This window comes from Micrasema longulum, unplaced genomic scaffold, assembly GCF_059751315.1.
Source record: "Micrasema longulum isolate JH-2025_06_02 unplaced genomic scaffold, ASM5975131v1 h1tg000883l, whole genome shotgun sequence".
Taxonomy (NCBI): Eukaryota; Metazoa; Arthropoda; class Insecta; order Trichoptera; family Brachycentridae; genus Micrasema; species Micrasema longulum.
In genome coordinates this window covers 220,393-364,571 of record NW_028278075.1, presented here as the reverse complement: position 1 = coordinate 364,571, position 144,179 = coordinate 220,393, and the positions used below count along the sequence as shown (strand labels likewise).

General features: G+C 30.7%; 3 protein-coding genes across 3 annotated transcripts; all 3 read left to right on the top strand.

Moving 5' to 3' along the window:
* The first annotated feature begins 33,431 nt into the window (after window positions 1-33,431).
* On the top strand, window positions 33,432-84,715 carry LOC148278417 (uncharacterized). Its single transcript, XM_088231411.1, has 5 exons — window positions 33,432-33,485; window positions 33,588-33,691; window positions 66,230-66,447; window positions 82,013-82,110; window positions 82,576-84,715. Exons 2-5 carry the CDS (start codon window positions 33,658-33,660, stop codon window positions 84,353-84,355), a joined length of 2,130 nt encoding a protein of 709 aa, XP_088087537.1. The 5' UTR covers window positions 33,432-33,485; window positions 33,588-33,657; the 3' UTR covers window positions 84,356-84,715.
* Window positions 84,716-86,634: 1,919 nt separating this feature from the next.
* On the top strand, window positions 86,635-94,440 carry Gtpx (phospholipid hydroperoxide glutathione peroxidase Gtpx). Its single transcript, XM_088231412.1, has 2 exons — window positions 86,635-86,911; window positions 93,758-94,440. The coding sequence occupies exons 1-2, from the start codon at window positions 86,716-86,718 to the stop codon at window positions 94,066-94,068; spliced, it is 507 nt and encodes a 168-aa protein (XP_088087538.1). The 5' UTR covers window positions 86,635-86,715; the 3' UTR covers window positions 94,069-94,440.
* Window positions 94,441-127,004: 32,564 nt separating this feature from the next.
* Window positions 127,005-132,198, top strand: LOC148278415 (uncharacterized). The gene is made up of 3 exons (XM_088231418.1): window positions 127,005-127,066; window positions 130,135-130,605; window positions 130,846-132,198. Exons 2-3 carry the CDS (start codon window positions 130,135-130,137, stop codon window positions 132,046-132,048), a joined length of 1,674 nt encoding a protein of 557 aa, XP_088087544.1. The 5' UTR covers window positions 127,005-127,066; the 3' UTR covers window positions 132,049-132,198.
* Window positions 132,199-144,179: the final 11,981 nt, after the last annotated feature.

Below are 144,179 nucleotides of genomic sequence, written 5' to 3'. Positions count from 1 at the left end.
TTGTATGAGATATGAAGTGAATGACTTACTGCATACTCATTGGACAATTTCCCGTCAGGGTGTGCCATTTGATTGACACGAATAGGACAACTGAAACGTGGTTTTAATTACTAGGATTTATGTCTCAATATTATCAATACAAGTATTAAAGTTTCCGTTAAATGTAACTAAAGGAAATTCTTTAAAAACGAGTGTTTTTAATTTCAATATGTTTAATGCGGAAGTTGGTACATTTTTATGAGGGAAATATCGTCTATTAGGATTGAGGTTTTTGTAAAAATTTCTTGACAAAAGTCGATAATTAACAATTTATGTCGAAAATACTTCTATTAATCCAACTTCGTTAAATTAATTATTAAAATCAGCACGGTCAAACAAAATGAAATAACACGTATAAAGTAATTACAAATAACAAGACCAATTATGGGTTCACAAAGGGACAAAATAAAATGTAACATGCAGTTCATAAAGAGGATAAGCAAATGGAACGAATGGGTGAGAAAAAAGGAAAAAAATACGAATTAGAAAAAGCAATGAGAATAGAAAAAAAACAATAAAAAAAGTTAAAAAACTAACGTTTGCAAATTTTGCTTGTGTAATGTCTATCGCAATATTTAAATGTAGTTCTATAAGAATATTCAGTTTGATCAAAAAGTTTTACCATACTTTAATTTTTGTTACATAAGGAGCATACTAGTTTGTCATTTATTCCTTTTTACTAAGATGCTATCTTTATGGGGATGGTATAAAAGGGTGTTATTCTGATTTTAAATCTAGACATTCTTAATTGTATAAGGGGTAACAGTTTAGTAAATAATTTCAGTATTCAAAATAGTACAAATTTGTACACTGAAATCAGTGCTTAATTTAAATATTAGGAAATTAAACATACACCGTCTGTGTTTTAAATTAATTCAAATATGTTTTCTGTTGAATTATTTTGACTTCTTTTTATGTAATACATACTCTTTTATAATAGTTTTTTTAATTATTTTAAAATCGATGTTCACGTACTTTGATTTAATTTACTTCAGTAGAAGTAATATAGGTTTTTCATACAGTAAATGGCCCATATGCGTTAAAACAATTACAATAGAGATGAAAATCTTGTTCAAAAAGTAAAATAGTACAACATATAGAAACATGGACTTTTACAGTGTTTACTTAGCTTGTTTTTGGCAATATTAGCCTCTTTGCATATTCTTGTTTTTTATCTATTTTAGAATTTCCACTTTTCAAAACTACAACTATAAAATAGGTTTTATCTCATGGGATTTGCGATCTCAAAGAGCTAGAAAACGCGATATTTTCTATGTACTTGATAAAAATGGCAATTAAATAATAAAAAAATAAAAAAAATCTTAATACACAATGTTCAATTTTGTACAGCTCCATTCATTCAGTAACACAAGTAATATGTGTACATTTGTTTCTCTTTTGGGCTTTAACTTTTTTTTTATTTCTTCAACATTATGTTTATTTATGAGACACATATTCGATATTTGCCGCAACGAATCGGTTTCGTAGAAGAGACATTTGCCCATATAGGAACCGATTGCAAAATAAAGCATACTAATATTTCTGGCTTGTCAACCCTTCATATACTGAGCCTACTCCTAGTATAAGTAAAATTAGTCAGAGTGTTTTTTGTGTCATTTTTAAAAATATGAAATGTTTGTACAAATAACTATATGTATATTTTTTTAATATGGCGAATGAGATAAACTCAAAAATTTGTAGTGTCATTGCTAGCTATCTCATAAGATAGTAACACCTACGTATTTATTTATTATATATACGGCCAAAACCAAGATAGCTATTATAAATATATATTCTGAGATATTAAGTTTGTTTCTATAAGAATTTCAGAAGGAATATGTTTTAGAAGTGCAAACATAAACACATACATCCATACTAATATTATAAATGCAAAAGTGCGTTTGTTTGATTGTGTTTCTTTTACGCCTCTTTTACGGAGCGGGTGATAGACATATTTTTTTGCATGGGGATAGCCGAAAAGGTGAAAAGTAAAACAAGATACTGATTTTTCATCCCGAATTTGAAAAAAAATGCGTTATATATATCAATGATGGGCAACATTATTTGAAAATGAGTAAGCGGTTAGATTAGAAATTTTATCGATTTGTCTTGGTTTAAAATCTTCTCCTTATATTGCTTTTTCAAATTTTAAAGATTACTTGCAATACTTGTTATTCCTTCTTTATTTTTTCTTTTTTCTCTGCTGCCATTGGCATGTTTTTATACTTTTAAACTACTTTTAATTACTTATATTATATATGTTAATAAAATCAATATATTGCTGCTCTTACTATAATGTGTCATTAATTTTGAAGATGTTTTTTAAATTGACCTAAATTTAAATTTACTGTCTTATATTTCACTTAAAGATTCTTCTCATCGTTTCTTTGAATCCCTTAAAATAAATATGTGTTTATGTTTTTCCTTTTTTAAAAAAAATGTTATTACTATTTTATTTTATTTTTACATCTGAGTATGTTTTTCATTCTTTACTTCCATTCTTAATTTTTAATTACTCTTACAAATTTTCTTCATTTTTAATATTATTTCCATTTGTAAATACTCACTACAAACTACAAACCTTAAAATATATTTTTTTTACTTAAATTTTAATTTTTAAACAACATTCATTTATGTTTTCTTTTTCCTTCTCTTTTTTATACTTTCATAATTAACCTTACATATAATTGCTTTTTAATATGGAAACTTCACTGGTCCATTAGAATTAGTCTAATTGTGTAAAATATTAAACTTTGTAACTGTACTGTATGTTTCCTGAATAAAAGAAAATAAAAATAAATAAAATAGGCCGTCCTAAAGAATTAATTTGAAATTAATAAAATAAAGTTCTTTAATTGACTTGCTTTATCTATGGTTAGTTTGGTTTGATTTTTTTTATTTATCATATATACATTATTTTGAAACGTTTGCCCAGCTAACCAGGGTACAAACCCCGTTCTAAGCTAGGCAATTACATACTTGCATTTATATATAAATTTATTTATTTTGGTTTGGTTTTGTCATAGGGAATTGAATTTATGAACCGAATATCAATAATAAGTAACCATAGACTAACGGTTAATCATATTTTTTTCATACGACGGTTGAAAGACCAAGCTACTTTCAATCCAGATAAAATATATAATTCCACAGGAAAAATTCTTATTGATAAGCTAAAACCCTCATTGTTATTACAAAACTAAATCACCTCTATCCAATACCACGTGAGCAAAGCCGCTGGTAAAATATTATATTGTACATAAACAGTTTTCAACAAACTGATCTGGCATCGAGGCAACACTATTACGTTGGCAAGAAGGTCCATATATTTTTTTGCCGGAATCGGGGAAGAGCGAAAGTGTTGTCAAGTTGAGGAAAGTGTTGAACTTGCTCTTTCATGACATTGGTCGTAGGGAGTCAGAGATGGTGATGCATGCCACGGATTGGAGATTCTTACGGGATGTTAAAAAAAAAAAAAAAAATAGATAAATAATTTTAAAAACCAAATGGCAATAATGAAATTTTGCATGTAAACAAACAAACAAACCATCACGCCGTTTTCCCGTTAGAGTAGACAGAGAGAATAAAACACCATTTCACTCTATTTTTGCATACATACCTCGCTTCCTCTACATTCAAACATCTTCTTATGCACGCTCGCCGATTATTCCTACTTTTGACATGTCCATCTTCAAGTATTTGATGGACTTGGTCATGCCATGTCTTTCTCAGCCTTTCTCGTTTTCTGCATGTATCAACATTCGCATCGTAGATCCTTTTAGCCGTTCTTTTGTTGTCCATTCGCTCTGCATGTCCAAACCAGCGCAGCACCCCTTTCTTGATTTTGTCGATAATGCATATCTCGACACATGTGCACCTATCATACATCGTTTTACCACACATTCGCCTGAGGGATCGCATATCAACAGCATTTAGCCTACTTTCATCATTATTTTTCCAATCTCATACTTCGCTCCCATCCATTAGAGTTGGCACTAAAACTCCACTGTGAACTGCTAGTTTAGCCTCCTGCTATAAACATTTGTTTACCAAAGTAGATTTCAGTGCACGTCCACCCTGTTCCCGGCACTCACCTTCCTTTCAAGATCTTCGTAGTATATAGTTTCGCAAATATACACATTAAATTGTGTATCTTTTATGTATGTTTGTATGTGTATGCGCATGAGTATATGTATATGAGGGTATGTATGTACGTCTGTACATTAATACCTCAAAATGTTATTCAATGACATTTACTTAAAGTAAAAATTTTATTACATACAATCATACAATCAAAAATAATTCCATATCACGGTGCAGCGAGATTAGAAACTTGGGAGATATTCTCGATATAAAATTGCTGTTTGGGTCTCACATATATTCCATCGTTGAAAAAGCTTACAAAATGCTGGGCTTCATTTCAAGAATTTCCAAACCCTTTAAAAACCGTATACTCGTACAATGAAGATTCTATACAACAATTTTGTACGCAATAACTTGGAGTTTGCATCCGTTGTGTAGAGCCCACTATTGTGTATGTATTCATAACAAATATTGAAAGGATTGAAAATGTTCATCTAAAATTTATTAAATACCTAGATTACAAACACAATAAAACGCTTTGCACTTACAGCCCATCTAATAAATAAAAAATAAGGAAAAAGACGTCTTTAACCTACGCTCCAAAATTAATTTTAATGTCCCCCTTTTGCGCGACAAGAAATAAGTATTTATTTCATCTGCCAGTCTGTAGCATTAACTATGCACAACATTCTTTTCTCTTTCGTTTTTCCTCAAACTTTAACCCTTTCTGACTGCGATATGCTCCCACTTGTAATTTAATTATGCTCACGCTTACACACACCTGAACACTTACTCCCACACAAGTACACACTCTCACAACTCTACACTCACTCTCATACAAATACACACTAACACACCCTTTTGCTGTACCACAATTTTATATGTATGATTTTTTTTTTAGAAACTTCGCTGGTCTGTCTTTAAACCTTATCTTTATTAAGTTATTTAATCGTTGTTGACTGTTTGTTTCAGTAAAATAAATAAGTTTGTATGTATATGTATATATATATATATATATAAATGTGTCAATATGGGTATTAGAATATGTATTTTTTTTCTGTTATTTCTATTAATTTTCAAATTATAATTATATATTAAATGTAATTGTATAGCTTGGAACGGGGTATGTACTCATTATTGGCTGAGCAAAGTGTACGAATATATATATATAAATATGATAAAACGTAAAAATAAAAAAAATTAACATATTTTACAACATGTAATCAAAATTTTATGGTTCAATTACTGACTCTTCATTTTATATTTGGAATTACGTAAAACATAATTTTCAAAACAATGAATAGTAAAAACCTAAGCCATTGTTAACTGCAGTCACTCGGAGAATTAATAAAGTATTGAAAAAGCTGATATTAATTTCTTACCAAGAAGAATACACACATAAACGCTTGTTATTACTTTCACCTAAATTAACTTTTACTTTCTCGGTAAACAGTTAAGTTTTCCTTATTCAATTCGATCGGCCATAGTTATTTAAAATTTATTAACACTTCAAAACAAATTCGATAAGATCATGAAAAATAATCGTGCAGTAAACCTGGTTTAATTATTATTTATGTAGAATAGGTGCACAATTTATAGTGTTTTATGAGCCGAATAAAGTCAGAAGCGCATTGAGAAACACTTGAATCACATTCTAACGAAATCAATTATGTGCGAATGATTGCAATGATATTTTTATTTTCCTATTCGCACCTAATGGTGCTAAGAGCACTATATTTAAAAGTATGTTACATAAAGTAATCTATTGAGTTTTTCTACTGACATTTCTAGGCGGAACTGCATTTTTAATTATTTTTTTTAATATGTGTATTCATAAATCACATAACACAAAGTATTTTACAAGTATAATATGTTAAATTACATTCTCAAGAGTTACAACAACTCAATTCGGGACCTAAATAAAATAAGCATTTAGAAAATAACACATATTGAGAACAACAAAGAAATAAAGCAAATTTAGCACTTTTATAACTAAATATACAACACCAATATATACGCCTAAAACCTTTTCTTACCAAGCAGAAAAAATATATATAAAAAAAACGCCTTTAAGAATAAAAAAATGAGTGAATCTACTAAGGGAGATACGGTCATTAACATCACATGCCATGGAGATGATGCAGCCATAGTGATGATGAGAACATATCCATCTCAGTAAGTAAACATCTGGATGCCTAAGAAATGTCGTATAGTACAATGAACACATGATTATTGGAAACATAATTTGGATATACAAAACGTCTTCTACTACTTTGACATGAGTCTCTTTCGTGTATTTTTTTTTCTTTTTTATAATGTGTGCGTATTGAATATATTTTTGTAGTGTATATGTTATATTTAAAATAAATGAATTGAATTGAAAGACGAAAAGAAAAACGTGGGTCAGACCAAATCATGGTGTATACAACAGAGGCGAGGATAGATAGATAGAGAGAAAAAAAAAACGAAAAACCAAGTAGAAAAACTAAATAGAAAAACCAAATAACTGCTCAGAACGTCAGAGATGAAAGTACTAAAGGCAATAATAATAAAAATACGTATATTGTTTAATTCCACTTTTATTTATATTTTTTTACAAGTGACCGGGTTTCATCGTGACCGACATCATCAAATTGGTGGGAGACTAAACAAATTTCTATGTTATATACAAGTGCAAGCAGGGGTTATAAATCATGATTTTACATAATCCTGCAAATAAAAGAGTTTAAATTAAAATCATTTTAGTAAAAGGTAATAACAATCATATGAATATAAGTTTTGTTTGAATGCATATAATAAAAACTGGTGTAAATTATATAATTTTATGAAATTTCATAATGAAAACGCATTTGAATTATATGTATTTAAATTTAATTAAAACTATAACAGGGGCCGCTGGTTGGTAGTTCCATCGACAGCTATGTCCTCCGGGCTCAAGTTTATTAAGAGATTCTCTGAAAACGAAACCCGGTCTCTGGTAAAAATTATAAATAAAAGTGGAATAAAACTAAATAAGTATTTTTTAATTATAATTATAAAAGTAATCGCAAAAATAATGAAAACCACTACACTACGAGGCAGACAATTCTCCGCTCGGTTATCTTTTTTAGGATTTTTACATGAAAGTAGATTCACGTCAAAAACCCTCAAGAACTGTATTCATCATCCATAAGATTTGACTTATTTTTTGTGAAATCAAACACAAACAGCTTCAATATTGGATACAATGTCAAAACGGATATGAAACAAGAAACGAAAATAAAAAAGCCTGCCATTTTACAATAAAGCAAAAACAGAGAGCTCTTTGGGCACTGGGCTGTACATTTATGATCAAATATTATGAGAAATACAAGAAGAAAAAAATACAAATTAATTTAAATAAGAAAATATGTGGGTAGTAGAAAAGTAAGTTCCTTAAAAGTAAATTGTGTATAGTTCATTAATTGATAGTTAATATGTAGTTTAATGTTAATTAAATTTAAGTTGATGTTCGGACTTGCAAAATGAGGAAGTTCAGTGGTTTAAAAAAAAATGTTTCTTAATATATTACAAACTAAGTCAACTATTTTGAAAATATTTTAATGTATCGTTTTATCAGCGATATGATTATTTAAAGTTTTCGAATTTTTAAATTACTCTACGTGTTAAATTACAAGTGCCCTTGGTAAATTGGTAGTTTTGATGATTGGTAAATTGGTTTCCCGTAAACCAGAAATCTATTACAACACTATCGTTGATTGATTCGGAAGAACTAGCGACGTTGTTTGAAGTAGTTTGTTTTAATTTAAATCATTTTTATTATTTTTCTTAAATATTTTCAAGACAACTCGACGTTTGATTGAATGCTCCAATTTTTACTGCGCGCGATTAAACATTTTTATATCCGATTTCCTGTAGCACTGAACTTCTTCATTTAGTTTGTACTATTTTAAGTTCAAATAAACAAAATACAATTTAATATTTGTGTTCTACTTCAATATGTTAGTTTTCAACATTATTTTTGGTACGTGTACTTGTACACACACAAATCTGGATTTTCTCCCAAGGGGGAGTAGGTAAATATTTTTATTTATATCCCTACAGAGATGAGGTAGAATTTTTTCATTCCGCTTAACTTCAATATCAATACATAGATGGCGCTTCAACTCGCTTGTGGATGGTTTCTCGATTCGTAACATATATACAAAAATCAATAATGTTACCTGTGTGGATATTCGCTAATAAGCGGAATGGGGAATGTTGTAGTACCTACTTAAAGTGGCCACTTAACCCAGCCAATGACAGGTCATAAGCCCTGTAAACGCTCGAATATCCATAATCCTGAATTTGAAAAAATTCTACCTCATCTCTGTAGGGATATAAATAAAAATGTTAGTTTTCGTCTAGGTTTAACGAGTTTATAATAATCTATTATTAAAAAACAGAATTTAATTTGTGGTAAAGTGGAATTCAAACCCCGGATATACACAATGCACTTAAGAAAACTTGTAGATAAAAAAAAACTTGTTGTCATCAATCTAATCGTAAAGCTATTTGTTTTCCCAAAAAATGTTTTGCAATTTCAAGATATTCGCAACAATTTCGATTTCTTATTCAATTTACAAGAAAGTCTGAACAACTTGTGTTTAAAAAATGTATCCGGATGTGGCTGAATGGACTATTGATCCATCTACCATTTTAATCGTAATCATAGGGTCACGACCTGACACTATTGTTGTAGGGTTTCGGCTTAGTCTTTCTACATTCGATATGCTATAAACGTGTTTAATTTTTTCATTCCTTAAAACAAAAAGTGTTATGACGCTTTAGGATTTGAAATGATTGCTTTGACACGCGAACCAGCAATGAATGATATATAGGTTAAACATAGCCCGCTACAAATAGATACATCTCTGAAAAAAAGATAAGTCTAAATTAAATATGGTCTATTAGAACGACCCGAACAAAATTCTTATTTCAGAGATATTTTTTATCAGTACAAATAAGTTTTTAAAATATTTTTTCTTATCACAGGGCTTTTCTATCAGCGTATACAGCTTACCCACCACATACCGCACACCGCATCTGAGGACATAAGTCTCCTTGGCGGTGCCCACATACACGGAAAATTTGCTCGTTGTCAAACGAGAAAAGCTGCCCGAAGGAGCTCCCTGAAATCTGGTAGCCTTAGCATCTTTGTGCTGAAAGAAAGTAATCCAGAAGTACATAATATGTACTTCATTGGATTGAAACAAGAGGGAAGTGAATTCTTCACTGACTGGGATTGAATTGATTGGACATGATCAATTCGCCGAAATGATTACAAAACTTTTTAAAAGCCTTGAAATTCTTTTTAGAAGCCACCAGATCTGTATATCCGACAGGACCTATAACAGAGCCACGGATAGTAGCGAGTAGTCCAGTGATCGGGGATAACCCAAGAAGATTCTATAACGTACAATACAATGTTAACGACTGGCCGGGTAAATTCCTTTGCTACTTCGCCAAAGAACCTGGAGTAACATCTAAAGAGCTCAAACAATACGAGCCTTCGAGCCAATAAAAGGTAGATCCAGTCACTTATGTTCATATTGTGGCTACAAATACTAAGACCCCCATAACGACATGAGTTTAATAGTGTTTCTACGCTACGAAGCGTTAGTAGAACAATTGGTAACATTTTAATTTCAAAATTAAAAACAACACTATACTTACAGAGGAATATTTTCCTTAAATGAAATGAACAAAGGAAATCGAGATTTCAGTCAGGAATACAACATATTTAAAAAAGGATTAAATAATCATATTCATAACTGTTTTTATGTAACTTTCACTAAACACAATAATTACTCATCAATTTTTTTTAAAAAAGCACCATTGTAAGACGCTCCTCCCTTTTAGGTACAAAAGAATTGTATTTTATTTTACGTAATAGGAAACTTTAATATAAATATATATATCAAATTTACATTAAAAAAAAAAAAGTATGATTGTGTATATTTTTTCTGTAGAAACTAAAAGCATACGTTCATTTTTTTTTGTTGACTTGCCATTTGTTTATTTTCATTCATTAAAAATTTTATTTTAAGTAAACTTGAAAAAAAAAAGATTGCAAGAATTTAATATTTTTTTCAGCAGCTAACGTTTATTTTGTAGAACTCCATATTTTATTAAAAGTATTAATTCAATGTAATTTATATACGAATACAGTTATTTATATCTTTTAAAATCTTTTATTTTTATTTTCTACTGAATGGGTTTTGTAACTTTAATTATAGAAATATTTTTTACTATTGATTGGTTGGTTGGAAGAAATTGCCATTTGGCAATAAACCCGCCAACGCACAATTAACATTATGTACAAAAAGTTAAATAATTCGATTTAAAAAAAATATATTGATAATTTAAAAATCATACACTCATTTGAGTCTACTAATTTAAAAATAGGTAGACTCCAATCAGTGTTTGAATTTAGTATTGAAATTGTGTTTTTTAGTGTTCTGTCTTAAAATTGGCTCTGCACTATAAGCTTTTTTACTTTATTCAAAAATATTATTAGTACGGTTCAACAAAATACTTCCAATACACTACATTACATTTTTTTATACCACAACATCCAAGAAAGCCCAATTATAGTAGTAATTCTAAACACAGACAACCCAGGTTTGAGATAAATCACGTTGAATTTTTATGAAAGAATGAAATCGAGCCGGAACCTTCCCTGGGTGAGCCAAGCGTCTTATTATACAACGGTAGTCGCCAAAAGATACAATACAATACGATACGATAAAATTCGATACAATTAATAAGCTAACTTACTGATAAGTCAGTTTTAAATCTCATTACTTCGTGCACACTTTATTTCACATTATTCAAATTGTATCGTGTTTTATATTTCAGTTGCTAATGAAGTTATTACTCAATAAATATTAAAGTTTATTTATGGTTTACGTACTTTAAAAAGTGTTATTTATTGAGTGTTTGTAAATAGATATGTTTGTAATAAAATAAACAAAAAACAACTTTTCTACTAACCAATTTTTTCTACCGACCGGTTCCAAAACTAGACAAGCTTCATTATTAAGGTATATTCTACTAATGAATCTCATTCTTTATTATTTTCAATAGTGACTACTAAATATAATTGAATAAATATACATCGAAACAGATAAGTCTTTCTGTCAAAAAATAGGATAGGGATCATTAGTTAAGTCGGTAGATAAAAATATGTAGTCAAAAACAGAGTTGTTCCATATTTATTTTATTATAATAAATAGTTACAAAGTTAGCGCTTCTAAAATATATATATTTTTTTAATACATATGTTTGTGTTTGACATTTATAAATTTTTACAAACGAAGGGTACAGAATACAAACATAAAAAAAGGAAGTTTTGAGATAAAAGGCATTTAAGTTTGTAAACCCATTTTTTATTTATTTTAATAAACTAATACATATTAAAAAACCTCGAGAATGTTTTGAGTATGTCCAAATGTTTGCAGACAGACTGGATTTCCTGCTTAGGTAGTTATCTAGAATTAAATTTGTCGCAACATGGAGGGAAAACATTTTTGAAAAGGAAATATGGAAGTCTAGGCATTTACAGGGCTTCTGACCTGTAATTGGCTGGTTAAGGTGGCCGTTTTACACACTGTGTAACAGTTACTATTGTGCCTATGTTTAAACATCATAATTTCCTCAACTCTTCCATTTGTTGACTTTTGTGAAGTAAAAGAACCAAAGCCTTTATCATTTGGCCACTTAAACAAGCCAACGACAGGAAACTAACCCTGTAAACGCCCAAACTTCCATATTTCATTATCTAATAATTTTTCCTTTCTGTTGCAACAAATTAAGATTAAAAAACCTGTTTAGTTTATATGGCCGTTACTGTTTTACATCATCTAAAATGGTTTTCATGTATATTTACGTATCGCTATATTGTGAATATTTAACTGATATCCAACCTTTATCCCCTGTACGCATAGTTTTTCTTGTTCAAAGTATCTTGGAAAGTAAAGCTTTAATGTTAATTTTTTCAAAATAGAAATGTAGATTATGTGAACTGCCGTCAGATACCACTATTAGTTTAAAACACATATACATTGAAATCCATCCTTTATATCCTGTATCTTTCATATGGAAATTATGAGAGAGCCTGTAATTAAACTTTCAAGTATTTGTTATGCTGCATTTAATATATTAATAACATATGTCTGTCGGTTTTCCTAAATAAAATAAAAATAATATTGGAAAAAAGTTTTAAAAAATCTATATCACCGTCGGGGCGCCCCTGGCAAGATTTGCGAAAAATTCTGGGACTCTTAAGATTTATTTTCTAGGAAGAGATAACAAAATAACTTTGCGAGGTATGCAAAGTGCGCTCCCCCGAGGGTTGCACCCCAGGCAGATGCCCGACTGGCCAGCCCCTAGCTACGACGCTGCATGTATGCAATAAATATATATTACTAAATTATATAGAGACATATTGCTGAAATAAAATATTTGTAATTAATAAAATTGTTATTTTTTCCTCGTCAGTTTATAGAGCATTAAAAAAATATGTAAATTAAGGCTTAATCTTACCTGGTATTGACGTTCGGCAGTTGAAAAGTCAAGCGTTTTAGTTGAAATCTGATCTGATGAGCTAATTCTATTAAATCATTAGCCTTGAACACTCGATAGTAACAACGCCCCAATAAAGATTAAACTTTTAAAAATAAAACAGATTGACTATTTTTTTCAACATAAACTTTGAAATTCGTGTACCACAGTACCCGGATAAGCCGCTTAATTCATCATTAATAACGTTTATTTGAAGTGATTACGAGGAAAAAGCAGACAAGCTATTACACACCCACATGCTTGTACTTTGTATGGAATACATGCGAGCACGCATTATGTGCTATTAGGTAGATAATCAGAAAAATGAAACTATTTGCTTTTTGCTACTTATTATTTTAGTTCCTGTATCGTTTGTTCAGAATCAAAGTGCAATTGGTTGGTTTCAGCACACAGAACCGTAAATAAAAAATAAATAAAAAAATGGTAATGATGAAAACGCTGGCAGCTGACAGAGATGACTGGAGGGTCTTGGTGGACACCATATGCTCCAACTAGGAAGCGGACATGAAATGACGATGATGAAATAATAAACAGTAAAACTGTTTTGTAAGGATTATTTCATTACAAAGTAATTTCTTCTGGGGTAAAAGCTAGACGGAGACATGTGCATTTTTTTGTGTTTTATCCCACAGCATCAGCGGTGGTCACTCGCTTATTTAGATTTAATTGGTTAAGTATATTATACGGAGTCTGATAAAAAAAATAGATGGAATATTTGAATTAAAAATTTAAATTCGCAATTGTAAGAGCCCCTTTCCCCTGGATGTTTAAATTTTTGGCCATTTCGGACGCGTAGCTAGTTTTTGAGAGACAAACCAGTAAGACATATGAAATGACGGACGCCCGCGGACTGCTCACGTCTCGCGCTTTGAACAAAAAACCAGACCGCTTTGATGCCCCAGCTACCGTCGTCTCCGAACTAAGCGACTTTTTTCCTCCCAAAAGATGAAGAGGACCATGAAAGAACGACGTTTAGCGACCACAAGGGAAATACAATCAAATCGTTGACCTAATTGAAGGCCTCACCAAAAAGTGCAATCTAGAAATGTTTTGAGGCAAGGAAAAAACGTTGAAATAAGTCTTTTATCTCCGATGGTGATTATTTTGAAAGAGACAGTAGTAATATCGAGGTAAAAGAAGATTTGAAAAATATTCAAAAACTCCGTATATTGTTTTATCAAACTGTGTAGGATAGTGGAGCTAGGTAGAAGTAAAATGGATTGTCTCATTCGCCCAAACCAATATTGAATCAACTGCTCCACAAGTGTTATAATATAAATAATATAATTGTACATTTATTTTATTTTAAAATTGTCTGAATATTTTGTTAATTTATCTATGTTTATTAAGTTGGTCTTCTTTGTTTATTCTCAAATGTAAAAACATTTCAAAAAAGTCCTCAGCACGGGTAACTCCAGTGAGGTCACATTACTTTTATTATTTAATTTAGTTTGTAAGAGAAAAACATAAATAAATAAATATTCTAGTTTTCTGATAAAGGTTTGAGATAGGTTTTGTTCCCTTGATTAATTGTCCCAAACTCCGGATTAGAAGGTCATAATCATTATTTTATTTCTACCAGTTTGATGATGCCGGTCAAGACAAAGCCCTGTCACTAATTATAGTGAACAATTTAAAATAACAAGTGGTTATAACTAAATAAACGTATTTGACTTATTTTAACAATGTGTGATATTTTACATCAGCAAACTAATGATACTTTAGCCATATGAATAGATTATTTTATATCGATTAATTGTTACAAAAGTACGTTCTCATTGGATCAAAATTATCAAAATGTCTGCCACTTTTAAGCTGCTTATTTTATTTAACCTTTACTCTTAAATTAAGGAATAACGTTTTTTTTATGTTTCTTAAGTTTTGTTAGAATTTATTGCAGTATTTTCAAAGTTATTTTTGCGGTTCATCCTAAAGAGTTTTTTCATAATCAAATAAACAGAAATATATTTTTTTACAATAAATTGTTATAAATTTTTGTGAAATTAGTACGTTCGGGAAGGTAAAGAGTGTTATTTCCTTTATACATAGGTGAATTTTTACATCAATTAGATCAAGTTTTAGACTTTCAAGTGTACATATATTGTTTAAAAATGTTAGTAATTAGTATATATTTTAATGATAATTAGATAAAAGTTAATATAAGGACATTCATATATTATGTCTGTACTATTTTAAGATTAAATAAAAAAAAATAAAAAAAATTCATTGAAAATATAAAATTGTACAAAGAAACTTCATAATTAATATAATTTGATATTTAAAAAAAGAATATTTATTATTTTTAAGAGGTACGGTGTTTTAGTTCAAAGCCCAAGTTTATAAATAAAATATCACGGATGTAAAAACATTAACAATGTAAACAAATAATTAATTATTGTTAGAAATGCTCTAGTTTATACATAAACATCATTTTCCATAAAGCAGTCACGATTAGCACGTTGCGCTACCATGCATAAAGTCTCATGTTCGTATTCAAGCCAAGACTAATGCTTTATTTTATATTTTTTTCACCGAAAAACTCAAATGGTAAAAACTGTGAATCGTTTCCGATGGATATATGATTTTTAAACGTGCACATATAAAATAAGTATAACCAAACCTGTTTTATTTATCTAAAGTTATGGATTTCAAAGAGAATAGTGCCGTCATCTAGCTGCTGTCATGTAACGGTGGATGACGTCATTAAAACGTCGAATATCCCAGTCCAGCGCAGATTTCCTAGAGAGCGTTGTTTGTGAGCAGAACGTCAAACAGCTATGCCATCATTTACAGGACTTTCGTCATAGCGGAACGGACAGTTTGAAAACGTTTTTTTTAGAATAGCGGTGAACATTTTCGTGTCTGAAAATTAATGCAAATATCAAAAATGACAAAATTTCAATTGAATTTGTAAGGAAATAAAAAAAAAAAAATGCAAAATGTGTAGTGTTATTTTGAAACAGATAACTCTCATCTAAACGATAGTTTTGACGTTCGATGACTCTCTTTCTTCTAAATATACCTACTGATAATGCTTAGTTTGTATAGGCCAGCCTTTCTCAAAGTGGATGATTACGCCAATTTGTGGGCGTTGAAGACTTTCAGGAGGACGGTAAAAGGCCTAAATGGCGTTAATGTGGTCTAGGAGAGCAATGGCTGATTAAAAAAGGCTTTCTTCATTATTAATGAAACTATGAATTTACCGAGCGACAAGCTTGGCGACAACAATTTTACTAGAAATGGTACCGTAATTAATGGCCTGTATGATCTAGTGATCGACTATGGAAACAAATCATAACTCTTAAAGCATTGTTTGTCAATTTAATAACAAGAGTGGATTTGCTGGAAAATGTAGCCAAACATTGGACCGATAGAATGCGCTACGTAACTGCTAGTCCTGGAGCTCAATTTGTCAGATATCTTATTAAAAATAAAAATTAATTTAAATTTTTTGAAATACAATAAAAATAAATTTATTTTGACAAATATTAGCTTCAACAATATTTTGACTGTGTTCAAACTATCTTTAGACTAAATTTCTCTCCCTTCCTTTTTCACAAACATTTAGACTATATTCTCGTCTAACTCAATATATTGTTGATAAAACCAGCCGGTTCATGAAAAAGTTTAAAAATTGAAAAATGTTTTCAGGCATTGTCTAGCGTGTAGGTGAAATAATTCATTCAAATATATCCCGCTCGGAGGCAAGGATTCAACTCTTAAACTTCACAAAAATAAACTCGCGGAAGAATTGAAGAAATACGGATATTCCAACTAAAGCAGGATGGTAAATGTTAGACAGTGTGTAAATTGGCCACTTATACCAGCCAATAAAATGTTATTAGCTTGAGTGAATAAATAGCCTTAAAAACTAGGAGAAGGTTGTCATTTTTTGCATATTATGTTTTGCTATTTTTGTTTCGTTACCGCGCTAAAAAAATAACTAAATAATAAATTATTTCCATCCACAATGGTGACCATTAAAACATTATATATTATTACCTATTGCTACAAAATAACTCATCAAAAATGTAAATAATAATAATTTATTATATAACTCATATATACCACAAATAAACTAAAAGCGATCAATCACTTTTACAATGACCGTACACTACCGATTTATAACCGCCCACAAAACGTTTTTTCCACCTAATGTTGTAATACGATTATATTTTAAACGAATGAAAAACGTAATTTAAGCAAAAAAAAAGGTGTGATTATCTCATGAATTGAAACGAAACGTACTTTTCTTTGTTTTGACGTAAGTTTGAGGTCATTGTCTAAGTCAAAATGAACCATTGAAGTTGGTTTTAAAAAGGTGTTCTCAGGCTTTTCGGTTGTAAATAACAAGGTCTTGTAATGAGCCCTTACTTTCAAGTAAACAATTCATATGTTACGCGAATATGAAGTATGCTGGTGTGGTTTTAATAACAGAGTATCAAAATGTTGAAAGAAAGGCCATTTTATAACAATGAGTCACTGTGTAATATTGTGAACGCAATACAATAATTGGTTTGTCAGCATTTATCAATTATTATACATATAAATAATTTTGTAGCATGTTTTTCCCCGGTCAACTTATGTATATTTGAACATAAATATTTATTTAATTTTAGTGTTATTCAATATATTTAGAAACATATAAGATATATATTTTTACCCATTCAAATCCGGAAAGGACACATTTATTTATCATATTTGTTTTAGCTTTTGTCAAAATACATGGTTTGTTTCTAGTCCTAAAATGATAAAAGTTTCTTGTATTATCAGGACTTAAAATTGTTCTAGTTTTTGAAAACAGGGCTGAATTACATCTCTTTGCGAGTTATCACTTTTGAATATTTATAAATCTGCGTATGTTTGAACAACCCCTCTTTTCGATTTGTTTTTTCTTTGATAAGCATATAAATTTTTGTTTGATTTTACTCATGTATGTTTTTATGCAAAAAAAAATAATGCTGAATTTGTACAAACTATATTCGCCTGGCGAGAAATACCAGTTAGTTGTTCATAAATCAAATAAAATAAACATAAATGCATAATTAGATAACGATATATTACAATAATAATTAGAATACAAACACACAATAAATTGAGTGTTTTGTTTTAAGTCGATTGCTCTTACCAAGTTAGTCATGGTTGCGGAATTAAAATCATGTGGGTAGATTAGTCTCTAGTATCCTCTCCAGTACTTCTAGAGGCTTCCTGGAGAGAGGCGCCAGTCACTGTTGCAAACTAGCTAGTCAAACCACTAACGTAGGATCAAGATCCTTAAATCTGCCCCGTTCCTGTACCCGTTAAATTCTTAGTTGAGAAAAAAAAATGAATAAAGGATTGTAAAAAAATTTAGATTTCTGGGCCCTAAAATATTCAATATGTTACCCAAACATTACAAAAGCATGACCCGAACTCTATTAAACAAATTCGTCATAAAATAATTACTGTATTTTTGTACAGAAAAATCGGAAAACCTTTTTAAAAACATTCTAAAATAATAAATGGTATATGTATTGTGTAACTTTATAATAAGTTAACTAGTAGGTAGTCATGTGATTGTTTATTTTTGCACAAAAATGTCTGCCTTAAAACAGGTTGTACCTAGTTAGGCAGACTAGACATAATCCAGAGAAATCTATTACCTAAGTACGTATGAAGTAGATAAAGAAATTGTAATTTTTGTTAATAAACCAATATTATTATTGTTATTATTGAAATGGTACCGTAATGCCATTTTCAGAAAAAAATCTTGCAATTTACCATACTATTTAAAATACCATCAAGGCATTAAAACATTACCTTGGTAAAATATTTAAAAATAGGTTTTGAATGTAGGCATAAACATAATTTTTAAATAGTCTAATAAAAACAAATTACAACAGAGATGGAGAACATTTTAGAAAAGGGGATATGGAAGTCTAGGCATTTACAGACCTTATGTCCTTGTGTTGGCTGGTTTAACCTTTCCCTCACTTAACATTCAAAAATTACACATGATCCAAACGGGAAAACCAAACGACCCCAGCGCCTATTTGTAGATGGCATAGGGAGAATAAAACGTTCGAAGTGTTTATGACCGTGCAATAATTCATTTATGTTTTCACGAACACATATTTTACTCATTCGTGTATTTTATTCATTTTTGTTAGTTCGCCGAATGCTTATGTACATAAAGTGAAATTGACCAAATCGGTCAATGGAGAATTCGAATTCCCCCCCTCGGTCTGGCTAGGTTAAGTGGCCAATTTAGACACTGTAATTCACCATTTTGCCTATGTTTGAACATCCATATTTCTTCAATTCTTCCATCTGTTGATTTTAGTAAAGTTAAAGAGCTCAAGCTTTTATTGTTGATTAAAAGTTGAATTGAGTTAAAGAGCTGAAATTCTTGGAGATTCATTTGATCGAATTATTTCACATGCTAGACAACGCCAAAAAACAATTTTCGAATTTTTAAACTTCTTTTTGGACCAGTTGATTTTTTTTCAATATTTTAAGTTTGTCTAAAAGTTTGAAAATGTTCTCCGGCTCTGTTGTAATTTGTTAATGGTAATGACTCCCGAGAGAGTGAAATCCAGTTTTTTGTCTACAAACATTTAGACAAACTCAAAATATTGTAATCTAATAGTCCTTTTTTTTTTTTTTACTTACGTACCCACACACGCGAATCCACCCACTCTTATTCACACATACTCACTCATGAATACAAATGTAGCATACATACAATTATGTAAGCTCTGTTTTTACAATGAAGTGTATCATTGGATTACCATAGGTTTTTTTTAATTGGCCCTAGTAAATTTTATATATTTCTACCGAACAGTTGTAAAAGTCCCGGTTGAAATAAAATAAATAAGTATATATTTTCTTTCATAAACACGAATACCACATAAATAATGTTTTTTCCTTCGTATTAAAAAAAAAGTGTTTGAAAGGGTACACTTCAAATCAGTGGGTGGTATTGCCACTGATTTTATTAAAAGTTCATAACATTGAAAATAATAAATGTCAAGGACTGACAATCTCTAATCAGACTGGGTTTCTTTATCTTCTGATTTTTTAAATATTGATACTCTATGTGTATAGAATCATGTTGTTATAATAATGACAAGAGTATTGAAGACGAGTGTTGTGAATTTAATGGATGGCCAGAAATTGGCTTCTTCTGAGTAACACATTTACATATCCATATCTGGGATTTTTAAGTACATATATACTTATTAAAAAAAATCGTTGTGGGGAAAAATATTTTATTACCATATTATAACAAAGAAAAAAAAATATGTGACATCAAAATCTAGTAAAAAAAATTGATAATTTTGATAATAGAAATTAATGAAAAAATGAAAAAAATGTGATGAACAACGGTATGTCTGCGTCTAGATTAAAATTCCAACCTATTGTTCTTTGGTCCTCAAAATTGAAAAAAAATAGCATTTTACTTGAAAATTTTGTAAAAAATTTGCTTGCCAGTCTTAAAGATATCATTAGTCAATAAATAAATCTACTCGATTTCCTCTTTCTGAGAGCAGTTTTTGAGTCGAAAACATTCGTCCAGGATTGTGGCTCTATTTTATACACAGAACATCATTCTTTATCCACCTGGACACAAATAATTTTATAAATTACACATAAAATGACACTGACAGCTGACAGTTTGTTAATTTCAGCATGACACTTCGTGTCGAAATGCGAAGTACCAATGTTTGTCATATCTTTGGTATCTAAACCAAGAAAAAATGTATATTTTATACTAACATGAACGTTTGCTATATCTCAAATGCAACTAGAAATAAAGTTATTAGACTCATGAACCTACTTTTACTACCTACTTTTGACTAACCGACTTTTCTGTGTCTACCGAATTCGAGATGTACCCGTCTCTTTGTCAGGACACTAATTACACTAACATGCAAATCTCACTTTACACCTTTACCATAGTAGTACTTACGAAAATTACAAACCAACATGCTATCAGGACAAATTAATGTGTTAGAAGCAAACACTAACGTTCACTGATTATAGTTTTTTTTTTCAATTATCTTGTGGGAGTAAAAGTAGAAAAAAAGAGGGAAGGAAGGAGTATTTTTAAATTGTTTTATTAATATATATATTTTTTAAATATTTACATAACAGTCTTAAATTAAAGTCCTGCTGAGTTGCATACATGCAACTCGTCAGCAGGTTCTTATAAATTGCTTCGATTATTCATACTGAACCTACGTTAATAATAATTTTACTTGAAAAACATTACATAATATTTTCCATATTTTAAACCATTATTAAAAATTAAAAACTATCACTACTACAAAAAACTTTTTCGATCAACCATAATTTGAGCAAACGTCACACTCCTGTATTAACTCAGTATTTTTAATATTGTTTGGTAATATGTCAAATATTTTAGGTATACTGTATTACACTGTCCTTTTGCCATATTTATTGCAATATCTAGAAACAGCCAGCCCATGAATTGACTAGTTATAGAGTGACCTTTATAATCGAACGTCAGATTGAAAGGTTATCAATTTGATTATCTATTAAATGGAATATTTATCAAAGCCTTCCTAATGCGAGAAAATCCATATTATTTCGTTTGAATCCTTTATTATTTTTATGAAAAATTTGAAGTCCTGTATTTAAAATAACTAATGTGACTTGCGAGTCGAGAAGTTTTTTTGTGTAGACACCTCACGTTTTCCTTAATACGATTTGCATTTAAGTGTCATTAGTGTTCTGGCGAATGGACGGGCACGTTTCGAAACCGGTAGAAATAAAATTAGTTTTATTAAGTTATTTACCAACATTTAAAAAAATGCTTGCAAATAAAGCGATTGCTATAAATAGTAATAATAAGGTTGTTTTGTCAAACATTGTCCATAATGACAATTTATATTGAGGACTGTCAATGTAAAAACACCATCAAGAAGTGGGTGAAAGAGGTGGGTTGCGCACTGAATGATGATGGGATCAGGCCAATTGGCTAAAAGTTTTTAAAAAGGTTTTGTAGGATAACAGTAAAATTTTATTAAATACCCATTTACTTATTTTACGCTTTATAAACACATACATTTTATAAACATATATGGGCAGGCCTTAAAGAAATTTCTGCCTACCTAACTAAATCATTCGATTAGAGAAAATAAGGAATGTATGGAATCTTAAAATTTTATACAAAATTTGAAACAAAACAAACTAAAAATCTAAATTTTACTGTGAAGAGAGAAGTGGGGGTGGGAAGGAAAGAAGAATAAAAAAGCTTTTAAGGCGTCTTTCAAAATAATTGAGGGAATATTTTTTTAAATTAATTACCAAAAAATAATCGCAAAATTATATTTAAAAAGCCTAGAAATTACCCTTCAAATTGAGTTTTTAAAGAACTAGATGTGCCCTCATCTGATGACATCTTTACAAAAAAACATATACTATGCAACTTTTAAAGATAGAAATGCACTTAATTACAAAATTCCCAAAACCTTACGTTTCCAAATATGTTGATTTTTCATAGATGTAATACAGCTGCAGTTATAAATCATTTTAAATATGTGGGAATAAAGCTTTAAAAACCTTCCAGGTATCCAAAAATCAAGACACTTAAATATTAAAAAAACTTAAATCTAAATTTAAAAAAAAACACATGAAACTCACCATATCTTGAATTCCATACACAAGAAAATAATGTTTCTTTAAGAAAATAATATCTTATTTAAAGGAAGTTGTTTAAAAAATGAAAATATACGCAAAAAAAAACTCCTTCTTAAAACATGAGTTTTTCCTGTCCTTTGACACTATGAGGGAGGTTGGAACGCTATTATTAATTATGTATATACACACTCTATAAAATTTTATTATTATTTTATAAAAAAATTATATAAATAAATAAAAATACAAAAACAGTTAAATAATAAACAAAATATAGTGTCTTTTTACTATACATTACATCAGTGAAAATACGTATTCAATTTGTTTTGGAATGTTAGGTCATGATTGTTACCTATGGTTTTTTTGTGTATTATACATAAGTATGTAATATAGAAACAAATACAATGATAATCATATTGTATTATGCATTCGGTGTTATACAATAGAACTTTCTATTGAAAATGATAAGGTATGTCAATATTGAGTGGTATCAATCAAATTTAATGGAAGTTAAAAGGTTTTAAAATAGTTTTTTTACAGTGTAGCAATAGAGTGATTATTAAAAATGACGGAAACCTTATTTGTGAAACTGGAAAAAGTTAAGGCAAACAAAAATTAAACTAATACATTATTTGTTTTTTATCAGTCTAGTTCGATTTCATAATAATTATTTTCATTTCAATTTTTTGCGACAGAGTTGCCTAGTAGGTGAATTGGCTTAGGCAGATGAATCTCACCCACATGATAAAAGTTTCAGCTTTTTTACTTCACAAAAGTCGACATGTGGAATAGTTCAGGAAATGTGGATGTTCAAACATAGGCAGAATGGTGAATGTTACACAGTGTGTAGAGTGGCTACTTAAACCAGCCAATGACAGGTCATAAGCCCAGTAAATGCCGAGAATCCCATATTCCCTTCTCAAAAATGGGAGTTATTTATATTTAAATTTGTTGCAACAAATTTAAATATGATCAGCTCCCTAAGGAGGAAATCCAGCCAGTCTGCAAGCATTTGGACATACTCAAAACATTGTCGAATTATTTTTACATAATTATTTACGAAAAAACCATTCTTAAAAACGAGCTTGTGACGTTTATATAAATATAAACAAACTTAATACTATGCACTCGTGATCTGATGATCAACGCGTTTGCAAACCATGGTTAATATGAAAATTGGATTAAATAATCTTTTTTTTTACTAGAATATTTCATAGTCCCCGGAATGGATGGTGAAGCGTAAGACTAAATCTTACCTTTATGAATAATATTTGCGTTCTTACCAATGGCTCAAATATTTTAATTTTGGTGGCCATTCTTTGAGAGTATTGAATAACTAACAATTAGAAAATTAAGTAAGGGTAGATCGGGGTTAGAACTTCAAGCATCTAATCCGTAAGTCCGCAACAATAGCCACGGGACCACAACTCGATTCAATGATCTGCAATTTAAGTGTCAACATAATACACGCTTTACGTCTAATGATGGTTTGGTGGTACCAAAAGTATGTTATAAGTATGGTAATAGAACTCTCAAATATTTAGTACCGAAAGAGTTGCCGAAAGAACTTAAATTAAACTCACACTGTAACAAGAGCAAAATAAAAGAGTGGCTACTCGATCAAAAGTTTATATATCTATAGTAGCTTATGCATAAATATATACATTTTTTGTATATTTTCTTAAATTTATTTATTATTATTTGTACATACATGTATATTCTGATATTTCCGGCTGTTAATTTATATCTGTTATTCAATGTTTTTATAAATGTAAATAATATTATAAAAGTTAGTATAAATATAATCTCCCCCAACAAGCTACAGAAAATGGCTTGGTGGGGTTTTAGTTTTAGTAAAAATGAAACATTTTTTTTTTTTTTTTAAGTAAAAATTTTTAATAATATATTATTTAAATAAAAAAACTCTCTGCCGTTTGCACCACTGGGTGCAGATGAAGTAGTGGTGATGATGTTGTGTACAAAATAATACATTATTAAAGCAAAACACGTTGTGGGTTACTCACCTTGCAATTTTAGACCTACAAAACTGTTTATAACATTGTTTTAATTATCTTCATGCAACTAATTACCTGTAACATGCAAGTTACAGTTGCAACGTTTGGGAAATGTTTTAATTGCATTTTTTAATTCTGAATTTCTTTTCTTTAAAATGTAACTAAAAAATGTTACACAAAAACACAGAAACTTACATACAATTATTTGCACATTAAAAAAAATATAAATATTTATGAACATAGTCAGCATATTTGGGATATTTCCTGAGAGCAGCTATTGAGTCAAAACTACTATTTCAGGGTTCTGGTTGTATTGCTCACACAAAATTTCATTCTTCGTGCGACAAAGAAAAAGTATGCATTTACAGATTTTTTTGAGTTATCAGTGATATTTTCAAAATATTGACGTACTAAAAAACCAGTAATCCTAAATTGAAAATAAATACTGTGATGCAAACAAATGAATATGTTCAAATTATTGTAGTTCAAATTTGCCAATTAACTTATTATGGGGCTTCGAATGTAGGTGTAAAAAATATATGGTACCGTTTAATAATGTTGATATACCCACGTGTACAAAACTGAAAATGTATGTTAGCATGTATTATTATAATATGATATTTAATATTATTAACCTTGAGAAACTAACAAAAAAATGTTTCACGGGTAGTGAAAAATCACCAAAAATTTAACACTAATCAAAAATCAAATATTTGAAATCTTTTGATATTCTTAATAATTGACACATAAATTATGTTATTTACAGTGCATAATTGTGCAAAGTTTTTTAAATTACTCATTGGAAGATTTTTCCGTTCCCACAGAGCTAAAACTTTAGTCCCAAAGTGCATAGAGCGATGCAGTGAGAAAAAAATGTTAGAATTTTTATTTTCGACAAATATTTACCTATGAACGACTACATAATATGCCATCTTGAGTATAGATATATACATCATCATTATTTCGTCTTTACTGTTATTTTTTAATGCGAGTTTATTTTTTGTTGTTAATGGATGGAACATTGGAAATATTATACGAAATTCTGTAAATTGTCAATTGAAAACTAGATTATAATAATAATCACGTTTTATTAACAAAATATACAATTACTTTATCTACAACATGTTTTAGATAAAAGGTTTTTCTGGATTTTGTCAAGTCTGCCTAATCAGGTACAAGCTGAATATATTTCCTTACAATTAAATAAATCGATACACTGCACGCAAAACTTTTGTAAAAATAATGCGAGGAATAACGATGCTCTAAATTTATTTAGGTTTACATTTCCTACATTTGATTTGCTACCGATAAAAAAATGATGTGGTTAAAAAAGAGAAGAAATAAAGACAACAAATAATAAATAACAAAAACATATCTAAAAATTAAATTTATTAATTAAATTAAATGAATGCATTTTTTGTAAAAATAAACTGTCCTATAGGTTTGATTTTTATTTGTTAGCTAGATTTTTTTTAAATTACATTTTATGACAGAGTTTATCATAAAATATATCAATATCACTACTTCATTCAATACTATAATATTTGTTTTATTTAATATTTAAAATATAAATTTATTGCATAAATAAGTAAACATATTTAATACCAGGGATTATACGAGTATATAAAACTAGTGGATTAGAAAATGAATACCCAGCGTCTTCTGGTTAGGATCATTGAAATCTTTGTTCTCAGTAAAGAGTTGTAGCGAGCAATATTGTTGTTCTTAATAAATCAACATTATATCATTATACTAAAATACTATTTTTGCATATAATATTGCCATGCTGATAACTATTATGTTCCATAATACAAATCTGTTGGGATTACTTAATCATAAATGTTGTTTATTCGGTTTTGATAAGAATCGCGAGATTAACCCGTAATATACTACTAAAAAGCGATTCACATTTTGTAGCACAGTTATTCTGGGCTAGTTTAAGGAACGTTGATAGTATAGAAAAAAAAAAGGTTTGTACGTCTGTTTAAAGACAAAAATATGAACTCCTTTTGAATGATTTATCAATTGTTTTGTTTTGATTGCTTTATTTATTTAGGAACAATAATAAAATATCAGTTAAACATTTAGACACAACATTACTTAACAGATATCCATGTAGTCCTTCATGGGTTTGGTAATGATTATGATAAATTCCAAAAACATCTTTAAAAACAGGTAACATGAAGTAATAAACAAAAAATGGTATTTATTTATTTATTTTAAAGAAGCAAACAGTCAACAGTGATACAATAACATTTTTTAAAAAAGCAGCTTAAAGACAGACCAGCTAAGTTTCTAAATAAAAATCATACATATAATTAAATTATGTTACAACAAAATAATGTGTTTATGTGTATTTGTATGAGAGTAAGTGTAGATGTGTGTTTATGTGTATAAGTGTGGGAGTAAGTGTTCAGGAGTATGCATCATTAAATAGTAAGTGGGATCGTATCGCAGCCAGAAATAATAAGTTTTTATTTATTTTTAAATAAATTAAGGGGTATGTATAATATATCAATAGATGAAAAAAAAACATTACAGAGCAAGAACGAAAGAGGAAAGAGTGTTGTGCATAGTTAGTGCTACAGACTGGCAGATGGAATAAATACTTATTTCTTGTCACGCAAAAGGGGACATTGAGATATTAAGATATATATGCTTCGAGTGTACCCAATAATTGAATAATTCAATATTGAAATGCACCTAACCACAAGGAACATATCCAATTTTCGTTTTTGGTAGATTTTGTTAGAAATATGTTCTCTAAAATCATCCATATGATTTCTAACTCGTATTTAAATCTGTGTTTTTTTTTTGTTCTTTTATAATTAAAATAGTTTTTTTTTAATGTATCTACCATAAATCCATGCGCCTAAGTTTCAACACTTACATATTTCCTTCAGAGTATCTAAATGTCTCACTAAAATTACGCTTCAAGAACCTCCCCTAATTAATTATATCTTTCTCACAAAAGTATTTATTTTATATTAATTAAATCATAATAAATCCTTAATTCGTTAGATCAACAAATATTTTTTTGTATATTTGACGGTTGAAAAAGCTCCAGAATCCTAAAATTAAAGATCTTATTAGTTTTAATCAAAGTTTATTATAAATTGCGATATGCAGTTAAGAATAAAAAATGTGGTAAAGCAGTTTTTACTAAATGCTGTTTACTCGTGTTATAGTTCATTTGAAAATATAAGATCATTATATATCCTGTAGTATACATTGCCTCAAAAAGGGTTAATTTGTTTAACATTATTTTTTAATTTACAAAAATATTTTCAGAATTAGGTAACTTATGATATTATAGTTTCCAACACGCCAGCCTTTAAAATTTTAGGCCGAATATTTGTTTATATTTTATTATTTGGCATTTACAAAACTTATTGCACCGAATTTTTTATTTTTTGTTTTTAAATTTGTAATTGGAGGGTTTTGTTAAACGCTGTTGTAAAAACTTTTAATTCAATGGCTGTAAGTTCTATTAAATCTAATTGAACATGTTTCTTTACAACGTATTTTAATGGATCCCCCGTCTGAAGACCTTGAACAATATTCCACAGCTAAAAATAAAAAGTAGTACTTATAATTATAAAAAACAATAACAAGTAGGAACCAATTACAGAGGTAAGTAAAAGTCATTTGCTTTCCTGTTTCACTAAACAAAGTCAAGTTATAATTATAAGAGGTTCCAAAAAGAATTAATTCGTATTCTGAAAATAATTCGAGTTATTTGTTGCAACAACGATAATAACTAGTTATATATCATGAGGTAATATTTTCGAAAATATTGGTTTTGTCATTCCATTGTCATAAAAATCTAGGTCAATTAAGTCAAAAATACTTGATCTCAAACGAAGTAATCATTGGAAGTCAGGAAGACACTTAAACATTATTAATGATTCATTGTTTTATCAATGAATTTTTGATTAAGTAGCTGTTTTATTAAAAGTAAAAGCATCATCCAATAAATTTAACTATGTTGTAAATTTTTTGTATTCCCTCTAAAGCGAATAAAACACATATAAACATTATGAATTCCAGTTATTAAATATTCTTATATTTTGCTTAATATTAAACTTCTGAAACCTGAATTAAATCCAGCAGTTTTAAGAAATATTTGTTCGAGAGAATTGTTTGAAAATTTTAATTGTTTTGCTTCTATTTTTTCTTGGATTGTAGAAATTATTGATTTGTTTATTTAAACGTACATAAGTCTTAACAAACTTTTATTTATTAAAATGGAAAATAAATGAGTAAAATTAAATATTAAATAAAAACAAAAATGAGGGAAACATTTATAAATTTGACCACACGGGCCAGTTGTTTTTTTACTTTAAATAATGCAAATAGTGACGGAAGGAATCAGATGCATTGAATGAATTATTGGAACATATTGTAAATACGGTGGTCTCACAGGGTAAAAATAAAAAAATGTTTTTTTTTGTATATAAATTCGAAATACACTTTGTATTTGACCTCTGGTTTTTTGTTAAACTGTCTTTTTTTTAATTTAAAAAAAAAAAAATTAAAAAAAAATATATCTCCACTTAAATATCGTCAAATTGAATCTGATCTGTTAATCCTCTTCAAAATCCTTAATTACAATGTAATGCGCCTGAATGACTGAGCTCTGAAATTTAATATTCAAACAAGAAACCTAAGACAAAAAATGATTTTTTGTACTGACTGAAAACCATATAGTTGTTTATGGATTTCATTCCACCTTGTTTAGAATTTTAAGGTCCGCAGACAAATATTTCAGTCTTGATTTCTTTGACCCTCTCATCTTTAATGTTATGTTAATTTAATCCCATTTTTTTTTTTACTTTTTCATTTTTTGTCTTTTATAAAAGTTTGTTCTTACTTAACTTGTCATTTTATTTCTATTGTTGATAGTTTTTTTTTAGTTTTTTTTATTTGGTCTTAAAATAGTACCAACATCACATATATGAATGTCCTAATATTAACATATATCTAATTATCATTAATCTAAATACTTACTATTGAATATAAATCTAAAATCATATATGTGCACTTGAAACATACATTTCATTACAACACTAAGGATATGGTGAAAGAGATTGCAGAAGAACCGGAAGATTTTTTAAAAAGGGTTCATGCCAAATTGCCAACAACACAATCACTGTACTACACACCAACCACCACAGTAGCATTTTATTATATCAAACAACGACAAATTTGAAATAAATTCACCATATCACAAAACAAAACTCAAAGAAAAATCCCGAGAAAAAAAGCAGGTATACAAGGGTAAGGTCGATGTTAAGTTATTTAAAAGTACTTACACATTGTAAACAAAAAAAACCCTTCAATGCAACAATATTCGTCCACAAAATCATTAAAAATAATAAAAACACATAATTTTGGAAAACACAAAAAAAACTTCTTTAAAGCCAAATACGATTACTTTTTAAGAGCTAATTTATTTGCTACGTGTTTTTTATAACTAACATACGTTTAATTTTTTTTTTTTAATTCTCTTATTTCTAATTCGTTACAACTACGTATCAATTTTTGTACAAAATATGTAATTATGTAAAATCAAACATTTTGACTGTGTAAAACTGCAATAAAAATTTAATAAATAAGTAAAACGTAATTTTATCGGACATTGTTACTTGTGTTCAAGTGATTTATTAACAACACGCACGATAGAGACATGTTCAGTTCTGGATACAGAAAAACATTTTTTTGACGCTTTCAGGCAAGGTGTTCATTAAAATATACCTGCTCAAAATTTTAGATTCATTTACTTTCGTACTTACCAAAATTAAGAAGCGGTGAGTTTTTTTTAAAGTACTTATGTTTTTAAAAATGTCTCTATTTTTGTTCTTATGTTGATCGTCAGCATTATATATAATACTATTTTTTTGTTTGTTTGACAGCTAGATATTGGTTGGTTTGTTTGTTTTGAGGAAATTTATGTTATGGTTATCAGAAGCTAAATCTAAAATATATATCATTAAAAGTTTAAGACATAAAAAAATAACTTTCAACAAATAATTTCTGACGACAACACATATCATTTTTGAAAATATGGAAGTCAAGGCATTTACAGGGCTTATTATCTGTCTTTGGGTGGCTCACGTATTCATTTTACACACTGAATAACATTCACATTAACCAAAATCATAGGTGAGATTTAAAAGAATTGTTAAAATACCTTTTTTTTTAAATCAGTATACACAGAATACAAAACATTAACGTTGTATTTTCTCACGAAATAATTCTGGTTTGAAAGTGTTAATTAAAGTATTTGATTATAAACCATGTAGCATATAATTCATTAAATATTACTTACAAAGTAAACAAATATTTTGTTGATAACGTGTTCGTGTCTAAGTCTTTGTAGAGAAAAGAATAAGTAAAAATATAATTTTCAGACATTACCGCATACGTGAATTAACTTGGTGAATTTCTGCTAAATAAAAAAGTGTAAGGGTTTTATCAATTATTTCAAGGAATTAATAAAGGTATTAATAAGTTATTTTAGTAGTTCAGCAAAAATAAAAGAAAAACAGTATTGTAGTATTAAAGAACAATTTGTTATATACATATATAGAAACAAATGATACATTTTTAAAAAAATAAGAAAATAGGAATAAAGTGCTTTGTTTCTCCCAAATAAAGAAAACCGAATAAAAAAGTACTGCCTGATTTAAAATTTCATCCTCTAAGTCTTGTTTAATTTCACAAAAGTTGAAAGACGAAAGATCGGAATAAATACGCATTCGTAAATGCACAAAGGCAAAACGATGAATTTTCCACAGGAGATTGAGTGTAATGTCATGTATTTATTTAGATAGTTATAAAAAAAAACTAAAACAACTACTTATAGTTTACATTACACTGTATAAAAATAATTTCATTTGCCATATAACAAGTTACTAAATTTAGACCCCTTATGTTTCCTATTTTTTTTCGTATTTTCCATCCTTTATTTGATTAAATTCTTTGAACAACTTTGTATGCCTTAATTTACTGTTTCTGAAGTATTGTTTTATTGGTTGGTTTTCTTAAATATTATTTTTTCAATAGTCATGACATTGTCGATTACTTTTATCACAAAACGATATTCTCTATCATTTACTTTGCACATAGATGTTTCACTACTCTAATTTTCTTTTCGTTGATCCATAATTATTATTTTTTTGCTGTAATTTTATTTTTGCCTCTTTTATCGCATGTTTTCTGACACTTATCTTTGAAGTGGTTACTTGAACCAGTCAATTATAGTCAAAAGCTCTTTTGATGCTCACACTTCTAAATAAACTTTTTAAAATGGTAAATTTTCACTTATTTGCCTCAAAGTATTTAAAAATAAGTCGTTCTTGTCTATTTTTTATTAATGAACATCATTAACTTATTCGCACCCAATAGAGCAAAGGGTGTAGTATTAGGACTCTAATCAAAGTGTATCTATATTGTTTTTGTTATTCGGTAGAAAAGTAATGGGGGTTGCTTATTTTATCCCTTTCTTTTTTATGTACAAGGCTTATATTTACTGAAAAAGGTATGTTCCTTCAAACGAACCCTAACTACCGTGGGGATCTGGCAGGTAAATTGGCTGTGGTCTTTTTAAAGAACTTCATCACATTTGTTTTAAAGAGGAAACCAGAAAAAGGAGAAGCCGAACAATTGAATAACATCAACAGACCTTTAGTTCCACCTTGAGAGGGTTCGACATTTTTAGTCCTATTTTTATTTATTTCAAACATTACCTTAACTATTCTTACTATGTAAGATCCTCAAGTTCTTATTACCAATTGCTATTACAATATCTTACAGGTCCTGATCTAGACTTCTACATCGCGCCTCTAGATGCATTCGCTCTAAGCTGAAAATGGGACTCCTGCCACGAATCGAACTCAGGGACTCAATATATTTAACCAAACGCCTCAACCTCTACACAACGTAGCTACTTATCTTCACTCGATTTCTTTTTTCAGGATGTTCACCTCAATGTAGCAATCGAGTCAAAAACATTCGTCTAGGGCTTGGGTTCTATTTAACATACTAAAAAGTATAGAGTACGTCCGAGCGTTTATAGGTTAGATTTCTTCCCTAAAAAGTTTTTAAGATATACATTTATTGCAACAAAGAGGGAAAAAAATGTCGATGAAGGTTGTTTAGGCATTTACAGAGGTTATAACCTATCATCGGCTGGTTTGAATGCCTAGACTTCCGTACTCCCTTTTTAAAAAATGATTTCCATGCTTGATGCAATAAATTTTGATAAAAAATGTTTTTTTTTTCATTTGAACACAGAATCGATGAATTGTTAACTAATTAATTTTGCATGTTACAACAAAGATTGAGAACATTTTTTATAAGGTAATATAGAAGTGTTGGCATTTACAGCGCTTATGACATATCATTGGATAGTTTAAGTGGCCACTTTACATACTGTGTAACATTTATCGTTTTGCCCTTGTTTGAACACCTATAATCCTTAAATTTTTCATTTATTTAATTTATCTGTTGATTTTTATGAAATTAAAGTGATGAAACCTTTATTGCTATGGGTGACCGAATTATTTCACCTGCATACTAGACAACGCTTGAAAATATTTTTAATTTTTATACTTCGTTTCGGACCAGCTGGTTTTATCAACAATATTTTGAGTCTGTTCAATTTTTTGTGGACAAGAACTGGATTCAACCCCCTTGGGAGTTATAAATATTAATATATTACAACAGATAAAAAAAATTTAAAGAAAAATGATTAAACCCAGTTCTTGTCTACAAAAAAACGTATGGATTCAAAATATTGTTAATCAATTTTAATAAAATTTTTCAGATCTGGAAAAAATGTTTGGAAATTTTAAGCATTAATACGGTTTTACAATGTGTTTATTTACTTAGCGTATTTACAATCTTAATCGATCGTTGAAGCATTAAAGGTTTAGGTTAAAGCGTCCATTTACAATAAGGCACCTACTTCCCCTTTCTCCAAAATGATTTTGGAGGGGGTACGTGAGCAATGCGGCCTTATAAGCTTTTCCTTACTACAAAACTGTTCAGAATCGGTTGGATACTTGCCGGCTACGTACTGTCGACACACGAAAAAAAGTAAATAATTGATTTAGTAATTGAAAAGTGCATTAAGTGGGATCTTAAAGTGATTTAGTGAAACAATGGTGGTTATTAATTAATGTTTTTTTTCTGTTGCAGTTCGAAAGAATCGTTGGTGCATACAAAGGATAGTGTTAAAAGTGCAACCTGTGATACAAATTAGGAAAAAATGAAGTTTTTATTTGGAGCGTGTACCACACTCGGTAGGTCAAATTTTTTTTGGTGATAATTTCTGGATAAAATTTAATTTTATGTGAGTTGAATTCACATTAACTGAAAATTCTTTATTGTAGTTATCAAACACATTTTTCACTTTGTGGTATGACATTTTATAAATTTGTTCAAACCTTTGAGTTACACTTCAACCGGTTTCAAGGTAGTACCTCATTGTCAGGAACTAAACTTTTTCCATAATTCCTTCGTTCAATTCCCTAATTTTTCATTTAATTACTGATGATGAGGTAGTAACCTCGAAACCGGTCGAAGTGTAATTCAAAATTAAAGTGGTTTATAAACATTTATAAACATATAAGTGAAAATTCTTTGTCTAAATATTTGTAAACAAATACGTTATTTCAACCCGTAGGGAATTATTAAGATCAACATATTCAAAATTTACTGAGATTCACATTAATTTTCAGAGAAAAAATGTTGAAGTCTAGAGACTTATAGGGCTTTTGGTCCGTCATTGGCTGATTTAATTAGCCACTTTACTTACCAGGTTGTCTCTGTTTAAACGTCTATATTTATGAATCTCTCCCACATCAATGAAGGTTTAGTCAGATTCACAAAAATCAAGAAGATAGAAGAGTTTAAGAACGATGGATGTTCGAACAAAGGCAAAATGGTGAATGTTACACAGTGTGTAAAATGGCCAGTTACAGGTCGCAGGCCTTGCAAATGGCTAGCATTAATTTTTTTCCTTCTTTAAAATATTTTCCATCTTTTTTGAAATATGTTTGATTGAAGCAAATTAATCGACAATGTTTTAAACATATCCGAATATTTGTAGACAGGCTGGATTTTCTCTCCGGGGAGACATTCATCCAGCTGAACCAATCCGCGTACTAAGCAACGCCTAAAAAAAACACTATTTATTTTTTTACTTCTTATACCAGTGTGTTTAATTAACAATGTTTTGAGTATGGAAAATCACCCGCATAAAAAAAAAATCAGTTCTTTTACTTCACAAAAGTCAACAGATGGAAGCGTTGAGGGAATGTGGATGTTAAAACTTGGGCAGAATGGTGAATGTTACACAGTTTGTAAAATGGCCACTTGAACCATCCAATGATAGGTTATAGGCCCTGTAAATGCTTAGACTTCCATATTCCAGCCTTAAAAATGTTTTCTCTCTCTTTTGCAACAAATTTAGAAGAATATTGAATATTTAGTTTGCATTGAATTTCTGGCCGGAAAACACTCATTTGATAACGTAGATTTAAATAACCAGATAAGACTTTCTGAAGAAAGTTATCTTGAATACAGTTTGTTGTTCCTTTTAAGTTCCACTGTGCGATAACTTTAAATCCAATTTTACATTGGTACAGGTCATTTGAATTCACCCAACATGGTAAAAAAGATTATTATTTTTTTGTTTTTTTTTTCAATTTAGTGTATATTCAACGGGTAAAAAATTTAAAACATAAATATCCTATAGATTATTCAGCCACTGGTAAGTGCGTTTGCCATTGAATAAAAAATCAATGGCAATTCACTTTATGTAATTCTATCGTTCTGTGTGTTTTTTTGCAATCAGCCAATAGACTTTAGCCAGTTTTTGATTTATAAAATAAAATATATTTATTTAGTTTTTTAAAACTAAATGCGTCGAGGACACGTAACCTTTAATCCATTCTCTTAACGCGGATGAACGCTGCACTTTTTAGTACATAGCACAAGTAGTTCTTTATTAAATAAATAGTTTTTTCACAGTTATGTTTCACGGTCCGTGTACCGACATTTGAAGCGTGAGAGAGATCATTTTGTCTCTATGTGAATTATACTGATCGTTGATACCGCTATGTGCTGACGCAGTATCTTAAGCACCATTAGATTCGAATAAGGAAATGATGATTATATTATAATTTAAAAATTAATGATGAATATGTAAATTGAGGATCGTCTTTTTCAAAACTTGAAATTCACTTAAGACGTTCAGGAGAGGGTTTTTTGTGATTAGCTTCAAATCACGTGAACAATCTTTGTTTCAAAAAAATATACCTTACAACCAAATCTGAAGGTCATTATGTTTACAATTTAAGTATAGTTAATATTTTTCTTTTATATTTAATTAGCCCCTAAACCACATAAATTATTGAAATGAGGGGTTAAGATAACGATAAAATATCGTTTTTTTTGTTAATTATTTATCCTACACAGCACTAGAGCATCCTTGCACTTCAGAGACGCTGCGCGACAATTTTTTTGTGAAGTGTCGCGCAGTGTAGCGCAGCTATAAAGCGGTGTGTTTTATGCAAGACGATGAAAATAATGTTTCGTGTTTTTGCGATGCGCTGTGCAGTGCTACGTAGCGACGCTCTAGTTCTGTTTGACCTTTAATGTAATAATATTTTTAATGACTGTTTGAATAGCATACATAATTATGAATTTTGCATTATAATTTATGATGAGATCATTGCAAAAAAGATCAATAAGATACTTACTTCAATTATTGTGCTGTTACTTAACGAAATAACCCGCTTCACTACATTTCTCTATTTTTTTGCTGATCAAACGGAAGCAGAATTACTTTTATCATTGAACTAACGTAATTATGTACATATTATATTTGAATGCAGAATATTTTGATCATAATTACAAGCAAAAAAACCAAACATTTAAATGAAAAGCACAAAATTGAAAGTGCTTTTAAGATATGACATAACATTTTTTTCTCGTATAACATATATTGTAGTCCATCTTTCAAAAAGATGTATCTCGTTTTTTGTCGAATTTGAGTCATAAATATTTTAATTATAATGAAAATATATTTATGAAATTAATGAGCATCATACTGTCTTAAAACAATTTTAAAAACCCAGCAAAATACAGTAAGATAATTTGTTTATTATTTTTAAAGGCAAAAATTTTCCAAGGAAATTCGTAAAAAGTCATTCATCGAATTTGAGATACGCCTTTTTAAATGACGGACGATAATATGTATAATTCATATATGGCTAGTGTACTGATCTACTGAGGCTAAAATACAAATCAGCTAAATTGCACATTTCATAGTATATTATTATAGTTTTATACTTTGAGAATCTGAATTTTTTTAAATATATTTTTACAACAGAATTTCTCATTTTTGAGAAATAAATGAATTGTTGGCTAACGTAAACACGTGAGCCTATGAGATATCAATTACGAGAAAAAAAGGACTTTTGGCTGAGTAGGGCAGTGTACATGTCGTACAGTTGTACATGTTTTATGGATTCGATTTCCATGGTTTTATGACTTGAATTTAGGGTAAAAATCAAACAAATCAAACAAACAAAAAAAAACATGCTGGGTTGTTAATATACAAAAGTACAGACTGAGATTTTACAAACAATGTCCTTCATAAAGTAGGCTTAAAGCCTTTCGCAATATCCTCAAGCGGATGTACACGGTTGTATTAAGGTAGTAAGTAGCTATATTTATATGTAATGTGTAAATATCAGAGCTTACATTTAAGTACAGTAGTGGCAAACAAGATGCAGACACATAAACTGAAAATTATTTATTGACCATTTTTCAATAATCTACTTATATCGGGCCTGTGCGATAATAATAGCATAAGTCCAAACTTTCCGTTTTTATTTAACTATGTTAAAATGTTCTTAAATATGTTTTTTTTATTCGCATACTTATAAAAGAAAAAAGAAAAGTGTTTCGCGCAATAAAAATAAATAAATGAACGGCATATTTCTTGCAAATATTTGTTGGGCAAAAATGACAATAACTATATTTTTCAAACTCAAATTGAAGAAATAATAGTGGCACAGTGATCAGAATGCCATTGTTATTTCTGTTAACTAAAATTTGAGTTGAATTTTTTCAATGTGTAAAATTAAGTGTCAAAATTCACTGAGGTTTCTTAGCGGAGTTTAAAACTTGGGTATAATTTGCGTAAATTGTTTTTTTTTGTTAATGGAAAACGGTGATGTGACTTTTGACAAAATTTCGACAAGCATAAACTACTAAAAATAAGATTTACTTTGTGTAAACACTTTGGGCACCGGCCGAATACACATGGAGTTTACCCTGTGCCCGGCCCATTTTTGTGAAATTTCATGCTTTGTGAAGGGTTTTTTAAAAGTGTCATAATTATGAAAACAATGGGTTAAATCAATTGAAACTTCTCATTTTTATCAAAAATTGTTTGATAAGTCATTTTTATATGATAGTTTTGCCAAAATTGGCCTCTATTGAAAGCCACATTGCAATGTTCGCACATATACAGGGTCTCACTTCTTTTTTTGTGCTTTGTATCCCGGAGCCGTGTAAACACGTGATTATAATAACTACGCGTTGTGTCCCGGTCCCGTGTTTTCACGTGGTTTACCAGCAGCAAAAAAATACTAATAAAAGTCACTAGATGTCAATAAAATGAACTTTCTTAGACAGCTGGTAAACCACGTGAAAACACGGGACCGGGACACAACGCGTGGTTATATAATCACGCGTTTACACGGCTCCTGGATACAAAGGGTTCAGGTGTTTGTATAATAAAACATAAAACAATAAAACACTTAAAAATATTTGTTTAAATAAAACGTATTTTCAACCACAATACTTTTTATAATTATTTATAATATATTCTTCCTTTTATTATACGTTTTGGATTACATTGTTTAGATTAAGAAACAAGCAAAGTAACTTAACAAAATTTAATCGCCGTGCCGCATTAATAACCTTCTAGATGCATAAAAATATGTCGGAAAAAAAAATATTAACGTAATTTAATAACAAAACATGAGGAAAGTATGTTGTGTACATGAAATATTTAAAGCACAAAAACATTATATTCCTTGGTCTGAAAAACTTTCAAATTACGATTTCTTAAAAAATTGTATTTTGAGTTAGCGACTTGCCTGCAAAGCAGCAATATGTTTACTAAATACAGCATATTTCTATCTCCTATAACTTGAAGGTACGGTTACGCTTCCGGTGTTGGTCCAGGACCAATGAAATATTTCAGTTCAAGGAACTTATAAAATCAATATATCATGACCCTCTCAGGAACCGAACCCAGGTCCTCAAGAATGATAGACGAACGTGTCAATCACTACACAACGAAGTGGCTTTTTATCTCCTAGATTTTCCTATTCAAGATTTTAACCCGAGAGTAGCCATCGAATGTAAAATACTCGTCAAAGGTTCTGGTTCTATTTCATATCCAGATCTGCTTTCTTCATTTGCCTGGACAGAGAGTTGAAGTTTTAGAAAAAAAATATTTTTTCCATGAAGTTTAATAATCCGCCCTTAAAAGGAAGATTTCTACTTATGATGACGAATTGTAATTTTTTTTTTTTATAAAAGAAATATTTGCGTTCTTTTGATTAACTCAATATTTAACTTTGAGGACTATTTTCAGCGAGTCGTAAATAACTCACTTTCAGGAAATGCATGATTTATTTATATAAAGATACATATGACAAACAATAATAATAACGTATCCCCCTAAAATAATAATAACTTTAGGGCTTGTAGAACTGTTTCAATTTAATTTTATATTATTTATTTTGAATACAAAATTTGCAGGTTAAATGTTTATACTTTAGAGACTATTTAAAAAAATCTAATAAGTAGTAGAGCCAACTATCCAATTACATGTTATTACTTAGTTATCATGTCAAAGCTACGACGCGACGGTTTAATTGCAAAAAAATAAATTAAAAAAAATAATAAAAACAATATACGTGATACAAATCGAAATAAAACAAAAAGGGATAAATCAAGGAGATAATAAGAAGGGAATGTGTATTGTTTTAGAAAAATATGAAACAAAAATATTTTTTTTGGATTTGTTCAATTGGCGACAATTGTATTTTGTTTATGTTTGAAATGAATTTTAAAATTACACTTATTATAATCCTTTAAAATATGATTTCTCAATACAAAATACACACTTAGTTTATGTATATACTCGTAATCGCTGTTTTATTATATAAATCGAAATGATACGTGATAAGTGTGGGAGAGTCAGAAACATTAATCTCGTGTTCCAACAATGCCCAAGTATGGGAAAATCATTTGTCAAAGTTGTTTCGGTAACAATTGGTGCTTTGGAAAAACAGCATTGAAATTATGTTATATAGGTACGAGTATAATAAAACAAATACAGCAACATTGCTCTAACATGTCATTTGTGACATATTTGTTAACATTATCATGCAAGTGATTGTAACAAAATTGACAAAAAAATAAAAACGTTTCTTTAAACAAACTTGAAACGCCTTCAAAAGACGTCATAAATTTAGCTTTTTTTTATGGTTTAAAAAAGGTGTTTCGAGTTTTTTCGTTTAATTTGAATTAATTTACTACTTTCGTAAGTCAAATCTTCTCGTAGTGTTTACAATAAATGTAAAATTTCTCACCTAACCCATATAACTAAAGTAAAGAAAATAAACGGGTCTAGATTGACGTCCAGTAATAACATTGAAAACTTAAGAAATGAAAACCACAGGTGTGTGTATTAATACTCCATTTTAAACCTTATTTAATATTCATATTTTTTTACATAAACGGTATAAATTGCCTTTAACATATATTGAACATAAATATGAAAAAAATACATAGGTAAATACATAACAAAAAATGACAAAATCGCATAACTATAAAAATAGTAACAAGTAGGTAAATACACATAAGCAACAAAAAATATAAACGTAATAAATAAATAAGTATGAAAAAGCATAATTTAATATAAAGAAAAGTTTAAGAATTAAATGGCGATAGAAAAAAAGAAATCAGACTCGTTATATAACTTTCAAGTCCAGAACCTAATATATCAGCCTTGTCCTCATACTGATAACCATATCTTTGGAGCCTAGGGATAGGCGAGCGCATGTGATACTTGGTCCTAGAACTTGCAGAGCAAAAAGGAGATCTGTGGCGGGTATGTCGACCAGGTACACGGAAACACACCAACTCCAGCAAATCTGGACAGTCAATGAATTAATTTATAACTTTATAAAGTAATATTAGGTCAGTTAGGATTCTCCTAATGGAAAGTTTTAAAATATTTGCTGAAGATTATAATTGATTATAATTAAATAAAACAGCTGGAATACGTAGTTAAAAGTTTATATATTTTTTTCTCCTATATTTATAATAAAAGCGATAAATAGAGGATTGTGATAAATTGGAGACTAATATGCATACTTTATTTATTTTTGTTTTTTTTTTTTTTTTTTAATTATTTTACATATTTATTACAGCAATATACAAGTAATTATTTATACAACAAATTAAGTCAGTAGTAAAAGTAAGCATACATATTTTTTATTTTTGCTGATGGTTCATCTAAACTGCCTAACTAGGGATAGCTTCCCCGTTCTAAGGCAGTAAATTATGTATTTTATAATGATATTTAAAAGTATTTACAGTTTTATCATAATGTGTGCTTTTTCAGTCTAAAAGGTAAACAATGAATATCCAGAGAAAACATAAATAATACCAAAATCTCTATATTTAAGTCCCAAGTCATTACTAGTAAAACAAGCTACCAGCTTACGTCCTTCGGACAACAAATTCTCTGATTCCCTCCTATTAAGTTGGTGATATATGCAATAAAATAAAAATAAATAAATTTAAAAGTGCTACTCTATCATTTTGACTTGTAAAAGAAACCCAAAAATTTTAACTATACTCTAGGTAACAAACCATTAAGTAGGGTTAACATTATTAAGGATCTCGGACACAAAACTTTATTTTAAAAAGTGCATAGAAATCACAACTCCTAAGTCCCATATTTGGATATAAATTTGTTGCAACAGACAAGGAAAATATTTTTGAGAAGGGAATATGGATGTCTGGACATTTACAGGTCATGAACCAGCCAATAATAGGGTCATAAGCCCTGTGAATGCCTAAGCTTTCAGATTCCCTTCTCAAAAATGTTTGGAGAAAATTCAGCCAGTCTGCAAACATTCGTACATACGCAAAACATTGTTAAACATATTTGGTTTAATAATGTTTTTTAAAACGCATACATTACTTTTTACCCAAGATTTAAAATATGTGTCTGTTATGCATGATTCTTTGTCGGCCTCGTGTTGTAGTGGCCAGTACGTTTGCCTACCATGTAAGAGGTCTCTGGTTCGATTCCAAATTGAAATATTTATTTAAACATGTGTTTTTACACTAGAAAATTTTATGGTCCCTGGACTGGTACCTGAAGCGTAAGATGATCATCTTACCTTCATGAAATAAAAATGATTAAGATGCACTGCGATTGATGTACCAAGGCAGTGCTTTATACACCATTAGGTCCGGAAAAAGGGAATGATGATGATGGTATATTAATTGATTAACGTGATCAGTAAAATTATTCACTAACTGCTTACAAATCCTGTTAACGCCAAGACTCCTACATTCCCTTCTCCATCTCTGATGAAATGCCATTCGATGGTGAAATTATTTCGAACACGCAAAATCCAAAACCACATAGCCAAATGCTGTAATTAATAGGTGTATTTATACACTGGTTAAGTTTAATTTTAATACGTCAAGACTGTTGATTTCCGCAAACAGATTGAAATACTTGATTCATTTATATTTTCCGATGATAACGAGTGAATTTAAATATTCTCAACCTGTTATTTGATTTTACGAGGTGTCGCGTAGTTTACCGGTCGATTCAATATAATATTCGTATTAAAAGATAAGTTGTCGAAGAGAAGGTATTTTGTGATCGCGTTTCTTAAGCACCAACTCGCTGTCACGAGAATCTGGATGTTACACAACATTCTGTATCGTATTAAGCGGGAATACTTGGAAATTGCAAAACCTACAGCGTAAGTTAAATGTAACAAATTATTATATTGTCATCAAGGAAGATGGCAACGCTCGAATTATTGCCGAACGCAATACTTAATTCCATTGTTAAGACAAAATGTCCTAGATTTTTAATTAAGCGCGTAAGCTTTATGGGTTTATTACGCTACAAATGAGACGCGTCACGATTTTAGCCGCATTTTAAAATGTCAGACTGATGTCAAGCGAAGTCAAATATTTTTTATTAATTTATTTAATTAGCACGATTAAAATAAATTGGGTTTTTTAATTACTTGTCGTAATTGTTGCCAAAACTATTATAATTTTTGAAAATATTTTAGTATTAATTTATTATTTGCGGCCTTTGTGGTGTAAGTGTGAATACGCTTGACTCACATACGGAAGGTTCCGGGTTCAATTCCCGGTTAGAACACAAAATTAAATGGGATTTTTTTTAAGCCTGGGTGTTCTGAGATGTAGTTCACCACTGTAATTGGGTCTCCTGGCCTGTTGTGGTGCCAACAAAAATTGTAAATAAATAAATATTATAAATAAATAAACTTTTATTTTATAATTTATGTATATCTGTAAAGCATAATGTACTTTGATATTTAAAAAAATAACTTTTTATTAGACCTGTTGATTGTCCCGACGAAGAGACGGGTACATCTTAAAACCTGGATACGTGGAAAGGTCGGCAAGTGGTCATATACAAATATTTACTAACAATTATTCTCAATTTATTCCTTAATGATCCTGGGTCCGTATCCAAAAGAAAATATGTTCAATTTGAGGTTACTCGTGAACAGAAATATTAATTTCACTTTGGAGTCATGGGCTCGTATTACATTGGGAAGTTAACCTAGTTATCTTCGTCTTAAAATAAAACCAAATTGTCAGTATAAAAAATAAAATAATCGTATATTTAAAAAAACATGTTGACTTACAGGTAACCGACGAAAACAGTTGAAACTTTCATACAAATATACACATTTAGGTACAAAAGTTGGTACAAAGAAATCGCAATTTATCGTATTTTTTTATAATTAAGGCCCTAAAATTCTGAATCATTTGCAAAATATACCTAAGACATAAAAATGGTTCACTTTTACATACAACGCTTCTATTACGTAGGTATTAGATTTTGTCATACCTGTTCCTACATAAATTAAATATTTATTCCGTTAGATTATTTTTTTAGTCAACCCGTCCATAGAATTTCGATCCCACCTCAAAATATGAAATCATAATTAAATTTCTTTGTCCAATAACAAATAAAACCATCATTTGCTGTGCACGTTTTAGTAAGATAAATAACATAATATAAATCTGTTAACCTTCATAGTCTGATTGAGCTAGAGGTGATTGTCTAATAAATAATATAACGTAATCAATTGTATTTACTAAAATCTCACGACAATCCAATTAGCCTCTGTAATAATGAAAGCAATAAATATTTTACTATTAATTGTTCGAAAGATCACAGATCTGGTGGAATAATTGATTAGAAATGTGTTATTATCTTCAACACCCAATTTAGAATTTATTACGTAATTTGAGAGTTGAAATTGATTTTCTAAATTGACGCAATTTCAATCTGTAGTGATTATTTGTGTCACTTTAAATAGACTTTAATATTTTTGATAGACAACTTAATAAATTAAAAAATCTATAACTGTTAGGGTAACCATACAACCCTGGATAATATTTCATAATAATCGAGAACAAATCAAAGAAAAAAATCTAATGAACATGGTTTATATTAAAAACGGTTTTACTATCCATAAAATGTATCTAATATTGTTATAAGTGTTTTTTTATAAAATTATTTACTGACATCGTGGTGTAGTGGTCAGCGCGCATTTGCCTACCTTGCATGAGGTCTCAGGTTCAATTCCTGACATGGTTCACATGAATTTTAAAATGTGTTTTTACACTACGATATTTTATAATCCCTAAACTGGTACCTTAAGATTAAAACTGATCATTTTACCTTCATGTAACAAAAAAACTGATCAAGATACGCTCCGATTGGTGCTACAATTAGGTGCGAAAAGGAAAAACACCTTGTTGGATAAATTTTACCTCAGCAAAAGAGTACGTGATAGTTCAAAAATCGGTCTATAATAAAATAATTAATATGGTTAAAAACAGCGCATTTTTATTTTTAGTTCAATGAATTTATTCGTTTACGTTAAAAGTAGATCTGTATAGAATTTATTTAAAAAATGTACCTTCTATGAAATTAATTAATAAAAAAATTAAAAAATCTGACTAAATAATAAAATTATAGTATATCCTACTATTTTTGTATCGTTACATCAAAACAAATTGATGACCGAGAATATTAATTTTGTAATTTAAAAAAAATAAATATATTTGAGTGCTGAAAATCAAAAAATAAATTATGTTTCATTAATTAATTATATTAAGAAGTTTTAATGAAGGCTTAATCTGTGTCCGGGTGTAAGATTATAGTTCTAGATGTGAAATAGAACCAAAACCCTAGACGACTGTTTTTTACTCTCAGTTTTCGGTTAAAATACTAAAACCGGGAATTTAATTGAGATTAGTCCGCTTCGTAGTGTAGCGGTTGGCGCATTCGCCTACTACGCTTTTTTGTAAGAAATAAACTGCTAAAACTCTATTAAAAAGGGGGTGGGGGTTGTCAGCAGGTGAAAAGAGAGGATATGAAAGGAAGTTATGAAAAATATATCGCATCACTCAATGATCGCGCCACTAGGCAGAAACTGTTAAAGCTTGACTTACTGGTTCGTGGAAATTGGGTTATCTTTACTTTTTTTACCACCGAACCCTTATACAAATGAATGCAATCACCTAACTTGTACTGGGGTTCTGGCACCTATTGTATGGAACTTATCTCGCGTCATTAAATCGCGTAATCAAATCTTGTGGTCAGAAAGGATCAGCGCTGGTTGGTGGGGTTTATTGATTATTATATGCGATTACATGACACAATGGATTCTATGAAATATTGATCGCAAAAATAACTTACTCGCAATCGCGGTGATAATATCACATGCACACACCATGACGTTTGTTATCACATTCTTTTGATTTTTTTTGTTTTATGCGTTTAAATAAAGTATTATTATGTTGGGCCCGAGACAAAAATATAGTACCTACCCACAGTAGGAATGGCAAAATCTTAAAAAGGAGCCAGTAGGTAGCAAATAAATTTAACTTGTAACACACATAAAGTAAATGTGGCGCAACCACCCAAACCAATCAAGAAAAATATATTCTTAGAATTGTCGGAAATGTATGCCGTGACGCCAGTTCAACAGATATTCCTTTTACCATAACCAACTTTACAACGATGGCTATCTGTGCTTGAGGTCCCGGATTCAATTCCTGACAATGTAGAATTAAAGTGTTGTTCTACAATTCAATATTTCACTGAAGCATAAGAGTGCAACTACAATGGGGAAATATTTTTTTCAATTTTTTTTTATTCATAAATTTCATAAAAAGTACATGTTTTTGTAAAATTCTAAACATATCAACTTTTACACATCTAGTAAAAAAAATATTTTTAAAACAATTAAGGTCTATGAAGTACTGTCCTGTAAAAAAAATTTTTTTGCTTATTATTAGTAGCATAAAAAAAAACTTTTAAATTTGTAATTTTGAATTCCCGCAAAAACGGCGATTCCATTGGCCACGCTTCTAATACGTAACGATTAATGTTTATTTGTTCCTAGCATTGAAATTTGTGTAGAACAATTTCATGGATCTTGACGTCACAACAACCAAGGCCAAACACGTCGCGTTTTTCTACTAACATATTTTTGTTGATTTTTTTTTTACATTTACGTATGGAAAAAAAATGTCTACGATAAACATATAGATTTTGAAAAAACAATTAATTATTCAAAATACATTTCATATAATTTTATTGGTAATAGTAGAATGTGATATTTCCCTTTCTCTTTGCAATATTGGGAGTGAATAGGGAAATGATAGTGATGGTTTATAAATATTTAAATACATATTTATAAAACAAATTGTTGTGTTATGGTAGAACGGGATTTGAACATTGACCCCCAGATCTGGAGTTCGCGACACTATCCAGAGGACCACAATCCTTCTCCATATTTTATCTTTTTTTATTACAAATTTTATTTGGTATTATTAAGATTGAAATTTTAACACGTCCTATAAAACTAAACGACAGCAATAATGTTCTTATCAATTAAAATATAAAGAGACTGACCAGTGGCAAGTTCTTAACCTGCATTAATTTCATGTTAAAAATCATTGAATAATACTTTCTAATTCTTGACTCAAATATGAATGACAAATGAGAGTCGTAGGTAATAAATAATTTTATAAAATTCATTCATCTTTCTGACAAGTGACAACACAACAAACGATTAATCAACCGTTTGAAGTAAAACACCTTAAATGCTTATTAAGAATACCAAAATAGAGAGTTAAGATTAGTTAACACATACGTCATGATTTATTTATCGATTTAACTTGATAAATATTTATTGAAAAAGTAAACTAAATACGGCACGGCATCAATTTAATTTTCTAATGGGTTAAATAAAAATTAGAAATTGTTTTTTTTATGAAACAATTCTATTACGACCCATTTACTCCTTGTGCCATTGAAAGATTTTTACAAAAATGGCGCTTTATAAATTATCCAACTATAATAATAATATTAAAGTTCTACCAGTCAACAATTTTTGTTTCTCTAATTATATTTTCCACTAAGAAACATTATTAAAACAGTCTTTAGATATCAATTTGTTTCGTCTTTTTTGGGTGAAGCCGTGTGTCTTAGATTTGTTCCGACGTGTTTTGGGTAAACTAAGTGTTTTTTCGAAAAAAGTGTGTGTTTAAGTACTAGTAATTTGTACCGTGTCGCAGTCGGCAGTAGGCACATTTCTATTAATTTTTGTAGTATGTAGTGCTGTTTGAGTTTAATTTCAGCCCGTTGTCTTTGTTTATGTTATTTGGGTGTTTGTGTATTTCAATTGAACTGTTGGTACAAATCCAACACATGGTATCACCCAAAAAATAAGAAACAAATTGATAACAGTGACCGTAAAAACCTTTGTACCTATTTAGTCTTTAGATAGTTAAAATTACGGACTCAAACCCGTTCATTTTAAGTCTATTTTTTTTTCTTTAGAATATGATTAACATACATGCACACATATTTATTTATTTCAATGTAAAATACAGAACACCTGCCATTTACATAAATTATATAATTAGGTACCTACAAAAAACATGATAAAACAAGCACAATAGGTTATTGAGGTCCATAAAAACAATAGTAAACAAAGACGAATAAGTCACTAATACACATTACTTTGCATAGTCAGAGAGGAAGAGTCTAAAGCTGGTAATCCCAGAATGGAAAAGATCCACCTCTCTCGATAGGCTGTTCAACAGACCAATCAATCATATTTATATGTATTGAAGAGAAGAGAAACCACAGAATAAAAAGGGAAAAATCAATTAACACCTATATGATTTTTTTAAATATTTGCAGTCTGTTCTAAAACGAAAAAAATGTGAATTTACTGGTTTGCAGTGGAACTTATTATCCCGTTCAAAATACTCGCCATTTGCGATGATACTGTCTTCTTCTTTTTCTTAGTTTTTTTGGCTTTTTTTCACCCCTAACTGGGGTGTTCTAGCCATTGTCAAGTTTAAAACACGACGATACATTGATGTCAACGCTTAATCTAATTGCCCATGCACTTTTGGTAGGCCTGATAAGGTATGGCCTTCAGCTCTCGCAGTGAATTCTCTTTTATAGCATCAATCGTCTTAATATAAATTTAAGTCTTGGGAAAACAAAAATAGTAAAATGCTAAGTTGATGACATTAGTCAAATTTTTGGAAAAAAACTTCGAAACAATCAACTCTGAATGAGATGGCGTATTGTCGTGGTGTTAAAAACCATCTCTTTAGCCTCAGTAATTCGACGCTGCTTTTAGATATAATTCTGTGTTTTTGGAACGAGGCGGGCAGCGACGCGTTTCATGTACAAAACGTCGGTCAAAATATGATCTGCCAATCCATATGAGATGATAAATAAGATCAAGGTTTGCTTTGCCGATTCGATGTTTTCTTCGGTAACTGACGTTGTTGGACGTCCAGTATGTTCATCATCATCTAAGCATTCACGAATGTCTTTCAACCTCCTTTATCATTTGTATGCCCATGTTTTCGACATAAATGATTCTCCAAAGGCTTAAACAACATTTTAAATGATTCGGCACACAACATTTCATTAGCAACACAAAATTTGAGGCGCGCTCGTTGTTCCAATTTTTTATGCATTATTAAAATCGACACACAACAATTTTTCGACTCACTCAAACAGACGCTCACAGAATACTGAAAATCCGATCACCGTCAAACTTTGACAGATTGTCAAAAACAGTGCTGTTAACGCGATTGATTGATCGGTGCAGCGCCAGCATCTCATATTAGAAATTCGTGTTCATTTTTTATCATATGGTAATAATGAATGTAAAAATGATTATTATTACATACTCGCATATTTTTTAATTGAAATATGAGTTCTTAAGTAATATTATAATTTTACCTGTGCGCAAAAAGTGGCGGATATTGAAAAATTTCATTATAAAAAGTTGAAGTACCTATAAATAACTACAACAAAAGTGTAATTAGGTGTGTCTTAGTGCAGAAAGCGTTAACCGACATTTTGTGTTCACAGCTGGAATAATTATCGAGAATAAAATTAAATATATTCTACATACACAGAAATGGTGAACATCAATTAATCATAACTTGTAAGATATTCATGATCCCATTGTAATCGTGATTTATTGATGACAACGAACTTGAAGAATCTAAATAATTGGTTGTATTTTTTAATTAGGAAGTTTAGTAGTTTTTTTTCATTTTTTATTTGTTACAATATACCATCCATATAAATTGAGCGTTATTTGTGTCCTGACGAAGAAACGAGTACATTTGAAACCGGTAGATCTAGAAATATCGGTAGGTGGTTGTTCATTAACAAATATTTATTATTATTTTATAATGACTTAATAATAAGTTTTTTCAACATTAATAATAATTAAAACAATAATGTAAAATCAAAACGCTGATAAGACACATGATATTAGAAACAACGTGAAAGTTGGGATAAGCTTAGCGTTATTAGTGTACTGACGAAGGAACGAGTACGTCTCAAAACCTTAAGATATTGAATGTTAGTAAGTGGCCAAATACAAATAGTTTACATTCAAAATTGATTCTTTACGGTCTTACTTTTCTTCATGCAAACCTAGATCCGTATTTTCTCCCTAGATTACGGCACTAAAGCAGTAACTCTTCAACACACTATAGATATTTGCCATTAGCGTGCCTTTTACGTTCAGTTTTTTTGATAAATTGTTTCTTATGGGAGCTAGGACAATCCAAAAACTCTGAAAGCACCTTGTTGTATCTGCGTTCTTCGGACGCACGGTATACTGTACAAATGACACAAAATGATAAATAGTTTTGAAAAACGGAAAATGTACCGACACAATTTTTTTTAATCTGATACTCTTTCTAAAGAAATCATAAAAATCTGTTTCGTCGATTTTATTTGTGAAAAATCAGTCAGACGTGCAGTCGCCTTTTTTGCACTGTATCCGGGAGACATCTGCGAGAGAGTGACAGAGAGAAAATGGTCAAATACACAATCGTCAAAATTCTTACCGACCACATATTTATTTATTTATTTTGTTTATTAAGAAAAACAACAGCAACACAAAGAAATATACACAACATAATAAAAAAAACATAAAATAAAGCCAAATCAGTTTTTCACATAAATACAATTATAAAAATCCAGTTCAGTTAAATATAATTTATAGAAGTGCATGTGTGCGAGTTTTTTTTTGTGTGTGAGGATGCGTGTGTAAAAAAGTGGAGTGTGGTTTTGGTAGGTATGTGAATATGTGTGTGATTGTATATGGGTGTGAGGGTAGGTTTAAGGACAGGGTAAGTGTGTATTTGATATGAGTGAATAGAAACAATTTAAAATTATAATGTAAAAATATAAATATATTTTTTTTTATAACGAAACATAATTTTTTTCAAATAATAGTTTTTTTAATTTTGGTTTTAAAAGTGAGTTTACTGTAATTAAATATGTCTATGTTATTGAAAAATAAATTATAATTACGCGTCAAGCGAATCAGAGGAGAGTTCTGAGCATAGTTGGTGCGAACTGTGGGTACATGGAAAAGAGATAGATTCGTGTGACGGGTGCGGTAGCCAGGTACGTTAAGGGCCAACTCAGAAACCAGAACAGGACTATCAAGACGTCCATTAAGAATGTCATGTAAAATACCCATATCTAATAACAAACGACGATCCTCAAGACTAAGTATATTATGTTTATGACAAGAAGTTTTATAGTTAAGGTCCGTAAATCTGGATCTCCAATTGAGATGTCTCAAAAATGTTTTCTGAATATTTTCAAGCCTTATCTTGTGTATGGAATACTGGGGAGACCACACAGAGGAGGCATATTCAAGGAGACTACGAACGTAAGCGAAATAAATTAATTTGATACTACCAATATCATTAAAAACTTGGCAAGTGCGGATAACAAAACCTAAGTTTCTGTGTGCCCGGTTCACTATATTTTCGATGTGGTTTTCATACGTAAGTTTTTTTATCTAGAATCACACCAAGATCACGAACACTTTCAACTCGTTGGATAGCTTGATTACTTAAAAAAAATTGATGTGAAATAGGTTTGGAGCTACGTGAAAAAGAAATGAGTAAACATTTTGAGACATTTACATTTATGAAATTTTTTTCATAGTAATCTGTTAATCAGTGAAGATCGTCTTGGAGATTATGGCAGTCACTAGTATCTTTAATATTCAAATATATTTTTTTATCGTCAGCATACATCAAGAAATTTGAATTATGGATGACTGCATATATATCATAAAGGTAAGCATTATAGAGCAAAGGACCCAAGTGTGAACCCTGAGGAACTCCCGATGTAATATCTATAAAATTGGATCGAAAACCTCCGAGTACGACAGATTGGCTCCTGTTGCTTACGTAGGATGATATCCATCGATATACGTCACCTCGTATTCCAAGGTTAAGAATTTTTCTCAGAAGGATGATATGATCCACACGATCGAATGCCTTTTCAAAATCAGTGTAGACCACATCCACCTGTTCACATTTATCCATACAACGAAGTACAAAGTTCGTAAACTCAATTAAGTTATCCTCTTAATAATAATTCAAAGTAAATCTGCGAATTAAATAACAAGTGATAAAAGCATATTTTTATATATTGGTATCAAATGAGTAGGTACTCACATGATCACTATCAGTTAAATGCAGTAATTCTAGTTTAGCTACTTAAATGAAATTCCAGTAAAGCATGTGAATGTAAAAATACACTGTTCATGTCATTGAAATGCGGAATATGTCACATCGACATGTAGTGGTGAATAGGAAAAGAAGATTCTAGATTAACTTTCTAGGCTTAACACTATTTGAAGACGATGTTTACATACTAATGATGCTTTATTTATATTTGCGGTCAGTAACATTAGTGAAATGTGGTATTATAGAAAATGAAGTTTTTATTTAACTTAGATCCTAAAACTTCTTGCAATAGTACTCGTTATTAAAGACTACCTGAAATAAATTATCATGTATTACCCATTTGATTGTATTATTTGTTAATAAGTAGCTGAAATACATTCTCACATCCACATTAATATAATTTTAATACATTTTAAGTATTATATTCTAAATGGTTACGTCTTAAGTTTTCTTGAGTTCTTCTGGCATTTCCCAGAACACTTATTTATTATTCAATTTATAAATTTATTGCAAAAAAATAATATACATACTTAATAACAGGCAATCTATATAAAACCAATCAATGTAAAATGAAAACGGAGTGTTCTCGGTTTATGATAGTCTCCATCTAACATGGCACAGCCTGTTCTAAGATGGAGTTTTTCTATCTTTAGAGCATAAGTAGTCCTAAACTAATAAAACAATAACATAAAAAAGAAAAACTAAAACTTATTAAGCCACTGCAGAGTGGATCCAATCACCGTTGTTCAAGCGATGGCGCGATATGTTAAGACCACCATAAGTGCTGCAATATAAAATTTTATTTTATGTTTATTTTTATGTTTATTGTTATATTTATGTTTATTGTTATATTTATGTTTATTGTTATATTTTTGTTTATATTTATATTTAAGTTCATGTTTATATGTTCATATGGTAGAATTGGCTCTGCACTTTATAGCCATTTTACTGGAATAAAAATTTAAATAAATAAATAAATAAATTAATTAATTATAAATGCCTAGTTGATCAAATGTAAGAAATTAAAAATCGTTATTATACAAATATAAAGTATATATATGTGCCAAGAATACATGTTACTGAAGCAAAAATAATATATTATAAAACAAATAGATAACTTGAGTAGATATTTATAAAATAATAACTCTTAAGTCAAAATATTCTAATAATCAAGCCTGCAACATAGAACATATTGTGAGGTGGGGCAGGAAAGAGTGACTATTCTGGCGTGACCACGTAGGGAGAATAAATACTAACAGACTTCCACACGTGGTAGAAAACAACACGCCAGAGAATAGTCGCCAATCTGGAAGACCTTAAAAGAGGTGGCGAGACAGTTGGAGTTCGGTATCTCAGAAGACCTCTTTGTAATAAAGAGATCCCCGGATCTACTAGAAGATGAAGAAAAATAAGATATTATGACGGTATTTTATTATCGGTATTTAGTCAAAGGTGCGTTGTACGATATCATTTTATTTTTCGATCGCGTACTACAATAATTTATTTATAATAGTTATGGGCGATTTAACTCACTTAAGTCTGATCAAGTTACGTTATAAGCCGTTTAAGTAAAAGTAATGAAAGTTAAATGTACTGCTTACTAAGCCAATGCATCACGACGACAGATTCCGGTAATTATATGACAGATTACCGGTTTGTTACTATAACTGGTTTTTATACAGTCCAATGCTAATCAATAATTTACATATAATATAATTGTTTTGTTGTTACATAGATCTGTAGCAACAACAAGTAGTGTGACGTGTAATAAATCACATGGGCATCAATTTGTTAACAAACTTTCAAATTTATTTGTTTATGTTTTGTTTTAGAAAAGTCAAGAATAATTTATTTGCTACATAATACACGAATCGAACAACAAACAGAGTCCAAATATGAATGATGACAAAAGATTCAGAAACATGTTATGTTTCTTAGTAGTTAAAATAAACAATAGGCATTGAGTGCCCAATTTAAAAAGAAACTCATTCGGTTTTGATAAACAATTACTAACTATATCATTATAACTTCATGTTAAAACAAAATTACTCATCACGTTAAGGAGTGGTTCTTAAACTTTAGATTAGTGCACCACCAGTTAAAAAAAAAAAATTGAATGATTATCAGCCTATTCTTATCCTTCTAGTATCCTTTAGTGAAGATGGTTTTTTAAATTCCAGTTCGGTAAGAACTAATGACAACATAAAATAAAAAAATGGCTTTTGTCAGTCATGAGAGTAGACAGACGATAGCAGGTATTATTCATGTGAGTTTTTTTTACATTTCGGAAATAAGCCAAAAAACCATCAAATGACCTTTAAAATACAAGGAGAAATACCTATAGAGCTATATAACACAACATACTTAGATCTAAATTTGTTCCAACAGAGTTTTTTTTTTGTTTTGAGAATGGAATATCGAAATCTAGGCATTACAGAGCTTCTGACCTATCATTGGCTAGTTTAAATGACCATAGGCCTAATAAATGTCTAGATTTTTGTATTCCCTTCGCAAAAATGTTTTCCCTTCTAAATAGTTTTCACGCTTTTCCGAAATGTCTTTATTTTAAATTTCACTAATTTTTATTTTCTTGGGTCGTCTTTTTAAGATGCGTGGGATTATTATACACGTCCTATTTCCACCTCCAAAAGTATAAAGCGTCCCATTTTCTCTAAATTTTATGACGTAGTTATATTGCTTAGTTATATTTTATTTTTAAAAACTAGTACCTAGTAGAATAGTGTAGCAATGACTAAGCTGTTTTAATTTTCGTTTCAACTGTACTTTCAGTGAGTAACGGTCAATCAATCCAATAATTATAATTTTGCGGCTGATTTAAAGAAAATTAAAATAATCACAAACAGACCCGATGGATGTAGAAACTGTATCAAATTAAACAAACATTTATATGCATATACATTCCTATAAATGTAGGTAGGTAATTGCATTTTATAACAAATTTCTTAACCACTCATTCAGTGTAAACAATGTTATTAAAAATGGTATATTTTGTGAATATAGGTAAATAAATAAATAATAGTCGAAAATAAAACGCTACGTGTAACGCATGGTTTTAGAGGTAAAATTCCAAGTTCTCTCTCAGCCGTAGAAAAAGCTTTTATTTCGCCTATTAACATACAAAATACGCGAGACAAAAGTGTTTTCTGCGGCCGCGAGAGCATTCAGAATAGAACCACAGGACCCTGATTTCAATGAAACGATGCTTAATAGTTAAATCAGTCACTGAACTGGCTAGGCTGTTCATAAAAAGCTGGCATTCACCTGAATGGCTAAGCCGTTCGTTGAATGAATAAGAAAAACTCAACGTTTAACGTGTTAGCTGGTTTTATGCTAGACTTTTAGAAACTGCTGAACAAAAAGCGACTGGGTGAGATTAGGATAGGTTGGGTTAAGTTTAATAACAACAAAAAAAAAACTAATATTTTTAAATCAAAGAATTAAGTTGAGTAAAACAAACATTTATTTTAATTATTTAACTTTATCCAAACAAGCCTTACTTGACCTAACTTCATATAACAAAATGAATTTTAAAAAAAAACCTTCAACCTTTTCGTTAAACGTTCATTCATTGAAGGGCCTAGTCATACAGTTGAATTCCAAAATTGATTGAACAGCCTTGCCGCTCAGTTCAGTGGATGATTTAATAAATAGGCGGCGACATGTACATTAGGGTGGCCAGATGAATTTTTTCCCAAATTTCGAAATATAAGAGGTCTAAAAATTTGCCTTTTGGATTACTCGGAATGCAAAAAAAATCGATAAAAAGCTTGAAGTTTTCAAAAAAGTCGATTTTTTGCGCTAAACCGGGTCTCGTTTCGTATTTAAGTCATAAAATCAGTCCAATTAAATGTTATCATGTGCATTCAACTTTATTCAATAAGTATCAAAGGGCGTGAGTTGCACGTTGTTTTGTAATAAATGGGTAACATTGTTTCAATGAGCCATTGTTTTCGTCAATATTAGCCCGGCGCTCAACGTAATCAGTTCCGTGGAGTGTAAACTTTTTGCGTTTCGGTAGTTTTAAAACTTGTTTGAATTTGTAATGTGATTGAGTTATATCTTTATTAACAAAAAAAAACATTTTATCTATATAGATAATTGTTCAAGTTTATCATTGTCTGAACATTTTGTATTTTGTATGAACATTTTGTTCAGACAGTGATAAACTTCAAACTTTGGTTAAGGGCCAAGAGTAGTGTGGAATATTTTTTTAAATCATTTTAACGTTCAATGTAATCCAAAATGCAACTTTTAAGATCCCTTTCACTTTGATGTCTAAAAAAATTAAAAAACTTCATACATCATCGGCCCACTGTAATTTACATATTATTGTTATATTTTTCATACCTTAAATTCAATTTGACTTAAAAGACAATTGAAGATAACTCTATTAACATGCCTTTGTAATAAGGGTCTTGTTTAGATTTCAGTGCTATCGTAATGCATATGTTTTTAAAATTTTACAGTTATTGTAGTGAGCATTACATTATAAATTCGTTTTCATTTCTAGTAATGTAGAAAAAGAATAAATAATATTAGAAATTTTATGTACAGTAAATATCTGTATTTCAGAGGCAGACGGATGCAAATCCAAACGTCAAATGTTCAACAAGAGCCTGAAGAATCTACTTTCTCTAAGTGATTTCTAATCATTTAAAGCATTACTTTGTATTTTCAGTATCTTAATACATTGGATGTTTCATTATAAGAATCACATTTCTTCAAAATCAATGGACATGATCATCAACTAGATAAGAAAATCAAAATGTCTTTTCATCAAATTCTGAAATTGCATCCATCTGCCTTCGAGGTACAGATATACATGTGCATATACCCATATAGACGAATCAACTACTGAACTAGCTGCTAAATTGAACAAAAAAATTATCTACATTATGTGCAAAAACTGTATTTAGCGAGCGAATCGTTGTCTGAATGTAAATACGAGTACAAAGCAAGTGAATAATAACTTCATAGGGGACGATAAAAACTTCGTAAATAAGTAATTTTGTATTTTACTTAAGTGGTTTTTATTTCCAATATAATATTTTTAAGGTTAATATGAATTTTAAGTGTTTTATCAAAACAAGTAATGTCAACTACCGTGCGCGTTATTCGAAAAATGTGTTTAATTTTTTTATTTGAAAATTTATTTTTTAACCCTTACGGATTATAACATTAATTTTACAAAAATAATACAAACATTTTTTATTCATACTCTGCTCAAAATAATATTTTTAACATCTTTTGAAAAGTTTGTCTGAGTCTTTTGTTTAGTTTTGTCTGGTAGTTTATTGTATAATTTCAGTCCCTGGTTTATTAGTTTTGATTGTCCTTGTCTTGTTTTAGAAAGTTGTTAATGATATTTTTCTGATATTCTCGTATTATGTATTATTCTTTTCTGTGAACAATTTATACGTTCAAATGACAGATATATTCATATACCGTATTCGTACATCCCGATGATGCCCCAAATAATTAAATAAAATACGCAAAAAGCATATTAACAAAAAACAAAATAAGTTTGATTCCAATTTTTATTTAGACAACAACAAATGTTTTATTTTTCATGATCTCAAGCGGAATAATTGTAAAATCATATTTTCACCCACTTTATAAATACATTTAATAAAATGTACATTTTCTAACGCAATGCAGCATAAAACTGACCGCAAAAATGATATCAAATTAACTAGAGATTGATTTGATAACTTACTCAATATTTATGAGTCATAATTCAACGTAATAATGCAGAAAGCAACCAGTCTTTTTAAAAGGCAGATCCCACCGGCATCTTTTATAATTAAACAGCAGGTACATTTTCAAATCATTTTGTAATATGTTTGTAAACATATGAACCCCCAATGAAATTAAATAAAACCTATTCTAATACATATATTATAACTGAAATGATTACAAAACACAAATTGAAAATGTTATTAAGTAGAATAAAAATATAAAAAAAACAATAATAAAACACGAGTGACAATAATGGAAATTGAGTACAAACACACATATATCCTGACGCCTAATTCATGATTAAATTTTGTTACGCTTGCCACAAAGAAATTTGATGTCCGGATCTAACTTAGTTCATTTCAGTCTTAGGTCCCCTCTATACCTCTATTAGTTATATCCAATCGATTTCGTTTTTTAATGAGTAAATCGCTTATGGCGCTAATACCACATTCCACTAAATAAGATGAGGAAAAGGGTAAAAATAAGTTTCTGGCATGAAAAGTAATATTATGTTATTTTGGTTAGTTTATTTACAAATCCATGCCATTATTCCTACATCCTGCACAGTTTCTGTGTTTTCAGATAATTATTAAAATTGTAAATGGTTTTATTCTATTTTAATGCAATTTGACTTAGATTTCAATTTTGTATATCTCAGGCATTTTTTGTATGACCGATGAGTATTCTTCTTTCTATGTAGAATGCCGACGTGTCTCATCTCTGAAGCGTGGTGCCCCATCTCTAAGGCGTTATGCTCCGCCGGTGGCGCATACGCTCCACCATGGCAAACACTGGTGTTGATTGTTATAGTAAGATCTAGTGTTCCTCCAGAAATCTAGTGTTCTCAAACAAATGAAAGTCGATAAATACAGAGGAATTTAAATTTTATAAATTTATTAAATTAAAAATATCTGTAATAAAAAAATAAGTTTTAATACATAATCTCACTAAATGAATTCAAATTTTGAATGGGATATCATTCAATATTAGATCTGTCTATTTTCTGAAATAGCACATTTTAGGTTGTGTGGTCAGGCAGACTTAAAAAATCACTGAAATTCCTTCAAAACATAATTGAATTATTTTCAAAGTTATTATGACAAATTATTAAACCGATACTTGACAAGTAAGTACCATAGATAAACATTAAAAAGTACGATTAATACATAATATCAAAACATCAGTATGTTACTAGGGCTGGATGTTTTCTGCAAAATACACACTTTAGGTTGTTTAGTCAGCCAGACTTTAAAAATCATTAAAACTGGTCAAATACATTTTAAAATTCTGTTTGGTACTGGCGATGCGTAAACTGGTTTTCAACAGTAGGTATATAAATTTTGTGTTGTCACAGCGCAAAATTGGATTAGGAAAGGAAATTGAGATGGCGACTGATGGATTGAGACTGATCTTTTGTAGATTTTTGTTCCTCTTGAAAACAGCAGCAAAACTCCACACTGATGGTCTCTTTTTTATCACATAAATTTAATTCAACATTATTGTTAATTATATTTTATTTTTACGCGATGCGGTATACCGAAATCAATTAGGTGATTAACGTGTATGTTAGTTGAGTTTCAAGCGGGCACTGACCCCAAGTGACAAAATAATAAATTAAATAGTGTTTGGAACTTCATACAGGTGTAAAAGGGACAGGATTAAAGTTGGCGAGAGAAAAGGAGACAGATATAGGAATTTATTTATGCTGTGACACCTTATCAAACAGCATTACCAGATACCATAAACAAAACAAAAGCATCCATCATTTATCATTTCTCAAAGTAAAAATCATTCTTACGGTTGTGTAGATACTATTATTTTTTATTTTAATAAAATTGCCATTTTCTCAGTTTCATTTTTCTACAGCTGGTTGCTTTCTGCATAACTACGTTAAATTTTTTGAGAACGATAAATACAAATATTGCCGGTGGTTAAAAATCCCAAGTACAGTCGTGATTGTTAGCTATATTTTATCAGTTTCAACACGAAAAACTCCATCAAAAGTGCGGTAGTGACCATTAAAAAGACAATTGTGTTTACTAAATTAGCTTACACACAATAGAAGTGAGAGAATGTATTTTGCTACATTATTAATTTAATGATTTAATTTGAGTTTAGAAAGCTGTTACATATGGTCTTATTACATGAAAAAGGTAGGCAACATCTTAAATTGTATGATTTTTATCTTATGTAACACATTGTCATAAAGTTTTATAGTGATTACGGCAGTTCTTTGTCAGAAAACCATTTTAAATAGAGTTGAAAAAATTGTGGTTTTAATTCAAGGTACAAGTACTCGTTTTAAAGCGGTCAATTTGTAAAATTATTTATATAGACCTTAATTAAAATGAAATCTGTTGGTTGGGTCTTTGCATGATGTCCTAATGGTTTTAAATCAGGTTGTGGTCCCGTGGCTAGTGTTGCGGACTCACGGATCAGAGATTTGAGGTTAGGATCCCACTCTACCCCAACCTGATTTCCATTTTCTTATAGTAAGTTACTTAAAACTCATTGAAAATGGTCACTGAAATCGAAATATTTGAGTAAATTATAAGAACGCGAGTATTTTTTTTTTAAATAAAGAGTACATGAGATATAGGCGCATCAGCAAAGGCTGCCTGCCTATAACGAATATTATTAATAATAAAAATAATTAAAATAATCATAATAATAATAAAAACTAATACCACTACTACTACCATCACGCCATTTTTCCGTAGGGGTAGGCAGAGAGAATGGAACGCCACACACGTCTATTCTGGCATATGTTCATAGCTTCTTCCACATTCATCTTGTCATAAATGCCCTTCGGTTCTGTCTGCTTTTGACATGACCAGACTTAAGATTTTGGTTTATCTGATCATGCCACGTCTTCCTTGATTGTCTTCATCTTACGTTACCGTTCATTTTTACCATATATACTTGTTTTACCATTCTTTCGTCGTCCATTCGTTTTACTTGACCAAACCATCTCAAAGACCCTTTCCTTATCTTATCAATTCTAATTGACTCAGATTTACCCTTTCGCCTGATTTCATCATTCGTAACCCTGTCATACATTGATTTTCCACACATTCGTCAAACAGATCGCATTGAATAAAAAAAAGACAAAATATGCATTAAGCATATAAACAAAAGAAAAAATACGTTTGATTCCATTTTTTATTTAGACAATAATAAATGATCAGTTTTTCTTGATCTAAAGCTAACTACGGCCTCGTGGTGTAGTGGCCGTCGCATGTGCTTACCATGCAAGACGTCTCAAGTTCAATTCCTTATATGATTGACATGAAAAATTGATTTAAAATGGTGTTATTAGACTAGAATATTTTATAGCCTAAGACTGATCATCTTAATTTAATGTATCAGAAATGATTAATATACGCTACGGTTGGAGTACCAATGATGTGCCCTATGCACCATTAGGTGCAAATGGGAATGATGATGATGAATTATTTACTATATTAACTAAGTAAACCAAAGCAAATAAATTGAAACGATTCTTTTTATTTTTAATTAGGATAAACCTATAAACCCATAATTGAATGAACGTGTTATTTGTAACTATTGGAATTAATATCATTTTCTTTATTCTTGTTTATTTCTCACACGATAATGAATTCGATCATCTCAATCGAAAGTTTTAATTCGTGAATAAATTAAATGTCAAATTGTTACTAGCCATGTTATTACATTAGTATTTTTTAACATTTAAACTGTAAATTTCAAAACGTATGTATCAAACAATTCAATCCTTATAGGGCGAATTTTTCTGGATTTCTCAACTTTAGAAAACTTCTTACAAATTAGAAAATATGGTATGGATATTTTGTTTGGTTTAGAGCAAATATTTTATTTTTAAATATCTATTAAATTATTGAAAGCTATTTCCACAGTAAAACATATTTTATTATAAAGCTAAGCGTAACAAATCCAAGGATTTTATTAATTTCGTTTTAGGTGATTAATTTTCAGGTTTTTATTTCATAATGTCATTAATTTTGTAGCCAAAAATTTCATTAACAGTTTTATGGAGTTAATGAACGTGTGATGCTGCCACGGTGTTCATGAACTACTTTTACGATCTAATGTCATCTTTCAAAGCTGAATTTAAAAACATAAATTTAAGAAAATTGTGATCTTGGGCTCAATATTATGATGCGTTTGACCGGTAATGACGTTATTATTATATATTGCAACACGCTTGTGAATTATCAGATAGAAGAGTGCATTACCTCTTAATGTGAGTGGCATATTATTTTTCTTACACAAAATCCCTTTTTAATAACTACTGAAGAGATATCGTTAGAAAAATACAAAAAAAAAATAGCATTTTTTGTTTACAAATTTGTATGAACAAACAAAAAAACAAATAAATATCACGCCGTTTCCCCGTAGGGGTAGGCAGAGAGGATCGAACGTCAATATACTATATTTTGGCATACAGAACTCGCTTCCTCTACATTCATACAACTTCTCATGCACGCACGCCGATTATTCCTACTTTTGACATGTCCATCTTTAAGTATTTGATGGACTTGATAGTGCTATGTCTTTAATGGCTTTTCTCGTTTTTTGCATCCATCAACATTCGCATCGTAGATCCTTTGAGCCGTTCTTTCTTTGTCCATTTGCTCTACATGTCCAAACCAACGCAGCACCCCTTTCTTGATTCTGTCGATAATACATATCTCAGCCTTACACACTTCACGGATCTCGACATTTGTGCACCTATCATACATAGTTTTTCCACACATTCGCCTGAGGGATCGCATTTCGACAGCATTTAACCTCTTTCATCATCATTTTCCCAATTTCATACTTCGCTCCCATACATTAGAGTTGGCACCAGAACTCCGTTGTGAACTGCTAGTTCAGCCTCCTGCGATAAACATTTGTTTGCCAAAGTAGATTTCAGTGCACCGTTTACCCTGTTCCCGGCACTCACTAAATTTGTATGAAACACTTTAATTTACGATTACACGTCCACTGGTTTAAAAGTTTCCGCCTCATCGTCAGGACTTGTTCTAACTCAGAATCACAAAACAAATAATTATAAATATGTATATATTTTAAAAAGAAAACAATTGCTTTTGCAAAAATATGCAATATTTACAAAAGAACCATAATTATTGGCCAACTTTAGTTTTCTACATATTACTAAACATATTTTTTTTAAAACATACTTTAGTAGGGTTTCTCAATACCACTTGCAAACAATTAATTATAATAATACTTAAAACGAAATTAAAATAAAATATAAAGTTTTAAAAACTGTTCGTTTACAACGGTCTCAAAAAATCTTATAGCCAACGGACTTACAAAGAACAACCCCAGATAAGTTTATTTTAATACTAGATAAAATAAATATATCATCAAAGTATAATTATAAAAAACAAATAGTACAAAGTTGGTTGAATAAAGGTATATTTTATTTTTATTATTATTAAAAATTAAGGCTCTATCCTTTTGTTTGTAGTTATTTGAAGTGAGTACGTCGATTTCAGAAAAAAAAATCTTACACAAATTTTCGGTTCTAGGTGGTATGCATTCTTTTTATTATTTGTGTTTCAAATTATTTAGAAGAATGAAGTATGAAACAGAAAAATACGGATAATAATGATTTTATGAATCAAAATGGAAATATTTTTAAAATACAACTGACGATGATGTTATTATCTCGAAATTGGTTGACGTATAGCTCTCTATTAAAGTGGTAAGCATAAATTTATAAAAAAAGCCTTTAATAAAACATAAAGATTACGGGAAGTAAAATAAAATAAAATAAAATAGTATAAAAACTTAGAGAACCCGGACCAATAAAACTATTTTAGAGAGTTAGCACACTTACGGTAATTGAAAATTCCTCAGGCAGAAACCAAAGCCTCAGGAGTGGGTTATCCTCGTACCTTGAACCACCTTGCTGCCCCATGGCTTCAAGCTTACTCCTAAAAAAACAAACAATTCAGAAGGACTGCAGAACCTTGGAAGATGTTTCATGGCTAATAATAACTGCACTTTTATTGCACTTCCATTTACTGCTGTGTACTTGCAGCACGAGTGGTGTGCAATATGCACTCGAGAAAAACACATTAAAAACTTCCTAGCAATTCATACATGTTTAAACTCTTGTGTGGCTGTGGTGTAACACGAGTCTACATAGGATACAAGACTTGATAAATCTCTCTTATTTATTTAAATGATGAAGTTGCATGTTTTGTAATCTTCAAACGGACATTTTCACATCGGATTTGGATAGTAAAATTTGTATAAACATACGAGATTTTAATACGAAAAATACGCGTTCTTACCACTACCAATGCCAATAGAACAATACATTTGTTTTGCTGTATTTATAAGAAAAAGAACGAGAATATAACACATAAGAAGGAAGACATATACACTGTTCTGTGGCCGGTGTTTGTGTGAAAGAGACAAATAAGAAATTCGTTCAATCGATTGGTTATTGGCAGTAAGCGGGATGGCACGCTAGTTAAATGACCGGCGTACTTATTGTTTTTAATCTATTTTGCTATAACGGACCTAAATTATATTGAAGTTTTTATGACTTATGGAAAAAGAATTACTAACAGTATGTCTCTACACGATGCTACATAACCGCATGTAAAGGAATTTTTCAGCACAGCCTTTTAAAAGGTAACGAAAGTTGCTTGTTTCCGTTGCTTAATATCCAGGTCATTGTTTAGGTCAGACATAAAAATATGCCCAAAGAATTTAAACTTCTCCGATCCGACGAAGTATTAGACAAACTAATACTTCGTCGGATCGGAGAGATTGAAATCCAAGAAGTTTTTTTCAAGAAAATCATCATTCTCTTTTTGCACCTACATAGGGCACTGCATTCGTACACCAATCGTAGCGAATCTTGATAATTTTTGTTACATGAAGGTAAGTTTTACGCTTCAGATACTAGTCCAGGGACTACGAAATATTCTGGTGTCAAAACAACCTTTTAAAGAAATATTTCAAATCAACCGTGTCAGGAATCAAACCCGAATTCACATACTATTGAATGTAGCGCCTAAAATTTCTAGCTATACTTCCAGTTATTTTTGAAAGTTGCCATTTTGTGAAACAAACAATCCCAGGTATTTAAAACTCTCGACCCTTTCGATGACCTGGTTTGACAGAAAATGGGTTTTTTTGGCATCAAGCCACGAAATGTTTCACGCAATACACGGATTTTTGCAATATTGATGAAGGTAGTTAATTATATAGTTTTACGCTGGGCCGATGTGGCCTTTAGTTTGGGAACAATGAGGAACTTGTTGGCAATAGCTCGAGTGTCATGTGCGTATATTGCGTGTGGTTTTGGGTTATAACATCGAAAGTTAAACTTAAATCCAAAAATATGAGCTGTTTTTATTAACATCATGCAAACGATACGAAGAAACACTTATGATATTAATTATGTTTACTCAGATTCACCGAAAAATTATATGATTATACTGACTATTATATACTGTTTTCGGTTTTTAACATACAAATCTTGATGATATTTTTATGTTCATGATACCAGTATATCTATGTCACGTTTTGTAATCATTACGACATAATCTGTTATGAGTTAACATGGAATTGTCACGCACGTTAAATAGGTAGCTTAGAAAAATATTGTGACAGGAAATGTCATTCAGTTATTTCGAAATTGTCTATGCACCTAAGAATTCATACGTCTTCTATGGTCATATTGAGAAAAAAGTACCTACCCACCCACAAAAAAGTTAATTGATGTTAATTTGATTGATTTCTGAATATGAGCTATTTTAAATAAAAAATGCAGCTAATAAAGTGATAATTGAGAATGTTTTCTTCCACTTGAAATCAGATTTAAAAAAATCAAATATAACAATTTGCCGAAATTTTCATCATGCTGCAAAACTTCTAAAATATTAATTTTATTTTTCCTTCATCCGCACGTAAGAACTGCACAATTTAATGTACATAATATAAACACTGCTTTGAGTATATCCAAATGTTTACAGACAGTCTGGGATTTCTCCCCAGGGAGTTATTTAGAAAAAAAATTACTATATACAGAATATGTTGACAATACATTTGTAATGTCATCATGTTTTAAACCAGAGTCAAGCAGAAATATTTTAAGATACTATAAAAAATCATTAAAACAACACAAAACATTTTTTTTAAATTCATAAAATATGTATGTTATTTAAAATAAATATAATATTTCTTAGCTTTACCTGAGATATATCTCACTCTTTCTTTCTCTGGTTTAATTCTGTAAGATATATTGGTTTGAAAGAAAGCTTTGCATTTCTTCTGCCACTTCGGTCTTGTCCTGTGCGGCCCTCTTTAAGACTTCATAAAACTTGGAGCTCACATCTTCGCATAAATCCCCGAGGTATTTTTGGTGAGGGTGCCCCCTGTAGTTTTAAGCATCAGACATCAGCATCATCCTCTAACAGACCCTCGTGACGCACAATGCGTCAAATCTATCTTACACGTCTTTTGGAGATGGTCTTAATCGGGTACCTTCCTCCTTTGATTCGAATCAAATTGGCTGGAGCCAAGTACAAGAGATTGAGATATAAAACTATACCAAATAAATTATCACATATGCGGTTTTTCTTTGATTTCAGCTATCCTCGCGGTCTGTTTATGCGAGAATATAGCGGCAGAGACTCCAGAAGAAAGTGACAAAGATGATGTCATTCTGGTGGAAATGGAAACTGAGAGTGACCAAGGGAAGTTGAAGAGGCAAACGGCTGAGGGAAGAGTTGTAGGAGGAACTCAACACTTTCAGTATGGGGCCTCGCCAGGACACTACCTACTAAGGACGAAGGATGCCAGCTCTGAGGTGACTGCACATTCTCTTTTAAATCAAACTAATACAACGTATAATTTTATCTAAGTCTGATTTCTATTTAAATTATATATATGGGTTAAGCACATAGTCAGATCGATGGGAAGGAACTAGTGAAGGGGTAGTTGCAAAAATTTACTTTGACCTAAGGAAACTTAGCTGAAACCAAGCGTCGCATCAGTTATCACTAGAAGAATAATTTGCAGACTGAATAAACACATCTGTTAGAGCAGCGGACCGTTCGATGTTTTTTTCGCTTAAACAAAAAGAGGTTGCGTTATTATAATCTTCTTTTATTTCCATGACAAGCCTCTTGACACATAAAGCGGGCTGCTGTCGGGTTGCAAGTCGACGATCAGGTTCGATGTTAACTCCTCGGAGTTCAAATGGAAAAGATATCGATTCTTGTGCGTTCATTGTATATATAAACTGTAAAAGCGCACGGAACCTACCCATTTTAAAAATGTACTAAAATATTAATTGAGTTGCCAGTGTTGCTAGACTGCAACATAATTAGTATAAATAAAATAATTAAGTACTTTACTGAGATCATAACAACATTGCTAGAATAACCCCCTCTGAAACTTCTAGTGCAGATGCTGAAATCTATAAGTACGCATTTTATGCGAATAAAATGCTTAATGTCACAATTGAAGCCGCATCTTCGGATGACCACTGGTCAATCCTAAGGATATGAGAGTACTTGCACTTTACTCAGGAGCCGGGCTTTTTAAAGACCTACTTTTGCAGTAGTTCTGTGAAAGTATTAAATTATTTTTAATAAACTGTAAATTGTGGTTAATTCTTTACCATTGAAAATTGGTAAGTTAAATGAGAATATTTGAAAATTCATCAATTTACGCAAATTTACAAAAAAATTTCGTGTTTGATTGCTAACCGGAAATCAAATTAATTGATTTGTTTATATTTTTACGTTATTAACTATAGTTGTAAATAATGGTAGATTTTATTTTGCTTATAGGAATATAAGCTCTAATGTGTTAAATTATGTATGTGTTATACCGATTTGAAATAGAAGAAAATAAAATAAGCGAATGTGCATCAAATGGAAAAACTAATATGAACAAATGTGTGCACTTCATATTACATGTTCTTTTAAAGTAAAATGTGTGCAATATTTCTGAACAACTATGATATACTTGACCTTGAAATACACGTCAATAAAATTACTAAATCCTGTCTCCTAAAAAATCCGTTCACTGTCAGGTGATCAATTGCATTAGAACAAAAAGGCAATATAGTTCTCTAAATAATATGCTAAAAAATAGTTATTAAAATGTTTATTTGATACACGAAAAAGTATTTAATCTATTTTGCATTTTTTTTATTTCGCAAAAATTATTTAAATCTAGAAAAATTTAAATTTTATTTTATTTTTTATTTATTTAATGCACAAAATACACAATTTTATCATAGCACAACTACATTTTTTTATGTCCCGACTTGTTAGAAAATTCCGTGTTAAATTAGGACTCTTCTATATGAATCAAAGACATATATCAATATAATAAACAATACACAAAATATTCAAAACAATATACAAAATAATAAAAAATGTAAATGTTAAGAAATGGAATGCAAAAAAGTTATTTAATGGTACGTGGCAATCTGTTATTAATAATTTATAGTCATTTTAAAATTCAATTCGGTAATTAGTTGTTAATAAATAAAAAAACAAAATAATACAATAAAGTTATAATAGTAGCACATCTATATGGTAAAATATGTTATTCAATAAACATAATATTAAATAATTTTATTTAAAATATATATTTACAAATAATCAAGCATCACTTTTAAGTTTATTCGAAAATGATATACATACGTAAATAATAATGAAGACAGAATCGATATTACATATTTATTCCCGAAGCAATCTTCTACAGTGGGTTCTACCCCTCGATAAAATCCAATTATGGATCTTCATCTTAAATATAGACGTTGTTTTGGAGAACTTAATATGTTCATCCAAGACGTTGAACACTCTTGGAGCTATATATGAAAAGTGTCTCCGAGCAAACATCGTACTTGTTTTCGGTAATCAGTAGTTAAGATTATGCGAAAACCTCGTACGGGCATTCTGTTAGGACCTCCCCCCGTAGTCGCCTGACTAGAAAATTGTCAAATGATAATAGGTTTTTTTGTAATACAATATGCGTAGGAGTTCTATAATTGAGAATATGTATAAAAAATGTTAACAAACGTGTAAATTTAGATTTATTTAATTTATCTTTATTAAAATAAAAATCGATACTTTTTAATCACGTCTTTTACTAAGTGTTATACTTGCTTAAATGTTTATAATATTATACATCGCCTCTGTAACTATTATTTATATTTAAAGTTAGTTTTATGTGTACCAATGCTATAATTTCTTATTTAATTTTCCTTTGTTATTTTTTTATTTTATGCTAATTCTATGTACTGATATTTTCTTTATTTGTGTACATGTGTTTGTTATTTTGTTTCATAATAATATTTTTTTATTATTATTTTATACTTTGTTAAAGACATAAGTTTTCAAATTAATAAATCCGCATAAAAAAATATGAAATATAAAATACTGTCTTGTCCATGAGTTTACGATGGTTATTACGATAGATAAAACACGAAAAACATCGAAATTATTAATTTTTTTTTAGATAATCACAAATTTTTAAATTATGTAGTTGTTTTTTTCATATTATTATGTTTAGTATAAAATCTATAATTTTGAAATATCAATACGATTTTAATTCTTGGAAAAACAGGTCTTAGATTACCCCTTCAAATATGAATCTCGAATTTTCAATAAAACAATAATTCTAACAAAAATGTTTTTCTTGTATAATGATTATTCGTACTGTATAATCTGCCTTCATTAGAGAAACGTAGAACGGAGATGGACCTTATTTGCATTTTAAAAATACTTAATGCTTAAAGTGATGTTCCATCTCTCTTGCAATCAATTTTTTTTCATGTTCCCAACCATATTATTTATCAAATTTTCTAAGAGCAACTTTTGTTCTAATGCTCCAATATCCAGAATGTGTAGATTAGTCAATTCGTTGCACTACTAGGAGTTATTTGGGATAGATGTTCCGCTTTTCGTAGATCTCTTCGCTACTAACATAGGAGACTTAGAAGAATTGACATAGATTGGCTCGAAGTCTTATATAAAGATCTTGTTTTTTTAATATACTCTATTATCGTGTTTCCACGGACTGAGTACTTTTCACTAGTTCTAATCTTTTAATTTTAATCTCTAAGCTTAGTGAAAAGTGAGAAGTAGCTGTTTCATCACAAGCTCGGCAGCCCTGGGTGAGCCTTGACTGTATCCCGGAGTCTCCTCCGCTCTTGCTGGCCTGCTGTCCTTCTTCTTCAGTTCCTCGTTCAGTTGTCGTATCCGTACTGATGCAGTTCGTCCACCGCGTTTTAAGCCTTCCTGATCTTCGTCGTCCTTTTGGGGTAGAGAGAGTTATGCGTTTTATGGGGTTTTCGTCGTCCATTTTAATTATATAGAAGTAACATGCTGTTCAGTAGGTCTTGATAAATTGCATTATTAATTTGTAAATGAATAAGAAATAAAATCGACCCGTTTATGCATTGGTAATAGCAGAAAAGTATTAGTGGCCCAACATCCGTTCAAAATCTAACACCACCTCCACATTATTTTGCGCAGTGTGTTCTCAGGGTAATAATTTTCTAGAGCAGTCCTTAGGCTCTTTTGCATAGAACAAAAGCGTTCCAAATTTTTGGTTCGGTTTTAGTTTGGTTTTATGTTTAACAACAAACGTGTAATGGACGGTTTCGGTTCGCACTTGAAATTCTCAACCCAAGTACCTACGGCCTGTTGTATTACTATAATTTGTAGCTCACTTCGTGGTCATAAATCATGGAATAGCTTTCAGTATGAGCGACTCTATAAGGTTATTACTCTAAGGTTTAAACGCTATTTAAACATTATTTTATCAACGATGATAAAATACAAACGACAAACTTGCAGGTATGTTTATATATTTATTTTTCGCCTTTGCCCAGAATGATCAGGCGGGTGAACGATCATCAAGATCTTGATTATTATGGTGTAAGGATGTCTTTCTTTACAAATCAGCTAAAGAATCTGTATAGTTAGCCTATGCTTTTTACTTAATCTAAAAAATCTATCATCTGTCTTTGCTGCTTATTTCTGTTCCTTATATTTTTTTATTCCTTTGTAAAAATTTCTTTTAATTGTAATGTTTATAATGGACTTTGTCCGTAAATAAATAAATAAATAAATAAATAAATAAATAAATAAATAAATATGAACTATTTTAATTCCACCTTTCCGCAGCCATAAATACTTGTCGTAGCTGTTCATAGGGTCAGCAAGTGACAAGTGCTTAGTAAATCGTGGTAGGGGTTTTCGGCTAGTTGCTAAGAAAATGGTATTGGCGTCTATTCACTTACAATGAAACTTTTACTAATACTAAGCAGTAATTCATTATGTTCACATAAAGGGTATAAGTGTCAGAGACATGTCTTCAGCATTCGATCTACTTATTTTTCTTATCAGCCCGTTTTTTTCGACTTCCAAATTTTTCAATATTTTTCTGTCCTGGGCAGTCTGTTTCCATCCCTGTACCATAAGTTCCACAATGTCATCAGTCCATCTCCTCTATGGTCTCCCTACTTTCTTTTTATTTTCGTACGGTCTCCGATTTATGATTCTGGGGGTCCACCTATCAACTTTTTGTCTCACCACATGACCGGCCCATTGCCATTTTTGTCTTCCCACTTTTTCGATATCGGTCACCTTTATACGGCGTCTTATCGTCTCATCCCTTATTCGGTCTCTTAAGGAAACACTCGACATTTGTCTTTCCATGGACCGTTGAGTGCACTCAGTTTTGTGAACACTTCTGTCAGTGAGTGACGTGGTTTCAAGATCTATGTTGTCACCGGCAGAACTCAAGAATTGTAATCTTCAGATTTTTTGGGATTCCATATTTCTAAAAACGTGTATCAGTTTTCCAAAAGCCGCCAAACTTAACCCAATTCGGCTCGGCAGTTTTGCAGTTTGATTTGGTTTTCGCAATTTTATTTTGTGCCTAAGATAAATGTACTCGTCAACAGCACCAATATTCATATGTTGCTAGGAGTTGGACTGAAAATCTTATTTTTGTGTATATTTATTTTCAGACCAATCTTTCTAGAGGCTTCGTATAATTATTTTACCACAGTTTCTAGTGCATGTACCTCTTCATTTATTATTACTTCATCGTCTGTGATTTAAATATTTACCATATTTTAAAATGTCTTTATTATTTCAATTAAGCGTCCTCAAAACGTCTTCTAAGGCTAATGTAAAAAGTTTTTGTGATTTCGTGTCACCCTGTCTTACATCCTTTTCGATCTTGATTTTCTCCGTTTTTACATGGTCGTTTACTTTTACATCAATGGTAGCATTTTGGTATACATATTCGATCAACCTAGTATATCTAGAATCAAGCATTAGTTACTAAGCTCATGTAAACCTACCTGACCAATAATTTATTGTGCTTGTATGTCTTTGCTTCATTTATATTTAAGTTCTGTTTGTTCAGGTTCTTGAACATACATTTTTTCGTGTAAGTGTTATAATTGGCTTAAACCGTTAATGTAATAAGTAAATAAATAAATAACTACGAGGGAAACTAGAAATTTCATGTTAATATTTCATTTACCATTTTATTAAGTTCATGAGTATACGTAGTGTTTCGAATGGTGTATAATATTAAAGCGGAAATATGAAATAATATGTAACTTTACCATGAAAGTAAATATGTTAATTATATTTCCGGTAGAACTGAATTGATTTTTCCCGTATACATGATTTTTTACGTTTTTTTTAGAACGTGGTTCCTGATTAATGAGTCGTTCGTTTCCTAATAAATACAAAGATAAAAATTATAACAAAGTCATCATGCAAATACCGCTGTCTTATGAAAATACTTAAGGTTACATAAAAGCAAATACTAATTCCCTCTTACCCGGAACAAATTTTCTTTATCGTAATTGCATAAATCAGCTAACAGCTCTAGATGCTATCTTCTACGGTTAATCAGTTATTATTTATTTAATTCGATGAGTGAAACACACATACACAATATACAAATCTGCAAACTACGATAGTGATTATATCAACGTAGAAATCATGGATTCGATTCCTTATGTTGATAAAACTGCAGCCATATCCGTATGTTTAAAGAACATCATCAAAATAAAAAAGTTCATCATGTAATGCCGATGGCAGCTAGGTACCTTATTGTATCCCACAAAATGACAAATTTAGTTTTTTACAGTAAAGTGTAAAACAATTAAAATAAATTAAAATTCCATTATTAAAAATTTTAACATCGTTAGAATAAAGTTTTTTTTTGACAAAAAGAATTACATGAAAAATGCGTTTTAAAAATATGTATATGATTTGCACATTATAACGTAAACGAAACAATTATTGAACTAAAAATGTTTTTTAACCTGTCCTTAAGACGTTTATGTGATGTAACAGGTAGAAGTTTGCGTGATATGATAAAACAGGAATAATTGAAAATATTTTTTTTGTAAAATGTTTAATATCATTTTAAGTTGCTAGAATTCCACTCGTCCATGCGCTTTGTAGCTGGACGACGAATCTAGCTTCCATATATTAATGTTATCACTATAAAATAACGAAATTTTGTAAATGGGGTCTAGAATTACAATTATCCATGTGCTTAGTGACTACAAGACGTGTTGTAATCTTACTACTTTTGATTTTTAAATTACATAAATACACAAAATTTCTTTGTTAACTTTAAAAATGTGTAAATAAGGGCTAGATTTCTCACCGTCCATGCGCTCTGTAACTACAAGACTTGCTGTAATCTTACTTCTTTTTATTATTATTCTAAATTTTTTTGTCAATTATAAAAATGTGTAGATAAAGGCTTGATTTCTTACCGCCCATGCGCCCTGTAGCTGCAAAATGTGCTGTCATCAAGCTCCTATCAGTTATAATTTGAATTGAACTAGAATCCCAACCGTCCATGCGATCTGTAGCTGAAAGACGGTTTGGGATATTTATTTATTACACAGCTAAAATTGAGGTGATTTTCACAAAAATGGCGCTGTATAAATTATCCAACGATAATAACTGACGTTTTAATTGAATAAATCAGAATTGAAACACAAAATAGTTTAATAATGCCCTATGCCCTTTGGCTATAGTTTACAGTTTCTACTTCCCAGTGACTACGATTAAAAAGCACTCTTAGCAATGACACCCATACTGGCGTAATATTACAAAACATTCACATATCGTGACCAGAGTTCGTGTTAACTTCCAGCTTCACAGACACTACCAAGCATCATGTTCACAGTACAGACTGTGGAAAATTCACAATCCCGACATTTCAAATAATCCGTTTTTATGATTTACCCAAATATATCAAATCCATTGTTAACGAGTTAAAAATATATCTGAATTTGTTACAATAGAGAGGGAAAACTTTTTTCAAATATGAATATGACAGTCTAGGCATTTACAGGACTTATGGCCTAACATTAGCTGGTTTTTTTTTAATCTATTTTTTTTCCCATTATAAACAAAGAATTATAGTAAAAATAATATGACCTCACTAGGGTTACCCGTGCCAAGGACTCATTATTTTATTCATACATTTTCAAGAAAATTCACTGTTAAATTTAATACTCAAATTTTTACAAATATTTTAATGTAAAACCATTTTTTTTTCAACCAATATTTTGTAGCACTAAAATTTCTAATTAATAAAAATAAATTAAGTGGTGATATAGTAGGGTTTAAGCGGGTTTGCAACTCTTTCACCAAAAAACGATATTTTTTTCAGTTGACACTTAACTTTTTAGTTGACATTCAATTTTTAAGTTGACATAATTTTTTTTAGATGACATTTAAGTTTTTAGTTGACACACAATTTTTTAGTACACACTTCGTTTTTTCAACAACAATTTGAGAAAGTCGAAATGTTTGTATGCATTAACGGGATTTCACCGAGTGGCCTTACTAGGTTAATGCATAGACTTCGATATTTTCTTTTCAAAAATATTTTCCATCACTGTTGTAATATCGACTACATAAGTTTTCGTTTGCTTCTGAATTGTGTAAATGTCATAAGTCTGTTAAGTAGTTTATATCTTTGGGTAATACCTGTTTTCAGAAAAAAAAATATTAATATTCATGTTATTTGATGCATTATGAATTATTTCATAAGAACATATGATGAGATTACCGCGAAAAAGTTCAAAGTGATACTTAAATATTTCGACTGTGCTTTTAGTTAACATAATAACCCGGATTTATTGCATTTCTCTTATTTTTTTCAGAGGAAACGGAAGCAGCATTATTTTCATGATTGAACTCACATAATTATGCATATAATCGTATTACGTTTAATGCAGTATTTCTTAATCATGATTATAAAAAAAAATTGAAACTTTTGTATAAATTAATGAAAGTCACAAGATTGATAGTGACTTTAGACATGACATAACAATATTTCCTCGTAATGCATTCTCGGTATGCTAATATGTTGTGGTCGATGTATTTATGTTCAGTAAATTAATAATGACGGAAAATGAGTTTTTTTTCAAAAATATATATAGTCAATTTTGATTGATTGTATTATCATGGATGGAAAATAATAAATATTTCGAATAATTTTTTTAAAAACGTAGTTACTGAAATTGTTTAGTATAAAATGTAGACGAACGTAGACTTCGAGAATGCGCGCGGCGAAAGTGGGGCATAGTGGGAGGATTTTTGGACACAGTCCGATGTATTCCAATATGATTCTACGCTCCTTCTGGACTATTCTTAATTTTATTCCTAAAAGGTATTTTGCCGTAACTAATCTGTTCTTAAATGACATTTGCCCGAAAGGGGACCGATTGTAACCTCAGGCACAATAATTATTCCAGCTTGCCAAACCCTTTGTATTTTGGACCTATTTCCTGAACCAACTTATTTTGACAGTGTTTTTCGATCCGTTTCTTCCCATGAGTAAACTATATGTATGGATAAATTAATTGAAAATTAAAAAAAATAAAGTGTACACACCCAGTTTTACCTCACGTTGCCTGAGAACTTGTACTTTTCTTTCATTAAGCCAAATATGATCCGTTTTTTCAAATTATATATTTCACATCGGTATCGGCACCAAAATCATTATTAATTTTGATGCAAATCAATAAAAACACATCACTTACAAAGAATACCTTTATTTCACTGTTTTATTTATTCTTATAACGCACTGTTTTCTGAGATTTTTAAAATGTTTTAATTGGTTTTAATTAAAATGATCAAAATCGTATTGCTATTCTTAAATTGAGATTTAAAAAAAATATAATTTGATGGCAATCGCACACGCAATTTAAGTAACAAGAGATTGATGAGAATTTCAATTTCAATTGTTTTATATGATAGGAATACTTTCATACCAGGCAGACCTGAACATAGAAAAGAAAGGAAAAGTCTAGTATGTATGTAGTTAGTTGAATATCAATATCAATTATTAATTAATATCCGCGATACAATCTTATTAGTTACTTCCTGTGTTAAAAGTGAAAATGGCTCTATAAACCTTTGAAATATCCAGAAATTAATTGCTCGAAGTTCCCACGTTCAAACCCTGTCTTACAATTTTGAATAATGCTCTCCGGCTAGTTTGCATTCTGTATTACGTAATGAACTTGTACTGTTTTAAATGTGACGATTTTGTATACAGATATTTCAATAAAGACGAAGAAACTCTCAGTGAAGGGAATACAGCATTCACAGAGTTTTTCATTTCCATGTTCAAGTAACCACATGTGTTCAGTATTTTAAAGACAAACAAATATTTATAGAAACATGAATATTGAAAAAAACTACAGGCGTTTCCTAAAAGGTAAATTTATTCAACGGAATATCACCTAAAACTATTTTAAAATATATATATCAATCTTAATAAACTCCCCAGCCCCAGAGAGTTTATTATTTAATAATTATTATTTAATAATATTGATTGGAATACTCACTACTCTGTAATTTCTCTTCCATATTGATAACATGGAAAATTTTAAATAAACAAACGAGCACCAATTGTTGAACATTGTTCAATAAGAATAAAAACTGTATTGATGTCTGTCAATAGTCCGGCTGTTCCTGTAATTCCTACTTTTTTTACTAAGTCAATTTTTAATATATATATAAAACACGAGTGATACTTTAATCCACAAATTTGGAATATCCAGTGACCGGTTTCATTGCTTTCGCGACATCTTCTAGACTGGTATCTTTATTAAAGAGTTAAATGTATTTATACAGAACAGAGGTAAGGATAGATAATTCAAAGTTACATGTAAGGAAATTAAATAAAGTTATTTTTATCTTAAGGATCATTATCAACAAATTTTCTTTGGGTTAACTAATGAATTGATATAATGTTATTTTAATGAGTTTAAGTATTTTATTTTATATTTGGTGTCCCATCCTTCGTGAGTGTGGTTTTGTAAATAATGATTTCTGATAAACAAAGGGTAAAAAGTCATTAGTAAAATTATATTACAATGGGTAAAGTAATGGAGAATGCACATGTGTTATTGTATATTCCAAATTTGTGGATTAAAGTATCACTCGTGTTTTATTTATATAATAAATTACAATGAACTTCCATCAAGAATTTTCACTTGCAAACTTAAATGTTTTAAGTCAATTTTAAAAATATTAAATGATGACAAACCATCATGCCGTTTTCATGTAAGGGTAGGCAGAAAGAATAGAACGCCACATCACTCTATCTTTGCATACATATTTCGCTTTCTCTACATTCACACATATTCTCAGGCACGCGCGCCGATTAGTCCGATTTTTGACATATCCATCTTCAAGTATTTGTTGAATTTAGTAATGCCACATCTTTCTCGGTCTTCATATATTTCTGCATCCATCAACATTCGCATTGTAAATAGTTTTAGGCGTTCTTTTGCTGTCCATTCACTCTTCATATTCAAACCAGCGCACAGCTCCTTTCTTGATTTTATCAGTAAAAAAAGAAGAAAAAGAAAACACCGCGAACAAAATACGTTCTACAAATACCATTATACTATAATGCCTATCTCAGCCTTACATAATGTACGATCTCGACATTTGTTCATCTATCGTTCATAGTTTTACTACACATTCACCTGAGAGATGGCATTTCGACAGCATTCAGCCTACTTTTATCCCTATTTTTCCAAGTCCATACTTTGCTCCCATACATCAGAGTCAAGACCAGGACTCCATTGTGAGCTGCTAATTTTGCCTCTTGCGACAAATATTTATTTGCCAAGGTTGATTTCAGTGCACTGTTTACTCAGTTTCCGGCACTCACCCTCTTTTCAATATCTTTCTAGTCATTCCATCCCTAGTAAACGTACAAAACAAAAGACAAATAAATATAATGCATGGGATCCAGGTTGGTTTTGGGTGTAAGGAATTTATTTCATAGGCGATATTTACTATAATTTATTTAGAATTGATGGATAAAGGTATTTTAATTTACATAAATAATCATTCAGGTCCTCAATTTCGTCAATAGCATTGATAATTCTGAATAAATTAACCAAAATTAGTTTTTTAATTTATCAAGAAAATTTGACGGAGTTCCAAATAAGGACCCTTATTCTACCACAATTTCGTTTCGTTAATTCGTTCATTCGTCATATATCCATCTGACTCTAACGCAATAAAAATCGTATTTCGCTCTCGTTCCTTCTAATACGATAAAAATGAATTTACAAAACGAATTAGTTACAGAATAAGGTCAAAGGTCACTGCTGATCCCGACCGATTCGCCCACTTGCGGTAAATATAAGCCTTGTCCATAATAAATCAATCTCATTCAAATATAAATATTCATATATGTAGATAAAAACACTCGAGTGCGGAAACGAATACAAGAAAATTGTATTAAAATTATTTCAAAATAATTTTCTAAAGACGATTTTTAGTTATGAATCTTTTGAATGGTACGTCCGATACATATCGGTCATGAATCATTAGCTTTTTGTAAGATACATCACAAAAGTGCGAATTATGTGTTATTGTTCACTAATACGTAACTTCTTTATCTACAAGCCCATTCGTTTCTTTTCAGCAAAAGAAAGAAAACAAATGGCTAAGCCTCAAGACCTCTAGAGTAAGGCGCCAAGCCTAGTCGTGACCGGGAACTGAACTTATTGGGAAACAAAAGCGAGTCATCAAGATGCAATGTTTAAGTTGCTTTAAATGTATTCTATGTTTTGCTTTCGCTGTTACGAAACAAACACAAAACTAGAATTTTAATTTTAAACTTTTGTTTTAACGCTAATTTACTGCAATCCTTTTTTAGCACTTAATAAATTGGCTAATAACTTACGTAATTGAGGACGCATGTACAATATTAAACTAATATACGTTTTTCCATTAGAAGTAAATTACATCTAACTGTGAGATAGGTAGAAATGTTTTTATTAGTTTACCATGCAAACACTTTGGTTATTTTACTACATGTACCAAATATGTATTTATTTTAAAACGCGGAATCGTTAAACCGAATACATAAATAAATAAAAATTTACGAAGGTTAATTTAAATGTAAGCAACATGCACTAGTGTGCATTACGCATAATGGTATTTGTAGAATTTATTATATAAATAAAACACGAGAGATACTTTAATCCACAAATTTAGAATATCCAGTGACCGGTTTCATCGCTTTCGCGACATCTTCGAGACTGGTTCGAAGATGTCACGAAAGCGATGAAACCGGTCACTGGATATTCCAAATTTGTGGATTAAAGTATCACTCGTGTTTTATTTATATAATAAATTACAATGAACTTCCATCAAGAATTTTCACTTACAAACTTAAATGTTTTTGTATTTGTAGAACGTATTTTGTTCGCGGTGTTTTTTTTTCTTCTTTTTTTACTGGTGCAAATTGTACCACCTTACTACACAGTCTATAAGAGCAAAGTAAGACATGTATGTTTTTATTCCCTTAGAAGTTATTTAGAAGAAACTTATTTTAATACAATTTATTTAAATTTGGACGTATGTCTTCTGAGTATTTTTGTATTCAAAACATTGTTGATTAAACTAACTGGTAAAAGAAGTTTCCAAATTGAACAATTCTTTTCAAGCGTTCAAGGCCGCCTCGTGGTGTAGTGGTCAGACGCTTGACTCACACACGGAAGGTTCCGGGTTCGATTCCCGGTGAGAACATATAAAAAATATAATGTGATTTTTCTCAAGTCTGGGTGTTCTGTGATGTAATTCACCACTGTTATTGGGCCTCCTGGCCTGTTGTGGTGCAAAAAAAAAAAGCGTTACCTAGTAGGTAAAATGGTTTAGTCGGATGAATCTTACCCACATAATAAAGATTTTAGCTCTTTTACTTTACAAAAGTCAACAAATGGAATAGTTAGGGAAATATGGATATTTAATTTTAAATTGATTTATTTTATTAAAATAACATTCATCATCATCATCATCAGCATCATCATCATCATCATCATCATCATCATCATCATTCCATGTCCGCTCCCTAGTTGGAACATATGGTATATACAATAAGCCTCCATGCATCTCTTCTCTATTTACCTTATAAATTTACAAACTTGACTATTAAATACAAATAAATCAAACAAATAAATAAAGGGTACTGGTCCTATTTCAGACACATCACTGTAATTTTCATCCTCCTGGACACAGGCAAATTCAATATTAAAATAGATCCCGAGATATTTCATACTTACTACTTCAGGATGTCGGAAAAAAAGGATATGAATTATTGTAGACGGTAGAGTGAATAGAATATAAATATGTTATATTAACGTCGAATGCGGATTAACACGATGCGAAGTGAAGCGGGCTATATCATACCGACTTCCGGCAAAATATTCTTCCGGACGCAACTCTGCCGCGCCGCATCGCCCAGTGTCGCGCCGCTCCAGCACAATTGTATTCATACAAAACAGTGGAAAGAATATTTCGTGTTGAAGCGAAGCGCCGCGTAGTGCTGTGCCACGCCGTCGTAGTGCGGTTCGACCTTAAACTACAGCTGTAAATTTTAGCATACTTTAGGAGCATGTATACCAACATAACAAAAACTTTATTTGACGATCGGAATCTCTGAACCCGCGAAATTTAAAAAATCCTGTTATTTTCTGAACATACCTCGTATATGGTTGGGATGGGCATAATATTTTTTTTTTTTTTTAGAAAATAAATATTTGCGTTCTTATGATTTACCCGAATATTTAATTTTGAGGGTCATTTCCAACGAGTTGTAAATAGCTAACTATTAGAAAATGGAATCGAGTTGAGGTAGAGCGGGATTCGAACCACAGACCTTTGGTCCGTGAGTCCGAGACACTAGCCACAGGACCACAACCCGATTTTGTAAATGAAATGAGGTCAACAAGAGCGCATTCTGGATTATCAAATTCTCCATAATTACGTTCTCATGTCGTATTAAATAAATGTATTTCATTATACACAAATCTTAATTATAGAAAAAACATGTTTAAGAAAAGATAAATAAAAAATAAAAAAAACACAAAATTTTAGTAAGAAATGAATTTAATAAAATGATTATATATCATTTTTAGATAATTTAGATGAAACTCTCAAAAATATTACGGGAGAAGAAGTATTTACATTTTTCAAATTATTTTTTTATTTATACATTAAATCATATTATCAAGAGACATTAGCAGTCACACTTGATCCAACTACGAGCCGCATTTGCCCACATCTGGTATACGGTGTGTTTGCCGTCCATTGTGTTAAATACACCATAGGAGCAGAAATTTTATTTTTATTTAATCAATATCGATTTGTTTATTTTAAGTCGAAGTAGGTAAAGCTATTATACACATGATTAAAGAAGTTGAATTTAATTGATTGATCTAGTAATCTAGATAACTACATCAATCAAACAGAGACTTAAAATAATTTTAAATTAGAGAAAAATAAACGAACCCACATAACCGGTTTCTGTTGCAACACTTGTTATCGAACCGTGTCCGTGCAAACTAATTTTTGTAAGTTTTTCCACTAGTATATCCGAGTATGTAGGTAAAAAAAGTTACATTTGCGACCAGCCCAAGCGCTTTTAATTTAACGAACAAGAATAAAATGTACGTTTGAGTAAAAATACTGTAAATATATATAAAATCTATATATAATCCGAGGTTTTCATATTTTTTAATGTGAGTTGTAAATTTTTGCTTTGCCAAAATGTGCGTTCCTGCTAACAGCTCTTAAAACTTTTATTTATCCGTTTAACCTTATTTTTATTTCAAATTAATTTTCTAAAAGTTTAAATAAAGTGAATAGAAACCAAACCACAGAAAACGTTTCTTCATTTGAAATAAAATACATGTCCCAGTATTAAAAAAACTTTTAAAAATATGAAAGCTAAAATTTTTACAAATTAACGAATTTTTTGTTTTAGGAAAAATTGTTTTTATTCTATTTGTTTTTAAATAACTCTTTTTTTTTCAGCCCGAAGCCGGATATTTGACTCTAGTCAAGCAGTATGACGGTGGACAGCCAACTGCTCAATCTAGTGTGTCTGCACGACAAGAATTTATAGTTCAAAGGTACTAAACTACATTTTTTAAATAAACAAATAATAGAATGCAGAAAAAAAAATCTATTAGATATAATTGATTTTAATGTCATTCCTCATGTTGTATAATGTTTATCAACTTGAAAGAATTTAAATGAAAAATGTACGCTTTTTTAATCCAAACCAAACATTTTTGTTATTCAAGGTCATGTTGGAATGTAGATCTAACGTAGCTGGCCTCCGTTACATAATAGCTAAAACGATTGCCTAACTCACGTGGTTCCGGGTTTGATTCCCGGTGAAACCACAATATTAAAAAATATAATATACATTTAGTCTGGGTGTGTCTGTTCTAGTATTTAGCAATTTTAACATCCTGGTTTTCATGAAAAACAAAATATTTTTTTTTTTAACAAAAATCATAGTTGTTGCTAAAATTGTTGTTTTTATATTTTTTTAAAGGTACTTCTAAAACATTGTTTTTTTTTTATTTCAGTCAACAACCAGATTATTCGGCTCAGCAATTTGTCAGAGAACCTAAGAATGTTCAACTTCAATCAGAAAAGCGGCCAGTGTATCAACAGAACCAACTATTTTACCAACCACTGTATCAGAGCAGTAGACCGCAACCATTACGACCAGCTCAAGCTGCTAAACCTATTCAAGGATATTACACAAACCAAGGATTTGTGGATACTTCCAATGGACAAGCTCTTCACCAATCTAGGTTACAGGCGGCTTTTGCTGGAGCCGAAGATAAACCATCTAGATATAATCCTGCTCTCCCTTCCATTCAATATACACCAAGACCTTCTCCGTTAGGAGATTCATCCTTTGAAAAAGAACTTGCGCAACTTGTTGCAGCAAACCAAGCTATAGAGCTCAAGGCCAGGCCACAACAACAACAGCAATCTCAATATTATCAAAGATACCAATTTCCGCAAAAACAATTTTATGCTGCAGAACAAGCACAAAAACAAAATGAATATGCCTTTGTTCCACAACGACCACAAGCTCAATCTGCAAAATATGTTGCTCCATCTCTTCAAAGATTTAAGAGTCAGCAACCTCAAAAACAATTACCCGAACAATACCTAATCGAAACAACTAAGCCCCTACCAGTCCAAAGTAAACCAGTCCCTCAAAAAGTACAACAACAGTACGTCCAAATCCCCGCAGAAGAACCAAAATACTTTTCATATCAAACATACCCTGAAATTAATGCAATGAAAATTGTAAGTGCCCCTCAATTGCAGCGTGCAGTTCCACAGGCAGTACACCAACAACAGTTCCAATATAAACCAGCTGCACAAAAACAAACCAGTGAACAGGGTGCTCCAGCATATTTACAATATTATCAAACTTTAAAACCACAAACAGACGACCCTTCCAGTGATTCAAAATTACAATACTATAGATTACCAACCCCAAAAGCTCAAGCATCAACAAGCACTCCAACTACTTATGTAGATCAATCCGAATATGTGGATAATAATTATGAAACTCAAACAAAAAGTGAACACATTCCAAAGTACGTTCCGTATTCATCCCCTAAACCTCAAATCTTGACACAATTTTCAGCAGAAGATGAACAGCTGATTCAATCATTGTTAACTCAAAGTCTTCAAAAGCCTCGCCAAGGTTTGTCGGGATTTGCTACTGACAAAACGACAAATTCCGAGTCAAAACAAAAGATTGTACCGATTTCACCTCCATCTCATTCTTCCATATTCGTTTCAAAATCTCTAGCTCCTAAAAAACATAGTCATTCTGTAACCATTGAATCTTCTCCGGCACCAAGCGTTGAACCAGAAGAAGAAATACAAACAGTAAGGCTTCCGCCTCCAAAAAACAACAAAGTCTACACTCAAGAAGAGTTCCAAGCTCTAGTTGAAGCGGGATATTCAGTTACTCCGGTACCAGTTAGAGACGATGATGATTACACCCCGAGTTTTAGTCCAGCACCAGCAAACTACCCAGGACACAGTCAATATCAAACATATCCAACAGCAGCTCCCGAATATCAAGAAACAAAGAAACCAGCGGAACATGCAGCAGTTACAGCTGCACCACGTAAACGAAAGCAAAGAAGACCAACAATCCGTCCCCAGTACAGGTACATTCAAGATGCGCAGCAAGAAAGTGAATCGCAACCAAAAGCTACTTATATATCAGCAGAACCAGAAGAAGTAGTAATCAACTATGGAACGAGGAAACAGTCAAGGGGCAGAGGTCATGCGAGTCACACAGAATCACAAATTGACGATTCGCAATAGTTGGAATCTGATTTAGTCATTTCGTCATCTGTGCATCTAGTATTGTGAACAGTTACCATCAATCATAACAGCTAATTCGACGAGATGGTAAACTCGTGATAAAAATCATTTAGTAATCATTATCTAACCATAGACAGTTTTGAGAAATCATTTTAACATAAAGGCATGCATGTAAAAAGTTATAATATTAAATAAATATAAATATACGCGTACGAACGATAAGTGAGAGATAAATTTTGAATCAAATTGCTTTTATGCTTAAGGTTATTTGAATGTGTGTAGTTTTAAGACAAAATGATATTTGTAAAATATATAATGAAAATGTCTAAGGACTATTGTAAAATAAATTAATTTATATTTTAGACACGCATTTTTAGTCTTCCTTTGTCATGAGTATCATGAGTAAAGTGTTTCACTTGAAGATTTTTTTACACATGAAAAATACCTAAAAAAACAAATACATTTCATTATAATTACTAAGTCTCATATGTGTGTACCGTGCAAAAGTGCAGAAGTTAATTTAAAGTAAACTCTACACTACAAATTAGTAGCTCTAAGGAAATAAAAACCGAAAATATATTTGCATATCATTTATAAAATATTTCTTTTAACAAACTAATATAGCAGACATTAAAAAAAAGGCACAAAAACTGAAATTTTTATGTTTTAAAAAAAATATGTACATACTTTTGTATTATAATTTCCCCCAGATGTTTGCAACGAAGATGTACAAGTAATAAATAAAATATATTTTTAAGCGATGCGTTACCTTGTATTCGGCCAAAATATATCAGTCAGATTTATCTCGTCTACATCAATAAAAAGTTTAGCTCTTTGACTTCACAAAAATTTATAGATGGAAAAATATTAGAAATTCAGTGTTCAAACATAAGCAGAATGGTGAATGTTACATTGCACGTAAAGTGGCTACCTTCAGCTGATGTCAGGTTGATCATGTTAATGCCTAGACCTCCATTTTTCTCCTCTAAAGTGTTGTCCATCTCTGTTATAATATTGATGTTCATTTAAGGTGAATTATTTCTTTACAGCAGTATTCATTTCTTATGAGATTTTGCTGTCTTTCCATAAAATTTTAAGAGGGTTTGATTTCAGGATGCGCCTAAAAACATTAGAACATACTCTAAACACAGTCAGTAATATACTGTTCTTTAAAAATAAATATAAATTATAAATAAGAAGTATTTTCTTATTATCCCCGTCGCGTAGTAATTGGCGGGTTCGCCTATCATATTTGAGAGACCGAGTTTGATTTCAGGGATGGTTGACATAAAATATTTGTTTTTAATGATAGTTTTCAATCAAAATATTTAACATACAATAATGGAGATCGACTTTAGTAATTGAATTTGATATAAGTAAACACACATGCTACCATTCGTGTTTGCAATATGGTCATGAGAAAGAATAATAAAAGCCAATAAAAGCCCTCTATATAATTGGCCAAACTCACAGTGAAAGGGACAGTTAATAAAATAAAGTTAAATCCATTTAAAATTACGGTTTATAATATTGGAAAAAAAATAAGTGTTGCATTTGAGCGTTATCCATAATTATAAATATAAGAACGAAACCGATTGGAACACTTTTAAACGGCTTTCGGGTATGTAGAGGGAGTGTTTTTACGTATATCACTGTTCCTGGAATGACATATGAAGCGTTAGACAGATCTCCTTATCCTCCTGTAGCAGATGTGGAGATAAGCAGAATTTGATTTAACAATGCAGTGCCTTATGCACCACCAAGTGTAGATAAGGGTTTGATGAAAATGATGTACTGCAGAGATCACGCCTTTTTTTCCCTTTTTTTAAAGGAATAACCCACTAAGCTTCTATTTAGAGGCTTGACAGCAGATGGGAAAGAGGAAGAGGAAGGAGGTTATGAAAAATACATCATAGCATCTAGACCAATTGAAAAAAAAATCTTTCTCATTTTTTTTCTTGCAACCGGTGGAAATCAAATCTGCGACGCTAGTTTCAAAGTTGACGGTCTCACCAACTACGCCGCGGCCCTGTCTTACCTATTATTAGCACCTTATAATATTAATTATGTAAACATCTAAATCAGCATGACTATTCCACTCCTAAGACTTCTAGACCGAAATCATCTGATTCACACGTTTGGTCGAAGTCCAAACATGCCTCAACCAATAGTAATAGTCTGTCGAACGTAATCTTAGCAAACACAGAGATAATAATATGAATACACTCGTATGTCCATTACTTAACGTGGGTATTTACAAAATATTTTGTATTGAAAAGCAGTTTGAAGAAGAGCTTCGTCTAAGTTGGTGTGTACCGCGTTACAGTAATCATTGGTGATCAGCTGTTGTAATATTCGTAATGGAAAAGATCAATTATAAGGAAGCGAAATCAATCTATGATTTCACAGTTAAGGACCTTAAAGGAAATGATGTGAGTTTAGAAAAGTACAAAGGACACGTGTGTATCATTGTGAATATAGCTTCTAAGTGCGGTTTGACAGCTACTAACTATAAAGAATTGACGGAGCTCAAGAAAAAATATGGAGAATCTAAAGGTAACCAATGTTTTTAAAATGTAATTACTTATTGCCATTATATCTTCATCTAATTTATTAATTTCATTTTTTTAATGGTACCCTTTGTCGGTGTTTCATACATATATATACATATATATATATATATATAAAATTGCACCATAACAGGTCAGGAGGCCCAAATACATTGGTGAATTACAACACCCACACAGGAGAAAAATCACAATTAATTTTTGTGTTCTCGCCGGTAATCGAACCCGGTACCTTCCGTGCGCGAGTCAAGCGTATTGACCATTACACCACGGTGGCCGCCTATATGTTTAAATATATTCTTTGTTAAATATATTTTTATACGAACTAATTAAAAAATAAATATTAAGTTAAAATGGTAACGTCCGTCTCGCGGTCGAATGGTTAGCCGGAGTTAATGGTTGAAGGAGACTCCTGGGTTCAGCCATGGTCCACCCAAAGCAGTCGAACTTATGATGATGATGATGATGAACTGGCATCTCAAGCGTAAGACTGAACATCTTGCCTTCATGTGAAAATGATCTAGATACGCTGCGGTTAGTTAAGCAATGCAGTGTTATATGCACCATAAAGTGCGGAAAGGGAACGATGATAAAATATGATGACAAAAAAATAAACTTATAAAATAAATAATCGGAAAATAGTAGGAAATAAATAATATCGATGTTATCATAAATAAATTTACGACAAAAAAATGGGCACAAAGTTTAAATATTTGGGTTAATCTTATAAACGCAGTGAAGTATTTTTTGTCTATAAAAAAAAATATTTCAACAAATTTACGCATACCTTTATAAAAGAATAATATTTATGATAGATTTTTTAAAATATTTTTTTAAGTTAGGAACAAAAAACGTAAAAATATAAATTTATTACATTAGAAAATTAAATAATCGCTTAAGGTTAAGGTGAGTTTTAATAATTTTATATTCTATAACTCTAGAGACATGATTATCTTTTGTTTTAATTACTGTTCAAACTTTATACTTACGGGAATAATTTAAGCGTTTAATTATTATTATGGATTTAGTTTATGGTGTTATTTTAGCCCGATGTTAAGCAATAGCGCTTAATTTATGTAAAATCTAATTCGTTTTAAATATTTATTAGTAAACGAACCATTTTATAACAAATGTGAACGATTTATTGAAATGATTCAGAAAAGGAGTAAAATAATATACACGTGACGAGTTCTTACCGATTATAAAAGGTGTGAGATTATAAAAAAGCAGGGGGTGAGATTATAAAAAAGCGTTCATCTTGGTTGCTCTATTAAAATAACTATTAATTACACCCCTAGAACTATTTTTCTTTTCTTCGGCTTCTAATTCATCGGTAGAATGTTGTCTCCTTTAAGAGTTTATTTTATTGGCTCTTGTCTCTGGCTATTCTACCTAGTTTTCGCTCCCTCCTACCTTACTTCAGATTTCTTCAAGACATTTATATTCGTTCCATCTCTTCTATGGCCTGTCACTGGAACTAAATTGCGAAAAAATAATGTTCTTATTAAATATAATTTGTAATCAAGTAGAATGAGTGTTCATTTGAAAAAAAAAAAGTTTTTCAATGCATTTTTTGATAAAACTAAAAAAAATTATAACTTATGTCCATTGTAATACCATACATTCATATCTTCGTGTTTCTGATAACTGATAAGATAAGTTGATGTCCATATCATTAATGTGTATTGACTTTTGCAATAATTGATAACAGGAAATAAGAAATTTACAAAAATAAATATGTGTTAGCGGTTTTTCTAGATTTAAAAAGAACATTGACTATTGGTCGTACAAAAATGTAAGAAAAATCAGTATAATTGGAGTAAAAGGAAATGCTATTATTGGTTTTAGAGCTTCTTAAATAACAGATTTCAAGTAACGAAAGTAAATAGTATTATTTCAGATCCAACAGAAAATAATTTAGGAGTACCCCAAGGCTCAGAGCCAGGGCCTATATTGTTTATCATGTATATAAAAAATGAAATCGGTTTATCTCTAAAATATTGTAGAATTCAACTTTTTGCAGATGATGCACTAGTTTAAATATAAAGAGATAATTATGTATTTAAATATGTAAATAAAATTGAATATCGCAAAAATGAAATATATGAATCCTAAAAGAAAAAATATACCCAAAGGATTATTAATATTGATAATTTTAATTAAAATTCTGTGGATGAAATAAAGTATCTCGGAGTTTACTTAGATAGATATTTAAATTTAAAAACGCATTCTCAATATGTAATTTTAAAAAAAACATGGGAAGATTACGAAAGAAGAATACTACAGATTAAATGATTAGATTAGATTGGGTAAAGAGTAATATTCTTGATCAAGAAAGGAGCTCTGCGTTGGTTTGGACATGTAGAGCAAATGGACAGCCAAAGAACAGCTAAAAATATTTACAATGCGAATGTTGATGGATGCAGAAATAAAAAAAGATCGAGAAGAAATTAATTTTAAATATTAAAAATCCTTTTATTTCTTTTATTTCTTGAGATAACTCATTGCACAGCTTCAATTTCTTGTACAATGAGTTTTGAGATTTTATTTTTCTCCTCATTGGTAACCTTTTTTAATCCCTTGTTTCATATGTATGACATTGTTAGTTAATTTTTTTTATTAATTTTTTATTTTATTCATCCCCTTAAATATTTTATTATACTTTATTATTTATACTTAACTGAGAGCAAGCTTATTTCTTTGTGCATTTTTTTTTACATTAGAATACATATTTAAAAAATATATAATCCTCATCTTCTTGAGATGTTATGAACTAACTTAATAAAGCATAAATAAATTTTTTTAAAACATAGGAAATGCGTAGCCAAATAGTAAACATATTATGTAAATATATAAAATAAAAACTTAATTCTTTATGTTCAAAGAACCGTGTTTTGAACCGGGTTGTGGTCCCGTGGTGGTATTGCGGACTCACGGGCCGAAGGTCCGAGGCTCAAATCCCTCTCTGCCACAACTCGATCTCCATTTTTCCAGCACAAGTTGCTAATGACTTTTAGGAAATGGTCCAAAAATGGAAATATTTGAGTAAATGTTATGGACTGCAGTATTTCTCTTTTAAAAAAAAGCATTTACTTTGTTGTCAAACATTTTGATAAATGTTAGTAAATATAATTGTTCAACCAATAACCGACTTTTGATGTCTACCGGTTGCGAGACGTGCCCATCTCTTCGTCATAAGTGTCAGTGTAGTGAGTGGAAGTGGTGAGTATCCCGACAAAGAGACAAATGCCCTCGAAACTGGTAGACATAAAAAGTCCATAAGTGGCTAAATAATAATATTTACAAACAATATTTGAAATTAGAAAGTTGTAATGTAATATGCACTGTGTTCGCGGTTCGTTTCGTTATTTTTTTATTAATACGTAGGGCGGGCGCGGTGCGAAGGGTAGCATTAGATGCGCTACTTCGTGGAATTTTTAGTCGCCATGGAGCCATTTAAGGTAAAGAGGTCCGCGTTTTATGTTCGCACATATCACGCAAACAATTATTCCGTGACGATTTCAAGACGAATGTACCGGGTTCACTTTGGTTTACAAGACATAAGTCGAGCACCAAGCGCAAAATATATTCGGGAATTGATCAAAATGTTAAAGACAATCGTCTCAACAGTAAGAATAATGAATGAAGGCCACCCGAAGTCAACGAGGATACCAGAAGTTATTAAGCGTGTTAGTGAATCTCTAAGGAAAAATCCGAAATAATCAACTCGCAAGAGAAGTCAAGCCTTAAACAATCAGAGGACCACTTTACGAAGAATTTTACGCCACGATTTACATCTAAAAGCCTATAAAATTTCACTGATGCAAGAGTTGAAGCCGAATGATACCTATCTTCAACCGTTTGAAGGAGATGTTCCCCAGGAAACTCATTTCACGAGGAGGAGACATTGAGTGGCCCCCACGAAGCCCGGATCTCAGTCCATGTGATAATTTTTTTTCGGATACTAAAAATCATGAGTCTTTGAAGACAATCCAATAGCAATAAATCAGTTAAAAACAAAACATCGAGCGGGAACTTAACGCCTTCCTACGGAAATTTTTTAAGAATTTGCGAATCCGTCTTACACAAAGTAAACAAGTTGGTGGAACTCACCTGGACAATAACATTTTTTAAAACTTAGATATTATTAAAATTTCCATTTATTGTAGTTTCTGAAAAAATAAATAAAACATTTGAATGTTATACAATTATTAAATTATTGATAATTGAAACTTTTTTTTGCACCAAAACAGGCCAGGAGGCCCAATTACAGTGGTGAATTATATCACAGAACACAAAGGCTAGAGAAAAATCACATTTTAATTTTGTGTTCTCACCGGGAATTGAACCCGGAACCTTCCGTGCGTGAGTCAAGCGTCTTGACCACTACATCACGGAGGTAAACATTTAAGGCCCACCCTATACTACCTACATTAAATTAATTTCGTTCTACCAAATTTGATGCAATATTCGATATACGCCAAATTTTTAAATAATAATAGAAAAAAATATGTATAGTTAGTGCTTCAAATATAAACTTTATATATTCTTAGTCCAGTCATATCTCTTAGTTTAGTCATATCATATTATATCCCTCTACTACTTTGGTAATTACACTGGTTACGTTTTCCACAGAGAGTGGAATACAAACTCTGTTGGCTTATGTATAAGTCACTGCACAACTCTGCTCCAGAATATCTAAGGGAACTCTGCATTCCAGATAAACTAGCTGACAGACGTCTTACGCTTAGATCAGCAACATCTACTTCGAAAGGGAAAGTTATTATACCTCTACGCAAACAGCGCACTAAATTCAGCGAACGCGCATTTGCGGTCGCCAGCCCTATGGCATGGAATGCTCTCCCAGCGGAGGTCCGAAACTGTGAGAGTGAAGTGATATTTCAGAAGAAACTTAAAACCCACTTGTTCTCTAAATCATTTGAATAAATCCTTAGCATGTGGGGACAAAGGACATTGTTTTTCTTAAATTAAAAAAATAATATCTTTCGTCCATGAGATATTATATTACGAAAATGGTGCTGTATAAGTTATCAATAATAATAATATATTTCATTTACTTTATTCACAACACATTTATGTAACAATTATTGAGATACAAATCCATGGAACTAAAGTTCTGTGTTGAGTTGTGACGAAAATATGTATAACATTTCAACAACATACATATTACAATTTATAACATACACAACAAAAACATCATTGAAAAATACATATCACATTAACATAATATAAAAAGACGAACAATTAAATACATTTGAAGTACAAAAAAAATATAAATGATAATGTACCTTTTTGTTTAATATGCTGTGATTTGTACATCAATGCAGTGACCTATGGACCATCAGGTTTGGGGAAGGAATAATGATAAATAAATTAATATATCGCAAATGCAGTTTTTGTTTTGAGGTTTTTAATTAACATTTTTCTTATGAAATCAAATGGAAACAAGTCCGCCATGCTTGAGGTCACGAGCTCGATTCCTGGATACACTGCAATATTTGATTGTCCTAGAGTGGCACATGTATCGTAAGATTAATGTCCCTACCATCACATAAAATCATATTTAAAAAAAAATGTATTTAATGCTTTATTAAGGCTATAATCTAGCCCCTATTTGCATTTTGTTAAATATTTTATACGACAATGAAGTTTTGTGAATGAATGAATGTTTTAAAAAACGAAATAAAAAACAAATTGATTTAAGCGGAAGTTAGATTACAACAAGTCGTGTAGCTACTGAGCGCATGGATGATTGGAATTCTAGACCCTATTGACTAAATAAAGATATTTAATAGTTGATAATATTTACCTATTGAAGCAGCTACTATTATTGTGGAAAATGTATATGGCGCCATTTTTGTGAAAATCACCAAATGGGCGCTTTACAATATCCCAACATGTTTTGCAGCTATATAGCGCATTGACGGTTGGGATTCAAGTTCCTCGTTTAAAATTATAATTTGATTTAGTAACAGATAACAGATGGTGTCAATTACAATTGTTTTATTTTTTCCCCATAAATACATCGACTATAAAAAAAATTATCGATATCCAAATATAATGGGAAACTACGCATAATCTCTTAAATGAACGATTTGCTCCTGCTATCACCTGAGAATATAATATGTCCTTGTCCTGAGCAGCTCTAAACAGCGCCTCGAATGTTCTTATCCCCGTCGGATTTTACAACTAATTAGCAAATTATTCAAAGCATATCCACCTTACATTTTGCAAATATCGCGAGCAGCTTTGGCAGCATAACATCTTATAAGTTCATTTAAACTTTTCATAACATGACAATTTTTTTATAAAATATTCTCAATAATATGTTTTTTCAAATTAATTTGAAATATTTCAATCTTTTCCATCTCCTTTATTTCTTCAGGTAACTCATTGTACAGCTTCAATCCCTTGTACAATGAGTTTTGAGATTCTGTTTTTCTCCCCATTGGTAATCTTACCTTTTTTTATCACCTGTTTCATATGTATGATTAAATTTTATTATTTATTTTATTTTCTACATCCCCTTAATTATTTTATGTATATAAATTATTACATTATACTTAATTTGCTGCTTTACGGTGAGCTAGCCAGTTTTTTTGTGCATTCTTTCTACATTAGAATAGATATTTTTATTGAGTATAATCCTCATCGCCTTATTTTATAGAACTTGGCTATTTTTAGTTGAGATAAGAAAATAATGATGATGATAGTTATTGTTTCAGGCCTTTCTAAAAGGTCATCAGAGACGGTGCATTTAAAAAAGAGATCATTTAACTCATAAAAATATTATAATTTTGCTATTTATTTCCAGGACTTAAGATTTTGGGTTTCCCTTGTAACCAATTTAATGGCCAAGAACCGGGAAGTAGTGAAGACATAGTCTGTCACCTCCTCTCCTCCAACGCAGAATTCGGTGACATCTTCGAGAAGGGTGACGTCAATGGTGACAGTGCGCAGCCCTTGTGGAAGTACCTGAAACACAAGCAAGGGGGGACTCTTGGCAGTTTCATCAAGTGGAACTTCACCAAGTTTATCATTGACAAGAATGGTCAACCAGTTGAGAGACATGGACCAAACACGGATCCTAGTTCCCTTGAGAAATATCTAGAAAAATATTGGTGAATAAACAAAGGGTTAAAAGCTTCATTTCTTCTTTGGCATTGTGAATTCAGAGGTTCATTTAAATATATTGATTAGGATAGAGTCATTTTTCACAAAATATAGAAATAAATTTTGAAAAGATAGAATATGGTATATTTGTATTGTATAAAAATGTGTTTTATTTTTACAATGTGTATTTTCATATGTATAAACTCAACATGCCATGTATTATATTTCATTTACTAACTTTGTAAATTTTGTGGAAACCTGTTATTGGTTCTGAGTTTATGAAATATATCTGTTGGTTTCTATAAAAATGTATGTAGAATTTTTGGTTTTCCAAATAAAATAAAACATAATATTAGTTAAACATTTCTTACACAGTTTTAAAAATATTTTTCATTAAACATTGTTACGTTATGACATACATTGCATTGCATTTTTAAATAAGTTATTTAAAATATAATATGATATCATATATTTTTAAAAATATTAGAAATAATAGTTATATGTACTATCTGTTTAAATTATGTAAAACCACTAAAATAAAATCTATTCAACATGTCGACCGGGTTAGAATATGCCTGTTTCATTGTCAAGACTTATAATCTTAAACTGGTCAGCATAATAAATTTACTTTAGGGTTAACGCAAACTAAATACTGATTCTTATTCTTAGTGGTGGGGGTCAGTGCTATGCAAGCTCCTGACGTCACTATGACCTGTGAAGATATGTTGTTATGGGTCCTCGTCGTGAATAAATCCACTTTCCAAGCCCAGGTCAATAAATAGCCTGGCTACTGTGTGAAAGGCGAGAGTTTACATTTTGCAGAATCTCCCCCTCTAGGCCTAAATGCGTAAAATAATGGTGTATTAGATAGGGGGCGAGCTCTTTAATATCCTCAGGTTTAACCAGTGGTTCCCCGAGGACAAGGCTCCTTTTATGATGTAAAGCATCCAGTTACATATGATGTGATAAGTGTTTCCTTATCTGCACTGCAGAATCTACATCTAGAAATTTCTGAAAGGTTCTAGCAAGGTTTTTGTTCAATTTGCAGTGCCATGTAGGGGCTCTAGTGATACCCCTTTCTTGATTTCGGCTGAGCTTTATTAAGTAAAAAGCAATATGTATTGATTATTTTATAAATATTACTAAAAAAAAATACCCTTCTGTTGCAACAAATTTAAATGAAAAAACTCAATTTTATTAATAAAGAAAATAAGGATGTGTTTTTGCAGTCCTAATTTTTAATAGCAGTTTGATGCAAATGTATTACATTAAAATTTAATCAAATATTTGGTTTTTCAACAGAGACGAAACTGTAAAAAAAAGAACTCTTGGCATTTAAAGAGCTTATGATCTGTTTAGGCTTGGTTTAAGACATCATTTAACATTATACTTAGCATTTACTATTATGCCTATAGGTAGTTAACTTTTATATTCACGTACTGCTATTTTTGATTCTCTATAAATGTTTTGTTTGAATATTATATTTTGCACGCGTGTGAAAGCTAACTATAGAAATTGAAAGCATGGAGAAAACATGCGACATCTGTTGTTAAAATGGAGAAAGTTTTTTTACAGACCAAACATATTTATATTTGATTCATTTTCAAGTTTGACAAGATAGAGAGTTTTAAATGTCATTTTTTTTATTAACCTTACTTTATTTTTATTGCATTAAATTTGTGGTTAAACATAATTAGGCGATTTTCAGTAATTTAACAAATATTTTGGTTATTTTCAAATCCTTGTTAACGCATTCTGATTTTTTCCTTATAAGGTTGATATACTGATTAAACCCTCTAAATAACAAAATTTGAGAAAACATGGAAAAAATCCAGATATCTGTAATTTTTCAAGCTTTATCAACTGATAAGTTCTTTTTAATCCTCCAAAAATTAGTTTGAAAAGTAAGCATGTATAAAAATCCACTAATCGTACATTTTTTATGCTTTCTGGTGAAAACCACTCATTCTATTAACCAAATATATTTTTATTTCAAAATCTAATATATTGAAACAATTTAAAGAAACCAAGTTTCATGAGAATGTATCGTGCCCAGAATATAAATAACGAAGACCAGGAAACATTTTTTTTCCAGATTAAAAAGAATTTTATTGCTTTGTGTATTTAATTTATTTTGTACCAATTAAAAAAAAAAACCCCTATATTTTTAAAATTCAAAGTTTTATATGCTTTTTCATTTTATTATTTTTTATAATCTACATACTATATATAGGCATGTTCTTTACATTAAACTGTTGTTATTTTATGTTTTTATGAAACATATTACTTTCTTTTATTTTAAATTTTTCACATTATATTGAAGTGTTCATGGTATATTAAATATGTATTTTTGTTGGGTAAAAGGCACTGCGTGCCGTGTGCATAGTAAATAAATAAACAGATTTTTTTTTAGTATTTGCAATAATGCAGTTATAGGGTTTTATCAATATATCTACGATATCTTGATTTAATAGACGGTACCTACGTCTAATCATGAAGTAATTGATAATTTCCGAGTACTTTACATAATATAATATTATATCGAACATCATTATCAAAACGCATAGCAATTTTGCATGAGTTTCTATTTTATCACCACCATTATCATTCTCTTTCCCCATGTAATTGTGTATAGGGCACTACATTGGAAATTTAATCACATTGAATTTGATCACTTTTGTAACATGAATGTAAAATAATCAGTCTTACTTTTAGGGTGCCAGTCCAGGGACCTTAAAATATTCTAGTGTAAAAACGGTAGTTTAAATAAATATTTCATATCAACCATGTCGGGAATCCAACCCATTACCTCTTGGATGGTAGGCAAACGCACTAACCACTGTACTATGAGGCGAACAGTTCCTGTTTTAAGGGTCAGATGTTAGAAACATACCTTCCAACCATTCCAACAGGAGCAATATTACTGAAGATTAAACTGTTGATTATATACGAGTAGTTAGGTAAATATCTCCTAAGATACACAATGATTATGTGTGAGATCATTGTGTACTGAAATTTTCAAAATTTCACGAGGAAAAATGCAAGAACTACCGCAAAAACACGCTAAAATGCCTTTTCTGTCATGCTCTGTTCGCCTGTTACAGATATTTTACTGAACAACACCGTAGTAATCCCAGATAAAATGTGTCAACCGTGTCACCAGAAGTTGAAATCTGTTATTCATCAAATAAATTTTCGTTTGTTTGCCCCAATGTCCAGAAGCGTAGATTAGTCAATTGGTCACACAACTTGTGTTGTGCAATCGGGTTGTGGTCCCGTGGCTAGTGTTGGGGACTCAGGGATTAGAAGTCCGAGGTTCGAACCCACTCTACCTTAATTTGATTTCCATTTTCTAATAGTGAGTTATTTACAACTCGTTGAAGATGGTCATCAAAATTGAAGGATTTTGGTAAATTATAAGAACGCGACTATTTTTTTAAACAAAAAAAACCCAAGGACCTTAAAACCGTGAGTCCGAGACACTAGCCATGGGACTACAACCCGATTTTCATTGCCCTTGTTTGTATTTTACAACTACAACACAATTTGTATATTATTTGTGTTCTGTTTCTTGTAAATATTACGTTTCTTCATATAACGTTGTTATTTGCTTTTAAAAATTCTCTTAATTCAACAAAACATCTCAAGAGTAATTAAACTTTTATTACAATTTTTGGGAGTATTAAGAAAAGTTTGAACTGCCCATCTCCATACAAATTTATCTTGCGAGATTCGACTCACGTCAGACCGTGGCATTTATAAAAAATCTTACAATCAATTATTTATAAGTCAGTTTGAAGATAAACTCTGAGCTAGGCGAACGTCGGTTTGGATTGTAAATTTTTTGAAAAATGTAATTTGGAACTATGCAAGAACGTAAAATATCTAGCGTCGAGGGCCAGCTAGTTTGTGACTTGGGCCTTAAGAAACAAATGAATTCCGTATATTTTTTATAAAAGCAACCACATAAATATAATAATTCCTATATTATCATCTCTAGGTGCAACTTGACTAAGTGTATCATTTTCTACGGTTAATTTGTCACGTTAATATTATTTTCTCGCTACAAATATCAAATCGTGACGAACAAATGTCATATTATTAGTAGCTACATAATCATTAGTTGATAGTTATAAAGAGACATCTCTCACGATCTTGCTTTATGTCCCGTATCCGACAAAAAGTATACTACTTGATGTATTCAGAATTACAGTACCCAGCATGAAATAGAGTACAACGGGCTTAAGAGACTGCCAGCATAATTGGCTTCAAGTTCGGCTCTGTCGCTCGAGTCCGTTAGCTGTATAAATGACAAAGACGACGCTCTACAAATTCAGCAGTCTCTTTCTTAAGCCCGATGTACTTTATTAACTGACGGGTACCATGACGCCTGACTGCATCATCATCGTCATCGTCATTTCCTAGGGTACTGCATTGGCACTCCAATTATGAAGTTCAGTGGTTTTTTATTTTTTTATTGTTTGTTAATAAATTATCAAACTAAGCCGATTAATGGTTTTAATGTATATTTAAGATTAACGACTTTGAAATTACTTCACTCGTGATGTCACGGCATGTCGTCGGTGAGTTATGCTGACATTTCAAAATAGATCCCTGTTACTTTAAAATACACTTTAAAATTATTATTTTTTTAAATAACTACGTGGTTCCCGCAGCATATAAGAATAATTTATAATCGAAATGGTTCATGGTTAAAAATTCAAGTATAAAATCTGTATTATATTCATAGTCAATTATAAAATTAGTGTGGAAACTAATAGATAAAATTCGAAAAATAGATATTAAAACTGATTAATAAAATACGTAAGTGTTAAACGCGGAGAAAGGGTTAAGAAAAACCTGTGATGATGTTCAAAGTGCAGTTAAAATTCGTTTATCCGAACTTCAGTTATATGAATTGCCAAAAATACGCATCATTCTCAGGAAATAAAAAATAAAGAAGATGTTCTAATGACAAATTAAAAAATGTAAAATAATTTTCTTTGCTGGATATATTTAAGTAAGTTTTTTACTCTAATTCATTTTTTTTTTATTATTTCGAAAGCAATATAATAGTGTCTCATAGTAAATATAGCGTTTTCTTTTAAACCGTTGTCTTAATTAAACGGTTTATCCAATTATCTAGATTTTTGGTATCCGGATAACGGTCTGGAATTTAATAGTGCGGATTATTGTAGTGTTTCTGTTGTCTTTTTTAATTAAAACTATTTTTACAATTTTTTTCATGCATTTTGGAGAAACTTCGCCATACAAATAAATTCTCTAATTTTTATCGCGTGTAAAAAAACATTTTTTATACCAAATTTCCGGTAACACTGAACTTTTCCATTGCAGCGTGTCTGGATCATTTTTGTCGCATGAAATTTAAGGTTATCAGTCTCACTCTTAAGGTGTCTGTCCAAAAACAGCGTAATATTGCGTTTTAAACAACCTTTAAAATCAATATTTCACTTGCGCCTTGCCAGAAATCAAAGTCAAGACCTCAACAATAGTACGGTATTAGACGATCATGACGTTCAATTTACCTTTTCAGGATTTTTACAGGATGTAGCCAGCAGCATCCATAAAATAGCTTTTTCGTTTTTGTTAGGGATGGTAAAAAAATAATTGTAATTTCTAAGGTGTACAAAATATTATTAAACAACTGAATCGCTTGTAATTGACTTGATATACTTATTGTGATGAAAAAATATGCATAGACTGTTAATTTAATACTACCAAAAAAACTTAACTTAAATTAAGGACTTGATTTAGAAATGTGAATTGAAAAAATAAAATTAATTTTGTAAAACAAAGGAAACATGAGTCATACTGCATTTTTTATATATTTTTGATAGAAATTACTGTGTTTTAAAACAATAAATTTGACAATAGTTTTTCAACAAAGTTTACAGAGTAAATAATGTTTTCGTTGGTATGTAGCCAAAACAAGTAGGATTAAAAAAAAAAATGTTATGTGGGATTGTCTACTTTGCAAATCTTCCGATTTTTACGGTCCTAGACGTCCACGGCTGATTGTCAGTAGTTTACGTCTGAAGTACGGGTCGCAGACCTGATTTGCAAGGACACACGGGAGTTGCCCCCAGACAAAGAGGCCTGGATGTGGATTAAGTAAGTAAGTAAGGTTGTAAAGGACACGAACAATTTCAAAATCAAAGGGGTTACATATTCACTGTGTACACTTACTTTAATTTGATGACATTTTTATTTTTTATATTATGTAAAACGTGCATAGCGCTTTTACAATTGAGAGTTACTTATTAAATACAAACATAACAATATATTACAAAAATACCATAAGAAATTGTTTTATACAAAATAATATCTGCATTATGTGCAACGTTCGATTTGACTAAGACAATACTGTTTCCATTAAAAAAATAAAAAAGACTTTTTGAAAAAAACAAAACAAAAACAGACAAATACACGTACACTTTAATCAAACCCTTTTTTATGTGTGCGTGACCAAACGGCTTAAATAAAATATTCTAGTGACCCTATCAAAACAAACAAAAATTTTGTTTTGGTAGGGACGTATCGACAATGTTTTGAGTATGTTCAAATGCTTACAGACTGGCTGGATTTTCTTCCTAGGGAGTTGTTCATATTTTAATTTGTTCCAACAGAGAGGGAGAACATTTTTGAAAAGGGAATATGGGAGTCTAGGCATTTACAGGGCTTATGAACTGTCGTTGGCTGGTTCAAGTGGCCACATTACACACTGTGTAACATTTACCATTCCGCCCATGTTTGAACATCCACATTTCCTCAACTCTTCCATCTGTTGACTTTTGTGAAGTAAAAGAGCTAAAACCTTTATCACGGGGGTGAGATTCATCCGGCTGAACCAAATCACAATTCGCCGAACAATTTCCCAATTTTAATACTTCTTATTCCCTTCCATATTCCCTTCTCAAAAATGTTTTTCCTCACTGTTGCAACAAATTTAAATATGTTTTTTTTTGTTTACTCGGCTAACTGACAGGCACTAACACATTAACAAAGGCCTATTAAACATTTGAACGCACTGTGTAGTGCACATAAAATTAAGTTATAAAGTATTACACAAACATATAAGGTATTTACACAAACGAAAATTGTATGTAAACTTGATTTGACGGCTGGTAACCAACACATAAGTATAGGCCATTAAACTTTCGAACGCACGGTGCATTTACCTTTTTAAGGTTCAGCTACGGTAGAAGGTAAAATACAATATAACATTTTACAATTCTCAATGGACTTAAGATACCCGAATCGCACATTGATGTTCGTAATTTTTTGTCGTACGTAGTTTGCTGACGTGCGCGATGGTTCTAACCATTTAAAATCACAGACTTCGTATCGTTTAAGGCAGTAGGTAAAAGTAATAAGTTATAAGCGATAAATTAAAGTGCAGTTGTGAATGTCCTTGATTTTTTTGAAAGTTATAAGATTAAGGATATTTAGTCCGCGTTTATTCTAACACAGGCATGTAAAATGCTTGGTTTGGGTCAATGGTAGCTATTATTGTGGTCAATGAAACATTTGTTATCTATAATTTTATAGGAAAGTTACGTAAACATTCATCAAACCCGTGACTCAGAGACCAGGAAGCAAATCAAAGGGGTTTTGCAATGAAATGATTACTCCGTGGGTTGTGGGTGGTGTCGATTTATCAAGTGAAATTTAATAAAAATATTATGTTGAATAAGTAACAATAAGCGAATAAGGAATAAATACATTATTTAAACTAATAAATATACCAGCAATATTTTGAGTTTGTCCAAATTTTTGTAGACAAGGACTGGATTCAACTCCCTGGGGAGCTGTTTATATTAACATATTACAACAGAGATGAAGAGCATTTCAGAGAAAGTAATTTAGAAGTCTAGGCATCTACAGGGCTTATGGCCTGTCAATGGCTGGTTTAAGTGGCCACTTTACACACTGTAACATTCACCATTCTGCCTATATTTGAACATCTAGATTCCTTAAATTCTTTCATCTGTTGATGTTTGTGAAGTTAAAGAGCTGAAACCTTTATTTATGCGGGTGAGATTCATCTAATTGAATTATTTCACCTACATACTAGGCAACGCCTGAAAATGTTATTTTTTCAATTTCTATACTTTTTCATGGACTAGTTAATTTATCAACAATATTTTGAGTTTATCCAAATTTTTGTAGACAAGGACTGGATTCAACTCCCTGGGGAGCTGTTTATATTAACATATTACAACAGAGATGAAGACTTCTAAATAACCTTCTCTTAAATTTTCTTCATTTCTGTTATAATATAATAAATATTCTATCAAGATTCATGTTTTCACACTGTATAATTTTGATACGAAAAAGTTATCCTGTTTTTGTTTGTTTATAGTAAAATAATTAGTTCTTTATGTTTAATAAATTATACTTTGATACTGGTTTTTTTGTTTGATTATCAACAACAATAAATTACGTATCTCTTTAATTTGTTTCAATGTGAATTCGTATGAATATCGTATATTTTATTTAATGTTATTGAATGAACTAAGTCCGTTAAAAAATAAATAATATGTGGGCTATAATTTTGTAAAATATAATTGTAAAAGAAATGTCCTACGCTCAGACGTTAAGGTCATTCAAGGCTTTTTTTTTCAAAATTGCAATTACCAATTGTAATTTAAAATTTAATTTCTTTTATACATTTTTATTTAATTTTTAATACATATAAAGTGGCAAGTCATAAGCCCTGTGGATGTCTAGACTTCTATATTACCTTCTCTAAAATGTTCTTCATCTCAGTTGTAATATGTTAATATAAACAGCTCCCCGGGGAGTTGAATCTAGTCCTTGTCTACAAAAAATTGGACAAACTCAAAGTATTGTTGAAAAACTAGTTTACCTAGAGCCTGTTCAAAAGTTAACAAATTGTGAAAAATATAGGTCAACAAAGAAAGAAAATTAACCATAAAAAAAAAGACAAAAAATATATTTAGTTTTTTTGTTCCAGGATAAAGTTATCAAACGTTTTGTAGTCCTGTGCTGCAATTCTCTTTGTAGTATTGACCTTTTAAACTTATTGAAACTATTTATGACTTTTAAAGAACTGTCCAGCTGATAATTCACCCTAGGTGCAACAATGCTATTTTGCCTTTGCTATTTACTAGAGGTTACAAAATTCTTAACCATAGCGTACATATATCTGTTTTGCTTGGTTCTTTGTTTATTATATTAAGTTTTGTGAAACAGTCTGTCAAAGAGCTGACTCCACAATCAACTACTTGACACACAACATATTATTTTGTTCCGCTGAAAGTGATTGATTTCGATATTAAAATTATTGAGTAAGGCATTTAAGTAATAAATATCTACAAACATATAAATATTCATATTTCAATTTTAAAAAAACATGTATGGACTTAACGCTTATTTTATAGAACTCCATATTGTAATTTTAAAATTAAAATAAAACCCTGATTTGAGTATACTAAAACAGTTTTTCTTACTTTTGAATACAAAAACAAAAAATTGTAAAATTGTTTCTTAATTATGTCAATAAAAGCTTACTTTAATTTTTGAAAAATGTTATAAATTTCATCAAAATACCAGTACAACTGCCTGCATTTTCTTTCACTAAGTAAATGGAAGGACTTCTTACTCCTTAATTGTTGATTTTCGCTCTAATTATATCATTGAACATACTGAACTTGATAAAATTATAAAACTGCATACAAGGACCTTCCGTTTACTTTATTTTCACATTCGTTTAAAAATGGCCTAACAAAGCGAAACAATTTTACGTTTAAAAATAAAATAAACTGTAATAGTAGATTCAAATTAAATCGAATTTTGATGTTGTTGCTAGTATTGTGGACTCACAGATTAAAGGTCTGAGGCACCAGTTCTACCTCAAGTCGATTCCCATGTTCTAATAATGAGTTATTTATAGCTCGTTTAAAATGGCACCAAAATTGAAATATTTGGGAAAATCTCAAGAACCCAAATGTCTTTTTATGTAAATAAAATTATTATTTGATTTTAATATTATTATATAAATAAAACACGAGTGATACGAGTGATGAGGTAAGGATAGATAAAGTAAGATGAATTATCTATCCTTACCTCTGTTTTGTATAAATACATTTAACTCTTTAATAAAGATACCAGTCTCGAAGATGTCGCGAAAGCGATGAAACCGGTCACTGGATATTCCAAATTTGTGGATTAAATTATCACTCGTGTTTTATTTATATGATAAATTACAATGAACTTCCATCAATAATTTTCATTTACAAACTTAAATGTTTTTTTAATATTATTAGTTTTTTCAAATGGTTAATAATTAAAACGTTGGATTTAATGCTGAACTTTATTCACATAGCTAATCGAATATTTCTTCATTAGCACCAATTTAAATTTAATTATTTTGAACAGCTCTGATACCAAATAAACATGGTTCATAATCATCATCATTCCATGTACGCTCCCTAGTTGGAGCATATGGTATCCACAAAGAGCCTAAATGCATCTCTATCGGCTACCAACTCCTTTGCGTCCTCCCAATTCAGGTTCTCGTCCTTAAGTTCTGACATAAACTGTCGACAAACAGTCAGCAGTGGACGTTCAGGACGTCAAGAATCCGATGCCTTGTTAAATAGGCAACGTGGTTAACGGTCTCAGGAGGCATCCACAGTATATGGCCTAGCTAATCGTATCGCCTCCGCTTGATGACAGTTGTTCGTTTCGTTCTCTTATTACTTCATTCCTCACAAAGTTAAACCACCGCACAGTAATAAACATGGTTACAACAAAAATTAATACTAAAATAAACATTAATCATGTACTGCAAAAATAAAATATATATAAAATTAATGCCTGTTTTCTTTTGATTAAGCTATAAATATTTAATTGAATCAGGCATGAAAGCAAGGTTAAAATTTCATGTTTATTCAATTAAATATATATTACATTATTTGGTTTAAAAGTAAACGCCCTCGCATATTTTTCTTCCGGATGTATTAAACTTATCAACCTTATTATATTATGTACTTTTCTATGACACTTCATTATTTATATGCCTTAACTGGTTCATTTGTAAGTGTATATATTTACTTGTTAATCTTATTTATAATTCGTCTTCTTTTTCAACACGATATTAATTGTTTGCATGAATGATGCGACATCAATTGTCTTCAACCCATCATTGACAAATGTAAAATAATATCTTTCTCACGACGAAAAAAAACCTATCTAATTCAATTTCAAACTAAAAAATACTTCCCTTTCAATGGTTTCGTCAATAAAAGATCTTAGCATTACTTTAGATAGTAAGCTCTCCTATCGTGAACACATTGATAATATTGTATAAAAATCTCTCAAACTTCTCGGTTTTATCAATAGAATGACGACGGACTTCAAAAATATTACTACCATAAAAACTCTTTATTGCTCACTAGTTTGACCCCATCTAGAATACGCTTCTTCTATTTGGCCTCCATACTACAAGACTCAATTGACCATATCAAGTGTGTCCAACACCGTTTTTTTAAAAGAGTGACATGGTTGCTGGGATTACAAAGGGGTAATTATTCCTATTTTGAAATAGAGCAATCTCTTTATCTGTCTTCATTGGAAAGACGTAGAACTGAGATGGACCTTATATGGATTTTCAAAATACTTAATGCTTTAAGTGATGTCCCATCTCTGTTGCAATCAATTTCTTTTCATGTTCCCAGCCATGTCACCAGAAGTCAAAATCTGCTACTTATTAAATCTTCTAAGATAAACTTTTGTTTTTATGCCCCAATGTCCAGAATGTGTAGATTAGTCAATTCATCACTCGATTTAGAATTCTTTGGGATAGATCTTACGGCTTTTTGTAAATCTCTACGCGGCTAAACAGTGTGGGGTGAAGTTGGATTGGCATGGTTTAGCTCGAAGTCTTATGTCTTTCGTTTTTATGATTAAATTGGATACCATTATTGTTTTGCCCTTGTTTGTCTTTGCTACATAGTTTTATGTTCTTTTTGTTCAGTTTCTTGTATTTATGTTTCTTCATGTAACTGTTGTAATTGGCTTAGGCCGTATTTATAATAAATAAATAAATAAGAAAAAAAAAACAATAATACCAATGAAACATTTGAAAAAAATAATTACCTACACAGGTTTTAGATTGTAAGGATGTTGTGGTGTATTTTTAATAACTTTCTTTCATATCTTCCTTTCCGGCCTGCTGACATGCCTCTGATATAATTCGCGGCCTCCGTGGCGTAGTGGTCAAGACGCTTGACTCACGCACGGAAGGTTCCGGGTTCGATTCCCAGTGAGAACACAAAAAAATTTAAATGTGATTTTTCTCAAGCCTGGGTGCTCTGAGATGTAATTCACCACTGTAATTAGGCCTCCTGGCCTGTTGTGGTGCAAAAAAAAAATGTAATGTAATGTAATAAGGTAGGGGGGCTTAGCGAGTTATTCCTAAGATATAAATATATATCTTAAATTAATCAAGGTGTATTGGTAACTCAATTGTTAGTTATTTAGATTCATTATTATTTTATCGTTACCAGTCATACGCACTTTTTAAAACTTGTAATAAATCATAAATCATAACATATGTATTAAAATAATAAATGTAAATTATTATAAAATATCGTCGCCGTTTGAGTAAAAGTTACTGAACACCATTTAATAAATCGCAAGTCAAAAGTTTGGAGACCAAGAAAAAATCAGGGTTTTGTGTTTTAGAAGTTTTGTGTATACAACACAATTTCCTCATGTCTTTTTTATAAATTAGACTGGTCACTTTTGCTTTCAGATACATTTTCATGCATCTAGAAAATTTTGATATGGTGACTTTTGCTTGTTAATAATCTGGACAATACAACCCAAAAGAGTTAGTGACGGGAAGGAAATATATAAATAATTATGGCATTTTGTGGCGAAAAACATGTTGCATAGAAATAAATATTTTTTCACAGATTTTTAACAATAGTTTTATGTTTTATTATACAAATACCTTAACACAAAATGTTGTTGTAAAATATTGTCAGACTTAAAAAAATAATTCAAATCTGCCTAAACTGTCAACAAATTCTATTCGCCTTTAGTGATTTATGTTTAATTGAAAGAAACGACACCGTTTTTTGCCAACTAAAAATAATTTCGGTTTACGCAACTTTTTTCTGAGTAACCTTGGTGATTTTCGCCTCTAAAAGATCATAATTTAAAACTTTGAATGGCATACTCAACATAAAACTTAGTTTTTTAGGGTTAGTGACTTTTGCTTGAACGGCAACGATGTGTAGTCTGTTTTATGATCTCATAATAAAAAAGACAAATATTTTTAGTCTACAATTGGTATTTTAAAGAATAAACTGGGAAGCATCTTGATTTATACCAGTCTCAATATTAAAATAAAACTTATCAGCTTGAATCGGAAAGGTATATAAAATGCCAGGTGGTAGAGTAATTTATTTTGTCTAACAATATTGAATGCCAAAACTAATGTATGCACACTAAACTTATTATATTTATTTCGACTTTTTACTATTTCGTTATACCAACATACGTTGTTTAGATAGGTGTATTTCTTATCCAGTAAAAATAATCAATTCATTTTACCAAGTCAAGGACACTAGTAGGTTTTTTAGTAATGTACATAAAAAACATACCGTATAACTTAGCACTTATTATTGATTTGAATTATTATAGCAACTGAGATCTTCGTAACAGATTTGACTCTCAGAGTCACTCTGACTGAAACGCGGTGCCACCAAACAATGCTGAAAATATCAAAGACGGGCCATATCAGAAATGAGACAGTTTTTAATTTGTTACACAAGGACAGGGAGCTTCTAAACACGGTGAAATGTCTTAATATACGTAGAACATGTAAGTACTAGCCAAGAAAAGTTGAAGAAACACAATGATAAGAAGAGTCTCTCCTGTCTAAGTAACATATGTCACTGGACCACTAGAACGAAGAGATAGTCCATATTGTGATAGAGGTTGGAAGAGCTCTCTCAGATAATAGGCGAAGTGGGATTATTCAAAATATTGTGAAGAAGTGATAGAATGTTCATTTTTTCCAAACAAAAGGTCTCAAACTGATAAGCATCAGACAAAATTAATTTGATATGTATGGTATATTTTTATCTTATATATTATGTTTATTCAATCAAATTTATTTAATTTAACTGAAATGTGAAGAAAACTTGCCTTATATATTATATATGAGGATGATAAGAATTCGCATCAAAACAAACAAACCAACCAGAAGCTAGTTTTGTGTAATGCCGACAATTAATGTAAAAATAAAAAAACAAGAGACGAACAAATCAACTTTTCTCTTTAGATTTTCGGTAGGTAGGGGGAGTGAAAAAAATCCTTAATTTTGTGAATATTTGAATGAACGAAAGGGTTTTTTCTACAATGGCTTCTATAATTTGAAATAAAAACTGCATGCGTATCAGTTTTCCTACAACAATGCATTATTTGATGTTTTATTTAAAAAACGCAATGAGTTAGCGATTTTTCGTCTTTTAGTGCCCTGTCAGGTATTCCCAACGTTGGCAATCACTCTGACAAAAGTATTTCTGTCCTGTGCTGCCCGGAAAATCTTCTCCACAGTCCTGAAGCCAGTCCAGTCTAGTACATTTCGCAGCCAGGACATCCGTCTTTTTCAGCCCCTCTGTGACTTTCAATCTTGCCTTTCAAAATTAAATGAAGCAAGTGGAACTTTTCTCCACGCATTATATGCCTTAAATACGAACTTTTATGGTGGTTAAGAGTTCTCTGTTTGTTCTAGCTCGACTTAAGACTTCTGAGCTCGTTATCAAGTCTGTCCAAATATCTTAAGCATTCTGCGATGCAACTACATCTCAAAAGCCCGGAGCCTATTCATAGTGTTCACCTTCAGAGTCCAAGTCTCACAGCCATACAACAATACAGACCACACATAACGTTTTACCAATCTTTGCCTTATTTTCAAGTTGAGATTAGCATTGCAGAAGAGGGATTTTATTTTATTAAAAACAGATCTTGCTGTCTCAATTCTGTATTTAATTTCTATATATGGGGCGAGGGTCTCTGTTAGAATGCTGCCGAGGTTCTTAAATTTGTCCACCTTTTTAATGTCACTACCTTTTAATTTGATAGAAGTTATCAAGTCGCGAGCAAGTTAGAGACAATAAACTGTAGAGTTAAATATTTTTTAATTCTACAGTTAAATTTTTGGGTTTTTATACTTCTTCTTTTACCAGTTAGTTAATTCAACAACGTTTGGAGTATGTTAAAATGTTTGAAAACAAGCTGGATTTTCTCCCTAGAGAGTCATTTAGAAAGAAATTTGTTGAAACTTTAAAAATTCTTATAAACATATAGATATGTATATTTTACACATAAATATTAGTATACACTAGTAACTCAAATCATGAGTGAAAATAATTTTTAATTAAACCATGCCTTTGAATACGGGGTAACCAATCGTTTTAAAGCAGCGTTCTCGAAAAAAGACCTTAATGATACCATATCATAATATTGTATTGAATAACACATTTAAAATTGATAAACAGTTATCACAATTAAGCCAATATTAAATGTTACTGTTTTTACAATTTATTTAAGGTAGGTAAATGGTTTTTGGTTCAACACAACCTTCTGTATAACCTCAACAAGAATTAAGAAATGTCACTTTAAATCATAGTAAAAAAACTTAGGTATTTTCTTATGCGTATAAACTTGAAATATCAATCTCGCATGTGAAATAAATTAGTAATGATATGTTCACTTTTTACACTTGACCCTCGAGAACTGGGAGATAAAATTGGGTTAGTTGGCTTTGGTTTTGAGGTGATGAATAAATAATCGGAATTAAATTTAAAATAATGTACGTTATATAAATATATTGTTTTTGCTGTAATAAAAGTAAATTAATAATTTTGTCGTTAAAAATATCTTAAAGTTGATATAGTACCCACTAAATGAATTTAAACATTGCCGAATTGATATTAGTCAAAATGAATAAAGTAAAACTAAACCAATGAGTTTTTAATGAATATTTTATAAAAAAACACACAATTTTTGAAGATCATCGTCTTTACCTACTGTGTCACATTAACAATTTATTTAATATATTATTTATTCAATCTTTTACCTTCCGCAACTAATGGTGCATGGGACTCTGTATTTGTACTCAACCGCAAAGTACTTTGATCATTTTTATGTTTATAATAAATTGTATGATGAGCCTTACGCTTCAGTCTAGGGACTATGAAATGTTCTATCGTAAAAATATGATATATAATGCAAGAATTCGTTTTTTTTTCTAATATAAAAAATTTAATTGTCTATTTGACCAGTTTTTATGTTTTTTAAAGTTTGGTTGTCAACACAACCTTAGATGCATTTTGCAGAAAACCGCCAGCTCTAGTAAAACTCTGATGTACATGTATATTGTGTCATTTAATATTGAACACATTTATCATAATGATGCATAGGGCACTGAATTGGTACACCAATAGCAGCGTATCTTGATCATTTTTGTTACATGAAAGTAAGGTGATTAGTCTTACGCTTCAGGTACCAACACCGTTTTAAATAATATTTCATAACAACCATGTCAGGAATCGAACCCGAGACCTCTTGCATGGTAGGCAAATGCAATGAACATTACATCGCAAGGCCGACAAATTGAACATATTACTTTATATTTATAATAGGGTATCTAATTGTAAATAATCACTTAATTCATTTCTTTTAATGACTTTAAAAATAATTTGACTACGCGGTAAGGAATTTCGATGATTTTTAAAATCTAGTTGACCAAACAACCTGAAATCTGCATTTTGCAGAGAACAACTAGATCGAATATTAAATGATACCTTATTTAAACTTTAAATGTATGAGGTGAAATTCTTTATTAAAACATGTTTTCTTATTATAAGTATTTTTAAATTATGTGATTTTTAAAATTAAATGACTTATGTTATTATCCACTTTTATTTGATGAGGAAAACTAGATTTCTGAAGGCATTAATCTTCCCATCAACATGCAAACCGTAAAAAATTTCGAGTGCTGTGGGTGTGTGGGTTTTTTCTGCAAGTTGAGAAATGACGTTTTTGTGATCAACACTATTTTCAGAAGGTGATTAATACGTTTTTTTGTATAAAGGCCGCCAGAACGTTTTAAGCAGAACGTAGAATTGACCTGACTGCACTTTAAATACTTGGGAGTTCACATAACTGAGGATGGAAGCATGCACATAGAGCTTGCAACCCGCCAAGAAATTGCTGGAGCAACTTTTAACATAATGCGTGTTATCTGGAACTCTAGTCTATTCTCGGTCAAAACGAAATGAAGATTATTCAACTCTTGTATAATGCCAGTACTCTTATATGAGTGTGAATCTTGGCACCTTACCAAAGCCCAGAACATCAAACTTCTGAGTTTTGACAGTAAGTGCTTGAGGAGAATATTAGGTATAAGGTGGTTTGATTTTATAGCTAATATTGAAGTCCAAGTCTCTTATAAAGAGCGTCTTGAAGATGCGGCGATGGACCTGGCTTGGACACGTGCTGCGCATTCCTCAGGAGAACCTAAACCTATGTTGTTTTTTTTTTAAACCTGCGGGCTCCCGCCGTCCTAGAAGGCCGTCGATGACGGCGGATATTCGGCGGAACTAAGGGGCGCTGGATTGACGTAGGAGGAGGCAAAAGTACTGGCTGGCGATAGGGTTTCCTGGAGGCAACTGGTGATGTCCGCATGCTCCACTTAGAAGCAGACGTGGAAAAAGAGAAGGAGTAGACATAGTGAAAACACAGTGAAAAACATTGTAAAATACAAAGTAAAAAAAACACATTATAGAACACATAGTAAAAGGCTTTGTAAAAAACACATTTAAAAACCAAGCAAAATACTTGGTAAAAACCAAATTCATAGTAAGAAACTTAGTAAAAGGTATATTAAAAAAATATGTATAACTGACAAATAACATAAAAAATTTTAACGTAGTAAAAAGAAAAAACAAAGTAAAAAACACACTAAAATCGTATTTTAAAAATGTACATAGGGTAAAAAATAAATTACAATCAACATTTACTTTCTAATAGTGAGAACTAAGCCCAGAAAAACTTTAATATAATGTTACGAACAATAAACATGTAAAGTATTCTAACATCAATGCATTTTGTGCATTGAATTTCTGAGACACGTTAAAAAATTAATTCAATGTTTATGTCATTCGATAAATTTGACATTTAAAAAAAAGTATATGTCCTTAGATGCAAACTAGAACTCCCACACAACTGTACTTTCAAAAACGTGTAGAGCTAAAAGTTTTTCAATATAAATACTTAATTACTTATTAATCAAACTGCACAAATAATGCGTTTTTTTACTATTCGTTTTTAAGAAAGGAAGTAGAAGGTAAAACATAAAAAAATTGACACACGCCAAAATAGGTATTGACCGTTGTCATTTATCTTGAACATTTATATACGTAATATTCTTACGATTATGATGCAATTTATTTTTCTATCCCCATTATGTACGTATTAGTTTCATAAATAACATATATTAGAATAATGTATCATTATTTAAAGATTAAGACTCAAATTTAATTCGATATTTAAAAAAATCTGACACCAGAGATATGTTTTTAAAAATAAGATTAAATATATGTATATTGTTTTTGATTTATATAATAACATTTAAGTCTTATCAATTAAAAAAAAATCAATTGAAGTTTTTTACACAAAAACATAAAAATACACGTTAATCCCAAAAACCGGATTTTTAAGCAATTTGTCACCGGGTAACATCTATATTTCATTTCACTTCTCATCTCACTGATGCATGGCTAAAACACATTCCATCTAATAATTTTTATATCTCTGTAAATATAATTTATTGTTGGTTAAGATCTTCGGTATTCATTCACGTATACAATATACTCGTACATTTACTTTAGGTACCCCAGCGTCATGTTATTTGAGGAATTTGAGATCGTAGATATAAAGAAATTTTATATTTTTGGAATAATAATATATGTGAAAGTAAATTATTCTATCAAATCCCAAAAGGAACACTCCCACACTACCAGAAGTCAAACTAGAGGATAAATCATGGGGTCTATCACAAATACTGAATTCGGGCAAAGAAATTCCAGGTTTCTGGGCCCCAAAATATTCAATATGTTACCCAAAGATTGCAAAACCATGACCTGGATTCAATTAAATAAATTTGTAAAAAATTGGTTACTGGGTTTAAATTTAAATTGGTTACTGGGTCGAGAAAAATCGAAAAATTTACTCAAAATACATTCCTAAATAATAAATTAATAATGTATAACTGTATAGTAAATTAACAAGTAGGTAGTTATTGATTATTTTTTAAATAAAAATGTCTGCCTTAAAACAGGTTGTTCCTAGTTAGGCAGACTAGATATCATCCAGAGAAATCTATTATCTAAGTGTGTATGTAGTAGATAAAGTAATTGTTATTTTTATTTAAAAATTATTTATCTTTATCTACTACAAAAAACTATTAAATAGTAAACACTTATTGTGTTCAGAAAAAGCATTTCATCTTAAATTCGTGATAAATCACCTATACGGTCAAAAGCTTACCTATGTGTCGCATTATCGCGGCGATGAAGTAAAAAAAACGAATATACGACTGTCTCAAAAACTCAAGACGTCTCACTCTCGATGCTATATATACATACTCGCGGGTGAGAGAAAAAAAATACGCGTGACGTAGGCCAGCCTATACGAGTATGCCAAAAAACACTCAGTTGCTCTCAGAGCTCCGCTAAGGTTGGACCGTTTGCTCGTGCTATGAGCATCAGCAAATGTTTCTAGCAATTATATATTAAATTAAGACTTCAAATTTAGTTGATTAAGGCAATCGCCTAATTTTTTTGCATTTTTCAGATTATAATTCCCTCGTATTTGTATGTGCATTGATTACACAGCACCGGAATGTGCGGATTTTTTAAACACATGAAGGGATACGTTAAATAGCCTTCAAAAACAGATACAAATCTGAAAAGTAAAATTATTAATTTTATGAATGCCATTTTGATTTCCTAACAAAATAAAATGAATTTGAACATAATAAGAACAATCGAGACTAATAAACTAAGGGCTGAAATTACACAATAAACTACCAGAAAAAACATAACAAAAGACTCAGACAACCTTTAAAAAAGATGATTTCCCTTTCAAACACATGTCAGTTACCATTCACCATCTTTGAAATAATTCGATTGAGTTGATTTAAATCAATTAAACTTTATGTTTAAAATATCAGCAATGTCAGAATAGTTATTGCGGAATACGTAGAGTCGACTCAGAATAGCATTATTATATATATATATATATATATACTGTTCGCGAATTGTTGCAATTAAACGGAGGTACTTGACGAATTGAATGTATAATGGCAAATGCGTTTCAAGCACTATAAAAAATACATCAGTTTAAGACGACTATTTATGGTGTATGAAAGAGTGCAAAGAATTACTTTAGACTTTAAATTTAAATGATAAAAGACAGCTTTTCACTAATGCACTTGTTACTTAAAAACTAATCATTGTCATCATTGAGGTATATGACTAGAGTAAACATGAGCGTTCAAAATACTCGTACCTTCCTTTAACCTGCGGTCAATTGGAATATGTTTGATAGAACAGACTTTAGTCTGCGGCGAGCATTCCCGAGCTACTTTTCTCCTCGCAATTACTAAAATGTCTTTATGTACGCTAAGATACTGCTCAATTCAATCTTTAAAAGATTGAAAAAGCGATGGTATAACCTTTCGCCGAGAAGTAATGTTTTTATCTGAATCAAGACTTGTTTAAAATCGCTATTTTAATGTTAAAAGACGTTTTTTTAATATGTTACCAGTCGTAAGGTATATCATGTCTCTGTCCTGTTCAGTTTGTCGGGCGTATCGGGAAACGATAAACAAATATGACGCGTATGCGGAAGGAAGCAACATATTGAATATAACTTACAGTAGACCGATATAAAAAGTCCGCGCTTTTTACTGTACTTCTTGTTTTGCTTGTCAAAGTCGACGTGATATGACGTGACGATACTTGCTCCCTCCACTGTTCATTTTCTTTCCTTTGGGGACGACGTTTTAGCTCGGATTTGTTTGGAGTGTTATCTCTATATTTTATATCTCTATGATTGTCATTGACATATCAATGCAGTCCTCTATGCGACATTCATCATTATCATCATCATCATTTCATGTCCGCTCCCTAGCTGGAGCATATGGTATCCACAAGAGCTTTTTTGCATTTCTGTTGGCCGCCAACTCCTTTGCGTCCTCCCAAGTCAAGTTCTCGTCTCCAAGTTCTGACATAAACTGCCGGCGAACTGTCAGCAGTGGACGTATATGACTTCAAGAACCTGATGCCTTGTAAAGTAGGCAAGCGAGGTTAAGGTTCTCAGGAGGCATCCGCAGTATATGGCCTAGCCAACCGTATTGCCTCCACTTGACGACAGTTGTCACCGAAGTGTGCTGCGTCGGTTCTCTTATTACCTCATTCCTCACAAAGTCAAACCACCGAACACCGAAGATTCTTCTGAGTTTTGCCTTTTGATATTTTGCCATTAAAAATGGACCTTCTTTAGCCACCTTCGAGAAACGCCTGAAACATGTTTATACATGTAATTCCTCTGTACGTATGATGTCATTGAGCTCCTCCTTAACGGCTTAACCGATTTACGTGAGGTTTTCAGAGAAATATAGATTTTTGCGCTTTGCGTGTTCGTAGATATTAAAATCTTCAATCTAATATCTAAAAAGAAGTAAAGAGAATAAATGTTTTATTCATCGATCTACCAGGGATGCATTCGAGGAGAAGGCAATTACAAAAAAATGAACGATGTTTGCTTTTGTGTATAAAAAAGTTTGTTTTTGAATGTTTACAAACATCATTTGTTTTTTGAGGATCACAATCAGCTTCTTTACTTAAATTCCTTATAATTTCCACTCATTTATTTATATTTACTGGATTTTTGGTAATACTAAAATAATATTAAATTCAATAAATTAAAAAAATTCGTTTTCCTACATAAGTACACCCCTCGGTTGGTGAAAAAAACGAAGATTGACGATTGCAAAAAGACTGCCATTTTAAAAATAATATAGATTGTATATTTGGGAATTCAACCATAAACAAAAACCTAATTAAATTCAATATTTGAATATTAACAATTTTTAGTTTTGGAATTTAATCACAAACAAATATCTAGGTAACTACTTATCAATGAAAAGTATTTTTCCAAGTTAATAGCAGGCAAGCCAACGTTCAAGCAGGACAACGTCTGTTGGATCTACTAGTTACTATATATCCTCAGAATCCTGAACTCCCTGTACTTAAATGTTTTTCATTAAATATTTTATTTTTATCCCTTTTCTTTCCTTGGTTCCTGTTTCTCTTTCCTTCCATACTCATTATCTGATTTCAAATAATATAATTTTCAAAGTTAATATGTGCAAGCTATATCTCCCAAATAAAAAACCGCTGTTATTTTTTATTGATGGCGTTTTTTTATGTACATATTTTTGTTTTGTAGAACAAATTTTTGATCAACTCTTCTTTTGACCAGTCTGTTTTGGTTGAGTAAACGATATTGCTTAAGGGAATTCCGCTAAAGTACTTATTTTTTGTACTTGAGGTTTTAAATAAATAAATCAGAACAACAAATATGGCGTTTCAGGAATATATAAAAAAAGTAAATGTTACATGGTGTATACTGTGATAACTCAAACCAGACAAGTTATCGTTTTAACTTTGAATTGACTTACGACGTTATGACCAACGAATCTCTTTTTTTAAATAGTCTTTTAACAACCACGAGTATCTCTTTTGTAATAAAAACACATCTACCAAGGTAGATGCTGTTATTTTAAAACAATGTTAAATAACGGAATTTATTTTATTGTATGGAATTGCATATTATATGTCATTAAAGTCTGCGAGTATAGATCTTAGAAGATTGGTCTACTAAAAACTGAAATATGATTTTGCATTCTTATTTTGTAATAATCTTTGTTTTACCGCCTTAATAATGGCTCAATAGATGCCATACATCACGCTGAGATAGTATCTCTCTATTTCATCTTAAATAATATATAATTTGCCGAAATATAGATAAGGTCTTTTGCAATTTCATTTTAACTCAAATTATTTCTTTTTTTTACTTCCTGTTTATTTATGATTCAAAATTTAAAATCAATACATATAACAGAACTAAATTGTTGTTTTAACGTATAAATAAAAATGCCTTACTATTCTAATGCTTTAAATGTAAATATTTTCACTAATTGCAAGCTGTAACAGTGTTTTCACCACAAATACCCTTGATGGAGTAGTATCACAAGTATTTCGTTATCCTGTGTTCTTGGTAAGGACATTGAAAGCATCCACCACATACCCGAATCCGTTTTAAAGACTAAATGTCTTTCATTGGATTCACTCATACAAGCAAGCGATTTCTTTTTCATTACGAATCAATTATATTTCATCATATACTAACCAAATTTAGTAAGGAAAAGCGCGAACAAATATTTACATTTACAACTTTCAATGTCGCTTTCACTGTTGCTCTAAAACCCCCCCTCATCGTCTACAAGGTAGGGACAAGGGAAAGTATAAGTAAAATAAATAAATTAATCCTTACCCATTTCAAACCTCTTTATGTCGACAGTGATAGGAAACGTTAGTTGCTACTCTTTGAAGCACCAGAACGCCCTCAGGTGACACTTAAGGCCAGTCACCGGCAGCGCACCCAAAAGCAGCAGACTTACCTAAAGACTACTGGTTGCAAACCAACTTTTGCCACCACTCATACCTACTCAAACTGTAACTATTGAGGAATTTTACCTCATCAAGCGCGCGTTTGACAGGCGCCGTGGCGCAGTTGGTTAGACGGCTATCTGTGAAACTGGCGTCGCGGGTTCGATTCCCGCCAGTTGCAAGAAAAAAAACCAAGAAAGATTTTTTTCTCAATTGGTCTTGGTGTTGTGGTGTATTTTTCATTACTTTCTACCATATCCCCTCTATCCCACCTGCTGACAAGCCTCAAAATAGAATCTTAGCGGGTTATTCCTTTAAAAAAAAAAAACGTATATTCCGTGCTCAGGGAAGTCCTGAGCAAAAGATGTCCACTGACAGGGGCACCCGTAATCAAAAACCTTAGGCCCCAGACACGTCCGGTAAATTCTGTTTAGTAAAGGATTAATTACCTTCCCTTAGATCGGGGCAAAACCGGCACAGACATGAGTTCCGCACCTTGACCAGTATGGATCCATTTCTCCCGTAAATGTGTAATCTACTGGTACAGTCGGCCCGGGGGTTGGTAAGGACAACGAAATCACTCGCCCTTTTCCTGAAAATTTTCTCATTGGCAAAAAAAAATGTGTTCTAATAATATCCTTTCGTATTCTTACAGTAGCCTTTATTGAAATTTAAAATGAAATGTACACCCACATGCATGCCATGCTTTTGAGCTGGAACAACAAATTGCATTACAAAGTACATAAATAAATTAAATTATCAAGACGATACTGGAAACATCCTAAAATATCCTAATATGACCTTATCAAACTCACACAAAATTCCCTTTTGTCGTAGCACCATATATCTCACAAAACCCTATAAAAAAATGTCCTAATACCAACAAATTTTTGATATTTATTTTTTAACAATATAATTCAACAAATATACATACTAAAAAATATTCATTTTGAAGGTATTCTTCGATGCAATTTCACATGCATATATATCTTCAATTATGGAATTACACAAAATAGAAAGCATTTGTTGTGTTTTTTACATGTTTTTTTTAATTTCATATACAATACAATGGAAATTAAGTGGTACCAGTGTACTTATAAACTAACATTTATTTCTAAGAGATTATTCGCAAAAGATGGGAGAGTATAATAAAAACATACAATTTTGTCATTTTGGCAGTATATGTTATATTTCCGACACATGCGGCCATTGGTGTGTGGTATGAAGCATTATTAGAAAACAAAAGCAGTAAAAATATGTCCCAATGTATGGAAATCATGTTTATTTCGTGTTTGTTTGACTGGGCTCGAGGCTTAGAGTAATAATTCGACACCGATTAAAAGAGTCGTTCATACGGACAAAAACCATTCTATGATTATCAACCATCAAATTAGCTACAGTTTACGTCAGTACGATGGGCTATTGGTACTAAGGTTTGGAAATGCACTATGTTGTTGGCTTGAAGTTGATATTGAAATTATCTAAGCCAAGTCAAATATGCAACAAATGCCACATTTTGTTCTGTCATTCCAGATGGTTTAGAAAAAAATATACAGATGAAACAATAGTTTTGAATACACCAAGTTAGCCAGTTGAACTCATTGTAATATTTCACACAGAATTTACGAGTAATAAACAATATTTTAATTTGATATATCTAACTCTAAACTGTGTATTTGCTTATAAAAAACGCACGCCACTGCTTGAGACATTCTTGCCATAATACTTACAATTTTAAATAAATTTTTAATTATAAACTCGTAAATTTTTGTGAAAAAAAAAATGTAAAACGACTAAAAAATGGAAATTCACGATTTTTCATAGCAATTTTAATACTATTGTCACTACCTTTGGTTTTGTTACCTGCTGGAGTAAAATAAGTATGCATACTAAAATGATTATTTTGACGCAATCGGCAGTCAATAGTAGATGCTTAGGAAATTCAAAGCAAGTAAAACAAGTTCTAATTTATTACCTAAGTTTGATAACCGGCTCCCTAAAATATTAATTACGCGAAAGATATCAATGAACATGGTGTGAAACTTACAAACTGAATACATACACCACACTGATCATAGAAATATTGAAATACAATATTTGGTACAAATTGTCAGTACCAGTTATAAATAAGGAAAGGGAAAAACAAAAAAGCTCATGTTTCTATACATCTATAAAGGGCTAATAATTATATATTATATAATAGTTAAAAAAGACGCAAAATAGATATTTCTGAAACTTCTGGATAGTAAATCTCCTATTTATTTTGATGCATAGAAAGACTCTTGTTTCTTTCATAGTTTAATTTGAACTAAACAAATAACGGAATACTTTTTTTTCATGCGCATTTGAATGTTTTTTTGATTACATCAAAAGTGAGCTAATACAAGATTTATGCAAATAATTCTTAATAAACACGAACTTTGTAAAGTCAGACAATCAGATTTTAGTTGATATAATTTAATGTGAGAATTTATGTTTATTTTTCTCATTTACACTTTTAATCCGATGATAAATAAGCTTGATTTACATTTAATGGGAACACCTTCTCTTCTTACTCAAATAACATAATATATTTAATGTGGCATAATCTAGATATTTTAATTATAAGATAGGCCTCTTTCGCACGTATTGTCCAAATCCAAACGGCACGATAAAATTAGGGTGGATTATTTTATTTTGTATTTACTTAAATTTTATTCAGCTGCTACTCTTTGGTAAAAATCCTGCAAAAGGAACTAGAGAGGAGATTAGTCGGTCCCATATTGTACTGGTTGCTGCGTTTGCCTGGCATCAAATTTATTAATATAATAAAAACGTAATTATATTATTATAATTTTTAATTCACCCTGTGTCATTTTTTCGTACCGTGTGGGTTTTTACTGTTGTATGAAGTGAGACATACTGTTTGGCAGAGTAAATTAACTTGTAGTATATATTTGTAAAAATACCGAGTTTTGATACATTTCTTTGTGGCACTGCATTTTAATTATATTTTCGAAAAAAATACGTGTTTTGTAAAAATAAAAGCAGGCAAAACGAAGAAACGTATATGCATCATTATCATTCCAGGGACTATGAAATATTCTAGTGTAAAAACACTTGTTCTAATAAATATTTCAATCAACCATGTCGGGAATTGATCCCGAGACTTCTTCCGAGGTAGGCAATCGCGCTGACTTGTTTGACATGTTTAAACAATGATGGCGGAATTTGCGTTTTTATACAATTAGTTTTATGTTTTTTTTTATTAATGTCAATAAGGCTTTATGTAAATAGACGTTTGAATATAGACAAAGTATTATTGATTATGCAAGAGCTTATGAAATAATATTAATAGGTTGATTCTTGTCAAAATGCACACGATTTAAGCTATAACGGAGAGTACTTTCACAAAAAGGTTTTGTAATAACACCTTATATTGTATCCAAGATATTTCGTAGCCTTAAGCATGTAAAAGGAAATTCATATTTTAAATTAAACCAATAAATTTCATTTTAATAAGTAAAAAAGGAGTTTAAAGTTAAATAATTGTCACATTTTTATTAAATTGCATTGAAAATGGAAAGCCAATACTGTACACTTCTGACGACAGACGATACACTCTTCCGAATGTGACTTCAACATTTAAGCGGATATGAACTTTAAAAGGATTTTATGTAATAATTTTTTTAAATAATTAATTACGAATATAAAGCAGGCAATAAATTTAATGAGAATTCAGCCCCAAAACGCATAACGCAAATAAATCTAATCCTCTTTTTAGAGAAGAATTGAAAAGGTCGGTAGCTTTGTAATTTATTTGATTTAGGTGAATTCGTTTTTTATCGAAATAACATAGAACACAAAAAATGAATAAATCTACAAAATAAAATAAAAATTGGCAAAAAAACAGTCAACGCGGAACTGTTTTAACGAAAGTCAGATTTGTTCATTTCTATTTTTAGAATTTTTTTACGCTTGTTCGCGAACTCTTTTCTATTGATTTAGATTTTTTAAATTAGAGTTGCATAGACGTTTCATATGAATCAATATGAATTTACAAATGCTACAATGAATTACGTTATTCTTGTAATTCGTTATTTTTAATATCGTTTACTGATGATTATATATTTAATTAAAAACTCTTCAGCTTTTTGCATACAAGGCCTATAAAGTTGGAGTATTGGAATACGTTCAAATGCTTGGAACCAGTCCCGTATCCTAGCATTTAGACGCATTAAAAATATTGTTGGGCAAGAAGATGTCACACTTTGTTTAAAGCGCTTATTGGTTAGTAAATAAAATAACTAAACTTAACTAAGAAATATTGTCGATTGGCATTTTTATTTAAAAAAATATTTTTTATTAAAAAAATAATAATAATAATTTGCCAGTAATCAATTGGACTTAGCAGAGTTATAGGAAAATGGGCTCAATTTTAATTTAGATTATTAAAAAATTAAAAAAACCAAATTATGAATTTAAAAATATGAATACTTAAAACAATAAGTATTACTTTTGCGCTTAAAAATTTCATGAAACATTATTAACCACTCATCGACTAATTATACTCAGATCTCAATTTCACTATACAAGTTTTCTTAAATATGATATCAACATGCTGATCGGACACATGCCATTAGATGATACACAGAATATTTATTTTAATGCATATATTTAAAAAAATCATATCCACATATTCAGTGCTTTTTGGTGTAGGCATGTATTCTATCAGCACATTGATTTTATATTTTTGTGCAACAACTATGATGGTGAAGGTGAATTGTGAGATTCGCATGTAAGTATAATTATGTCCTGATCAAAAGACGGGTATGCCGAAACCGGTAGACAGAAAATTCAGTAAGTGCCTCTTCGCAAACATTAACTAACAGTTATTGAATATGTATTAGAATATTTGAAATAATAACCGAACAGTAGGAATCAAATAAAAATAATAAAATATTAAACAATATATCCACTAAAACTATTTTTAATAAAACATCGTTAAACAAAAACATCGTTAGTGGCTCCGTGGTGTAGTGGTTAAGACACTTGACTCACACACGGAAAGTTCTGGGTTCGATTCCCGGTAAGAACACAAATATTTAATGTGATTTTTCTCAAGCCTGGGTGTACAGTGTAATTCACCACTCTAACTTGGCATCGAGGTATGTTGTGGTGCAAAAAATAGTACATTTTTTTACTTACTAGTTCTTTGCTCAATGTATTATTATTGTGTTTTTTACTTTTATTTTTTATTGTTAACTTTTTGAAATCATTCTTATGTTATTGAAATTCCATTCATCGATGCGTTTTGTAGCTGTAAGGCTTTTTATGATGTTAGCTATCATATTATATTTTTCATAATATGTAAATGTTATCAACTTTCAAATATCTAAATTTAGTAAATGGGGTCTAGAATTTCAACCGTCCATGCGCTCAGTAGCTGCAAGACTCGTTGTTATCTAACTTCTATTTTTATAAATTTGCTTTTTATTTCGTTTTTAAAAATATCACTTAAACTCTAAACTTCATTGTCAAATAAATATAAAAATTTAAAAAAATGTAAATAGGGGCTAGATTTCTTATTGTCCATGCGCTCTGTAGCTGCAAGACGTGCTGTTTTCTAGCTCTTATATATCATAATTGGAGACGAAGAACTAAAATCCCAACCGTCCATGCGCTCTGTAGCTGCAATACGTGCTGGGATATTTATTTATTGTACAGCGCCCTTGAGGTGATTTTCACAAAAATGGCGCCGTATAAATTATCTAAACATTGTTATTATTATTACATAATATGTACAAAAAGTAACATTAAAATAAAATATTCTGAAATAATTCAGTACCTAAACGTGAATAACTTGCAATCATAAAGTATCTTTTTTTATACTTAATTTATTTAATTTAATGAATTTTTTTTACACATTTTTACACAAATTCCTTTAAATACATTATGGAAACATTTAAAACGACGCACTACCTTCACTAATTAATCAAGCCACAGTTTTGCTAAATGTCTAATCTTGCATGTGTTATCAATATTCTTGAGAACTTAGTAAGAGTTATTCCGTGCACTACAAGAAAAAAAAAATATTAAAGTTAATATGTTCAAGCCGTATTTCCCAATTAAAAACAGCTGTTATATTAATTAACTAGGTTTTTTAAAAATATTTTATTTTAATATATGTATTTTGTATTTTTTAATATATATTTTTATGGTTTTCAGTACAAAATTGTGATCAATTTCTTCTTTTGACCAGTCAGATTTTTGGTTGGCTGGAAGATATTGCTTTTAGCAATAAGTCCACCAATGAACTTTTCCTTTGTACTAGAGGTTTTAAATAAATAAATAAAATTACACCATGAAAAAATTATATATCTTTGTACTCATGTTTGACGGCCTCGTAGTGTGGTAGTCAGCGCATTTGCGTACCATGCAAGAGGTCTTGGATTCAATTCCTGACATGGTTGACATTAAATATGTATTTGAATAGGTGTTTTTATACGTGAATATTTCAAATTCCCTGGACTGGCACCTGAAAACTAAGATTGATCTATCTTTCTAAATATCTTACCTTTACTGAATATCTTACCTTCATGCAAAAAAAATTATCAAGATACGCTGCAATTTGTATACCAATGCAGCGCTCTGTGTAGCATTAAATACCGAATGATGATTATGATGATACTCGTGTTTATATTGTCACTTTTTATTGATTTATTTATTTATTTACACCTTTTATCAAAAATACCAAAAAATATCAAAGTTCCAAGATAGGCAATTACATTATAATATTTGACAAAAGTTAACAAATAAATAGAGAGCACAGACTAATAAAAAATATTCTTACTCGCATACACATTTTGATACAAATACATACACACATACTCATATATACACATATATATAAACACATATATACACATGTACATACATACACACGTACATACACCCATGCTTATACACTTACATACATTCATAAAACATAGACAATTTATTTATAATGTGAAACATCATGATTGCCATCTGTTTATATATTTTTTTAAATTATTCTTTATTTTAGACATCCAGTAAGAATCTCCAATAAGCGGCATACATCAACCTTTCTGACTCCCTACGAACAATGTCATGAAAGAGCGAGGTCAACACCTTCCGAAACTTGACAACACTCCCGTCTTTCCACTTTAATTCCAATGTTTTTTTTCTTGTATACTTTGATAGTCTTTATTTTATTTTTTTAATTATATTTATTGGGGATATCAACAGTAATATATTAAACAAAAATACAACAAATAAAATATACAGAGAATAAAACCAATGACAGATATCCACAGAAATACATTAAATACACGTACAATACATACTAGTGTGTTTGTGTGAGTGTAAGTAAGTGGGTGTTATATTGGAATGAGGGTGGACATGTGTGTAAATATTGCACAAGTGTCAAGTGTCGAAAATATAAATAAATTTAAAATATTTAGAATTAGAGATAAAATATAATAAAATAAAATAAAATAAGATAAAATAAGACTTTATTATTGAAACTAAGTATAAGACAAAAAAGTATGTTTTAAGACGCGCATTTTAAATGTTATTTTTTTACAATCAAATGGATCAATAAGGGGAAAGTTCAAATTATATTCACTAACAAAACGTACAAGTGGAGAGTTCTGAGCATAGTTCGTACGAACTGCTGGCAGATGAAATAGAGAGCTCGACGTGTGACGGGTGCGGTAGCTGGGGACATTTAAAGATAACTCCGACAAAAGAGCCGGACTATCAAGGCGTCCACTAAGTATGTCATGAAGCACCCCCATGTCCAACAGTAGACGGTGATCTTCTAAAGTAAGCAAGTGGTGTTTTTTGCAGGAAGACATATAATTGAGATCGGTATACCTGCATCTCCACTTTGGACTTGCAATTCAGCTAAGATACTAATCATCTGGTTATTGTGTAATTTAACTATCAATTTAATATATTTATGGTCTAAGCCAAAAAACAACAGTCAAGTATATGAAGAAAAATTATGTAGTCATAATACATTGATATAATTAATCTGTGATGCAGTGGACTGTGAATTATTAGGTGTAGGTGGAGGTAGAGGTTGAAAGATATTTAGGTTTTACAAAATTAACTTTTTTAATAAAATATATAAAAAAACAACTTTATTAATATTTCAAGCGTTAAATTTGTGGTCAAATATTTAACTCAAAATTTTTTAATTACCGCTTACCTACTTTTCTATGTCTACCGGTTTCGATACGTACCCGTCTTTTCGCAACAACTATGGTAAAGGTGTTTAGTGGGTTTTGCATGTTGGTTGATTTGGTGTCCTAATAAAAAGACGGGTACGTCTTAAAACCAGTAGACAAAGAAAAGTCGGTAAGTGGTTATATACAAATATTTAATAAAACTTTATAAAAACAACTTTGTTTTTAACCACTTTTTTTTCTACCGCCTAGTTTTAAAACTTAATTTTAATTAGCATTGCTAATTAATACTTGATTGAAAAAACAAATTGTGTGTCAAAAATATGAAAATATTTTTATATTTTTAGTTAAAATAAATTGACGATACTCCTTACGTATTAATAACGAAAACTATGGTTTTATTAAGTCTTTATTTGAGCAAGTCACAGAATTAAAAATAAGTATATGAATCAGTGCTTTTAATGTAAATTATAAATTCTGTTTGACAAAAAATTTTTTTTGAATAATAAGTTTGTATAAACCATTCATACGTAAGCCATATTGATGTCACTTACAAAAAGATAATGGGAAGTTTTAATTTGCATTTGCTAGTTTAACTTTTTCAAATACGATTTTTTTTAAACGTTGAAAAAGAAAGTCATGCTCTGAAAAAGGTTGGCCCATAAAACTTATTTTATTGATTTTATACTAACTAAATACGTAAGTAGTTACAGTATTTAATCTGGAAAATCACAATGTGACAGTTTTAATTATAAATTTAAATGTTAAACTTCACAGTAAAAATCATTTTTCATATAATTCCTGATTACAATATTTATTTTACAATGAATATTGAAAGTACGTTTTTTGAGCTTTGTAAGCTTTTTATGTGACCCGAATAGGTGACGGAATTATTCGTTTAATAGTGGTTTGTCCCTCCCGCTAAGACGTGGAACCTAGTAAACTATAAAAAGCCTTCATGAATATGACTTTTGCTCACAAGTAAACTTATACTACCAATAAAACCCCACTAAGGTACATATTAAATGGATTGATTAATAAAAAAAAATTGATTGTCATTTTTAGTGTCACAATATTATAAGTGCGTCAAAGTGCATTGTTTGTGTTAAAAGTGGAAAGTGAATTCCGGGAACTTTTGTGGATTTTGCAAGCTTAATATTGAGTTGAAAAAGCTGCATTCCTCGCGTACAATAAGAATAATTTGATTTACCGAATCTTTAACCTATTTTTAATTTTAAATATTAATGTAATTCATTACCAAATAGACAAAATAGGAACTTTTTCAAATTTGTATGATAAAACAAAATACCTATGGAAATATACTAAAACATACTCGTAATGTTTCCGCTGCGTAAATATTTTCGTATAATTTATCAATTTATTTTAATTTGTGTAAAATAGTTTTATTAACTATTGTTTCACTTTAAATTCAGTACATTCATTTAAGTGCTTTTACCGGTATCATCTTTCATTGAAATTTTCTCATAAACGTCTTTTTAATAAAATGGAAGATTAATTTAAACGGTTTCTGAAATCAGTCAAAATTAAGATTAATGCTATTTAATCATCATCATTCCCTTTCTGCACCCAATTGTGAAAAGGGCACCCCATTGGTCTACCAATCGCAGCGTATCTTGATCATTTTTGTAACATGAAGGTAAGATAGTCAGTCTTGCGCTCCAGGGATATAATGTTCTGGCGTGAGAACACCCGTTTAAATAAATATTTCATATCAACCATGTCGGTAATCAAACTCAAGACCTCTTGCATGGTAGACAAACGCGCAGATTGTTATTTAATACCAAACTTAAAGATTTTCATTGTTTCATCAACAAATAACAATTTGTTGGTAAAAAAAATAAAACAAGAAAATAAAATATTTATAATAAGTTAACTAATGGTTTTGTTTGGCCTCTGTAGTAGTTTCTAAGGTTTAGCTACTAGCCATAAGAGTTGGGTTTATTTTCCGATAAGACGCATTTATGTTTTATTTTCGGATACGACTGACATATGTTTTAATTCCTAATAAGACGGCCATATGTTTTTGGAATATTTCATTGTCTATGGGTCATAAGGGTTAGTATTGCAGTCGTTAGATTAAATAATTTTATTAAAAAAATATATATATATATCGCTAGCTCAAAGCAACAGTGAGATAAACCTGAAATTTTTAATTTTTGTCTGTCGGTAGATATTCTTGACATGAGAATCCCATTTCAGTCCAAGAATGTTTCTCAGAGCTCTGTACTGAAGAACTTGCATTTCCGAGATCTGATTTTTGCTGGCAAAACCCCATATACATGATAGATAAGATCATAGCGTAGTAAATGACAAACAAAACGGAATGAGGAAGCAAATTTGAAACAAAATTATGTAGGTTTTTTAATTAAGAAATCCCTATTCTATCGCGTTACCTTTGTTGTCATTGGTTTTTTACTACAAAAACATTAAAAATATTCAATGCGTATTGTTTATAATAACCAATACTTCAATAATTACGCACTAAATTTGGTCGAAATCATAAAATAAATTCTTATAAACGACTTACTTCCTTTTGGCACTGTTTTAACAGCACTTAAACACAAAAAAAATTCAAGGTAAACCAGAACGAAACTGCTCCACTAGTGGTACAAGCAATTTTATAAATATATATTTCATAAATTAATAATTGTATCTTTGTGGTATTATACAATCTGTTTGTATTGCTATTTGACCTCAATAAAAACGAGTAAAATATTCAATGTCATTAAGATAATAATTCAAACGTTGACCACACCTTTCTCCGGACTATGTTTGATCATGAATCTGTCGAAAATTGGATTAATCAATTTCGTAACCGTACAAAGTAGCGTAAAATAAAGCTAATTATAAATTGAAATACACAAAAAACTGTTAAGGCGTGACGTCAAAAGATCTAGGAAAGACATGGTTCGCGGATTAAAACATAAACATGATAGGCACAATTCTTCACTGTCTCAAAAATAAGAATCGAATTTGAAACAGATAAATCAAACAAACTTAGACAAGTGGTATTTATAGATTATTTTTAACTTTCACTGCTTATCTGATGGGTTCAGCTGATAAAAGATTGACTAATTTACCGGCGGCTAATACCGATGATTTGTGTATTTGAAAAAATGGATAAACTTTCCTGTAAATCTATATGTTTGGCATTGTAAAGGTTTAAAGGATCTTAAAATTAAATCAACCCATAACATTTGTAATAATCGTTTATTGTTACCCGTGGTGTAATGGTCAGCGCGTTTGCCTACCTTGCAAGAGGTCTCGGGTTTGATTCTCGACATGGTTGATATGAAATATTGATTCAAAAGGGTGTTTTCACACTAGAATATTAATTAGTACCTGGACTGGTACTTAAAGCGTAAGACTGATCATCTAACATTCATGTAACAAAAAAATATCAAGAAACGCTGCAATTGGTGTAACGATGCAGTAATCTATGTACCATTGGGTGCAGAAAGGAAATTATGATAATGATGATTGTTACAAACACATACCGCATTACAAATATTGCATTAAATAGAAAAAAATATCAAATGTGCGCTTTCAATATAAGTTTTAATTTCCTTGAATGCACAACATATATATTTATATATATATATATTTTTTTGGCTTTTAGATCTCTTTGTGGTATTTTAATAAGTTTTTCTTCATCGAAATAGGCAAAAAAATATTGTGCACTTTTAAAATGAATAATTTGTTGACTACATTATGAATTAAATTATTTAAAAAAAAAAACAAAATTTACAATCAATGCTGTATCTTATTATTAATTTTATTCGCATCAAATGATGCAAAAAGAACTGTCACTGAAATATCAATTGTAGGTTCTAATATTTAAATTATTTATTGCACGGAGTTCACAGCTTGTCAAGTATCCGGCTTCAAGTAACGATATAAAAATAAGACGCCATACAAACATAATTTTATGTGCATGCGTAAATGTAGTTTCAGTAATAATCAATTATCAAATATGTTTTTAAACGTGATAAATTGCAAAATAATAGAATATAATAGAATGTTGAATAGTTCGTAATTTTTTGTTCATATCTGAATTTTAGATGAAGATAACAATCGCCGTTGCAGCAATGCTGCATTTGGCCACAGCGGGCCATGTGAACGTACGTATGCCCTACCTGAACCCAGCAGGAGTCACATATTACCAAGGCCAGCACTTGGTTTCTCCGACAGCGTATGCCGCGGTTCCAGCTTTTGGCCCTCAAGCCTATTCCACTCAACATCAGATCGCCTACACACAACAGCAAGTTGGCTACGAAGGGTACAACCCTTATTCCAGCCAGGGTTATGAGCACCAACAAGTGGCTTATGGCAGCACTCCTTCTCCAATTCAATACTCTCATGAAGCTGTAGCTGTACCAGCAGTTCATCACGTACCAGCTGTAGAGGTACCAACTGTCCATCATGTAACAGCAGAAGCTGATGTACCAGTAACGAAAATTGAAGCTCATCACGGAGTCGTACAGAAGGTTGTTAATGTAGCCAAACCCGCCATCAAGACCCAAAAATACGAGGTATATCATTACAACATTTTTAGATCATTATCGACACATTTGTTGCTCAAAATCGATTAGCGTATATTTTATTTAATCAATTAACAACGTCTGCTGTCAAACTAGAATTATTAATCTGAAAAGTTGTTTTCAATTTTGATTTCAGTATCGCTAAATGGTATCAAGGCTAGATTAATAGAGTTTAAAAAGTTGCAAGGCCTTGATTAATTTATATTTGCTGATTTCTCACTGATTTTTCAGGTTCGTCGTCCAGCCATCCAAAAGCAGTTTTACGATATTGAAGAGCGTACTATTATTCGTCCTGTTGGTTCAGCATTGTTAGAGTTGGACGAGCCAATTTCAAACCATGAAAAGGGACCTGCTGTTATCCAATCTCTGGAAGATCCTCATCACAAACAAATTGTCCACTCAGCTGATCACACGGTAGTTGTTGCATCAACACCCATTCCTCACGCGGTGGCCGTTACTCCTGTCCCCCATACCGTATCTATTACACCATCAGTACTTAATCATTACTCTCACGATTCTTATCCCGAGCAATCACTGGATCATCACTACATTCAAAATGATGGATACGCGCATCAGCAAGTCGTAGTTTCCTCTACTCCAGCTCCTATTCATTTATCTAGTCACGATACTGTTCTAGTTTCTTCTACGCCAAGACCCCACTATGAATCTGAAGATGCTATTGTTGTTAATTCTGACACTCGTAGCTACGAACACGCTAACCACGTTGCCCACGAACAAGCCGTTGCTCGCGCTAACTACAACGATCATGTTCAGCATGAAGCTATTTCTAGGGCTAACCACCAAGCTCAAGCTGAAGCTCACGCATACGAAGAAGCTATTGCTAGAGAAAACTATAGCGCTCAAGTTCACGCTCATCAAAAAGCCCTCGCTAGGGCCAATGCTCATGCTCATCATGAAGCGGAAGCCAGAGCTGCTCACGCTCATCAAGAACAGGTTATCGTAGAATCTCATTCTAACGGAGCCCCTTTGGAACCCGTCATCGTTAAGAATAACGTCAAGGGCTTGAATCACTTAAGCCACGAGGAAGCTCATGCCAACCAACACAAACTCATCCAGCTGTTGACAGCCAGAGGAGGTGTAGCCGAGGTCGGATTCGGTCATGACGGACCATCAGAGCACGTTGGAGATGCTGGAATCTCAAGGGCTCGCGTCCTGTCTGCTACTCCCTCTCCTCATCATGAACCGATCGAAGAGAAAGTGAAGACCCGCAGAATCGTAGTATCTCGTCCAGTGCAAACCCTTCAAGAAATCGACGTTGTTCAACCAGCCACCAAGGTTGATCAGGTAATCGTTAATGAGCCTACTGTTATCAAGACAGCCAAACTAAGCTACGAGAGAATCCAGACTTCCGTTCCAGTGTACGGAAAAGCTTTGGCTCACGCTCAAGCTCCAGCTCAGTACTACCATAAATAAAGTTTTAAAAAACTGTTTTCGAACGAAATCCTTAAACGTGATAGTGGAGAATATTGAATTTTCCTGCTAGTTATAAATTTATGAAAATATGGCTACATAGTATTGTACATAGTCTTCAAGCGATCGAATAATAAATAAATTATTTCACTCGACATGATGGTATTTTATTATCAGAAGTAATCATATCTAAATTGGGCCAAAAACTTTTTGTTATGTAATTCCATTAAAAATACAAACAAAATATTATTTTTTTTGTCATGGATCAAGGATAGGTACGAGTATTTAAAAATATGTTCTTTTTATATTTTTAGTGAAACTTGACTTGTTTTTTTCCTCAAACAACGATTTGGCTGTAATTCCTAAAACTTTTATTTATAAATATTCAATTGATGACCAAACCAATTTCTGAACGTGATTTGATTTTATCCAATCCAAAAGTTAAATGGTCTTTGGACACTTAGTAATATTTATTTACAGTAAAAAAAAAGAGTTATGCTTAGGATAAGAAGCACAAAACAAAGTTCTGTTAAATAATATTTGAAGTTAAAATTTTTTTAGGTTTCATCAAAGTGAAAAAAATGGGTTACTTCAAGAAAGTAGGATAATTTAAAAACGAAAAAAAAAAACCAATTATTTAACTTTAAGCTTAATATGCAAATAGCTATTCTAAAATATGCCATATATGTTATATTTGTATCTAAATACAAATATAACATATATGGCATTGACAAGGCTTATGACTGTCATTGGCTGGTTTAAGTGGTCACTTTACACATTGTGTAACATTCACCATTTTGCGTATGTTTGAACATCCATATTTCTTAAATTCTTCCATCTGTTATAAATTCTTAAAACCTTTATTGTTGTAAAGAGATTTATCTGATCAAATTATTTCACATACCAGACAACGCCTATAGAGGAAAAAATTGAGATGTTCAAACAATGACAAAATGGTCAATGTTACGCCGTGCGTAAAGTGGCCACTTAAACCAGCCAACGACAAGTCATGAGTCCTGAAAAATATAAAATATAGAATTCTGGGCATTTAAAAAAACTATGACCTGTCATTGGCTGGTTTGAGAGGCCACTTTTCCCACTGTGTAACATTCACCATCCTGCCTATGCGTAAAAATCCACATTTCTACAACACTTCCATCTGTTGATTTTTGTGAAGTAAAAGAGCTGAAACCTGTATCGTGTGGGTAAGATTCATCCGGCTGAACCAATGAGGAACTTCAGCCCTACGGGAAATTGGATACAAAAGAAAGTTTTCTTGCGCGCTTTAAAAATTAGAGCATTGCAAGTTTCTTGAAAATGAACGAATTGATTTATTTATTTATTTATGTATTTCACAGTTTTAAAATTTACAGAGTTTCTTTGTTTGAGGTCCCAACTAGCTAGGAAATTCCTGTGTTTAGGAAGGACCTTATTTTTTAAATGTGTTTTTTTTTATCTATTATTTAATTAAATGATGCTTAATAAATTCAAAGAATAATGATAACATAAATCAATATAAATATAAATTAAAAAACATGCAAGTTATAATAATAAAAATTGAATCATAAAAATAAATCAGAAAATATGCCATTAATAGTAAAAAAATGAGACATAATTATTATAAAATAGAAAACATACCGATAATAATAAAAATTGAAGCATAAATACACATTATAAAATATAACATTAGTAATAAAGAAATTAAACAAAAATATAAATTGGAAAACATACCGATAATAATAAAAATTGAAGCATAAATATAAATTTGAAAATATATCGTTTATAATTAGAAATAGAAAGAACAAAAATAAATTACAGAATATACCATTTATAATTAGAAAATTAAAGATACGTATAAATACTAGCATTAATAAGAAAAATAAAATATATGTAAATTAATAAACATAAAAAATAAAAATAAAATATACATAAAAACAATAAGGAGATTTTTGTCAATTAAAAGCAACACAATTTTTGCCATGAAAATAATTACAGGATATAAAAGGTCTACCCCTTATCCACTTGCTCACCTTCTTCTTATAAACATTGTAACTGACAGACGCCTTTATGTCAGGGTCCAACATGTTAAAAAACCTAGGGCCCAATACAGCAAAATGCCTCTGAAAAAAGGCAGTTCTACTTAGAGGTACCCCAAAGTTTATGCTCATTGCATATCTTGTTTTAATATTTTGTGGTGTTCTATTTTTTATTGAAGACCAAAAATTTGTAAGGACTTCCCTAAAATAAAGTTGTCTGACAGTTAGTAAATTCGTTGTTTCAAATAGAGTATGAGAGGGGTAAGTAGATGGCAGTTTTAGCATTATTTTCAATATTGTTTTTTGGAGAATGACCAATGGATTTAATATGACCTCCGAACAACCACCCCATCCAATCACTCTATATGACGCAACCGACTGGAACAGTGTAAAATACACCGATTTAACTGCTCCGTAATCTAAAAAACCTCTCAATGAGTAGAACACATGTATCAGTTTTCGGAGTTTTTTGACAGTCATAGAAATGTGAGATTCCCATCTAAGATGGCTGTCGATCATAATTCCCAAATATTTTATTTCATTAACTCTTTTTAGGGGACAGGACAGCAGGTACACGGCACTTTATCTTGTCCAGGAATTTGGTTTAAACTACAAGTATGAAGCATAACATTGAAAGATGTGACTGGGTAGCTCCACTGGGGCTAAATGTTATGTAGTTTGTTTTATCAATATTGAAGGAAAGTAAATTTATGTCCAACCACTTTCTCACCATTTCCATTCCTGCTGTAGCCTTACAAAAAATATCATTCCATGAGCATCCATCGAAAACAATTACGGTATTATATGCAAAAAAAAAAATGGCTTTGCCATGTTCCATGTTGAGATTATTAATGTAAACAAGAAATAGTATTGGACCCAATACACTACCTTGGGGCACACCGTTTACGCCTGGTTGACTTTGGCTTCTAGTTTCTTTTCCCGTCTCATCCATTATTTTTTTAGTTTGTGTTCTCCCTGTCAGATAATTTTCAAACCATTTTAATGCAGTTTCATTGACTCCTATTTCTAATAGTCTTCTACACAGTATCGAGTGGGACACAGTGTCAAAAGCCTTAGCTAGATCAAGGACCACAGCTATAGTTATACTTTTTCTATCTTAACATTCGGACAGTATCTTTGATAAATTTGCTATCGCATCGGATGTGCTCTTTTTTGTCTAAAACCGTTCTGATTATTTAATAATATGCTATTGCTCTCTAGGAAGAAATTATACCTTGTTTTAACTATCTATTCTATGATTTTAGAAACTACGCTAAGAAGAGAAATTGGTCGGTAATTGTTAACTGAACACTTATCTTTGGATTTAAAATATAGGAAGAACAACAGAGTTCTTCAGACAATTAGGGAAAAATTCCCTCCTTAAAGATGCAGTTTATAATATGTGTGGAAGAGGAAAAGCGATTATGTTTTTTAGGTGCTTAACACATTTAGTAGTAATATTGTCAGTACCGGAAGAGCAACAATTCTTTAGCGAAGAAATAACCGCAGTAAGTTCCTCATGATTAGTGGGTGAAATAATACATGGAGGGTACGGTATATTAGAGCCGTTTATTCGCGATGCCAATTGTTGTTCTGAGTTTTCAGTCTATTTTTAATAATATTAGCTAGATCAGATCCTATGTTTGCGAAAAATTTGTTAAAATGGTTGTCAATTTGATCAGGGTTTTTGCAGTACGTTTTACGGTTTTCCATCTATGTTAATATCATTTATAGAATTTCTTATCCCAGATGTGTAAGAAATTTATTTTATGATTTGCCATATTCTTTTTCCATCACCTTAAGCATCTAGAATCTTATGTCTATAGTACTCCTCTTTAATATTTTTTATGGTTTTGTTGCATTTATTCCTATATTTCTTAAAGTATTGATTTAGAATTTGATCAGTAGGATTATTAATACAGTATCTATGAAGTTAGTCTCTTTTTCTAACACATTTGATAAGTCCTGTTGTTATCCAAGGTCTGATTTTACGTTTCTTTGACAATGTTCTCCTTGTGATGCTTGTAGCATTTGTTATATGTGCATCGAGTATATGAACAAAGTGTTTGCAAGAAATATTTAGGTCGTTATTTGAATAGACTGGAGACCAGGTCTCTTCAGTTATATTTTGGAATAACAAATTGTAATCAATATTTTTTTATTTTTTATTGTCGGTCAGGTGGAGGTGGTGTCGAGGTTGCTATACTTGAAATGTTTGCATAGTGATCGGTTATGCAACATTTGTAAACAACTGCCCTAGTATGTCGTAAACTTTTTACAAAAACGTGATCAATGCAGCTACTAGTTGTTTCCGTTTCCCTTGTGGGTACCATAATTGCCGGATAGAATCCATATGTACCAAGAATGTTCAGGTATTCATTGGCTTGTGAGTGCATATTTATAATTATATTGATGTTTATATCTCCTTAAATAAAAAAGTTTTTTATGTTCTTAATAAAATGATAAAAAATATTTTTTTAAATGCACTACTTTGATCGACTTTACAAGTTCATATGAACTAACTAATGATATGAGCGCTGTAGAAGATATCCGGTTGGCTTGCTCTAAACAAACCAATTACAAGAACTAACGAAGAACAACTTCTGACGTAACACGCGGAGTTATTTCAGACAATACAAAACTTTAAAAAATCATAGCGCCGATAATACGATATAGAAAAATTACATTTTTGGCTTAGTCTAATAGTCTATTAACAAATTAAAAAAACACTGAACTTCCTCATTCACATTTAAAAACATTTCTCTCTTTTGTTTATTTTTTACCTTTTAGTCATTGTTTTATTGATTTTAAAAAAAACGAGCTAAAAATTGTTATGCCTAGTAATATAATATAATCACTACCCTGCTAGGGAACGCGTGAAAAATTATTAATTACTTGAAAACTGATCGAAAATACAAAACAAGGGTGAAATCATACTCAGATTTATGGTAAAAAGATATTGTTGTCCTTACTAGTAACTGCATTTAGGACATTGACTTGAAATATATCTGGTATAACTGGTACATGGAAAATATACGTATAAAGAGTATCTTCTTTGGGGGTTTTATCAACAAAAAAATGATGGTTTTAAAACATGTAATTTCATTCCGTTGGGATATTTATAATATGCAATTTTGATAACCAATTGACACAAATAAAAAAACATTACGGCTACACGAAGGATACAAGATCCCTGTAAAGTATAAAGTTTTATATTCTGATCGAGATAATAACTGTATTAAAATAAATAAAAACATCTTTGTTTTTAACCACTTTTTTTTGGTTAGGTTAAGAAGTGGTTATAAACAGGGTTGTTTTTATTAATTTTATTATAATTAATAACCACAAAGTTAGTGCTTCAAATATAACATGACAGGCGCCGTGGAGCAGTTGGTTAGACGGTTAAGTGTAAAACTGGCGTCGCGGGTTCGATTCCCGCCAGTTGCAAGAAAAATCCAAGAAAGTTTTTTTTCTCAATTAGTCTGGGTGTTGTAATGTATTTTCATTACCTCCTTCCATATCCCCTCTATCCCACCTTCTGACAAGCCTTAAAATAGAGGCTTAGCGGGTTATTCCTTTAAAAAAAATTACATGTTTTTTTATTTAAAAATGTATTATTTAATGTCAAGCTTGTCGGAAATCGAACACAATGCAAAAAAGAACAGAATATACTCGTCGTTTATCAACATTATTCGAAATAAATTGCTTTAATAAATACGGCAGCTTGATAGGTTTTATTGGAAGGAATGTTGATCATAATTATCGACTATTCATTTTCAACAACTCCAGACTTGTGAAGGTTTTTAATAACACCTTTAGATACCGATAAATTGCGTAATAATTATTATTTTCAACGTTACTTCAAGATACTGGTCGTTTGATTTACACAATACACAATACTTTTTATCTCATGGCAACTCCATTTAGATTTAAAAGTTCCGTTATACATGCATTAAAAAAATAATTATAAAATGGTCTAAATCAAGAAATCTCATATCACATGTTTTGTTCTATTTAGGGGCATATTGTCCACACATGCAATCATGCGCCGCTTACTATTTAAAGTCATGTTTTACAGTACTTTATTTATAGAAAAACAAACAAAAAAAATCTAACCAATCATTCCCACCGTTTGAATTTTCCTGAATTTTTTTTTTAAATATGCTGTCAAAACACCCAAATTACTGATGGCAAATTGTTGACACGGAATCATCGGAAATCAAATTGCTGAGAACTGGAGAAATAAAACATAACCTCGAGACCCCACTAGGAAGTAAAATAAATACTGGAAAATTTATATACCTAAGCAGTCGCATCCTTAGTTACCCAGTTCAATTAGTCAATTACAACATGTAGTGTGGTGTTCAGTACACTAATGTAACTTTTTCGCAGTTACTCTGTTTATACAAAATATAATAAACACCTATCGAAACCCAAAATACTTTCTCTCTGTCAACCTCCAACTGGGTAGGAGCTTCCATGCATCAACATGCATTAAATCCTCCAGTTACAAAATAATTACTTACCTAGTAATGTTTTGTCCATATGTCCATAAATTATTAATTGTCATCTGTGATTGTTCCTAGATAAATAAATAAACAAAAAAGATTTCAACAATATTTTGCTTTTGTTTAAATGTTTGTAGAACTAGATTTCACCCTTCAGGGAGTTATCAAGATTAACATTTTATTTATACAGCTAGAGAACATGTTTGAAAATCAAATATGAATATCTAGGCATTTGCAGAATGTTCTCTATCTGTGTTATATGTTAAATAAAGTTTTAATTATTTTTGTGTAAATTTGTCACAAGTTTATTGTTCAGATTTATGACCCATATAAAATGGACTTAGCTTTTAACAAATCAACTTGTAACAAAAGCTTTTTTACTTTAAGTGCTACGTCACTTTTAGGGCTCCTTTTATTTTTATCTTTGTATCCTAGTAAAGATAAAAAAATATATCTAAACATTCTATAAAGTTGAATGACAGCATATCCGCTAACCGGCGTTTTCTTATCATACCCCTTGGTCAGTTAACTATTATAATCTAGAGCAAGGCCTTGATTAAATTTAAACTATTCTAAATTATTATTGCGAGAAAATTACAGAGTAATTTTACAACACCGTTTGATTAAACCTTTCAGGTTCAAAATTTTCTTTACTTACTTTTACTTGAAGATTGTCTTACTAATTAATAATACACGCAATATGATGACTTAACATAACATGTCGCAAAAAAATTGGCTGTACGGTGCAAACTGTAAATTATTTTTAAGAATCTGTTTCTTATCGGGAGGGGAGCAAATGGATTTGTATACTGGAGTTTTATTTACCACAAAGTTAGTTAATAGGTTCAATTATTATTACTTTTATTTATTTATAAACCAATTAGTTTCGGCAACATATTGCCATCTTCAGGAATAATTTCAAACTAAAATAAAATAAAATATTAACATATTATTAAGCACATAGTGAGGGAACGAGTGGGTGTTGCCAAGGGAGGAGAGAGGGGGTTCATGTGTGGGTTTAGGGCGGAGGAATATATTCAATATATTACTTTTGCTTAATTATATAAATGTTTTCATATTCTATTAAAATCGCCGTGAACATGGTATACATATTATGTTGGTTTGTAATTAACTAAAAAAAATGCAATGTGCGGCCAAAACTGGTTGGTTTATAAATTTAAATGATAAAGTAGTGCATAAAAGATCAAGTCATTTTGAAAAAAGAAATTAATACATCGATGTTTCATTTAATGTTTTTTAGCGATGTATTGATGTTTTGAAAATATTTATGTATTGGGTGCATTCTTAGTCAGTACTGTCAGTTGCAAACATAGTATGGACGTATAATTAGCGAGCTTTATGCAGTAGAAGCTTTGTGCGCATAGTCACGAAACGGGATTAAAGGGGCCTTTCTTTTTGAAGAGGAAAATCGGGCTGAGACAGTGAATTTTGAATGACATGACTCCCTGCAATTTTTTTTTGGGAGGTCACCTCAAAGTCGAAGTTTATAAACATCGTCCAAGAAACAAAAAAACCGGAAGATGTCAATCCGCTCGGAAATTCACCGTTTACCCTAAAAATGCTCCAGAGAGTTGTGCGACAATTCAGAGATCTCTTGCAACAACGTTTAGACAACGATAGGCACCACTTGTCTAACGTTCTTTTCAAAACAACATAAGATTAATCGACATTTTCCGAAACAAAATGAATTTGTTTTACCTCGAATAGCTTTTTATTTATCCACCTACAAAACTAAGAAATTAGCAATGTCGCACCCTGTATGATAAGGACTTTTTCATACTTCTTTCTCAGGATAAGACATGTCGAAAGTATTTTACCTCAAAAACAAAAATGAACTTTTTTATTGTTTCTCGGCTTTAAAGGGTTAATATGACTGGGATCATTCATAGTTTAGACATTTATCAATAATGTGAAACGCACGAAGTAAGTAATATATCTAATTTAATGGAAATTGCCGTTAACAAAATAATTATGTGAATACCACACGCATTGGATTATTATGTGAGTCAATGTTTGCAAAATTATTTCAAATGCCTGGAAACGAATATTAATTCAAAAACATTACAACGTAAAATGTATATAGGTTTAATAGTCAAATATATCAACAACATTTTTAGTTTTTCCAAGTGTTTGTAAAAAAAGACTAGAATCAAAGATGTCTTTCAAATATCTTAATCTTTATCGCAATATGTTAGTAATTTTTTTTAAAAATGACAACGATTGGCCATAAAAAATGATCGCAAAAAAAAAAACTTAAAGTAGTTCTTTAGATCCAAGCCACAGAATATGTTTAAGAATCAAGCCGTAAATAATTATGCGGATGGAAAATATATGTAGAAATATTATTGGAAATTCAAAGAAAATGTGGACTTTTGTCACTATTATCGCCTGGGGCTGGTATTCTAAACGCTCTTACGGCCGTAGGACCCGCTTTTATTGCGCGTATTTACGTACTAAATACAAGCTGCTAAATAATTTTCAACGGCCGCGAGAGCGTTCGGAATAGGAATCAGATATGTTGTGTGTACTTTTTTATCAAACAAAACAAAACTTCATTAAAAACATCTTATGAATTAATAAAATCGACTTTTAATTTTGAACATATAATATTTAGAAGATAACGCTCGTCTCATTATTTTTTTTATTTAAAAAAATAAAATAAAAAAACTTAGGCCAATATTTTAACACCACTGGTAATAAAGTAATAACTCGAGTTACCCGGATTAATGAGTGCCAGATTTCATCGCTTTTAATATTAATTGCACAAGTAAATTAAAATGAAAAAGATTTCCTTTGAATGCATATTTGTTTGCTGATAATGTTTAGGATATTTTTTGGCAACCCGAGTGGCTGGAGTTAGGATAAACGGTGTTCTACTGAATAACCACTTTACTCATGATAGAAGTTCTGGGGATTGCGCCATCTATGAAAAAAGTTTGTAAATAATTTCTTGTCGGTAGTTGAATTTTCTTCAAAATCTGTTCATAATAATATTGTAAACAAATCTCTCAAACTTCTCGGATTTATCAATAGAGTGACGGCATACTTCAAAAATATTAGTACGATCAAAACTCTTTATTGCTCACTAGTTCGACCCCATCTAGAATACGCTTCTCATATTTGGTCTCCATTCTACAGGACTCATATTAACAATATCGAGTCTGTCCAACACCGTTTTCTAAGAAAAGTGGCATGGTTGCTCGGATTACAAAGGGGTAATTATTTCTATTTTGAAAAAGAGCAATCTCTTTATCTGTCTTCATTGGAGAGGCGTAGAACTGAGATGGACTTTATATGCATTTTCAAAATACTTAATGCTTTAAGTGATGTCCCATCTCTGTTGCAATCAGTTTCTTTTCATGTTCCCAACCGTGTCACCAGAAGTCAAATTCTGCTATTTATAAAATCTTCTAAAAGCAACTTTGGTTTTTATGCCCCAATGTCCAGAATGTGTAGATGAGTCAATTCATCACACAACTTGGAATTTTTTGGGATAGATAGGGAGTATTTTAAAATGTTTATTTAAGTCCATACGCATATCTACATACGAGTCTCTTTTTTCATTAAAAGATAATTAATAATCATCATATATATGACAGACTACATATTTAAAAATTAATTTCAATAAGCATTGCATTATACAGAAAACAAAAGTAAAAATGAAACAAATATCTTAAGTCAACTAATCCAGATTTGAATCCAGGACCTCAAGCATGGTAAAAAAACGCGTCAATCACTTGACCACCAAGCCAACTTTTGTAAACTACATTTTTTTTAAGTCTTTTACTCGAGATTAGCCATTAATTTTGAAAAAAGGCACAAAATTAAATTTTATTTAAGGTAGTAAAAAAATATTACGATGTAAGAAAAAACATTTATTAAGAAAAATAAAAATTCAATCTGAAGGTTGAAACATATTAAATGATAAATCAATTTTTGTAGTAAATGTATTTACAATGTTATTATTGGAGCTCACTTAAGAATATGTTTATGAGTGCCCTGCCCTACCTCAAGATTTAAAATGAAATATAAAATAATAATATCTCGTTTAAGACTTTGAGAGATATTTGTTTTTATTGTAGTTTTACACTGCAATACTTCTCCGTCCGTGGACTAGTACCTTAAGCATAACACTGATCACCTTAACTTCAGGAAGTTAACAGGTAACAGATGATTGAGATAATATTTTAGCATACATCTATCAGCATATTATGCTGCATTAACCTAAACAATGCAGTGCCCTTTGTACCATTACTGGGGACGCGGGTTCGTTGGTGATGGAAAATAAAAAGTTCATAAAAGAAGACATTTTATATTATTTCTTCCTATTTTCTTTTCCCCTTTTGTAACCATCATAATTAAAACTGAGAAATTTTCCATATTAGTAGTCTTAGTTTTTTCAAACGTTATCATTTACATTGTTTTTTTTCGAAGAGTATAAATATTATGTTTTCCAAAATAAATTTGAGTTATTTTGTTCTGGCGGATTTTTTATTTTTGTCATATTTATTTATTATATATTCCGCCAAAGCCAATTACAACAGTGACATGAGAAACATAAATATAAGAAACTGAACGAAAAGAACATAAAACTAAGTAGGAAAGACAAACAAGGGCAAAACAATAATTGTATACATTCGTACAAACGAAAGACATAAGACTTCGAGCTAAACCATGCCAATCCAACTTCATCCCACACTGTTTAGTCGGGAAGAGATCTACGAAAAGCCGAAAGATCTATCCCAAAGTATTCCAAGTCGTTTGTGAAAATGTTATTACTCCAATCACATTTCATTAGTCTAATGCCGTTCATAAAAGCTAAACTAAAATGAAAAAATATATTCAATATTTATATCGTTCACCGTCTCTCGACAGTAAAGCCTTCACAGTTGAATTACCAGAATTTCTTGGAAATTCTTATTTGGTAAACATTGTTATTTAAAAGATTTTTTTTTTCTTATTTTAATATACCTGTTATAACGTAAAATTGATTGAATTAGTATACCCACACACAGACTGCCTGTATGGGACTTTTTCTTGTATTTTTGATATATGTAAAGTAACAAAAAAAAACTTTTTTTTTTCAAAAAAGTTTTTTTTGTACAGAGTTCTTGTTGATTTTCTATTACCACGTTTTTTTGTTTTAAATTTTTTATAGAGGAAAAAAAGCATTAATGCAAACAAATAAACGTCATTTTTCGGAACTAAAGCTTTTGTAATTACTTAATCCAATATAATCCTTTTTAGTTTATATTACAAAAATACGAATTTATTACATTTCTAGGTAAAATAATACTCATGACAGACTTTATTTCTAAGTAAGTGACGAATCAGTAATTTATTTTTGATAATTTCAAAATAACATTTACTTTAAAAAAATTGTAAATGAGGCAAGTAAATTAAGCAATTGCCTCGACGTTCTCCTTATTAGTAACTTAGTAAAGAAACTTGTATTGGCTGCTTCCAATTTTCTTTTTACAGGTTGTACCTATCATTTGTCCCATACAAACTATCGAATTTAAAAGTCAGCTGACAAAACGTTACCAAGCTTAGGAAAATACTAAAGTTC

Bases quoted from the DNA above. Each gene is read 5' to 3' on its own strand.
- LOC148278415 (XM_088231418.1), top strand. From the start codon at position 130,135: ATGAAGATAACAATCGCCGTTGCAGCAATGCTGCATTTGGCCACAGCG. The intron at 130,606-130,845 runs GTATATCATTAC...CTGATTTTTCAG, and splicing joins TCAAGACCCAAAAATACGAG to GTTCGTCGTCCAGCCATCCA.
- Gtpx (XM_088231412.1), top strand. From the start codon at position 86,716: ATGGAAAAGATCAATTATAAGGAAGCGAAATCAATCTATGATTTCACA. The intron at 86,912-93,757 runs GTAACCAATGTT...ATTTATTTCCAG, and splicing joins AAAATATGGAGAATCTAAAG to GACTTAAGATTTTGGGTTTC.
- LOC148278417 (XM_088231411.1), top strand. From the start codon at position 33,658: ATGAAGTTTTTATTTGGAGCGTGTACCACACTCG. The intron at 33,692-66,229 runs GTAGGTCAAATT...CTTTGATTTCAG, and splicing joins TGGAGCGTGTACCACACTCG to CTATCCTCGCGGTCTGTTTA. The intron at 82,111-82,575 runs GTACTAAACTAC...TTTTTATTTCAG, and splicing joins CAAGAATTTATAGTTCAAAG to TCAACAACCAGATTATTCGG.